Source organism: Thunnus albacares, chromosome 6 (genome assembly GCF_914725855.1).
Source record: "Thunnus albacares chromosome 6, fThuAlb1.1, whole genome shotgun sequence".
Taxonomy (NCBI): domain Eukaryota; kingdom Metazoa; phylum Chordata; class Actinopteri; order Scombriformes; family Scombridae; genus Thunnus; species Thunnus albacares.
The window spans coordinates 4,785,614-4,898,628 of NC_058111.1; the positions used below are offsets into that span (position 1 = coordinate 4,785,614).

Consider the following 113,015-nt stretch of genomic DNA (forward strand, 5'->3'; position numbering starts at 1 on the left):
CTGCACAGCTGCTGTCACCAACATGGATGTTTTATTTGTTTTGTCAGATGTTTTGATCATAAAATATAAAAACTATCTGCAAAGCAGCGTTTTGGTAATGACTGCTGCTTAGTATTTAGTATTTATGAACTGGGATCAAATTTCACACCACCTCCGGCATCTAAAACAGAAAAACATGTAAATGAGAACGACTGTATCTTGAATTTTTGGCTGCATTCGAACATAAAGTATGTGATCGTATAGAGCAGGAGACTGAACAGAGGTTCAAACAGACTGTCTCCCTCTGTTTCATAACACGTAGCCTATAAGTTCATTTTAAGTTAACTGTCAATAAATATTAGCATTCCTATACCAGATTTCTAGATTGTCTCCAGCAGCCGTGACTCAGATGCTCGCTGCGGACGGAGCAGGTGAGTCTTCTGTCACCACCCAATACAGTGAAAGCACATACATATGAATTTTGTGTCAATCGAAGCTTAACGTTAAAGGTGTATATTTTTTAATCCCTTACACACCTTTCAGGTCAAATTCAACCCGTTTTTACATTTGAGAGCATTATAAAACACCCTTTTTTTTGTGCAGCTGATACACTTTTTTGTGCATAGAAGGTGTTCTGGGGTAAATTTGATCTGCATTTGTTCAATAACCTTTAAAATCACCATTAAAAATGTTTTTGCATTCAATAACATTAATTAAAATGATGAGGGATGTTCTGTTCTCCTGTTTTAGGTCATACAGGACCATAATAATAGTGTGGTTGTGAATGTTTTTTGTGTAAAAACCAAGAGAATACACTCTCTGCTGTCTGAAAGCTTCACTGAGGATTAATCACCCATTTATGAATGACTGATGAGGTATTTATGAATGAAAAATAGATTTATGGAAGTTGGGTACAGACACTAATTATGAAGGGTCAGAATATGAACAGTTTTGGAGAGAGTCAGGTTAGTAGTTTTCTCTCTGTTTTCAGGCTTAACAATAAGCTTTTTGTCTCTTAGCTCCAGTTCTGCACTTGGTTTAAACCTTCTCATCTCACTCTGCAAAAAAAAAATAAATAAATAAAGCAAATACGTGTATTTACCAGAATGTCAAACTATTCCTTTTAAAGGTTGAGTTACTTCTTCTGCTGATGATGTAATGCAAGTGTAATAATATTAGTTGTTTTAGGAGGTGGTGATGACAGTACAGGAGTATTTTAACTGTGGGGTGAACTGCTCCTTTAATTTAGATGCTCAAGCTACAAACTTTTGCACTACAAAGGGATTTCACTGTTTACCCAGCATGCAGCTGTGCAGCTGATGTTTCCTTGACTTCAACACTGATTCTCTTTCCTCCTGCACACTGCACTTAACCCCGCAGAACACACATATTATATAATAACCGACATCAAGAGCCATAATACCACTTTTATGTTTATATTAACACCATAAAACTGTTCAACTCACTTCCTTTTCCAAGTAAGAAATCTTACACGCTGTTAATGTCTTATTTTATTTCCTTCTATTATCACCATCAGCTGCACAGCCCGCCGGCTTGCCAGCGGGGAGACTTTTCACAGAAGGCGCAATTTCACATCACACTGGAAAAAATCTAACCCTGCTACCTTGAATTTCTTTATAGCCGAGCCAATCATTTCGATAACACTGCCAGGTCCTCTATGTGTATGTAAATATGTCACCAACTGTTTACCAGCAGGGCCAAGCTTTTCATATAAGCACTGATATGGTACTCAGTGTTCTTTATAGCAATGCCAACCGCTGGCTAGAACAGAGCCGGCATGTCTGCGTCTGTGTAAATCTTATCACTGTCTGCCACAGGGCCAAATGCAACATATTAGCATTGACGTACTACAATAACAGTATTCACAGCTGCAATGGTGGCTTCCAAACACTGCAAATCAGAGATCAGAGGCGGCGTGACAGAGCTGGAGGTAAGTAAAAAAAAAAACAAATGAGGAGAGAGATAAAGGAGGTAGAGAAACAAAGAAAGAGAAACAAAGAACTTGGAAAGCAGGGAAAGACAGAAGGAGGTAGAAAGAAAGGAGGATGTTCCAACAGGAAGACTAATGTGAGGGATGATATGGAGATATTTTAGAAGGGAAATGAACAAGGTTGGGAGCGGCAGGTGATGAAGGCTAGAGAAGGCTAAGCCTTTTCCTAAAATCAGAGTTGGACTGGCCATCAGGAGCAACAGGACAAATCCCTGGTCACAAGACCTGAATCCATCAGTGCCTGCAATGAATGAGCCTCCTTCTTCACTGACAAAATTCAGAAAATTAGACAAGCAGTCAGAGCCTCCATGTCAGGTCCAGGCTATATGTTGTCTCTGTGTCCACTTCAAATTGTGTAGTATGACACAATTTTATCAGATCAACCATAAAAACTTAGATTAAGTTATACAACATTTGAAAGCTGCAGAATTTCAGTCTTAGTATTACTGGATCTCAGTGCTGCATTTGACACAGTCGACCACAACATATTAGACCAAATGGAAAACTGGGTGGGACTTTGTGGCGCAGTACTAAACTGCTTTAAATCCTACTGAAAGGACAGGCGCTCCTCTGTGTCTATAGATAATTACACATCTGAGCAGACAAAAATGACCTGTGGAGTTCCCCAAGGCTCCGATCTGGGGCCTCTTCTGTTCACTGACTACTAACTGAGCTATGGTCCAATACAAGCACTAAGTGAGTGCATTGAACAAATCAGCGATTGAATGTGCCACAATTTTCTTCAATTAAGCAAAGACAAAACTGAAGTAATTGTTTTTGGAGCCGAGGGAAAACAGTCAGCACTCAGCTTCAATCAGCTTCAATGTTAAAAACCACAAGCCAGAAATCTTGGTGTAATCATGGTCTCAGACCTGAATTTCAACAGCCTCATTAAGACAATTACATAGTCAGCCTACTATCACCTGAAGAATATATTAAGAAAGAAGACTTATGTCTCAGCAGGATTTAGAAAAACTTGTCCATGCATTTATCTTCTGTCTTTACAAGTCTCCCTTAAAAAAAAAAAAAAAAAAAAGATCAATCAGACGGCTGCAGCTGATTCAGACGCTGCTGCTCAAGTCACTAAGACCAAGAAAGTGGATCACTCACTCCAGTTCTCAGCTCTTTACACTGGCTTCATGTCTGACAAAGAACTGATTTTAAAATAAATAAAGCACTGAATGGTTTAGAGCCAAAATACATTTCTGATCTGCTGCTACATTATGAAACGTCTAGACCTCTCAGATCATTTGGGACAGGTCTACTTTCTGTCCCCAAAGTCAAAACTAAACAGATATCTGGAACAAACTCACAGAAAGCTTCAGGTCTGCTGCAACTTTCAGTTCTTTTAAATCAAGGCTGAGGACATCTCTGCTTGCTGCTGCCTTTTATTAAATCAAATTTGAGGTTTTTGATTTATTTCTTACACTGCACTGTAACTTTTATTCTCATAATTTATCTCTTATCCTATTTTAGCTTATTTTATTTTCCATTCTCTTAGCTCTTTGATAACTATTTTTAATTGTATTTTAATGTCCTTTTATAATGTTTCTTTTGCACTTTGTCTTTATGCTTTTAATATCTTATGTAAAGAACTCTGAATTACCTTACTGTTGAAATGTATTATACAAATAAAGTTGCCTTGCTTTGCCTAAAGTTCTAATGCTTTCACTCTAACACTCCCATCATGCTGCTGTGATGCTTCCATCAGCACCAGCTGCTTGCTATCTTATCCAGCTTAGTTCAGCTAACACCCTACAGGAACCCAGAGCTCTCACGTTAACAACAACACATGCTAGGTAAATTTCACGTTTGGCCCTACTGTCTTATTTAGTGCCGAGTTCTGGCTGTGTGAAGCAAGGTCCTCTGCATCGCAAAGGAAAAAAACGTCTGACAGATGGGAAATGTTGCATGAGGTGAGCTGGGAATATCAAATAATGGTTTTTGTGAAGAGCCACCGCGCGGTCACCCCCCAAAACAAAATGTTAGTCTGCGGTGGGAATATAAAAGTTCTTATGGGTTGTCACTGATGTTCATATGCAGAGAGAGACTCACGGAGAGTGATCAAGCAGGAGTTTAATGTCTTGCTCAAGGACACTCGGCTGTTACAGCGACTGACAGTGAGATCTGTTGGGTACGGCAGTGTCTCTTTACCCACATTCCTGCCCTCTGTGCTTCCTTCAGAGTTGAGTTCTCAGCCATCATCAACCATTATTATCAGCCGTTATATAATAATGATATAATAAAACACTATAATAAATAGAATATAATAAATAAAATCCTGCCACTTCTTACAAATGACTGCTGGCGAGGAAGCGGAGCACATTAAGGCTGACTGTTAAAAGTTATGAGTCATTTTAGAGCGTTAAGAGTGATAATCATGACATTTTTGTTTTGCTGCTCTCTGATGCGGATTAATGTGGCATAATAGTAATTAAACATGAAAGCTTTTGCACTTGATGCTCTGAACAGCAGGTGTCTGTAAGTAAGGTCTTCACATTAAAAACCACTGTGATGTTCAGGAAGTGATGCACTTTATGTGTGAAGTGTGTCGACAGACAGAGAAGTAGAGTAGAGTGCCCCTCCACTCAAATATTTGTTTTTCCTTCTTGTTCCTTCAGTTGAATATTTTAGAGCTTCACTGTGCAGAATGATGTATGTGCAGAGTTTGACACTAGAAGGCTGTTTTCATATTTATCTGCTGAAAGTGGAAAGTTTCTCTCTGCTCACTGAGAATCACATGTTTTAGGGGCGGGGCTTACGAGCAGGATTTGTGACATCACGCCTACTTTTGGAAGCCAATTGTGGGAATATGACAGTGCTACAATACCAAACTTGGAGAGAGCGACCAAACAAGATACCAGAGAGGTAATGGTCCAACTCTGTGGTCATTTGGGAGGCTGATTAGCGGTGCTGTATTGAATTGTTTTAAATTAAAAGGCGATTCAAGCCAAGTCCAAATTATATTCAGTCTACTCAGGTCTGGCAACTTGCTGCTTGTTAATGGGTGGAGCGTCATCTACTGCCAGTGTTTATGTTCTCTCTTTGTTTGGTTTTGTTCACGTCGTCTGCATTTCGGATCAGGTTTAACTATCCTCAGATCAGGAGGCCGTTTCACAAAAGAGCCTTACTTAAAGGAGCAGTTTTATATTTATTTTATTATTGTTTATAGGAATGTAGGTTGATAAGGAATTTCTGGAAAGAGTTAGTATTGCACAGTTGGTTTCAGTACACCTCCCCTTTGAACCTACAGTATTTATCATTAATTTATACCCTTAAAATCTAAATATAAAAAAGAGTCAATATGTGCTTATCAACATCTCTCTCTCAACCCAACCGGTCAAGGCAGATGGCCGCCCACCAAGAGTCGGGTTCTGCTTGAGGTTTCTACCTGTTAAAGGAGAGTTTGTCGCCAAGTGTTTGCTAATGGGGGAATTGTTGGGTCTCTGTAAATTAAAGAGTACGGTCTTGACCTGCTCTATGTGAAAAGTGCCCTGAGATGACTTTTTGTTGTGATTTGGCTCTATATAAATAAAGATTGGTTGATTCATCAACATGTGTATTTTGCAAGCAAACAGGCTGATAGCCCTTAACTGGAAAAATAGAAATAAACCATCTATAGGTAAGTGGATTAAGGAGATGGTGTCTTATATGGCATTAGAAAAATGTGTGTGTGTATATATATATATATATATATATATATATATATATATATATATATATATATATACATACATACACATACAAAACAAACAGGAGTCATTTCAGGAAATATGGGATCCATTAGTACAGTAAGATGTAAGTAGGCCCCAGCTTGAGATATTGTACTTTTAGTTAGAGAAGCATGTGTGTATGCATAAACTGTATGTACATGGTTATGTATATATGTATATATGTATGTTTTTGTTTTGTTTTTTTGGTCTTCTTGTCCTTTGTCTTTCTTTTTTTTTATCTCTCTATGTTAGTTGATTACTTCCTGGTATGAATTCTCAGTATGAATTGTTAAGGTGCTCTAAAGTCTTTCAAATTCCTCCAAAAGAAAAACTTTTTTCAGCAGCTTGAGCCTGAAATCTAATTCTTTCACTGCCCAGACCATATTTATATGTCACATTTCCTGTCTGGAGACCAGGACGCCCAGTGACTGCAAGCGGAAAGTAGCGAAATAGCTGAATCAGACAGGTTTTACTGGGTACCTGGTAAAACCGGATGCTGATGGTATATTTAGCAGCTTCCTGCCTGCCTGCCTATCACATAGACACTCATTATTTTTACAGTCATTCCTCTTTGTAGAGACGTTTGAATAATAGATCCAACATGTTGTCCGGCACTGATGCTGACACCTACTAGGTGAGGTTTTGTAGGGGGGAGGGTGATGCCACTTAGAGGAGGCAGACAACAAAGACGGGTGCTCAGGGACCTTTGGGTGCCACAGAAGAGATCAAACAGCCAGCAGTCCTGGCACTGCGAGAGCTGGGAATACATGAATACAAATGCTGGATGGGGAGGGATGGATGAAAGGGAGGGAGAGAGAGACAGAGATATATAGACAGATGAATCCCTAATGTGGGTAAACTGGGTTGTCGCAGAAGCAGATAACCAACCGGGAGACGGCAAAAGAAAGGAACATACTGTATATCCATAGATAATCATGGATATTAAATATAACACAATAATAATAACAATAAAATAAATAGATACATGCTTTAATAAGCTCCTAAGGTGTTCAGTGACATGGTTGTACCTCTCAGGGTTTCTGGTACAGTAACTGTAAGGTGTCTTTTCATAAATAATCATAAATCATCTCATTATTACCTTATAAATAAAACACAATGGGAATACAAATATCAGTCAGTTTTGGTTACTACTACATATGATAACGTCTTTGTACATATCCAGGTCTATATTTATATTCTGGGGCTCCACTGGAATATCTTTGCATGATTTACAGTTAAAAAACTTTGTCTTATGCAGCCCCTCAGTTCAGCCTCTTCAAAGGGCGAGTACATTATTTTTTTAGTTTCTGAGGTTTTTTTATGTCATTCTGTAGCTTCACATAAGTGTTCCATATGTATTCAAATCCAAAAATTCAAATTTTTTCAAATTTTCCCTGTGTGACCTGACATAGGTTTCTGCAGGTGTTACTGCTGCTCTGCTAAACGTGCTAACAGACACACACAGACAGAGCACTCACTGTTGCTGCTGCTCAAATTTAAAAAAATAAACACCGAGCTCTCCTCCTGCCAGTAAACAGCTCTGGGTCAGAGCAGAATCCTGTGTGACCTGCCTGAATCTCACACACTCGGACTCAGCGCTGCGACATCGCTCGTAGTACAGCTCTGATCATTTTTCATGCTCTAACTCACAGTGAGCGAGTATGTTAGGAAGACACTGTCAATAACCTGTGTGTGTGTGTGTGTGTGTGTGTGTGTGAGGCGGAAGGGGGGCATCAGCACTCTGGCTCTAACCCACGTCACTTCTTTTTGCTAACAACTGAGTGGGTGTTCCCATTTGAAAAACCCAGAAAGGAGTACAGGTGGAGTCGTCCTTTAAGGCCCGCCTCCCGATGAGTCACCTCTACTCTGACTGTCAAGCTTCCAGCGGTTCCAGAGGCTACGTAAAACAAACAGTAGTAGTAGGATTTCACTTCTTTGTCTCAATATTTCCTCAAAATGTCAACTTATCAAATACATCTGTACAATTTGGAGTCCCAATCAGAGCCGAAATATGAAAGTTGACAACAAGAAGAGCTTCAGAACGGACAGCCGTTTGTGGGCACGTACAAACAAGTGCCAAAACAAGGAAGAAGTAGAAATAACTTTTGACTTGGGAGCATTTTTACATATATTTACCTCAAGTTCAACATCCAACACTGTAACAGTATATAAAGAAAATCACAAAAAGCATATTTCACCTTTGAAATAACACAATGTGTCTCATGTTCAACTGATTTTGTTGTCTCCTCATGTCCTAGAATCTACTAACATAACAGTATTTGATGGAAACATGCACTGTCTGCCACATGAATGTAATTTAATGTGTTATTTTCAACATGACCCTGGATCTGCAAAAAAAAAACAAGTGCTGCTGGTTTTCAGGTTGGAAATATGTCACCGGTAACGTCAACCTGCTGTTAATATTCTGTTAAGGCCTCCTGTGTGACCACAGGGTGAATACTTAATGACTGCACCCTGCACCTTACACACACATACACACACAGAGATGCACATACATGTGAGAAAACACTGATAAACACAAACAGCCATACACACATACGGATTCAAATGTTTGTATCGAGCCACACACACACACACACACACACACACAGTGACGCATGCAAGCACACACACAGACAGAGCCCCACCTCTGCCAGAACGGGAGACACACAGACTTACACTTTGATTTAGAAAGGTATGAACACACACACACACACACACACACACACAACTAGAGAATCACATGTTGCATGCTGAGGTCGGAGCAGCTGAGGTGTAAATGCAGCCTCGCACTCTGAGGAAGACCTTTCTCTGATACCACACTGAATAATTTATACTGCAGGGGGTCGGAGATAGAGAGTGTGAGTGTGTGAGTGTGTGTGTGTATATATGTGTGTACCTGTGCCCCTTATTGGGGGACCAAGTGTGAGTCCTAGCAGTCTATCCATGATTCATGCACTGCATCCTCACCTGCGAACAGCAGAGAGGGAGACAAAGTGAGAGACTGATGTCCATCAGAGACCATTCACACTCGTTCAACGTGTCGGTCTTACGGAGGGAATCAAGTTATTTTGTGTGCTACTACTTTTGAGGACTACTCAGCCAAAACTGACTAGCTAGTTATGTGATTCTGTGAGCAACACAGAGAGACTAATGCACGCTTTTATAACTAGCAGGCCAGACTATTGTAATGCTCTAATGTAACGTAATGACGAAGAATACAAAAAATCAGCTTTTTAATTAGAAATTAATCCAGAATTCTGCTGCAGGAGTGTTGACCGAGACCAAAAGGAGAGCTCACATTACACCTGATTTAAAAAATTCTTTTATTAGTTTATAAGGCATCACATGGTCTTGCACCAGACGAATGATCAGAAATTATTTTTAATATATGAACCAGGAAGGTCCTTCAGATCCTCTGGTTGGTCTCTTTAAGCTGTTCCAAAAAACAGAATGAAAACCTTCAGTAATGCTGCTTTCAGCCATTATGCTCTGAGCCGCAGCAACAGCCTTCCAGAGGAACTGAAAATATTTACTATACATTTACCATTTTACTGTTTATTGTAATCTATTTGTTGTTTTATAATTTTAATTTGACTTAACTGCTTGTTTTTTCTTTTATTATTTTAACTCTTACCATTTATTTATCTCAATCCAATTAACTCTTCTAAAGCAGACTTAATTAAATAATTTTCTTTCTGATCTATTATTATTTTATTTTTTATTTATTTATTTGCATTTTAGAAATCACCTTGTTTTAATTTTGGTATTTTATTTGTACCTTGGTGTGCATTAGTCTCTCAATCCATATTTACCAGCCGGTGCATTTGTTAACCACTTGTCAAGCACTTTTTTGAAAGGTGTTAGATTGATTTAAGTTTGATTGAATAAAATGAAAAAAATAGTTGGAAACCTACTTTATATGTAATATATTGCACATGTATACATACAGACATGGCTGAAAATATTGGTACCCTTCCACCTTTTTTTAAAAAAAAACTTCATTTTCTCTGTATTAAGTTGAAACTGACAGATGTATACGATATCCATCATTCTTTATTTCACATTGAATATAACTGAAACTTAACTTTTGATTTACAACTTAACATATTATGTAATACAATAAAATAAATGGAAATGGCATGGCCAAAAATATTGGTACTTAATATTTTGTAGGACAGACTTTGGAGGTAATAACTGCAGTCAAGCACTTTCTGTAACTCTGAACAAGGTTTCTACTCTTCTCCGCTGGTAGTTCAGCCTCCTCTTCTTGAGCAAACTGCTCCAGTTCTCTCAGGTTTGATGGGTGCCATCTCCCAACTGCAGGTTTCAGCTCTTTCCACAGATGTTCAATGGGATTCAGATCAGGACTCATAGCAGGCCACTTCAGAATGGTCCAACGTTTTCCTCTCATCCACTCTTAGGTGCTTTTTGATGGATGTTTGGTGTCATTATCCTGCTGGAAGACCAATGACCTGTGACTAAGACACAGCTTTCTGACACTGTGCTGTATGTTTCGCTCCAAAACGCCTCGATAGTCTTCTGATTTTATTGTGCTGCACAGATTCAAGGTGCCCCCAAAGCAACCCGGAAACACTACTGAGCCTCCTCCATGTTTCCAGTAGGCGTGGTGTTCTTTTCTTTTAAGGCTTATTTTTTCTTCTGTAAACATCTGGGCTGGTGAGCTCTGATTTTGTTTCATCTGTCCAAAGCACATTCTCTCAGAAGGACTGTGGCTTGTCAACATGCATTTTGCCAAAGTCCAGTCCGGCTTTTTTGTGTCTCTCTCTTAGAAGTAGGGTCTTCCTGGGTCTTCTACCATGGAGCCCATTTTCAGTCAAACAGTGACAGATGGTGCAACTTGAAACCTTGAACTTGAAGATCAGCTTGGATCTGTATTGAAGTTTTACTTGGTTCTTTCTTAACCACTCAACCAATCCTTCTGTTCAATCTCGGCCCAATTTTCCTCTTGTGACCACGTCCAGAGATGTTGGCTACAGCTCCATGGGCCTTAAACTTCTCAATAATATTGGCAACAGTGGTCACAGGAACATCAAGCTCTTTGGAGATGGTCTTGTAACCGTGATGTTGACCATGCTTGGCTATTAACTTTTTTTCCAATGTCTTCAGACCACTCTTTAGTTTTCCTTCTGTTTTCCATGTTCAATGTGATGCACACAGTGGCACAAAACAGCAGAGTGAGTAATGTTTTCCTTTTAAACTGGCTGGATGAGTGATTATAAGATTGAAAACACTTTAAGCAACAGTTTGCTTAAAGTATCACTACAAATCAATTATTTCTTACAGCTTCTAAAGGGTACCATTCATTTTGTCCAGACTATTTTAGAACATCTTTGTAGAATAAACATGAATTCAGTTATTTTTCACAACTTTTATTTTGTCCCACTGCAAACCAAACATAAACATGCACTGATAATAAAATATCTTTTAATTTCAACACTGTTCAGGGCAAATGGTGCATTATTTTAGTAAAATGCAAGGGTACCAATAATTTCGGCAATGTCTGCACACACAAGTGCAGGTCAACAAGCAGTCAACTTTCAGCCTGCACATTAAAAACATATTTCATGATAAAAAAAAATACTAGTTTATAGTTTTTTATCATTAGTTAACACAGATTTCTCTATATTAAGTTCACTTTTTCAAAACTATTCACACAGCTCTCTTTACCAAAATGCAGCTCAGCGAAACATTTAATCTTACATTCAAAATGTTCTAATGCAACCAAAACACTTCATCCATATTTCAGAATCGAGTAGTTGTTTGATATATGAAATGTCAGAAAAAGGTGAAAAATGTCAATCCCTGTTTCCCAAAGCCCAAGATGCAACCTAAAATGTCTTTATTCCCAAACAACAGTCCAAAACCCAAAGATATTCATAATCATAGAGGACTAAAGAAACCAGAAAAATATTCATATGCAACAAGAGAATGTCAACAATGTTAATCGATTGGCGAAATAGTTGGTGATTCTGTCAATCGACTAATTGTTGCAGCTCTACTGACAACATTTGTCAAGGCGAGTTTATTTATATAGCACATTTCAGCAACAAGGCAATTCACTGTGATTTACATAAAATATTAAAAGCACCAAGACAAAGTTCAAAAGGAACACATTATTAAAGAACATTTAAAAATAATTAAAAACAATCATTAAAAAAAACAGCAAACAGAAAAGTCTTTTATAGATGTACAATAGATGAAGCATAATTCAGCAAATTGCATTTAATTTACAGTAATTTTGTCTTATGTTGGGTTTTTGAATGTAAATTTAACAGTTTTGACAACAGTATGTAAGCACAAAATGGGCTGTAAATACACAGAGATTTGAGTTTGAGTGAGAAAATGCAAAATTTTGACAGATGTGGTCATTGAATACATTTTGTATCAAATCAATGAAAGGTGATCCACAGTTTAGATCTCTGTTGTGCTGCCGGTATGAAGTAAAGACGTACTCAGTATTGAGAAATGTGCGTAATTGTAAAAGTTTTGTTTTAATCGGGTTCCACAGCTGATTATGTCTCATACAGATGTGTTCAGGAAGATCCAGTGTTGACTGAGCTGTTCTGGTTCAGCTGAGTTCTCTTTATTTTTGACTCGTCCTTGTGAATGATGCCATAGACAACTGTTCTTACAAAAGAGTCCTTGAGCAAGACACTAAAACTCCTGAGAGGCAGAAAGAGAGGAAGCAAGAGAAAGGAAAGAGATGGACAGAGAGAACAAAGGAGGGAGAGATTCAGAGAGATGAGCTGGCCGCTGAGATTCATCTGACATTTTATCTTTTACCTCTTTAGTCCATCACAGCTGTTTGTCAGGAGCTCTGTGTGTGTGTGTGTGTGTGTCCAGCCTGTCACAAGGTTAGAGCTTACACTGAATATTTAGTGTTCTTTTCTTAATAAACACATAAAGGGCTTAATGTGTAACAGATACCAGGTATTCCACCTTTCCCCTCATCAATCACAAACTCACACATATATTTACACACCTGTGTGTTTCAGCCTGCACAGTATTCTTGAAACTGATGTCACTTCATTTTTAAGCTGATTTTATGAGACAAATTTAAACAGAACAGACTTATTTTGAGCAGCAGTCTGGGGACAAACACCAAATATTAGGATGTGACAGTTGCACATATTACTGTGTAGAAGTTTGTCCAGCTTCTTTATGATCAATTGATGTTGTCTGTGAGCAAATAGTAAAAAAAAAGTTTTGTCTTTCTGTTTGGACCACCAACAGGTTTAATAATGTTACAACATCTGTGATTGATTGATCTGTGATTATATTAATGAACTGGATGAAGGCAAATAACAGTATTTAAGATAATATAATAAGATACAGTATTTAGCTGTTTTATACTGCTGATATGAACAAATAACTGTGATAGCAACAGACACAGCATCTGCATTGAAAAAGCACTCTTGTATCTCAGTGTTGCACTGTCATAAAGTTGAGGAACTGCATGAGACAGAACTCTAATGATACAGTAAAAACTGAAGATGCAGAGAGATGCAGCTCAACCCAGAGAGAAACCTCTCTGGGTTGAGCTGTAAAACACTGGATTCTCAGCCTCCCATAATGCAAGTTGACAACGTTGTTGTTGTTGTTGATGTCTGTCAAACTCTCTGACCCTCATTTTGAAACATTGAGTTTTAGATATAACCGTATAGTTGTCAGGATGGTGAGTGGAGCAGGTGGATCCAAATGCAAGAGACGGCAGGCAGGCAGGATCAGATGCAGAAATTTAATGAAAAAATTTGAAAGTCACAGGAGACACTGAGACACTGGAACCAGGAACAGTGAGCATAACCACCGGACAAACACAGGACATAAACGCAGAACAAATGCAGACGACTCAACAGAGACTGAAGTGAAAACTGGACTATAAATACACAGGGTGTGATAGCAAAGAGGACACAGGTGAGTGAAACAAGATACAGGTGAAACACATGAGGAAATCAACAAAGGCGGGAAAACACAGGAAGTGAAGGTAACAAGACACAAGGAGAAAACATTTCAAAATAAAACAGGAACTAAAATAATCAGACAACAGGTGGCACAACACACCGGCAGACTGGGAGCTGATAAACTGGGGAAAACACTAGACTATAGGAGCAGGGCTGCCAACAAGGGTGATGCAGGGCAGATGAGAGGAGGTGCACATGAGCACAGGAGGAACACACAACAGAGAAAACCAAAAGAACAAAAACACAAAGTCCAGGCAGGACGTGACAATAGTCTCACCATATGATGTCCGATGGCATCATCACGGTTCATCAAGACTTGACGAAGCTCCTCCAGAGCCACAAAAGTAATTACATAAGTTTACTCATTACTAAGTAACGTTACATCACTCATTACTTTCGTTACTCAGCCATCAGCTCCGTCAAAGTTTCCTTTAAACAACTCAAAATCCTCCACAGATACACGCTGCATCTATTTAACACATGTAGAAACAGGAAATGAGATATTTGTGGTTTAACAAGCAGACAGGAAACAGTTTGGAAGGATTTACTGACCATCCAAGAGCTAGCGTTAGCGTAGCTTCAGTGACTGCACACAGCACTTCAGAAGTCCCGGCCTCAGCTGCACGATTCACACACCCTGCAACTCTGAACTAAACCAGCGTCAGGTGACTCCTGAATGTAGGCGTACCTGTGGCTAACGTTAGCAAACTAGCTAAGACATGAGAATAAGACAACATTTCTCCTTCTTCACAGAGAATACAACTTTTGACCACTTTAGATGAGAGGCTGTTTCAGCTGGGTGAGATTCTTCAGTCCTCCTCCTGTTGGTACCCCACTGACAGATGAAAAACCAAATGAACCTCAAAATTCAGCCTCAGATAATCTCTCCAGGCTGCCAAAGTCCCAGAGTCAGAAAGAATTTTTACACCCGAGTTTCCAAGCTTCTGAGTGGCAGAAAAGGTTTTAGCGCAGGCACTGTGTGAATTCTGTTTAGAATTATGCTTTCATATCCCATAAATATGGCAATAAATCAGTTGCGCTTTGCTGCAGTGTACCCAGGGGTCTGAAATTTCAATTTATTAGGTTTACAAATCAGGTCAGTGCTCAGTTGAGGTGAGAGCGTAAGCTTACCGACCAGAACACTGCTCACTGAGAGTCTGTGTCTATAAAACGCATATCATCACACGGTCAAATTTCCCTTTTGATTTAAGAGTAATTCACAATTGTGCGCTGATAAAACTCATCCTGTCAGGACACACTTCACACTGATCGTCTTCGTCTTCCAGCTGTTTTGCTGCTGTACCATGGAGGAAGCTTAGGCTGAAGGCTAGAATCTCAAGCATCTATAAAATCCTGTCTTCGACTTCACTCTTTGACTCTTTCTTTTCATATAGTGATCCTGATTAAATGCTGGTAGCATTTCCATTCTACTTCTATTTAAGAGCATGAAAACCACTGTTAAGTGCTGTAATTAACATTTAACCCCCTAAATAGCACCAAGAGTGTTTTGAGTTTTCAAGTCTTTAGCTTTGTTCACCCTTTAGGTTACAAAACAGCAGGGAACTTTAAAGCACATTTCCAGATCTATATTTATGTTCTAGGGCTCCTCTGGAATATTTTTTCATAATTTACAGTTAAAAAACTCCTTTATGCAGCTCTTCAGTTCAGGCTCCTGTCTCTTTAAGGCCCCCCCTCCTGATACGCCCACTCTGTTCTGATTGGTCAACTTTAGGAAGCTTCCTCTGGCTTCAGAGGCTACGTAAACAAACTATAGTAGCAGGATTTCACTTCTTTTTCTCCTTCTTTACTCCAAATGTCAACTTCTCAAACACATCCGTACATGTTGGAGCCCAAATCCTTTCTAAAATATGAGAGTGAGCCACGTTAACACCCTGTGGAACTACTTTAGCAACAACGACTACCAAACAGACAGCCGTTTGTGGGCATGTGCAAACAATCTGATGTCATCACGAGGAGGAAGTAGAGGTAACTTTGCAAATGGAGCATTCAGAGCAGGATGAAACTCTGACTTTTGATTTGCAGGGAGCATTTTACATCTTCAACTCAAGTTTTGGACCTTTGACCATGTTTAACATTCAACACCACAACTGTAAAAATAACAGAAAATCACTTCATATCAATTAATACGCCCCCTTTTAATATGTTTGCAGGTAGAAATGCAATTTATTCTTCATTTTTGTCCCAAAATATTAGAGTGTAACCTACATGATTTAAGTGTTAAGATCAATATGCAGCAATACTATATTTTGATCAGTAGCAGTTTGTTAATATATAAAAGCTGAAAAGGTATGAGAGGGCGACATCTTCAGTCTTCAATGTGTGAGTGTCTGATTACCAGCGCAGACAGGATACATATCAGACTTGGAAGTAGAAAAGATTTGTTTACTCTTTTTTTTTTTTTTTTTGGTGACTAGTGGAAAGGGATGTTATGGATTTATGTGCAGACAGTAAACGACAGACTTTGCCCTCTAATCTTTTAGAGCCAGAGAAAAGTATACATCCCTCTTCATACAGACCCCACGTCAAAGTATATATATTTGGTATATGTATTGGCCTCGTATCTTAAAGGTACCACAGAGTTTTTGAATGAGTGATGGACTGTAATGATTTTCTATGCACTATGGATGTTTCTAGTTTGTATCCCAGTATACCTCACAAAGACGGTCTGGAAGCTCTGAGGTATTTTTTGAATTTCAGAACTGAATTGAATCCCTCCACTGAGTTTTTGTTATCTTTAACTAAGGAAGTTCTGACAAAAAATTGTTGTAAGTTTCAACCAATATTATCTTCAACATTGGGGCTCAGCTATGGGCTCACCGTATGATCCTTATTCTAAGTTTATTAAATATTATTGGAGGTATATAGATGATTTATTTTTCATTTGGAGCGGTAGTGCCAATGACTTAAAAGAATCTCATGCATATGTGAACTCAAGGAAGGAATCCATTAACTTTACATTGTGTTTTGATCTTGAATGTACATTTTTTTTGGATGTTTTGGTGGAAAAAAATGGAAACCTCCATACACACTGAAGTATATAAAATGAAAACGGATAGAAACACTTTTTTTTTTACATTTGAGGAGTTTTCACCACGAAAAACTCGAAGCTGGATGCCCTGTTTCCATTTTAAGCAGAGGACACCCTCAGAGGAGATCCTGCTCGGCCCCATGCATCGTCTGCTCTGCTTCCTGGGACACTCTGCAGTAGGTAAAAGTGGTCTCATCTTCAGTATTCTGCACCCAGTGGTTGTGCTGCTAATCTGATGCACTTCCCAGTGGAGTCGTTCACGTTGCCCTCAAGCAAAGGAGATTCTGGTGGTCCACCATGGAAAAGGACACCTGAAGTTTGTTGCCACGGTCGCACCTATTTTACCAGAAATTCTCTTCTGGCCAAAATGGCGGTGTTCAATAGGTGTCACAAAGTTACACAGAGACACATGAATTTACAACTGACGACCCCTCTGCTCTACTAGGTGTTCCTGTGTTCTTTTGGTTCGTTTTTCTGTTTTTTTCTTTGTTTTGCATGATCCAGAGCAGGGCGGAGGGTCGTCACCTGCTTCATGAGCCACACCTGGACCCGGTGTGGTTTCTCGTATAAAGGATGGCTTTTCCACGGAGCTTTCTCTCTTCTCTTCCTCTCCCACCATGGCGCGGCTGTGTTGCCTTTGCTTGCTGATACTCACACACACCCATTCATGCTACACCACAGATTACTGACCTCCACGTTTCTTCTGTTTTTCATTTATTATTTGTGAATAAATATACTTGTCCACACTGGTGAATTCGTCTGGTCTCCCATATTTGTCGCGGCCTAGGAGCCGAGCTGTGACACATAGAAACACATGAATTTACAACAGTCACATCCAGCACAACAAAACAGGATCTGAGAAACATGAGCGAGATAAAACTCGACTATTTTAAACAACTACATTCCTCATAATGTGACGCTTGAATGCCTGACATGAAGACAGTGTTTCCAGATGTTTATCTTTCCAAACCCAGAAGATCTCCCATGTAGATCATCTGGTCCAGTAGCTGTTAGAAACAGGTAAACCATTTCATGAAGGTAACTGGGAAGTTTACCAATAATGTCTCTAAAGATGAAAAGGTACATATGAACATTTCTCTGTATTTTTAATTAGGTCCACGTTGTTAACATGTATTAACTACAGTGATGAGTTCTTGTTCCAGCGTCTAATATAGAACACAGATGAATGATAGATAGAGTCACATACTGCTTATTCACAAATATTATAATAAATAATATCTTGACTCCTGCCTTCACAATCAGTTGATTTTATTTCATCTGACTGTGAGTCCAGCTCACGTCTCGTCCTGTCGTGTTGAACTCGTAAACCCTGTTTGGAGAAAAATGTTCTATTTTTCTGAACATCTCTTGAGACGTTCATGACATTGAACTGTTAAGATTTCTGTACCTGGTTGTGTTATTTTAATGAAAACTGAAGGACTTGTTGCATTACATGGACAACTCTTCCTGGTATTAGCTAAACCAAGGTCACAAATAAATAGAAGCTTGAGGTAAAAATGTCCCTGAAAAGCAAACCTCATTAAATTTTCACTTTTCAAAAAAAGATATTTATTGAATTTCAGAGCAAATAACAATTACATATAAATTAAATAAAGCTAGAGTTCAGTGATCTTGTGCTGTCGGTTCAGAAGTCCAGTATGTTCCAGAGGAGGTGCTGAGATTTCTCTTTCTATCAGTGAGTATCTGTTTAATTACGGCGTCGCTGTCGGCAACAGTCTGTTGTATTATCATAGCACATCTTGTTTTCCACAGTTTTAAACATACAATGCATATAATTATCTCTATCAGTTCTCTATGTCTGGATGGCAATTTATTTTCCATAATACAATACAATACATACAGACTGATTTATAACATAAATCACAATGTACACCAAGCGCTTTCAGTTCATCCCAGACTTCCTGAGCTCTCTAACGATTCATTAGAAGACGCCGCTGTGTCTCATCATCATTGTAGTAAATCACTGGACATTCTTTTGTTGTGACATAACAGCTCGAACAGGAAGTCTTCCTACAGATATCAGCCATCATCCCTAATGCTCTCTAACAGATTCACATTTATTAAATATTTTATCACCTCTGTGCTTTCATAATAAGCTTTTTTTTTAATGACCCCCCCCCATATTTAAAAGTCATTTACTTTATTATAAATCATTTTGTTGGGTAAACTACCCCAGTCTATTTGTAAATGTTGGAACTGTATAATAAAATCGCTGTATAATAATTTATAATAAGGGCCATGTCTTGCCCTGCCTCAACTTGGAAGATCTCCAACCCAGAGAGCATTTCTGGTGATAGCAGCAGATATGTTTTTTTTTTTTTTTTTTTTTTTTTACAAGGCCAATTTTTAATCTGTCACCAAGCTCCACAGCATCCAAACCATCATATTCTTTGCCTTTTTATACATTAATTCTCTTGTGGTGACTTCCCTGGTTGTTCTCCAAATTAAGTTGGCACACTGTTTGTTTAGTCGGGGTATTATTTTGTTGGCTGGAGGAAAAATATTCGCTAGAAAAAGGAGCTTGGATAGGATGAAAGTTTTGACAGTATTTATTCTTGTTTTGTAATTAGTATCTTTGTTTTCCCATTTCTGTACCTCTACTTTGATTTCACACAATTTTTACTCCAAGTTTCTTTCACTACATTCACTACATTTCTTGTTGGACTTAAATATTAATGTTTTGTTTGGAACTTTGTGTGCATGTCCTACACGTTATAGCAAAAGGACTGCCATTGTGTATATGTTTAATTATAGGTGTGATGGCCAAAATATAGAGCTGCACTCAATGGACAGCCCTGCTTCACACCTCTCTCCACTTCAGAACACTCAGTTAAAAACCCATTGACATTTACATGAACACTTGACTTGAAATACAGACATCTTACCATCTGAATAAGACCATCGGGAAAAGCCGTATGCTTTCATCTCTGAAAATGTAGTCAAATGCTTTTTTTGGATCAAGACCAATAATATAAAAACACTTATATAATAAAACAAAGGTAACTGCATAGACTAAACCTGGTTATTGCATAAATAGAAAAAAAAATCACCCAGTAGGAAGAAAAAACCCTGTTTCTCTTTGAAGAAGGTCATCATCAGCAGTGTGGCAGTAAAGACAGGGTCCTCATCCTCTGCATGTCTTTCAGAATCAGCAAAGGACCATTAACTCCTTTTGTCTAGAAAAACTGCAGCAACATTCTTCATTTCCCAGCAATTGACTCCCTGATTCGTTCCTCAAGTTCAATAACTGTTAGTGTGTTAAAGTGTTGGATCAAGAGCCTCTTCATGAATAGGGATCTCCTTTTAGCTCATGGACATTTGGTGAAGGTGTAGCATTGATTTTGTAACAGACTAGTAAGACTAAATTCCATAAAATGATTTTATGATAGTATGTTCCTCGCTTACTATGTAGTGCACAATCTGTGTGTGTGTCTGACAAACCTCCATCTTCATTAAACAGCCTTAAGGTCTTTACACACTGGGGGACGTGACGAATAAACGACACAAAAATGCAGAATACTCGCCTGTGAATAGTTTGCATGACTGAACGCAGGTCAGAGTCGGTGTGGATTGAACAGATAAAACGCTCTCCTCTTCTTTTGTCGAGTGAGAAGAGAAGAAGGACAAGATGATGATGAATGACCTGCGTTCAACGTCTCAGAAGCAACCATCTGTCAGAGTTGAGGAGCTGAGAGGACAGCGGCTGAACAAACTGTCTTCACCAGGCTGACTGACAGCAGACACTTACTGAACCAAAATAGTTTTCATGTCGACTCCACGGGAAGAAATCCAATGTTTGTATTTATAAATACATGATGATGATGCATATGATGATATATGAATCAATATATTGATTCATTGGCTTTATTTTCCCACCCACCGAAGCGAGTGAGCCTACCTGTCTGCTGTCAATGTAGATACTGTAAATAGCTTCAAAACACATACAGCAGGATAGTCAACACTCTATGTGGGCCTTCAAAATAAACAGCTGTGTGCAGGTTACGCTTCATGATTGGTTGATGCTTTTATTCGCTGTGTGAAAACTCAGAAAAATCGACCTCGTTCTGAAAAAAAAATTACGTCGCTTTTGCGCCGTGTAATATTTGTGTTCTGTGTGAAAGTACTCATGACAAAGACAACAGTCAAAACAAAGCCTTTAAACACACAGTAACGGAGTGAGCTGTCTTTCCTTATAACGAGTGTTTCTTCCTGCAGTTTCAGTGTAAAATTCATCCACCTCCTACATAAAATACAAGACTCTGACCAGATCTCTGAAGCTAACAGCTAATTCTGCACTGTGAGCTAACTAGGAGGTTTCCCTCATGGGATAATGAACGTTTTTAATTAATTACTTTAGTGGTTTGTGCAGTTTAAGGCACAAAAACAACTTCATATGCTCATGATCTCTCAGTCATTCTGGTTTGCAAGAAGAAACGTTTGTTTTAAATTAAGACAGCTCTCACTCTGTTACTGTGTGTTTGAGGCTGTGATGTGATCAATACTTCGGTGATCAGTTTGACATGTAGTTTGTGTGTTTCTGTGTAAACTGGATGGCTATGGGTGGAAAATGCATTGTGTTGTTACATCGATAAATTTTCAAAGGAAAAAACAATCCAACAGCTGTGCAGAGTCCATAGTCATGATCCTGTGTGTCTGATCAATAATACTGATTAAATCATGTATTGCCTGTATACACCACAGGTCAGTGTCTTGCATATTATGAAGAAAAAGTAGGGTTGGAAACAGGAGTGCAAACGTTACAAATATAACCAGAATGAGTGCATCTGTCCTGTGCAGCAGTAAAACAGCAGGAGTTTTATGCTAACGTCACTTTATGGTTTAATGCTAACATTACTTTATTGTTTTCAAGCTAATATTTGTTTTCATGCCAACGTTACTTGTGTAAAAGGGTTTTCTGTGCTTTTACCCTGTGTTGCTGATTGATGTTTGGGACTCATTCAGTTCATTTTTCACTTCCTGTACAGTTAACTTTGTGTAGCCTGTATTAGCATTATCAATGCTACTAGCTGCTGTTTCTTACTGGAATATGTGTCATATATCAAGGATGAATCTCCCATACAAATTCACCTCTAAATTGTGATATGAAGGGTTTTGAACAAGTTTTATTTCTGCTTTCTTAACACTGAAAATGTCCATATAAGCTATCATGACACTGCGGCTATGTATTTTCTGCCCGGGAAACCGTCTATACTTCTCCAGAGGAAAAACCCATTTGACTTTTGTATTTATTCCTGCAGCAAAAGATAAACACAATGTCCAAAGTGCTCTTTATCAGAATAATTCCCTCTGCTGCTCCCTGAACAGCTTTTGTTAAATGTTAGAAACCTTGACTCGATGTGGAAAAACACAAAGACATCTTGACTTGTAGATAAAGCACTCTCTTGTTGAAGCAAACAACCTTGGACTGAATTTGCTTTAAGCTCATTTAAAATGGTTTAAGTCAAATGTGCTCGCAGAGATTGTTGCAGACTGCAGTCACTCAAGATAAGAGTTTAACTTGACAGATCCTGAAATAAACTTGATAAAAGACAACACCTGCATCCTTTAAAAAAAAAAGAAAGAAATAGTTTACAAAGTCCCCTTCTGCGTGAGGATGAGGAACTCGAGGCAGGAACAAGTTCCTGCTAGAAACAGCCAGCATAGACCAACAAAACTGGTTTTTGCTGGTCTTGCTGGTGACCAGTTTAGATTGTGTTTTGGGCACTTTTTTGATGGTTAAACTGGTGACCAGCCTATGTTGGTGGTTTTGCTGGTGCTGATTTAAGCTGACATTTGTGCTGGGCATGCTGGTGGTTTTTACTAGTGTATGGTGGTGATCTGCTGGTTTAAGCTGGTTTTTGTGCTGGTCTTGCTAGTGACCAGTTTAGATTGTGTTTTGGGCACTTTTTTGTTGGTCATACTGATGACCAGCCTATGTTGGTGTTTTTGTTGATGCATGCTGGTGCTGATTTAAGTTGACATTTTACTGGTATATGGTGGTGACCTGCTGGTTTAAGCTGGTTTTTGTGCTTGTCTTGCTGGTGACCAGCCTATAGTGGTGGTTTATGGCTGGTGTATGCTGGTATTTATACAGGTGCCAGCCTATAGTGGTGTTTTTTGCTGGTGACATGCTGGTTTAAGCTGTTTTTTGTGCTGGTCTTGCTGATGACCAGCTTAGAGTGTGTTGTGGGTACTTTTTTGTTGGTCATACTGGTGACCAGTCTACATTGGTGATTTTTGCTGATGTCTTTCTGGTTTAAGCTGGTATTTGTGCTGGTCTTGCTGGTGACCAGCCTATAGTGGTGGTTTATGACTGGTGTATGCTGGTATTTATACAGGTGCCAGCCTATAGTGGTGTTTTTTGCTGGTGACCTGCTGGTTTAAGCTGATATTTGTGCTGGTCATGCCGGTGACCAGCCTATAGTGGTGTTTTATGGCTGGTGTATGCTGGTATTTATACAGGAGCCAGCCTTGCCTGGGGAGGATGGATATCAATGGTGAATTTCAGTCAGTTGGCCACAGCTCAAGATGACCAATTAACTACCCTGAAACAAACTATATGAAAGTGAACTAAATCCATTAGGAATCAGTAATTTGAGTATGTTTATTCATATATTTGATTTAGTTAAACAATAACCTACAATTATCACAATATGTAACAATAAAAACTGTAACAACAGCAACAAGCCATCAATGACAGTAATAATAACAATAGCAGTGCTTGACATATTGATGATATAATTCAAGCACCAAACCCCCTCATCCACACACACAATGTTTTTTTCAGTCTTTTTTACCAATCTCCTGTATTTTTTCCATTATGTATTTCCTCACGCTCTTCTTCCTTGTCAGTTTCGCTCCTGCAGCCACCAATGGAAGCAGCCTGAAAGAAAACCAACAAAACCAGATTTTATTGTTAGATCAGGTTGATTACGGAGAAAATGTAAGAGGCAGAAGGAAAATCTACAGCTATGTTGCACCTCAGCCTGTCTGAGATCCACTTGGAAAACATAGGCTGACTTTTCTCATGAGTACAGCTGGTGACAGCTACAACAGCCTGCATTCACCGGAGCACGGCGGGGGATTTAAAAATGGCTACGTCTGATAACCTCCACTGTCAAAAAGGAAAACGAAATCCTGTCATATACTTCAGACAAGATCATCATGAAATATATATACATACATATATGTATGTAGCCATATCCCTATGCTCATCTGCTCCTGGTGCTGATATATACATATATATATATATATATATATATATATATGGCACTAACATTGTCATATTTTATGGTCAGACACACATGCAAGTATCAAGCATGTGTATCTTTGTGAAAACAAACTCACTGGAAACGACAACACCAATCCTGTTGGGTTATGACAGTATCCGCATTCAAAGTCGCTTGCAAAATGATAATCCAGGTTTTTCATCAGTAAACATTCCTCTCAGCGTCATCGATTTTGTTGGGGTTAAGGGGGGTTTGGCTTCCCCCTTGGCTACCCCTCAGGGTAGCTGTCCCCCAGATGACCACAGCTAGCTCCTTTACAAAGAGTCTTTTGTGCATTTCAATCCTCTTCCACACATCCTCCCTGAGCCACACAAAACACCTTATGTGGACCTGAAATTAGATGAAAAAAGAAACACATTTTAGAAATGAGTAAAAGTTTTATCATGAAATATGTTAAATGTTATCCAGTCTTTTTTTTATTTTGGATGACACATGCAGGTACACTTCAAAACAGTGTTTACTGTAGAAAAATAGTTTTCTGGATGTAACTCCAGTTTTATGAGTATGGGTGAACTAATCACTTACTATTGGCTATTACCTCAGCACTCAGCTGAAACGGTCCTTAATCAGAGCTAATTAAATCCAAATAGAAGTGCTAGCGTTTCATTAGAACACAGTCACTTTTGTTGATTATCACCAAAATGCCTTCCCAACTACTGCATGTAAACAGAAAAAAGGGCGCGACAGGAAAGAAAAAAAATGCATCAAAGCAGTTGCTGAATTTCACTGTAAAATTGAGAGAACAACCAAAAATAAAGACATATTCAAAAGTTCCACAAATATTTTGTGCTTAAACTATAACTATTTATAGTGCCTCTGATTTCTGGAGGGGCTGTATGACGTCCAGTGCAGTAGTATGTCAACTATCTATATCAAATATCTTTACGTGATAGATAATCAGATATAAGTTACTCACAATGAGCGGTCGGCGTTTGCTGTCGGTGAAGACAGAAAAAGCTCACCGAGTGTGATTACTGAATGTCGCACTACGCATGTCTAAACCAAACATGCTCTGTATCAAAAGATGACGCATTACAAGCTGCACCAGTGGTATGAAATGATACACACTTCCTGTCTCCTAAGTGGCGCAGTTTCCTCTCGCCATGCTAATGGCCTAGCGTTGCCTTTTATGCCCTGCAAGCTCAACCTGCCACCACCTGGGCTACAACCATAGTCCCCCGGGGAGTTAAGTTATTTAAAGCAAGGTGCAAATTCACAACATAATCGACCTTGATGTGTTTAATCTTTATTTAAAGTGCATTATGTTGATTATATGAGGTGGGAAGCTAGTGGCAGAAATTACATATTGTGCATTTAAGCTGGTCTATGCTGTTTTTTTCAGCAGGGGTGATACAAAATGAGATAAAAGACTGAGCAGTAGGACAATTCAAGTAAGTAAAAAAAAGAAAAAGGAACAGATAGAAGAGGGAAAAGTAGAAGTATTAAAGGAAGGAAACAATCAGAGCAACTGGAATAGTAACAAAATGGAAGTGTGAAAAAAGAAAGTGAAAATAAAGTGAAAAGGGCGGGAGAATAATGTCAGTGCATTGGCACATTTTTCGATTGGTTGGCTGTCAGTGTCTCACTGTGGTTTTTAGGGATTCGTGGAGGAAGTAGTCTCTGTGGATTTCTGGAAACACCAGTGAAGTGACACCATGTTTCCCAGTGAGAACCAGAAATCCCTGAAGGAGATTTACATGCAGATATAAGTGTGAGAACATGTGTGAATGAGTGTGTGTGTGTGCACTTGTACATATGTCTGTACTATCACAATTATGAATTTCATACAGTAAATCCCTTTTAATCTCTCTGAATAATTAACAGAAAGCTTGAACCACAAATTTGAGCACTCAAGTGCTTAACTTTTATAGTGTAAATGGATCATTTTACCTTTTAAAGTCAAAGTTAAACATAAGTTTTGTAGTTAGTGACAGTTTATGCATATCTCACTTGTGAATATTCAAAAAGGTGAACATATTTCCTGTCCGCAGAGGATGAAACATAAATTGAGTCCGAAAATATTCACTATTCGGTTTATAGTACACAATATAGTGAGTTTGCCTTTCTGTAGTGTTGTCTGGAGGTTTTGTTCTCTATACATTGGTGCGCCACAATGCAGAGTAACTAATTTTCACCTTTCAAGAGAAAACCACCTTATGACTGGCACAGAAAAAAGTGTAAGAAATAAATTTAGACAACTATTAGATTATTGTAATAGACTCTGAAACTGCTTGTTCTGTTGTTAAAAAATGCAGTTGTACTTATTTCTTCACTTGCCAAACAGTTTTATGATTGATTCCCTCGTGCATCATGCTGTCCAATCACTACAACTTATGCTATTCTGCTAACAGCCACATTCAAACATGGAGATCAGTGGATCCTGCTTTGTTTGGTCTATTTTTGAAAGCAGTACTACAGCTCCCTCACTAGTGAGAAGTGAAGAAGTTGCAGGACACATGAAAGGAAAATTGATTTCCTTTAGATCTGACATTCTGTGGTGAGAATTTTCAAGTGTTTTGTGAGTTTTTCCACTATAAAGTAATTTCAGGATCCTGCATTTTAAGATAAAGACAAGATAACCTTTACTGTCCCCGAAAGGAAATTTGTTTTGGACCATGAGAGCAAACACACAGAGCTGCTTATGACCAACTGTCATGACCAACAACACACAACATCTTAACAACAGCAAAGATATAGTGCAAAAGAACAAATTCTCAAACATGGAAGGAAAACACAAAGATTAGCAGCAGAGAGATATCGCACAGGTTGCTGCTCACATCATGGTGACAATGAGACTAAAAAATGAGTAAGAAATGCAATAAAATACAAAACTCAAGATATAAAAGTGGTAATTTATCAGATATTTGATTGTGTGACAGAGGTGGGAAAAAAAACAACCATCCTTAAGTTCGAATGGAGGCCTGGGTTTAATAACTGTCTACATAGAATATACTGTCGAAAACAAGGGAAGTGAATTATTTCCTGTGTGCAGAGTTATTCCCTTTGGACAAAGAACCCCACGATTTCCTGCTGAGCGAGGTAACGTGTCGGTTTGTCCCAGGAGGGCACGCTGTATGTGTGTGTATGTTTACATACAAGGCAGATAGCGTGCATTCAACCATTCCTATATGTATGATGGAAATATACATGTGTGCAGAAGTTACTGGATATTCCCAGATGGTGGGACTGTATGGTGGTGTTGTGTGTTCTTTCTGTGTGTGCTGTCAGATCAGAGCTTCTGGCCACTGAGTCTCTAATCAGCGAGCTACTTAACTTGCAAGAAAAGCTGCGCTCCGGCTTTGCCGAGATGGAGCCTGCTGGCCTGGATAGCGAGCTTCCAGATGACAACAATGAAGAAATGTATGGACTCTTTGGTTAAGGGTCTCCATCTTTCCCATCTTTCTGTGTATCAGTGGGAATAAGAGAGTTTCCCTCCCACTTTAGAATTGTTTGTCTACCCCTAGTCTTGCTTTGAATACTTCTCCTTGGAGACGAAGCAAGCACCCAGATAGTCGAGTGAAGGGAGCTCAGTCTCAGTCTACATTTTCTCCACCAGCAAACCCAAGTCTCAGTGTTCTGAGGCCTTTGTGGCTTCTCATTGGCTGAAACTCTACTCAACCACAATAACAGCCTGGATCGTCTCTCCTGCACGTGTCCTCAACTTCGGTGGTGGCCCTTCAAATCTCACTGTAAACGAAAATAAGCGCTCTGCAGGTAGCCGACTCACCAGTTGAGGCTGTTGTCGTTAAAACACTAACAGTAAAGCTAATTTTGAGCCAAATCCTGGTAATGCTAAAGAGACACAGAGCCAACTAGCTGTAGCTGGTCAACTCCGCAGAGCTGTTCTTAGTGAGGTGAAGAGCGTAAGAACTGAGGGATGACTGTGGTGACAGGTGTATATTAGTTTCCCTCATCTCTGTAAAAGAAAATGTGAATTAATGTGAGTTCCCTTCCACTTCTGTTTTACAAATCTTAATAGTTAAGCGCATCAAAATAAAAAATCGGTGGTGCTGATTCTCCCATCGAATGCAGTAAACCACAAAAAAAAAAAGATCACGTAACACGATGATGTAATTAATAGATTGACAGTCAAAGCTGAAGCAAAAACGTGATACACATCCTGGTGACGGAAAGCACAATGGATATTGGAAATAGAGAGGACAGCTGATATCATAGCTTCTTGCTGTTGGAAGTGTTTTGATAACAGCCTCGTGTCAGTCATATAGACCAGGGCTCAAAACAACGTCCCATCATCCTGGGGACACTACAAAAGGTGTTTGGGACAAACAGAGATCTTCCCCGGGACGCCTTCCGGGACGAAAGGGATTTTATATACGTTTTTTTTTTTTTCGACTGATCCATGTTTGAATGTGGCTGTCAGCAGAAAAGCATAAGTTGTAGTGATTGGACAGCATGATGCATGAAGGAATCAATCAATCTCCCGTAGCCCCTCCTTCTGTTCCTCTTGGTGCTGTTTTGCATTGCTGAGGGTTAGTTGTGTGGAAAAATGCTGCTGCGCTATTTTATTGTTTCTTTTGGAAACTGAACCGTGTATGTTGTAACATTTAATGCATATTGTTTACTGTCAATACCCAGCTGTTTCGTGTTGTATTGACAGTTGACATTAGTTTTGTAGATGTTTTCATTTAATTTTATTGGCACCATTTATATCACAGCAGGCCGCCCTGCGCCATGTAGTCAACATAGCGCTGCAGAGATTTTAGCATCTATTGGTTTGCATGTTTAGGAGCTGATGTGCAGGAGAGACCAGAAGGCAATTCAAATGTGTTCCATTGTCTTCTGCAGGTATGTGCTTTTTTTTTTTTTGCTTTTTTTTTTTTAAATGTTATAATTTTCGCTGTCTCTGTTTAGTCACCCAACCTCATGTAGTTGTTTACTTTACCCATCGGGTGGCGCTGTTTGTCCTTTTGTGTGTTGTTTTTCATGGTTCACTTTAAGTTTTGAAGAGGAGCAAGTTAAGACTTTGTTGTGATAATTTAGGACAAAGAAAATTTCAATTTCTGTCAATTTTAGTAACTTTTAGTTAAAAAATTCCTTGTATTAGGAATATTGTGTTGATCTGTGTAGATACTGTAATGTCCAATTAATGTATTTATGTGCTGTATTTTGGGAAAGATAATGAATCACACAGTGCTATTTTGTATTGCTGAGAGAGCAGATGTGCAGGAGAGATCAGAAGGCAATTCATGTGTTTCTGCTGGTTGGAGACAATAGTTTGTTTCATTCTGTTTTTTTCTGGTACAAAAATCAGATTGCAGACATTACTGTGCAATTATAGACAATCACTCTGTTCTCTGAGAGATCATGTGGCTGCTAGCTAACTATACATTACCTGTGTCACCTCTTCCACTGCGGTTGGATTACAGCTGTTGGCTGTCAGGGACTAAGGCGGTGTCTGTAACGCAGTTGTGGGTCATCCATTGAAGAGAGTGATTTTGCAGGAATGGTTACCGATCCTGAGCTGTCCAGGCTCAGAGCAGAGCTTCTAGCCATTGAGTCAGTCACTTACTGAATTCTCATTTCATGTTTGCTGCCACAGTGACCCCTTCGGCCAAGAATTCTTAAACGAGTCTTTCAACTTATCACAGGCCCTGACTAGCTCTACTCACTCACTGCTATATAAATAAAGTGTATCATTATCACTATTATTTATTACTGAATTGTAGTTGGTCACTATGTATGTTTGCATGAAAATGTATTACTGAAATATATGATAGTATGTGTGTCTCTGAGTCTTGATGTGTGTCTGTATATGTGATTCATATCTTCGTCTTTCATCATCATCTGTAAGATGTGTGTGTGTTTGGCTTTGTTGCCCATACGTGCACATTGATGTGTCTCATGAGCTTTTCCTTCCAGCTGAGAGCCTGCTTCTCACATACAGATAACATATAACATGGAATTAGGACACTCTGCTGTTGAAAAAGTCTGTTTTTAACTGTACAATCGATGAAGTCTTGTCACACACAAATTGAATCATTCTTCTCTTTCTTCATTTTACTGCTCAGTCCTGATCTTATAGGAAGATTTCCAGGAAATTGACACACTTGTCATTCGGTGGGTGTGGATTGACTTGTAGAAATAGAAGCATATCTGTGGCTTTATCCAAACCCGTCTCCTAGAAAGACCTTAGATAGGTTCAGCCAGTCGTAATAATCAATGTCATATATATGTAGCAACGTCACAAATGATAAAACAAATAAAATCACTGCATGCACCGAGTGTAACGTTAGCTTAAAGAGATGGAAAGTATTATGAACTCTAGAGCAGCTGTTGACTTTGTGTGTCTCATTATTAGATTCATCTCAGCAGGTTGAGGCCACAGAGACTTCTGACTGTGCTGGTCTCTCAACGGTCCACTGTCTTCTTGCAACAAAATGCACGGCTGAAACCAGAGTGGCTCTTATGCAATGTGGTACTCACATTTCACAGATTCAAAGTTCTGGCTCATCATCAACTTTTTTTTTGTGGTGCGAAACTACTGGTGAGATGTCAATATAACTTAAATGCAAAAGTTTCACCGATGATTTCTCGCATTTTCCTGCAGTTTATTCATGACACTTTCTATGCAAAATGAGCTGTAGAGGTTTTTTTTCCATCCAATCTGCAATGAGCTGTAAAAACACTCATTTTATCCAAGAAAATCCAGCTATTATTTGCGTAGCTTTCAGCATCACAAAGTCACTGCCAAATTCCTTTTTTCTTGGGTGCTGTTTGCTGGTGTGGTTGTAATGTGATCAAAGTGAATCATTCATTCAGCCAATCAACAAGATTGAGTGAGAAGAGTGTTGATGAGATCCAATTATTGGCCAAATCAAAGTTTGATTGATATGTATTTTCAAGTATTCAAGTATAGTAGGTATTGTTTCCTTTACTTAACTTAACCTGATCAGACAGTTGTAGTCAGACTGGACGTTGTCACAGACTAATATGATAGCTGGGTAATGCTGTCTCTGAATGCAGTACGTCACCTCACTGCGGCACACCGTCAAATCTTAAAAAGTAAAGTTTTGGCTGCTACTAATAATGTCACCACAGGCCTGGGGGGGGGTTTTGGTTCGTTTCGGACATCACATTAAGGTGCGTTGAGATAGAAAGACGTGGAAAAATTCAAAATGCGTCCACGTGTTACTTCTCAGATAGTTTGGTGTCATGATTATCAGGTGCACTTCAGTCTGGATTTGAATGTACGATGGTTTGGCCAGAAATTAAATTGTGTCTGAGTCTTTGTACAATTATTTGGTTTTCAGCTCACTGACAACAGTTTTCCTGTTGGCTGGGATTCCAACAGATGGTGCCACACCTTGGCTTTCTTACATACAGTGGATTTAACCTCATATCATCTCTTGTAATGTTGTCAGTTTAGTAGTCATTGCTACATCTGTCAGGTAAATGCCAAAATTGTAATTCTACGGGTGAGTTTAGGTGAAGGAGGCTGTGGTGTGAATTTGAATGAGAGCTCAAGCGTATCAGATCTATCCCTCAGAGTGTGATCCCATCCTGCCGAAGGATTCCGGGGTTAAATATCTTCCTGTAGCGTCTTCTTACTGAGGACGTCTGCAGCCAGTCTGCTCCATGAAAGAGCAGGAATGAGAAAAGCACAAGTAAAGCCGTTTTAATGCATCATCCACAGACTGACTGCAGGTTATCTGCGGTAAACACCAAAGAGTTAGCATTCCTTCTCTGGAGAGTGATTGAAAACTGTGTGTGTGTGTGTGTGTGTGTGTGTGTGTGTATGTGTGTGTACTCCAGGTTAACCCCTAAAAGGTAAACCTACCACAGGTGTAGATGAAAAAATGGAAACAAACAGAAAGAAAAGTCCACCTCTAAATTGTGAGCTTTCTTCAGAATCTCCTCCAACTACAGGCTCCGCCATGATTTTTGATGTTGTGGCAAACACGTCCATCTTCAGCTCAATCAAGTCTGATAGTCAAAGTTCTCAACCATTACATCAAGAGCAGTTTCAGAAAGAGATCCTTCGGAGTCTGTGTCACAGGGGCAAAATATAGTGACCGGATATGTTCGCTCTAAAAGGTATAATTCTGCTCCTATTTGCAAAATCTGTATTAAATTACACCCATCGAGCTCACGTTCTGATCTGTGAGACTGTGTCCAAGTGTTTTTATTATAAGAACTGGACTGGATGGATGGTAAAAAAGACTTTTCCATTGCAAACATGCCTTTTTTTTCCACATCTACACACACTGCCAGTGTGAAATCAGCTTTCTAGCCCTGAGGTCTCCAGACATGAGGTCTGCAGTTGGACCTTTCTCCCTGGAAGTGTGCAGTCTGTGTTGTTTTCAGCTTCTGCATCCACTCCTGGAATCAGTGATTGAATGTGTTCATGAACCTATTAAATATGATTTACCAAATACATTCTGTCACATAACTTTCATTTGGCAGATGCTTTTGTTCAAAACAACTTAAAATAAGTGCAAATATGTCTGGGTGGTCATTCAGTGTGTTCGATCAACTTCAAGGCAAATAGTGTTGATATTATGTTGTCATATCTTAATATTTTACACATTTCTGTTATTCAGTTTAATAATTTCAAGTGAATTACTACGTTTTTTGAAGGATGAGGAGTTTTGACATCGGCCAATAACCAATAAAGGAGTTTCAAGATCATTAAAATATCTTAAAGATCTTACACACGTTAAGACATGAAAATACTGTTTTTACACTGTATACTTAGGTTTTTCCACATAATGTTTGATTGAATAGTTAAGTTAAGTCTTAAAATGACTAATGAGTGTTGGAGGCTTCAAGTTTCTACATCACACTTGGGTTGCAAACATGTTTGATATGTTTTATCAGTCTTATCTCTTTGCATGAATAACATCGCTGGAAACAGGAGGCGACACAGCTAGCCTGGCTTAGAAAAACACGTTTACCATCACTTCTAAAGCCTACAAATGAACACAGTTGGTTGTTAACATGCTGTATATATTTCAGGATTTCCCATACATTCATTTATTTGTTCCCGCCACAATATCCACACTGCACCTCTCTCTCGCTCGCTCTTTCTCTCACAAACACACAACAACGTACCCGTCTATGAATAGCATGATGTTACACACTCTGGTACAGTAGGTGGCTGCATGCACCTTTAACTTTGGTTTGTAGCCCGCCAATAAAACCAAAGAAGAAGAAGAGGAGGAGTCTATATTCCCAGTTTTTCCCCGCAAAGAAGACGGCTGGTCGAATCAATCAATCAATTTGTTAAAAACTGATACATTCAAATGAACTCTGGGACTCTGGGGTGTGTGAGTCTGTGTGTTTTGATGGAAAGTTAGTTAATATTTAATAATCAAACATTTTTTTGACCCCTCCCTCCAGTCAGCCACCACCACAATTAAAATCTAATTCTGTGGGAAACACTGTATTTCTTGGCTGGGAACGCTGGAGCCGGGCAGATTGTTTTTGTCTGGGAAACTCATGACTGTGGAGAATTTCATCATCTCGGGAGCTTTCTTTGGATGTGTTTTAATGTCTTTGCAGCATTCGTGATGCAATATTTTTTTTTTAGAATTCACTTTCCACCTGCCACATCATTTGGAGGCAGATCTACGGTGATTAAAAACATTTTTCTTTACAGCATTTCTTACACTTGACACTGTAAAGGCTCCAAAGATTCCCTCAAAGAAGAAGAATCTGTGATATTTAATCTTTTAATTGTACATCTCTTACACTGAGTGAGTGGTTGGGCAGTTGATTAGATAATAATAATAATAAATAATTCCTGTTTGTGTAACTTGAACTGGTGCCTTTAATCCCTTTTATTGTATTATGTGTAAATTAAGGAGCTGCTGTTGTTTGTGTGTATTTTTTACTTTGTTCCTATATTTATTGTCATGCAGGGAGAGATGATGAAGGTGTAAACTGAGGTGTACAGAAAATTAGACGAGGTGTAGATGACGAAGCTAGGTGAGATGGAGAAGTGGAGCCAGCTGTGTCGGCAGGGACGAGAGGCTCCCTGCTGCGTGTATTCTTTTTTTTCACCGGTTTGTTTGCTTGTTTATCTGCTCTTTGTTTGTTCAGTCTTGTTGTCTTTCATTTCCTGTTGTACAGGGAGGCTTTGATGGAAAAAGGCACATCTGCTCCAACCACAGCAACCCCCCCACCCCCCCTCCCATGCTACCTCTCCCACCCTCTTTTTAGTCTTTTTATTGGTCTTTCTGTACAAGTACTCCCCTCTCCTCCTCTTCTCACTCTCACTCTCTCTCTCTTTCTGTCTGCCAACTCCACTCAACCATGTGTGAGATAGAGAGTAGAAGTAAAGACAGCTTAGGAAGCGTGAAATGTACCTGTGAGTGTGTATAAATGTCTATATTTATTGATGATCTGCATAAAACTAATATTTTATGATGCATTTAACATGTTACTGACTTTGTTTTGTACGTAGAGCAAACTTACACTTACTTGTATAGAAAGTCTCTTGGAGTTTCTTCCTTCCTGCTCCTTCGGTCTCATCCGCCAGTCGGTTTCATGTTCAATTAAAAAATGTATTTGCATCTCAGTTGATGATTTGATTCTACAATTAGGTAAAAATATGCAGCAGAAAAAAAGAGAAATTGACAAAACGACACAAAATCTAGCGGGTGAAGAACAAACTACTTGAGGATGATCTGAGCCGTAGAAATGGAAGAGTAGTTTTCACTCGTCTACCTGTGTGCTTTCGGGTGAGAGACATTAAGGTAAAGAGCTTTAAGAAGAGAGAGAAAGACATCTACCACGACCTTCACCTTCATCAAAACAATTGTTGAATTGTCTAGAAGCAAGGAAGAGAAGAAAAACAACACTTAAATTTCAACTCACCAGAAACCAACAGCCTCAAATGATCAGTGTGTTTATGTACTAGTGTTGCGCATTGACAAGAGAGTTTTCTGGAACTGTTATTATGTCCTACTTTTTTTTTTTTTTAGAGGCCAATCAAACTTACTGTACTCACACACACACACACACACACGTACGCTGTCAGTACGTGTTCGGGGTCTCACAGGACAGGCCAGCCTGAAAGTTAATTGATGAATTATTTAGAAGTATTGTGAGTTGGCGAGGGGGGGGGGGACTTTGAAAGCTGTCCTTTTAGATGACAACGACATCAGTAGAGATACACGAGAGACTCACATGTCGTGTGTTCACTTATTGTTTGACTGCTCGGCTGCTGTGTGCCAAAAATGACTTGAGCATACTTGTTGGTTGTTGGGTTGTTGGACGGGAGGAGGTTTTATTTAGCAGGTGTTATTTACACAGTCCCAAACTTTATAAATATAAGAAGTACATCTCAGAATATATAGTTTCGAGCACTTTTTTGGATGCTTTCTCTCCTTATTTAACTTTTCCTCTGCTCTCTACTCCTCGTTTGATCCTTCAGTTCTCCTCCCTTCTCTTCTATTCTCTATCTTCTCTTACTTTGTATTATCTCTCCTCTCTTCTAGTTATTCCCCATTCTCTCCATTACATCTCCCCCTCCTCACATTTGCTCATCTTCTACCTTCTTATCTCCCCTTTTTTCCCTCTGTACCATTGTCCTCGCCTCCCTTTTCCTCTGCTCTCAGGGTAGGAGATAAACCCACAGAGCGATAATCTGTAGCTAAATAGACAGCTGATCCCTTTAAAAGCCATGCTACGGAGGGGAGGAGAGTGTTTACATGGCCTCCAGCAAATGTGCTGCACTACTGGGAAATTAATTAGCCGGCCCAACTCTCAGATGCTTCAAATTCTCCCCCCGTTTCGCCCCCCCCCCCCCCCCCCCCCCCCCCTCCATATTTCAAGTTATCTCTCCAATTCTTTCTGAGATTCTCTCTTTCTCTGTCTGTCGCCTGGTTTCCATCCAAGGAATTTTTTTTTTGCCAATTACGATGGAATTCGGAAAAAAAAAAAAAGCAGAGGAGAAATGGCAAATTTCAAAGCTGCAAGAAAGTTTTGCATGCTTTTGAAGTGACATTTTTTCTGTCAATTAAAAGGAATAATGCAATAGCTGTGATGGAAATGCATCTGTTGACAAAGTAACCATCGGCTCGGCACAGTCTGTCCGTTTTGTTCGACAAATAATTGGGATTTCTGTAAAGGATCTGTTAGATATTTCTAAAATATTTATCCACAAAGATGTTCCACAAAAATCCCATTGCTGTTTTATGTCCAATAGTTGGTATATTGGAATGAACGGAAAAGCAACTTACCCAAATCAGTTCTCGAAAAGATGAATTCTACTTTACGAGTGGGCAGAACATGATGAATTGAAGTAGACGATCATACAAAAACACAACATCTGTCCGGTGTTACAGGAGGTTGTAACAGTCAGGTACCAAAGTGAACAGTGAAACAGGTTTTTCTTCCTGTAATCATACTGACCACTGGAGGACCCCCTCTAAATGTGCTTATAATCTAAGTGAGGAAGTCCACAGTCCTTGTTTTATGCAAAAATGTATTTAAAAGTGTATCTGAAGATAATATGAAGCTTCAGCCATCTGAGTTAGTCATGTCAAGTGAATATCTTCACAAGTTTAGCATCAATATTCCCTCTTTGTCTTGACAGTGTTTTCCTGTTCAGCTGCAGTGGAAGTATAATAACAAAAAGAGGGATTTTGGTACTAAAAAAGACTGTAACATTGACATTTGGACGACTGAAGCTTCATATTAGCTTCAGATAAACTTTTAAATACATTTTTGCACAGAAGGAGGACTGTGGATTTCGTCCCCTATCACTTATGAACAGCAGGAATGATTACAGCAAGAAAAACATGTTTCAATGTTCATTTGGACTCCTGACTGTTGTTTTAAGACAGACTTGAAATATTATGAACCTATCCTTTAAATCAGACATACTCAATAGGCAGACTTATATTATAAAATTTAAGCGCAACCCGACCCGGACCACTCATCTCAGCTGTCATCATTCAGCCATTCCTAGTCGCCACAGTTAGTAAGGTTGTTGTGGAATATAGGAACTCTAGTTGATAAAGTAAAAGTTCAAAACTAGCAGATACAAAATAAGAAAGGTTGACAATGAAAAACATTTGTTTAAGGATGACTAGACTGAGAAATACGAGCTCATACGAAGGAAATACAAAACCATTGTGTTTGATTTACAATCAAACATTGTCTATGATGAAGGGCTGTAACACAAAATGTCACTATGACACTAAAGATGTCTGTTTTGAACAAAACTGTAGAAGTCAGAACCTCAAAACTGAACTAGTTGAAGTCTTAATATCAAGACTCCAGCAGAGTAATTGTAAAATCAAACATTTTCAACAATGAATACAGTGAAGAACTCACTAATGAACACTTACACCAGTTCCTTTCACCTGGACATCACACCATTTACAGCTCAAGTTTAAGGACTAGGTTACACAACGAAGGTGTCACGTCTCCCATTATTGTGCAGAGTTCTGGAGATTTTGTACTGAGATATCATCATGTACTGCACCCTTACTGGCTAACTTTGATGTGGTGGAATAAGTGGACCACTTTCTGTTTCTGGCACTAAACTTTGAGTTAGATTTATAGCAGTCTGGTGAGTCTCTTGAGGTTTCTTCTCTTATCATTTTCTTTCCATCAATCAATACTGCTCTCTCTCTCTCTCTCTGATCTGTCTCTCTCAACATAAATACAGCTGACAGTCAATGTGGATGGAGAGACTACAGGCAGAGAAAACAGATTTGGATATATTTTGTTGGGTGTGTGTGTGTGTGACCCAAAAGAAAACTGATCACTGAGTGTGTGCAGTGTCCAATCATCTCACAGCCTGCTGAGTTTATAAATGTCTCTGAAAATCTGACATAGTGTTGCAAACTGTAAGTTCAGATTTCTGCACAGGGCCAATGAGATCAGGGTATTTTCTTAGGTAAGTTTCTTTTCAGTTCTCTGTTGGACGCAGCTGTGAAGTCTTAATATGATTTTGGGCTCAAATTGTCTTAAGGCTCCTGAACCATAAGGTTACTTTGTCCTTCCAACCAGCTGTCCATCTTATACACTGCTCTCAAGTTTTTAACCTTCAAAACTCCACTGTGGTTCAAAGACATTGTGTGTGTTAAAAACATTCAAATAAACCTTATAAATATAAGTTACGGAGCAACGTTATCATTCATTTGGAGTCGTGTTTCTGTCCACCTGGTGAATGTAAGTCCAATATTCACTTTCTGTTTTTGCTTTCTACCAACTCCTGAGGGAAACATGTGGCTCTTTAGCTGCTAAATGTTCACCAGTTAGTCTACAGCTAACTGTGTCTGTTAGCCGTTTGGTGCTGAGCAGGTAGTGTACAGTAGCTTTTTAGAGCTTTTTCATTGAAAAAAAACTGCCTGCTGTGGCTGAAAACGACGCTATGAGAGCAATGAGACTGAACCAAAACAGTAAAGTTGCAGCCGGACAGACAAACAATGAGCTGAAACTCGCTATAAAGCTCCATAAAGCCGAAGGGAGCTGATAATTCTCTGTAGTAATTTTAGAATGAATTTGAATGATTTACTGACAAAACATTTAAATAATGTTAAATTTGATATACAGTTGTATGCCAATGGTTGGGCACCATTTGACAAGTAACATATTTTGGTGATTTTTTAATTGAAAACATGGAAACAATTTATGACATGAAAGTAACTATGCATTTATGTTTACTGAAAATATTGTCAAGGGGTGCCCCAAAATTTTCATACAACTCTAAATATCTACATTATTGCAGTCAGACAGTCTGAAACATAGATTTGTGTTACCCTCATGGTAATGTACTGTCCTTCCGCCTCCTTCAAAAACAACCCAACAATCAGACAAAGTATTTATATATAGTATATAAGATGTGAAGAACAACAAGGCAAATAGAAGAAAATATCTCATGTGTTGTACAATGGCAGCATTTGTCTCAAATCCTGTGCAACTTTTCCTGGATTTGTAGACTTGTGGATTTGTGGAGAGAAGTGTACCTGTGAGCTTATTGTAGATTTGTCCACAGCTCCCACAACAGTGTCGGACAGCTAAGCCAACTCCCACATGGACAATAGTGCTGCTCGCAGAAGCATGAACACACTAATTGTTTCAGATGTTGAGCGCACAGCTGCAGAATAGATGCTGAGCCCTCACAGGTTGGACAGATAACAGGCTGCAGTGGACAGGAAAAAAACAGGTCTTAGGGGGTTAAAAGTGATGTCATATTACAGCAGTGGGCTGTTAAAAGGTTAAATGTGTTTTACATTAACTGTCCATCACCACTAAATCTCAACTCACCATTCAACGGATCAGTTCAGACAGAGAATAAACAGGAAAGACGAATGTTAGCAGGAGAGGAAGAGCAGAATGAAGGAAAGCACTACTGTGAATTGAACAGCTGGAGTGTCATGTGTTTAATTTATCCCCCGCTTAACCTTTTCCTCCTTCTCTTCTCACCGTGTCGCTGCCTGCCTCGCTCTTAACAGCCCCGTTTTACCCCCTGCTCTGCCCGAGTGTGTGTTTGTGTCATTATTTACTCCCTGTTAGATTGCGCTCATGTTTAGCATGTTAGCATGCTACGTTGGCCTCTCCTGTACTTTGAATTTCCAAGAGGTGGTGTGGGAATATCCGGTGGCACGCGATAGTAATTCAAGGGATCACAGACTTCATTAGTATTCAGTTACTCTGTCTGCCACACAGTCTTTCTGATAAAACCAACAGGAGTGGCCAAGTCAGACATTTTCAAATCAAAAACAGGGGCTTTAATATTTGTGATTGTGACTTACTTGAATCAGTTGTCTCACTTGCAAAATAGATCTTTTCCTCAATTAGAGTTAATGAATAAAACGTTTAACTAACTAACTTTTGGAAAATGGGACTCATGAAGGCCTCCGGTACTCGAATGGTTGATGTGCATGTCACATGACCGCAACATCACCGGTCCGATTCCAGCCAGGAACCTTTGTTGCATGTCATACACATCTCTCCTCCCTTGTTTCCTGTTTGCCTCTTCGCTGCCCAATAAAGGCAAAAATGCCATAAAATCTTCCAAAATAATCTTACAAAAAAGAAAATGGGCATCATGGTTTCTTTCTTGCTCATCTCTTATTAAGATTGGTGCAAATGTGGTCAAGCAAAGTGTTTAAAAGATAAAGCTGGTAAACTTAGGAGACAGAAACACATTGTTTTGGTTTTTTCATGAGATTTGATGACAATATGAAAAATATAGAATGATAAAATCCTCTTCTTCACCCTTTACATTGCTTAAAAATGGTTAACGGATACGGCTGGCTAATTTCATTATGTTTCTTATTGTCAGCAAATCTCATGTGCAGAGCCAAACCAACGATGAATTTATCTACTTACGAGTGTGTGGAGCCGTTTCTAAACAAACCCACATGACTGTAATCTTTAGGGTGAAGGAACATGTCACCCAGTGCAGCCGTGAGGCTCACTGCTGTGTTTTAATAGTTTTTGGACAACGGCACAGAGGAATAAGATATATCAGGCTTTGGATACACACACACAATACTTATAGGTGGGTCAATTTATTGTTGGTTTGGCTCCAAACATGAGATTGGCTGACAATAAGAAAAATATATAGTCAGCCTCAGGTATGTTTGGGTAGATCAACAGATGTGAGTACAGAGAAACTTCTTCCTCCTTCAGGAGATGAATGTGAAAAACAAACTGCACATACTGTTATGTTGCTCCCTTCTATGTCTCTGTGCAAACACATTTCACACACACACACACACACACACACACACACACACACACACACTGAGAGACATACAGACAACCTTGGCTTCAACTCAACTCAGATTTATTGTGTAGGGAAAAGCAGTTCAATGGTACAGACTGTCATATCAAGGTTGTCCACTAGTGTTCACCATCCTGACGAACACTTGGCCATTAATCATTACATACATAACATACATAACATACATCATTCTGCACAGAGAAGCTCAAACATGCAACTGAAGGAACAATAAGAAAAATACATTTTTGAGTGGAGGCAAACCTCCCATCTTTCCGCCTTCTCTCATTCGCGCAAAGTTGAACGTTGGGTCGTGTGTTTATTCTTCCCAAACAGCCGATGTACCAGCTGTCCATTAGCTATAAGCTAGCTAGCAATGGACACACTGACTGTGTCCGTTGGAGCATGTTTGTTTGTGTTCAGTTACACTTCAAACTGAACTCAGAACTCACCACAGACTCCAGTTCTGTCTGTCATATCCATCCAGTCTCTCCTTTTCCTCGTCGTCTGTGTGCAAATCCCCAGTATACACACACATTTTTCACTCAAGTTGAAACATTTTCAACTTGCAGACTTATCTTTGCATCAATTCGTGCTGCCCCGGGCGGAGGTTTCCACCGACTTTATATACAATTGCAGCACATCTAAAATTCGCTCTGTGTTCTGTCTGAACAAACAGTGAGGGTGAACACTGTATGAGATCTGTCATGTAATATGTAGTCATGTTGGGGAATTTTTCTCATTGGAATTGGCGTTCATCTTAATCTTGCTAATTGTAATTGTAAAAATATATCAGCTATCGTCAGCCTTTAAAAAGTTCTCACCACAGACAGACTAGCGAACAGAAAAAAATCAATCTAGTGCGTTCAAAGCTGAGTTGTGCGCTGCCTTTTGATACAAGTCATTTTTCTCTTCATCATCCTTTCTCTTTGCTGTTTCTCTTTCTGTAGAATATAAACACACACACACACACACACACATACACACCCCTAACCTATTTCAGTGATTGAGTTGTGTTGGAGTTGCTGAGCTGAAACAGCTGGCTGCCTCTGCCTTGATAGCCTGAGCTCGCTCTCTTCTTTCTTTCTCCTCTGTCTTTCTGTCTCTCTGTATATCTCTTTCACACACAGGTTGGAGTGTCTGTCAGTTTGTTCGGACTGACAACACCGAGGCAGGTTTCACAGAGGCAGAAACAGCAGCCGTCCAGCATTCACAGCAATGATGTGTGAGAAATTACCTTTCAGAAGTCAGAGAAGCTTGTGCTATAAAGATCAGTTGGCTTCACCTCATGGATGTATTGCTTTTAGAGAGCTGGATACAGTGTATTAGAGTCAGCCTTTTGGCCAGTGTGTCCCTCTCGCCAACCACCGTACTACAACAAAAGCATTTTCTACATAGACCACCTTTAAAAGAGACGTCAGTATAAAAAAAAAGAAGAATTTTCAGATTTGAACACATATGGAACCTCACTGGGAAGCTACAGAATGATATAAAAACCTCAAGAAAAGAATAATAAATAAATAAATGAGCCGCCCTTCAATCAAAATAGCACTGGACCGCTTTTAAATGCATTTAATTGTCTGAATGTGACAAAAAGTTCAGCTGGTAGAAGGGGAAAAAAATGCTAAGCATATCCTCCAGGGACAAATTACTGTTGACATTTCAGTTTGTTACCATCTTAATTTGACACCTTTCCGGTGCTGTGCGTGTCACAAGACTTCATTAATTCAGTCTCTGTTTATCTCAAGTGTAATGCATTATGATTCATTTATTCCCCCTTGTCACATTTTTCATCCCACACAAGTTGTATTTAGGTGTTAAATGGAGCCATTAGTCTTGTCAGCTGGATCTAAAACAAGGCTTATATTAATTTGGGGGGGGGAAAAAAGTTCATTTCTTTGTTTTTCTTTAATACAAAATGCATGTTTATCAGGGGCTTTGTCTTTATTTATTGATTTACATTTGACATTTATCATACCCTGAGTCCCTGCCCCAGACCAAGCAGGAAATCTGGCTGTTGATCCACCCAAACATACCTGAGGCTGACCAGATGTTGGTTGTAATGAACCATTTTAATGAAGGCCAAGACGGGAGGAAGAAGGAGAGATTTTGACATTTAGGCTCAGAAAGGTGCACCTGGCAGAAATGTGCAGAGTGCAGAGAGTTTTCATGTGTTTTTGGGTCAGAATGCATCACATCTGTGCCTGACAACCAGACACAAAAGCCTTAGTAAGTGTGACCCTTTGTGTTTGGTGCATACACCCGACATTTAGTCAACAATCTAAAAAGCAGGTGAAGATGGAACACAACGCATAAACAGTGTGTTTAAAGTTGAACTGTGTGGTTTGTGGTTCGTTGGACATTTATGGTCCCCAGAGGGTGAAGCCTACTGACTGATCCAACTTTTTCTATTGCACTACCAAAATTTTCAATTATCTAGCAAAATAATTCAACATCTATCAGATGGATTGGCACATTCCCAGATGAATCCTAACAGCATTGGTAATTCTCTGACTTTTCCTGTAGCCTGACCATGAAATTGATATTTGTAGTTTTGTCTCAAAAACCATTTGATGGATCGCCATGAAATTTGGTACAAATTTTACATTCCCATCTATATAAATTCTAATCACCTCTGACTTTTCACATAGTGCCATCATCAGGTCAAACATTTGATTTGTCCAGTACTTTACTGCTAAATTATGACATTGCAATCAGCCTCGACTGTACTTTGTGTTTGGTGCTAATATGGAAATGTTAGCATGCTAATACACTAAAACGGTACTTGGTAAATATCAGACTTGCTAAACATCAGCATGTTAACATTGTTATTGTGAGCTTATTAGCATGCTGACATTAGCGTTAGCATTACATTTTTCTTCCATTTAAGTAATATTGCCAAACTCAGATCTGTTATATCACATCCTGAGCCAGAGACGATCATTCACGCTTTTATATCATCCTGGCTCGACTACTGCGATTCCCTTTCAACCTGCCTCAGCAAGACGTCCCTGGACCGTCTACAAATGATCCAGAACGCTGCTACAAGGCTGTTTGACCAGGTCCAGCACGACGACTCACATCACACCCACATCTTATCTCCTCTATGTTGGCTTCCCATCAGGTTTAGGATTCAATTTAAGGTTCTTGTTTTCACATATAGAGCCCCTGGTCTTTTGGACATTGAGGACAAGGTGAGAGACTGACACTGAGACAGAAAGCAGCATTTTGTTCATTCTAATAATGAAAAATATATTAATAATACATTAAAAAAAACATGTTTACATTATTTTTGAGGGAGGATTACATGTGATTTCAGTTGGACTGGATTTGGGTGGAGTATCACTTTAATAGACATTAACATTCAAAGGGGTTAAATAACGCTCATCATGAAATGAACAGCTCCCTAAACTTCAGACCTTCCTGTCAGATGAAGGGAATCTCCCAGCAAAACGCCATTAGGGGGAAACCTCATTAGGATCTGCTAAAAATCCTCCTCCATTATCATCATCCACCCACTCTGCAGCCCTCATTAGCACGTAATCTATCCAATCATTCAATTCCGATTTGTCTGATCATTAAACGAGCGGACTGCACCTTTTCGTGTCAAACCGACTTTGCTGAAACAGGCAGAGGTTGAGGATTCAGGCTCACGCTGCGATAAAGTGACATCCTGGAGTTTCGCTTCCACTTTATCTCCCAGATTTGAATGTGTTTGATTCAGGGTTTTCAGAGAGGGGGAGGCATTTTAAGATGGCTGTTTGGTGTGAAGCACCACACTGTGCCGCAGCTCCTCAGAGGAGTAGTGCTGCAAATCAAGCACCGGCTCACTGGGGATATCAGCCGTACTGACACTTTAAGAGTGGGCTTGATTCTTTGAAATGCAGGGCTCATTTGTTGGAACTTGTGAGCTTGTGAGTTATATCCTAACCCTGACGTGAATTAAATAGGCCTGCTACAGGCAAATATTAGGAGAAAGTAATGGGAAATAAAGGCAAAAATCATTTCAATAACATTTTTCAGTGGATGGAAGAGGACTTGTGAGTAACTAGGTTATGAAGACAAAAGTCAGTGAATATGCATCCACTGTGTGTTTGTGGGTGCACCTCCAAGCGTTCTTCCAAAACTTTTAAAAAGGACTAAATTTTCATGCCTGGGAGGAAAATGCATTCATCACATATTGTATGTAGGCCAATATATCTTCATGTAGCTGGGGCTGTGACTAATGTTTATTTTATAAGTCTGTGGCTTCCATGAGCACAGATAAGCTGCTTTGTTGCTCAGGAGAGCAGAGGGGTTTTATGGCTGTGAGACATTAAAATTTTTGGATAACTGATGCTGTTATGCAGACCGACAAAGCTTTGAGCTGCAGGTGGACATTCTGTTTGAAGGAATGCATTCATCAAACATATCGAATTGGGTAAAAGTAGGTCGGTTGGAGAATTATAATGTTGGTTTCGGTTACTTTTCAAATAATTACCCAGCCCTAGAGTTTAGCAAATACTGCTATTTTGGAGGCACACCAGTTTTAGCTAGACAGTGGAATATCCTTAAGTTCTTAGATCAGTTTCTACAAGAGAAGTTGCTTTTAAATAAATCAAATCTTATAAGACTTTTCCACATTAAAAGTGGATTATTGTTCTGTTCCAGATGCCATTAGCTAGCAACAGGAGGCCTGGACATTAGAGAGAGTGCTGTGTAACATAAACGCTGATGGTTTGACATCTTTTTTTAGCTCTGGTTTGGTTTCCACCACCTCCTTAGATACATATCTGGCTCTTAAGCATCAACTGTAGACGTTCCACTTTCTTCACCAGCTTTATGCTGAGCAGATCTTGCACAGTGGCTTTATCAGAGCTTATTTTCTGAAAAGTTGCAGAGTTGATGATAATTCTCTGGGGGTTTGTCACTTTGAGCGACCCCTTACTGATTTATATGTATGTCATCTGATTTGTAGTCATTACAGAAAGTAATGCAGCTTTAATTTTTGTAAGATTACATATATTTATCATTTCCCCCCTAGAATTAGCATAGCATTGCATCAAAGTAATAACCATCACTCGCACTTCTGAATGTATTTCCACTTTAAAAGACACAGTTTGATGGGCTGTGTGATCATAAATATTTCCTACATCATTATCACCAGACTATTTATTTCTTAAGTAGCTGTGGAGGGACCCATAACTCTATATTCTCACAATCAATAAACATTAACATTTAGTATTTTCCTAATTAAGCATTTAGTGTTTATTATCATTGCCTGGGTGAAATGAGCTTTAAATATCCCATTGCAGCTGGAGCTCTGAATAATGTTTATTTTATTAGTTGCTGTTGTTGACGTCTCCCCTTCACTACACACTGCAGAGTGAAATCTTCAACCAGTGTACTGGGTTTAGTTCAGCTGATGTTACATCAGTTTCAACCGTAACTGACATTTGTATTAAAAAAATAATAATAAAACTATTTTTTTTGTATCATTAACACACAGATGACGGAGTTAAATTAAAAACTAGATCTACATATACATGACAAATCAGGAGACTGTCCTCCCAAGAAAAACGACACAATAGGTCGTGATGTCAGTTGCCTAAAAACGACATATTGTTAAATTTGAGTCTAGCGGCCGTAGTAATTGTGACCTGGAGCTGTGTTTTAGTTAAGATGACGTACATATATGTGGACAGATTTCCTCATTCAGAGGAGGAGGGGTGGATGGAGGCATTAATCCAACAGTGGACTTTGCCACAGGAGACCGATGTTCGTTTCCTGTTTCCAACCACCAAGTCGGGACAGTTTTACATCAGATCTGCGTGAAAAAACGCAGCTCTACTATTCATTTGAATGGGAGCGGTACTTTGATGCAGTGAAGGTGCCACCACAACACAGGGTTCAGCGGTCGTCTGGCAAAAAAAAGTTAAACCCGGCTCAACTTTTGCTGCAACGCAACCCGACGTCATCCGACAAGGCACCACGTTACCTCCTGGTGGATTACTTTGTAATGTGAACGCTGTAATAAACTATTTATCTCGCGATCATCACAACAAAAGATAAAACAGTTGCTGCCTTGATAACTTTCCAGACTTGTAAAATCTTGTCTGTCAGTATTACAAACCGGCTCTGATCAGCCTTTAAACGCATTAATCTGTAGATCCAACTGGACTTCCTGGATTGTATTTCATTGTTTCACCAGGACCACAAAAAACACACTTACACCAACGCAGCCCCTTGTACTGTTTTAACGCAGGGCTGTTTTTGATCTGAATGTCACCAGGCACTGTGGTTATTATTGTAGCCATGACGATGAAGGTGGCCTAACTTTAAGGAAGTAGTAACTTTAACCCACATGTTTCTCGAACCATAACAAAGTGATCATTTTAATCCAAACCATGATCTTTCCTTAAACCCCAACCAGACCTCAACCACAGTGTTGTCACATCATAAAACATTGTTATTTTTTAACAGTGATTTGTAACAGTTTCAGATAAATGAGGTTGTCCTGCCGATAGCGGCGCTACATTAGAAAACGCTCCTATGTGTCGTTCTGGTGTCATGATATGGTATCAAACGACGTGTTTGGCTGTTTAATTTGTAGGACTTGTTGCAAATCAGATACACACAACAAGATATATTAATAGAGTAGCTTTGTTTTTTACTGAAGGTACAAAAATACTGAAAACTGCTGACAGCGATGTTTGTACAGGGACATTGTTTCTGGAATTTTAGCTGTTTGAGCACCACAAATTAAATTGTATAGGCAGTAATTATCTTGGGAGTAGATATCTGCATAGCTGAGACATCGTTATGGGTAAGTGGGAAAACATTTTGTGGGAAGATTTGTCTTGTGATGACCACTTGCAATAATAATGTTGAGTTTAAGACAAGAGGATTCAGGTGAAGCCAGTGTAGCAAACCGATGTTGTTGTGACTCATGAAAGGTAACTTCTGTCACACAGATACACGCTCCTGCCCTTCTATATGATTTGACACAATCAGTGCCTCTGTGGTTGCAATATTTCTCCTTCCTAGAACGCCATATTGATCGATTTACATCATCTACATTTAGTCTATCGATCGTCAGACTTGTGCACTGTTGTCTGATAATAGTTTGTCCATTATTCTGCTTCGCTGCGCTGCTCTGAACAGACAGCTGCTCTCTTGTTGGCCTGAGTTCATTGAATGTTGCTGTTTGTTGTTGCTGAAAAAAAGGACTTTGTGGTTTGTGGAAAGTCGTCAATGTGAAGTGAGAGAAAAAGGAACTGGACTGCATTCCACCATCATTTAGACAGCAGCTATCTTGAAGTCTTTTGACTTTGATAAAGGCAACAACTCATTCATTCAACCACTCTGATGGCTCTTCCCTAGTTATTTTGCAGAAAGTAACTTTTCTTGACCGCAAGAAACACACTTACAGTTTTTTTTTAAGTTTGTAGTCTTTAATTTCACAGAGATATTGTTAAATGTCAGCAGCCGTGCAAACGTTTATTGACACACGTGGGTGCAGCGAAATTAAATCAAACAAAGGGTTTTCTATATTCACAACCAGAGCTTAATAATACCAGTCGAGTAAGGTTTAAAATTGGACTATTCTCAGATCCTGTGTGTGTGTGTGTGTGTGTTTATATGTACTGTGTGTGACGTATGCATGCAGGTTGGGGTTATAAGTGTTATTCTGGGTATATATATACTGTATGTCTCTGTTTATGGCCTGCAGCCCATCCACTGTTTGTTAGTATATCATAAATACAATAACACACAAATAAATAATGCATCATAAAGAGCATTGGGTTGTGCTATTGTGGAACCGTTGCATTATTAAACCAGGTGCTGAAGGTCATTTTGGATGAAAGCACAGGGATGGATGTGACAGATGAACATTTTACCGTGTTAGTGTCTAAAAATCCTCAGAGGTCAGGTGACATATTGTTCCGGATGACATTTATCAACCTCCAGCTGAAAGAACAAACAATGATAAATGAAAGTACAAGTACAATATGTGTGTGGTATGTCTTGAACTTTCATACTGAAATGGCAACCTGGATTTTTATTAACATGGCCTTTATTGTTCCCTAAAAACTTAGAGCAGCTATAATCTATAATATAGTAATAACAATGTATGAAATTACAATTGTGCAATCTTGGAGTCTCGTAGTGATGAACCTACAGAGAATTATCAGTGACTCTGCAGCTCCTCTCGGCTTTATGGAGCCTATAGCGAGTTTCAGCTCATTGTTTGACTGTCCGGCTGCGACTTTACTGTTTTGGTTCACTCTCAGCGCTCTCATAGCGTCGTTTTCAGATGAAGCAGGCAGCTGTTTTCAGAGGAACAGCTCTAAAAAGCCACTGTAAACTAAACCGCTCATTACAATCAGCAAACAGACACAGTTAGCTGGAGACTAGCTGGTGAACATAGTGGAGCATTTAGCAGCTAAAGAGTTGGTAGAGAGAATAAACAAAGCTACTTTCTTCTGTAGTTTTTCTGCAATTTTAACATTTCCAGGGGTCTGTAGCTGCTGCAGCCATTAATGACACACACACACACACACACACACACAGAGTCATCCTTCCAGCCTCTTTTCTATACATCTGCACGCTAAAAAACAAAACAAACCAATTCACAGTTACTGGCGGCACATCTCTCAGCTTTTGGAGGTGTCGGCAGCTGGTAAGCCTCCGCTGTGAGGAAGGTTTTGTCAGAGAGGATGCGATGAAGTGCCTTATTCAATGCAGAAACAAACAAAAAAAAAAAAAAAAAGAGAAAAATGAAAAAGCCCGCCTCAGTAGCGACGCTTTTATCCGCCACCTCAGAAAGCTTAATCTCATTTCCACACTTGACTGTGTACGTGGCGAAGTAGTCTGTGCTGTTTCCTGTTGTTCTGCCTCTTCAGAAGTCAACCAGGGAGAAGTTTATGAAGAGGCCGAGCAGGAGGAGAGAGGGGAAGGGGGCAAAAAGAGACAGTTTGCATCTGCGGCGCGCAGCTTTTCTAATAACAACAAAGAAGAAGTTGAGGGGAAGAATTAAGCGTACTGAATAAAGGGACAGGAGCAAAGGAAGGATAAAAGACAAAAATGTGTGGGTGTAAAGTTAAACAACTATCAGCAACGACATGTAGCACACACGGTCATACAGACAAAGGAAGTAATCTGTTTCTTTCTACCTTTTGTTTTTACAGGTTGCTGTACAGTTTGTATGTGTTCATGCAGCAACTCTGCCTCCTAGAAATGATGTGTGTGTACCACAAAACTGTTTATCCAACTAGCATTAAAAAACATAACCTCTGCCTGGATTATGTTCAAAGACAATGTCTTTTTGAGCTAATGAAGCAGTATATTTTGCAGGTCAGAGAAGAGGATGAGGGTGAAATAAATGTTTAACAATGTAAAAACTTGAATTTGAAAGTTTTGTCTCAAAGTTTTTGGAAGCAGCCAGTTCTGAATCTGGAACAACAAAGAACTGTCAAAGCAGATCCATGTTCCCCCGCAGTGTCCAGTCTTCTGCCATGGAAGAGTCTGCAGGTTTTCATTCCAACCAAGCGTTTCAGCTGCTGAGTTCACTAATTAGAAGTCTCTCTCTTTGATTGAAGATAATTAGCGAAATCAGCTGCTGCTGTATTTGGTTTTGATAAAAAAAAAAAAAAACTCTGCAAACATTGTCAGACAGCGCAGCACTAGAGAGCGGCGGCTAAACGCTGAGCTCACAGTAGAACATTTAGCTCAAATCACCATCTGGAAGAGTTAATTTACGTTATTTTGTCGGGTGATGATAACAACAGGCTGTACCGGATAACTGACGTATTCTAACTAGAGAAACGCAGTGTGAGAGAGAGAGAATATGCACCAAACTAACAAGAGACATGAAAAAGCAGAGTTTGAAACTAAGACTCAGAAATGATGTGAAAGTACTGTGGTGTCCTCCCAGCATGCACTGGAGCAACAGGTTTATGGACATCATATATATGTCCTTATACACTTCATCTATAGTTATTTCAGTCAGTTTTAGGAGGCGTGCAGGTTTGTTGACCCACCTTCAGATGGTCTTTTGCTGTTCTGATGCTCAGGAAATCTGATATTAGCTGCTGAGTTCTTATGAGAGAAACAATCCTAGTTTTCCCAGCTGTTTTACTTGCCTGTGGCTGTACTTGAATATGACAAGCCTAATTTTCTAATCTTTAATTTTAAATATCAATAGAGCCGATCTCACTGCACAGCTGCTGTCACCGACCTGGAGTTTTTATTTGTTTTGTCAGATGATGTGATCATAAAATAACTATCTGCAGAGCAGCGTTTTGGTAATGACTACTGCTTATTATTTAGTATTTATGAACTGTGATCAAATTTCACACCACCTCTGGCATCTGACGACAGAAACAGAAAAATATGTAAATGAGAACAGCATTTACATATCTTGAATTCAGCTGCATTAAAACACTGAGTTGGTGATCATATAGAGCAGGAGACTGAACAACACGTAGCCTATATGTGTTGAGACAAAGTCAGTAACAAATGAAAAACAGAATTAAAAGTACATTTCAAGTCAGCTGTCAATAAAAACAAGCACTTCTATAAGTTAAACAAGTTAATATCACACTTAAAAGACGTGAGCTGGTCCAGCGAAAACAGTGCATAAACATAGTGGAGCAGGGAGAGACCCGGTGCACACAAACACCAGCTAGAATGGCGGCGGATCATCTCCAGCAGCAGCAGCGGAGCCGGAAGGCGACACAGACGCCTGCTGTGGGTTATAATAGTCATAAGTTTGCATGTCCATTAGCCAATAGTAAACTGAGTCTTCCTACTACGACCTGCGTTCAGCATCTACTGCACGTCAGCAGCAGCTCCAGGGGAGCTCAGAGGACAGCGGCTGTCCAAACTGCCTTCACCAGGCTGACTGACAGCAGAGCAAATTCTTCTGTAAATGTGTGTTTCTGTATTTCTGTCACAAATTTGTATCACTGCCGGTATGAATAGTTTTGATGTGAAATGTTCGCAGGTGAGTATTTTGCATTTTCGTGTCATTTATTTGTCATGTCCTCAGTGTGTCTACAGTTGCATCATTCAGTATGTTTTCATTCTTCTTGTTTGTTTTGATTTCTAATCATCGTTTTCTCCCAGGTCCACTTCCTGGTTGAGGATGGTGTTCTCATGAACGCCTGCACATGAATGCCACTTTCTCCACCAGGTGTTGGCAATATGGACTGTACCAAATGGGACTGTGGGACGGAGGAAGCAATTGGTTTCGTTTTGTATTTTGTTTTCCCAGCATACTCAGTAAAATTAACTCTAGCCTGAATGGCAGCTTTAATTGTCTGTTTGATTTTACCCCAGATATTAGCTAGATGGTTTGACTGGGCAGTATTTAAAACTACTGTTTAGTTCATTTGACTTTTTGTCTGTGGGCTGGGGGACCCCCTGTGTGTCACTGAGTTTTCCTTGTTTTGCATTCATGGTATGTATTTTGAAATTGAGAAACAGAAAAAAAGCAGAGATCTGAACCAAGTTCCTGGACTTTTGTGCTCTTTTCTGATCCCTCAAACCTCACAGAACTGCTTGCAAACATCCTGATCAACAGGGATGCAGATATCTAACCTACACGCCCCCTAGTGGCCGGGTGCAGTATAGATCTTAAATCCTGCCCCCTCCATGTTAGCAGATGGGACATAAGCCAAACTAAAAAATCAAAGTGAACGTCAAATAAGTTTCCCAAAGATGGTGGTGTCTGTCATTTAAGTAGTTCTTATCACACTGATGTATGTTCAAGTGCTCATTTTTCAGATTTTTTTTTTATTAGTTATCTGATGACATAAGAAGTGGGTGTGACATCATGATTGACAGCAGCCCTCTAACCTCCGTCAGATGTGGCAGATGAGCTGAGTGACCGCAGCAGTTTCTAATGGAAGATGCAAATGTACATTTTCAATTGTGATTCACTACCAGCTGTAGCTGCTAATTACTGACTGGTTTGAGCTGGTTCTACCTCAGTGTGAACATGTAGTTTTGGGACACTTGCTGAAATGACAGATCCTGTTTTTTTTCTCAGGAGGACAGTCTTCCTGTTTCATTTCCTGCACAACTGTCACTCTGACAGTACATTCACTCTACCTGGTGACTGAGGTGACTGAACACAGTAGACAGAGGAGCTCTATACAGCTGTCCTGAATCCAAGGCTCAGTTCTGACTTTCATAAGAGAATAAAAAGCCTTCAGAAGATAAAACACCTTTTTTTCTCAGATGTAACACAAGATAAAACATTCCCTTTCATTTCTCTGTCTGTTTTTACTCTTTTATACTGCAATACACATTGCACATTGGCAAGATGTGTGTGTGGGTGTCTGTGTTTTCTTGATGAGGTAAAATGATGCCATTAAAGAGGAGGGTGTTTGTGTTTTTTTTTACAGGGTGTAAACAGTGCCAGAAAGGTCTGGGAAGGTTTTTCAGAAGCTTTGGACTGATTCACACATAAATCTCAAAGTATACATTCATTAAATGTTCACAAGCTGCAGTCTGGAGCTCCCTCCAGCTGATTTACTTGCTCATCAAATCTGAAGCAGACACCCACAGCCCTAAAACGGCACAAAAACAAGACAACAATACAGAAAACCAAGAGATGAACATATGGAGGTATGTCACAGAGGAGCTACGAAAAGAGTTTGAATTATTTTGAAGTAGGAGGAAATTTCTAATGCACTATTTCAAATGCAGATTTACAGACTGATTACCAAAACAATGTTTGATTCATATGTCAACATTACTTTAGAAGTTTGCCTGCTGGAGCATCTTTGGGTTCCTTGGAGAGTTTAACAGACAAAAAAGTGAGAACTGTAACAGCCAAACCACTGTTACCACTGTAATGAGAGGCTGGGAAGATGCAGGATATAATGTGATGTATCTTATATCAATGTCACCTGCTGTTTCTGAATACAGCAAATATATAACTGTAGATTTCTCAGTCCAGCTCCTAGTGTCTGGCAGTGGTGGAAGGAGTAAACAATGTAAAAATACTTCATTACATGTAAAAGTCCTGCATTTAATATTCTAAAAGTATTACTAGCTAAATATACTTAAAGTTGCAATACACAACATTCAGCCACTATAGCACCAACATGTCAGACCAATTCTGTTACTACTGTTTTCAGGAACATATTTTAGCGTACTGTTTAGCTGTAATTCAAGAACATTTGTGACACGGCCGCCATCTTGGAAACTGATGTGGGGGACACGGAGAGACTCACATGCACATGTGGCCGGTGCGCCTACCAAAACCACCTACCAAGTACACACTGATTTTTTGTAGAGGGCCACAAAAACCTTTTACTATCATGCAAAACATTGTTGATCATCATTTTTCTCATACAATAAATTCATTTGATGGGTGGCTGGAGGGGTCAGCACATGTATCCAAGTGGCCATATATTGACTCATCTTTTGTCTTTTGTCATGACAAAACATTACAGAATGCTAGTATGTATGATACAGAAATTGCAAACCATGCTGAACTGAATTCTATTTGAAATATTTGAAATAAAGTGAATCTTGCCAATACAAAAATTACTGATGAGCTGAATTATATACAAAAAAACTATAGAATGTGTATAAATAAAAGGATATGGGGTAACGTTACACTAAAAAATATATAAAAAAGGTGTATAGAAAAAGAAATAGGGAGTAACTATACAGTATACATATATATATATATATATATGTTTGTGTGTGTGTGTGTGATGTGTGGTGTAGTGTGTCTGTGGTATGATGTCTGAGGTGTGGTTTGTGTGTGATGTGCTGTGGTGTGTGTGTGGTGTGTGTGTGTGTTGTGTGGTATGGTGTGTGTGATGTGTGTGAGTGTGGTGTGGTGTGTGTGTGTTTTGCGTTGCGTCTGTGGTGTGGTTTGTGTGGGTGTGGTTTGGTGTGTGTGTGTTTTGTATTGTGCTGTGGTCTGTGTGTGTGTGTGTGTGTGTGTGTGTGTGTAAAAGATGTGCTGCTGTCTGTCTCAGGTTGCATAAAAATGACAGACTGCAGCCAATGACAGATCCAAGGCAGTCCTGGTGTTCTGATCAGGGGCCATTGTCTACAGTCCTTTCTGTGTGTGCCAGTGTTGAAACAGCCTCTCTGTGCAGCACATCACATGGCACACAGCCAACTGGTGTTTTCTGGTGACAGAGCGTACAGTTCCTCCTGCCTATAGTGTCTGTATTCCATTTCGGCATATCAAGTCCCTCTGCAAAGTACTGTAACTTGAGTGAAGCTGCTGAGTTAGGGGGTGCAGTGTTTCTCTTGCTAGAAGAGCTATGATCTGCAAACTCCTCAAAGAGGGCTTGCCAGAATTCCCTCTGCATCACAGTAGATTCCCTCTAGGTTTGTTGATTGAGAACCATTGAACCATCGACGGCCTTGTGGATGGTGCAACACATGACAACCTCTTGGGTGTCCATCCACTTCACAAAAAGCTGTCTCTGATCCACCTTATGGTGCCCCAGGGAGTACCCATGTTGGCCTTGGTCTTAGGGGAAAACAACTCTGTTTGAACGAACGGTACAACAAGCCCCAGTCTTGCCCTCATACACATAAAAGTTCCATGTGTAGCCACAATTGAAATCAGCCAGTACAGTTTGTACCCCCACATAGAAGGCTTGGCTGGGATGTACTGTCTGAGATCTTTGCCTTCGATGCTACCGTTCATTCATCAATTGAAATGTGCTGACCGGGTTGGAAGTGAGACTTTCATGATTCAACAATGTGCTTGTAGAGGAGCTTTATCTTGTGTCCCCCTCTTGCCATCATTTTCCTCATCAGCTTTGATGTCACTTATGTGCAGAGCACAGCAAATGGTGAGGAATTAGTTCCTTGACATGACAGAGGAGGGGAATGGGAGACTGTAGAGTCGGGATCCTTTCCAGAAGTCCACCAGCATAGAGCACTTCACCAAGCCCATGTAAATCACCATAGCAATGAAGGACAACATGTCATTGATGGTGATGTTGCACCATGCTCCTTTTTTCCCTTCTTGTTTCTTCACACTATATGCATTGGTGTTTGACAATAAAGTCTTGAGCACAGCATCTGTAAAAAAAAAAAAACAGTCTAAAGAATTGCAGTGAACAACCCTGGTCCCCTACTGCAGTCCAGGCTGTCTTACTGGCATGAAGACCAGTGGAGCAGGCTAAACATCCTCATCATCCACAGTATGTCACTGATGTCCCGCTGTGTGTGTGTGTGTGGGGGGGGGGGGCACAAGGACAGCCTGATGCTCTGGGTGTCCTACCTCTACCCTGACCACCTCTGGCAGCACGGGAGCATAAACATCCAGCGGTTGGTGTGCTGGAAGCAGCATCCCCCGATCCAGTGGGGGTGTTAGACGACCCAGCAGGGGAGGCGGCACTGGTGGCTGCAGAAGAGGAGCATTGCCGCTTCGGCCTACTGTCAGGCTCCCAGTCTAAACCATTATCTTCAGTTGATGACCTACAAAACGCGATGTAATGCCCAGGTGTTAGCAAAATATCCCCAATCAGTCATTCACAATTAATTATCTCAATAAAAAGTGTAATGTAATCTCAAAGGTAGGGAGTCACCACTTTTTTTTTCCTCTCTTTTGTTTACCATGCCGGTAAATCTGAATGAATTACACTTAGGTGTGATGTGTAATATGTCCATATTGGCAAAAGTTTAAACAATCTTTATGCATGATGCTAAGAACTGGCTTAAGCGAGTCGCCAGCGACCTGGTGGATTTTAAAACACTAGTAATAAAGGCACTTACAGTGACTGTGCTGAGGTCTGAGTTAGTGTTCAGTCAAATGCTTCGGGAAACAGGTGAGCTTGAAGTCTGGATGTAAATGTATCTACAGATAGGGCCTGTCTCATAATTTCAGGAAGTTGATTCCAGTGGTAGGCAGCTTTATGCTTAGTGATGACCTAAGGGACACCTGATGATCTGAGGGTGCTAGTGGGTTCAGAGGGAATTAGCAATTGAGAGATGTATTTAAAATGGATTGTAAAACTGATTGGAAACCATTGCAAGGTTTTAAGAATAGATGTGATGTGTTTGGCTTTTTTTGTTCTAGTGAGCACCCTTTTGTAGCATTCTGGATGAGTTGTAGAAAGGCTGCCGAAAGGCTTATTCACACAAGCGTGTGTGTGTGTGTGTGTGTGTGTGTGCGTCTGTGTGGGAGGGGGTATCTGTTGGCTAGGGATGAACTAAATCCCTCCTGGCGGCCTTTGCTCGGCTTTGCTCAGCAGTAAAGGAGTGACTCAGCTGACAACAGAACATTTGCGAGCAGCTCTGCCGCTCAACAAAGAATCTCTGCTCAGTCACAACACAAAGTCTCACTGCTTCACACACACACACACACACACACACACATCAAGCAGCACAGCACAGGACAGGACAAGTGCTCCAAAATATGTGTACGTTCTGTTAAGAGTGGCACTTCAAGGGATGCAAAGACTTCGACTGAGCTCTGTTTTGGTTTATTCTGATCTCTGCTGCACACATCGCCGCTACTCATCTGTAGTCAGCAACGTCTTCATCTTCGTCTTTCATCTCCTCTCTGCTGATTCCTCCCTCTGTCCTCTCCGGGTTGTTTACAATGTCAGCGATGTAAGACTTCACAACTACAAAATGCAACTTTTGATCTTTAGGCAGCTAAGTGTATTGTTAGTCCTGCCCTCCCCTTCCTTGTGGGCTGAGCAGGTTTTCTGTAACAACACTTGTCACTTATCTTCCTGTGCTGTCTTCGCGAGGTAATCTGGCACCGTTCACATGCTCTCCAGAAAAACACAGCAAATTGGCTGTGAGCATATGAGCTGTGCAGCAGTACACAGCCAGCTCCTCTGTCACTGCTCATTCAGCCCTTTCTTCTCCTCAAGATGGTACCAGCCAGGAAAATCAACTCTGATGGTTATTGTGGGTTTGAACAGATGTTTTTTTTTTTTTCTGCCACACATTCATTTTTCCTGCACCGTCGCCGTGCCATCTGTGCTTTGGCTACTAGCTTCGACTTAAAAGACACACTATCACACACATGCTGACCATGCCCATAAGACACTTCTGGTCAAATGTTTTAGAAAACCTCTATTTTCCCAGTTTTTATTGAAATTTAAGCAGTTTAATGTCCCAGTGTACTCGACAAATAAACAATTGGATATAAAAGATTCCACGATTTCTCTTTGTTTGACAAAATTTAATCTAAAATTTATACTCAAAGTCATAGGCGCCTTAGCAATGGAGCAAGTGGAGCAAATGCTCATCATACGGTCCCCACAATCAAATAAAAAATCAAATAAGAACTGGAAAAATGGGGGTGTTCTATAACTTTTGACCGGTGCTGTAATTTTGAAAATAGTAATATTAATAGGGGAAAAAATGTAGACAGTAGATAGTGAAATAATAATAAAAAAAGATAAGGTGTGTCTTATCTCCTCTGGCAGGTCATCTCAAGTGGAAAATGATGTCAGTGGCCCAGTCTCTTCTGGTTTGTCAATGTGACCGCTCATAAGGACCTACTGGATGATCTCTGACTGCCATCAGGCTCATATGAAGTTAGAATATAAAAACACTAAAAGTTATCATTAAAATCAACTCTACATTGCACAGCATTTTCTTGTAAGTTCTTGGAAAATAAGTGCTAGAAACTTTGTGAAGCTTTAAGGTAAGCAGTATCTCATGCACGTGCACTGATGCACAAAAATGTGGGGATGCAAGACGCCTTACCTGCCAATGGTTTCACTGATCAACAGGTGACAGTAAAGTAATGCACCAAGAAAGGAAGCAATGCACCAGTGAAAGGCAGTGATGAAGAGGACTGCTAGTCAATGCTAACAATGCTGGATTCAATATATTCAAAAAAAATTGGCTTTGCATGTTTGTTAAGCTTTAAGGATGCCCTCAACACATCTCAGTTCTGCAATGTGACGTGAAATTGGAGGACGGTGACCCCAAGTTGTGAAGAAATAAGAATGTGATCCGCAGTCCTCCCTCAACAAGGGAGTCCTGCAGATTGTTAACTTTCACTTTGATGTCGGAATCGAAATAGATTTTGATGTCATCTGCACATAAATAGAGACTGCTATTGTCTCTGTGAGCTGTGTGACTTAATAAGAGGGTGTGAATAGAAAATAATGAAGGACTGATCCCTGGGATATCTCATAACTCAAAGCAAAAAAACAACTTCTTTTGGAGAGAAAACACAATATTTTAGACATTATTAAAGTCTCATGATCAGCAAAAGCCACAGTAAGTTCCAAAATAAGGAAAATTCAGGAGTGAACACTGTCACATGCTTTCATTAAGAACTGTAAGAAGATCATCTCTATCTCTATTGCTTGTCTGTAAGATACAATTATGGATATATTCATGTACAGACATCTTGAATGGATGGGTTGAAAATCCTGAATGTGTTTTTGCTGGCACCATGCAGCTGAGTCTCATTCAGAATGTCCAAGCTATCGAATAAAACACACATATGAAAGACTCACTATCCCTCTCGGCTCTCGCTTTCTAACTTCTTTCCTCCTTTAACACTACGGCAGCACTTGTTTCTTCTCTTCCCATCTCATTTTCTTTCTTTGTTCTCTCTCTTTCTGTTCTCTTCTTACGTATCCTGCCTACTCTTTATTTTTACCCCCTGCTTTGTTCTTAGTCTCCTGTCTCCTCTGATCTTCTCCCGCCTCCCAACTCTCCTCCTTTACCTGTAAAACGAACAAATGAATATTTCAGAGACAAGTGGTGTGTGTATGTGTGTAGCTGACTAACGCTGTGGCCTCCCATGATGCCACTTGCTGCAACACGAAAGCGTTCAACACGGAAAACACAAAGATGCTGCTGGCAGCTGAGGAAGGAAGGAAGGAGGAGCAGAAAGAAAAGAAGAAAAGATGGGGGAAGAAAGAAGAGAAAGGAGGCTGTGGACTTCTGTATTTTACTTTAAATATATTATGAGGACAACAATTATTCTAGCAGATCTTTAAGAAAAATATCAGTGCTCTTTCCTTCTTTGTTGCCTCCATGTCTGAACTGTACCTAAATCCAGCAGCAGACTGAGCTAGAAGAAGTTAGCCCAGACACCCTTCTGCCTAATTATGTCCTGCAGCTCTTCCTGGGATTCCTGAGGCGTTTTCAGGCCAGATGGTATATAAAATCCCTCCATTGTGTCCTGGGTCGCCCAATGTCATTCAATGGTTTCACTGGAGCCAGTTTGAAACCCATAGTTGCAGCTTATGGTTGCCGCCATCTTTTCTGTTTGGAGCCAGGACCTTCCAAAGTGTGCAGGGTGTTTCCTTTCACGCTCTGGAAACACACCCCGCTACCTTGGACGCAAGCTAATGCTAGCTTACTGGGAACACCAAGTGCTGCACAGTTGGACTAACATTAGCTGTTTTAGTTAAATTGTGCTAATCAGGGCGGGTATTGTAGTCCTGGTGAGCTAACTGTCAATCATAGCTGTCATCAAAGCTACTACAAGTCCTCAAATCAATAATTTCTGAAATGATCACCAGAAAACTTATTAGAAGGCCTGAATTTAGAGATTGAGACCATAATGACTCTGATGATTGATTTAGTATTTCTAGAGAAAAGTTAAGGCTTTTTGAATGGGAGTCAGTTGGAGGATCTAGTGGCTGTCAGTGGCACTTTAACATAATTCTGCATTGGCCTCAGCCTCAAGCTGTGATAGTTGCCGCTTGCTTGTAATGTCCACATCACCCCATATGACCACAGTACCCCTTCACAAGAAACCCTGGCGGACACATTGCTTCGATCAGACTACACAACATTTAGATTTTTCAGGATGGTCACTATATCAGATGCCTGCTGTGACTTGATGTAGAGACATCCGACTACATGTAGAACCATGATCAACTATGGCTTGTGGTCTTTCACAACCTGCATGACGCACAAAGGTGATCAAATATCGTTGTCAAACTTGGTGAGATGAGGCAAAAACGTCCGATATGCTAATCATTCATTAATGTCTCCAACACCCCTGCATACGTGAGTCAACTCTAGCAAATGTACATTAACCACAAGTAATATTAATCCCAGTGCATAAAAACACAGTGCAGCACAGTAATCCAAACCTCTCCACTTTGTTTTACTGTGAGCTGTGCTGCTATCTCAGCAGACACACAGCCAACACAAGTAGGATTTATGGATAATTTGACATTTTATTATGTTTATCATGGGCAATGAAATCATCTCTGTTGTAAGAAGGACACACACAAATGTCTGCACACACACAATTAATGAAACAAACTTTTCTTTTTTCTCCTCTGTATATCAGCAGCAGTGAAAGTCATTACAGTGATTAGTTTGACACACAGACAAAGGGGCACACACATGTAGCGATGCTTTGACGTTATTCTGCTTATCAGTGATTCTGAAAGCTTTTGCTATAAATAAAGGACACATTCAAAACAAATGCATGCATTAACATAGAAAAGGGCATAACTCGCAAGTGAATATGAATGCATTAAGACAGGAAACACACACACACATACGCACAGCAGCCTGCGAGCAGAGTGAAGAGGGTGAAGTGGTGTTCCTGATTGTGCTGCATGAAATTAATAACCTTGCATTTATTAATCTCTGTGTTGTCACGGAGCTCAAAATGAAGGGAGGTTTTTCCTGCAGCTTCGGTACCAAAACTTCTGGGGAACTGATTTCTCATGAAAAAATAGTTTGTTAGGACTATCAGTTGAAACTGAAACTAAATAACATTGGACAGCTAGAAACGAAGCAGAAGAAACAAGGTTTATTATGCTGTGAAACAAGTCAAAACACACTGGTTTAATAATAAAGTTGTTCTGTATACTACAAGTGTTGACCTCTTCAGACTTCTTTCCTTCTCCATACACCTTGGAAGTAGGTTGAAACACACACAGAAACCCACCTGAACTATGTTGGTTTCCTGGGAATTGGTTTGTTACTTTTTACGGACATGTTTGCAGATGCTGTGACTGTGTCAAGACACCTTGTGACCTTATGTCCCTACTGTATGTACACCATATATGATGCACAGTTTTACTCTTTCACTGTTTCAAGATTAGCCCATAAAACCTCAAAGGTCTACACACGGATGTATTAAGGAGCAATGGATCAAGATGGCATCCATTTATTCCTATTAAAGTTGCTCAATGGTGCTTGAAGCCAAAAAAAGTCTGTCATCTTTTGCAGGCTTCTTCACATGCCTGCATTTTTGGGCCCATAGAGCATGCTCAGTAGAGTCCTTCTCCAGCTGAGACGGTTCAGAGCATAGGCATCCAAGACTCCCTTAATCGGCTGAGCTGGCAGACTTCTGGTCGGTTCTTTGCTTACTTGAATGGAATAAAATAGTTTAATCATGCAGCTCTTCTAGACCGAATGGATTAAATTCTGATAATAAAATGAGTTACTTCACAGAGGTTGTGATAGAAGTTGCAATTACACGGTGTGGCCACTATGTCAAAAAGCTTCACAGCCTGGCGCACATCCTGGGGGCTTGAGTCTATAGGAGCCCTCCTGGTGGGAAACCTGTAGCAATATGCTGGGGACACAGGCCGTTCTTGTAACAGTGTCAAGGTCCCTCTTTGAGCTCTGTTCTCACTGTCCCCTGGCCAAAAATACACAGACATGCCAATCTATAGTTTCCCTGTTTCAGGATGCCCAATAACCACTCTTTACTTTGACCCTCTCAGGTGACTATAAAATCACATTGAATAAATATGGGAACAAAAATGTACAAAAATGTATACCAGCTGCACAAAAATATCATTATGATGTGTTTTGGTAGAAGTACTACAATTTTAGGTTAAAAGAATGTCATTCAGGTTGTTTTCAAATGTCAAAATGGGTCAAATTTGACCTGAACAGATTGTAAGGGTTACATTTGCAATCAGTAATATTTTCCTTTCTCTTTGCACAAAATAATCGCCAGCTCTGTTTTTGAATGCTATAATCTCCCAGGCCCATTGAACTACCCACAGCGAGCTATACACAAAGTCTTGTTTTTACACAACCTAGTTAAAGGTTAGACTCACTTTTTTTTTTCAACTAGTTTTTGAAGATGTCCTCAACCCCTGTTCTGTGCAAAAATGTATTCCATGTTTATTTATATGAGGCTTCAGCAGTCTGAGTTTTATATTTCTGTGCTAAGCTGCAGTTACACAAAGAGAGAATTTTGGACTAGAAAGACACTAAGGTTGGAAGGCAACCACTTTATTTGACTGACACAAAGGACACAGCACTTCCTGCACTGGTGCTGAATGTTGTCCTTGGATGTAAACTGTGAGGTGGCTTCTTCTTATTTAGCGTGACAGTTGTTTGGGTAGTGTGTCTCGTGCCAAAAAGTGTTTGCAACCCTGAACAATGTCACACAAGCACACAGAATATATGAAATGCACCAAACACATGCACTCACTTATACATGCAGACATAATGTACACTGACTCACTGAAGCAAACTCATACTTGCTGCAGGATAAATCAGCACAGACACACACGCGATCATGAGCACTAACACTGTACACTGCATTTAATTCAGGCTCTTTGTGTTCGTTCTGGCAGATATAGTAACTGCTGTGAGTGAACATTTCACTAATGCAGAAGATGCCTCTTTTCAACAGATGTCAAGCACTCAGTGGAGGATAAACATGTCGCTGCATACAGTCACTGGATGTAAAGTGTGAAATAAGGTTTAAAATAGGCTGCGTGAAAGGAGGTGTTATGCTGCTGAATGTGAAACAAATAGCGTTGTTGTTTAAAACCCTGAACAGAAGAACAGAGTGAACAGATGCTGCTACTTTTTTTCTTTCTGAGCTGACGTGAGAAGGGAAAACTGCAACACTAGATTTACATTTTTCAAGTCTGTGAGGTGTCAAAATGAACACTTGGCAAAGAGGGTTTTCTTGCTGTAATCATTCCTCTTGTTCATACTGACCATTAGAAGATCCCTTCATAATGCACTTACAATAGAAGTGATGGGGGACAAAATCCACAGTCCTCCTTCTGTGCAAAAATGTATTTAAAAGTTTATTTGAAGCTTATATGAAGCTTCAGCATCCAAATGAGTCAAATCAAGTATATATCTTTCAACGTTACAGTCTTTTTAGTGCCAAAGTTCCTCTTTTTGTTACTGTGCTTCCACCTGCAGCTCAACAGGGAAACACTGTCTGAGGAAACACAAAGAGGGAATCTGATGCTAGAAAGACTGTAAATGACTAACTCAGACTGCTGAAGACTCATATAAGCTTCAGATCAACTTTTAAATGACTGTGTGGACACACTGTGGATCTTTTAATAGCCAGTATGAACAGGAGGAATGATTACAGCGAGGAAAACCTCTTTCACTGTTCATATGAACACCTGATTGAAGACACAGTTGAAAAATTGTGAGCCTATCCTTTAAACTCTGTATGTAAATGTCAACTGAGGAATTACTATGGTATCACCATGTTAAGGAAATGGTTTCAGTGTTGGGTAAACACAGCTGTGGTCAGTAATATTGACACATATCTGTCAAATCTAATCTTACACCTGGAATTAAGTGAAATGAAATAATACTAGAGAATAATGTATTTTCCTTTTTTGTCTTAAAACTGTTGAAAACCTGCATGTGTCTTTGATGTGTTGTGAGAATAGTCAGTAAGCAGAGGATTTGCTTATTGAAATGTTATATTCTTCAGGTCCAGATAGAAGTGTGATCCTGTTCCTGTTCCTGTTTTTTGTGTAAGCTGAAAACACCATTGTGATCAATGTCATGTCCTTGTAGTCATGACTATCCATTCAGATCGTGTGGGTGTAGAGAGCTATTTCGAGTAATGGTTTTAAATTGGGGTGTATATAATAGCAGTCGTGATGCATATTGTCTGTTGTCTGTTGAAAAGATATTCTTAAACCACATAGAGTTTACTCTCTTTTATACCTCACATCTACTACAGAAATGTTTCATCCAAAAAAAAAAGGTATTTTTATCATTTAGTCTATAAAAGGCTCATCACAGGTTCTCACATGAAGAGGATGTGCTCAAAAATCTTGTTTTGTTTGACCAAAGGTCCACAATCCAAAGATATTCAGTTTACAATGATATAAAACAGGGTAACAGATTCTAGTGCTCTGAAATTTGCTAGTTAACACCAAAAAACTCTTGCGGTGCATTCCCACACAGGAAACTGATGATGAATGTCTTTCAACCTTCTACCAAGTGGGACCCTGTTTGTCACCTAGCCAGTGAGTCCATTCAATGACCGAGAGGTGTTTCTTCTAGTCTCCAAATAGTAGACTTGTACATCACTGATGATGGTGGTGCCTGGACCCACATGCATGACTGCTGTTGGTAGAAGTTGCTCCTGTCCGCTTCTCTTTACAAGTCGTAGGACTGGATGTCGCTGCTCGTCCTACTGTGCCAAACACCCACTTCCTTCGTCTCCAAGTTGTGGCTGCCCTCCCCCGGCTGTACTGTAATAAGAGTTAAAGTAAATGACATCACATGGCTGATCTGCAAAGATCTTTGGCAAAAAAAAGATAAAGCAAGTGGCAAAGAAAAAGTAAAGAAATGTCTTTCATATTAATATTTACACAGTGACAACTGCATGCTTAGTATGCCTGCAACGGATCAAAAATGTATATTAGATTTAACAAATAGAGGCAACAAGTCGGCCTTGGCAAATGTGGCACAGACTCAGCTGCCCCACAGCAGAAAAGAGTTCATCTATTTGCCAACTACTGTTGTCATCATTTGTTCATAATTGGCAGAAGTTAGTATTTCTTTTAAAGAGGAGAGCAACTGCAGTCACAATGAACAATCCTCAACAGCACAAAGTTCGCCTTTTAAAGAAAAACTGGAGAATGTCCTTGTTGTTTGCAAAAAAAGATGTCTATATTAAAGCGATTAGCACCAATATATCAGAACTTGCTAAGAACAGAAAAGGACACTGTTTACTGCCTAATGTCCACCTTATTACTAAAACACCAAATATGAGGACTATCAGGTTTGCAGTGAGCTGTATGTTCTGCTATGTCACATCACCAACTACACAACTCCAAAAATACCATCTTATAAGCCCCTGAGTTTAAGGACTTATCTTTATCCAAAGTGGAGCATTTAATCATTGAGGTAATACACAAAAGCCTTTGTGATTTTTTTAGTGAATATTCTATAGTGACAGAGACAACTCTGAGCTGTCACCCCTTAACTCACCTTACGTTTATGACAGAAGCTGCTTTCGTCAGTAAGAGCAAATTCTCTGGTATCTCCAACCATTTGCTCACTATTCCGACTCATAGCACTCCTGCAAACTTCTCTTAAAGTTTCAGTTTAAAGTTTTTCTGAAGCTATTTTATGAGCCTTGCTGTAGTCCTCTTAGTGGTGTTCCTATATTTTGTCAACTCCATTAACATACATGAGGGTTGGCAAAATATTAGGAACACTCTTCAATGTAATGCACTTCAGTACATCACCACCACTCACTACGACCTCAATAATAAACATAAAGTGGAATTATCACCTTTCTGACAATGCCAACAAAAAACTGAAAATGTATAAGCTTCATAAATGTGGAATTTATGGCAGAGTTGTTGTATTGGATTGCATTAGATTGCACAGGTGTACCCAATGAAGTGGCCGGTGAGTGTACACTTCCTGTGTGAGGGACGCCGGCCAAATGAGTGTGTGTGTAGGTCCTTCAACGTTTGGCAAGCTGGTGACTTGAGGCTGCTCTTTGATTGGTTGCTTCAGATTTTTCACAGGGGTGCAGAGAGCTCCACTCAGCAGCTTGTGAGTTGGCCAGTACTGCAGGAGAGACCAGTTCAAGTTGAAGTGCAGAGTTTCAGGTTGGAACAGCCACCAAAATGGCTTTTGACAATTACATTCAGACTTGTGTTTGTGTATTATTATTTCTCCTCAGTTCAAGACACACAGCAGATATAACTGTCTCAATGTCCTATTTTTTTCTGTGACAGCCTTAAAACTGAAAGCTGAAACTGCAGAGCAGTCACCTTATCAGAAACCTACAGCGTCCCAGGAGGCATTGGTAGCAGAACTTACAAAGTCTTCAGATGAGTACAGCTCAAATGCTTAAGATACATCAGAGTCAGAGTCTTTGCCAAAGAAAAAGAAGAAGGACAAAAAGAAAAAACAAAAAAAAAGAAATAAAGGAAAGCATGGGCTGGTGATTTCAGAAGAGGATGTTGAAAAAACAGAAAATGTGTTTGAAAAGTTGTGAAGTGACAGGTGTACAGTATATGTGTAAATCTGAAACATGTCACATGATTTGATACAAACTGTGAATTAAAGCTATTTGATTGAATAGTTTAGTTAATGTTAAAATGACTGTAAGTCAGTGCTATGGCCTTAAATGTAATGTAGCTGCATGTATTGATGTTGGCGGCGTCAGTGTGCTGTATGTCTATAGCTCAGAATGATTTCTCCTCATTTCCTTTTTTATCTAACTATTGATACATGCATACAACTATTAGTGCATTTATTTCAGTAAGAACCCCTGAAGAGTCTATCTTGTGATACAACAAAGTCCTCGACCTTGTCAAAGGTGGCTCTACAAAGGCAGATGCCTCCAGCAGCATGAGGGTGGACAGAAAAACACAATCGTCAATCAAGCATTGATTGCGGAGCTGGCAGCAGTCGGTCCTGAGATGTGCAGGCTTGTGAGAGCTTCTTTCAAAAAAGGTGATAGCCTCCAAAAGTTTGCTGACAAACGTGCGGCTCAGGAAATTTGGGAGCCAAATGCTGGCCTCATCATTGTCATGAAACAAGCCAATGACCTGCTAGATATTGTGAAAAAATGAAGGTGTTACATTTGTCCTGTTGACAGTGTGGCATGGCTACAATTTTATTTTTAATGTTTTGTAGCCTATATGTTTTGATGTTTAGTTTAGTTTCAGTGCTCTACAGTACAGCTCAACCTATGAGCTAGGTTTGACCTCTGTTTTTTTTTTCTTTGGTGAGAGAGTATGTTTGGATACTGTTGAACAAAACAAATGTTAAATAAATGGCTTTTACAAATTCCACTGATGATCACCATTAACATTTTTGAATGTGGGATGCAGGCTTCAAACTCATAGTTTTATTGTTAGTTGTTGGCTGTACTGACTTTATTTTTGTCGCTACTGGCTATTGTCTAGAAGGGAAATCATGATCAGCATGTTTTAATAAATCATTAACTAATGATTTGCGACGATATGTTATTTCAAGAAAGAGAAAGAAATCACACAGTGTAGCTTCATGTTGCTGAGCGAGCCAGATGTGCAGGAAAGACCAGAAGGTAATCCATGTGTGTACTATTTTGAATTCTGCAGGAGCAAATAAACATGTCCTATCAACACTAATTAATATTCCATCAATAAACTAAGATGATCCGTTGAATCATTTTGGTACTAAACTCAAAAAACTTACTCAGATCTTTTCTGTTGTTACTGAATTTGATCTGGAAAGCAGATTCTGCTTTATGACCGTAATGTATCTATAAAAAGAAAGAGTCTATTATAATGTGCAGTACTTTGCACACGTAGTAGGTGTGCATGAACTTTATGTCATATGGAAATATTGCAGATGAATATCTGTTCGCACAAAGGTTCTGGATTATTAAACCAGCTTTAAGTGTGTCTCCAGGGACTCATTTCACTTATTGCATATTCCCTCAGGTACAGTTATATGTGCGTATAACCACGGAGTGTATAGCAGTAGATAATGTGTCCCTGTGTGTCCACGCATTTATGCCTTTTAGTATGTTTCATTCTCAGGAAGAAAAAGCCAATTAAAGTGATGGTTTAGAGGAAGAGAAGCAGGATGAGATGATGGAATAAAAACAAATCTAAAACATATTCAGTGTGTGACTGTATGTTGCTCATATCTGTCCCTTATTTTCACTTCTGTCCCTTCTTTATTGTTCTGCATCAACAAGCGTCACCAAATCCCAGAGAAACTCATTTTTTATTTTAGTTTTGCTGGAGAGAGACTGCATTGTCTTGAAAGACTGGACTGGAAAAAAGTTTTAAAAAAAATTCCAAAGAAGTCTCTATCAAAACATGTTTCTACAACATCCTCTGAAGTTGTTGGATATCTGAAATAAAACCCCCTCATGCAGTCTTAAAGGACACGACAGGACAGTTTGGTTGAGACGGGAACAAGACTTTTCAACTACTCTGCCAACCCGCAGTAACATGTCCTCTGCTGTACCTACAAGGTTGTCTGAATCCCCGAGGCCCCGTCCTGAAACACAGATCCCCACGTTTTCCTCTTTCATGTTCTCACCAGAGTTCAAAATTACAGGACCGCAGTTCTGCTGCTGCTGGCAGAATTTATAGCCATAATCCATGTTTTTTTTAAACACGATATACTATTCTTTTTGTGTTTTTTTCTGTTATTTTTATACTGTTATGATGTTGGATGTTAAATATGGTCAAAGTTCCCAAACTTGAGGTGAACATATGTAAAAATGCTCCCTGCAAGTCAAGAGTTAGGGCTTTGACCTGCTCTAAATGCTTCATTTGCAAAGTTTCCCTTTACTTCCTCCTCGTGACGACATCAGATTGTTTGCACTTGCTCACAAATGACCGTCCGTTCTGTAGCCTTTGCTGCTAAAGTTGTTCGATGTGTTGTTTGTGTTGTCCAAGATCTGATTCACCATGTACGGATGGATTTGAGAAGTTTCTATTTGGAGTAAAGGAGGATAAGAAGTGAAATCCTGCTACTACAGTTTGTTTACGTAGCCTCCGGAGTTGGAAGAAGCTTCCTGAAGCTGACCAATCAGAACAGAGTGGGCTCATCAGGAGGCGGGCCTTAAAGAGACAGGAGCTAAAACAGCCTGTTTCAGACAGAGGCTGAACTGAGGGGCTGCAGAAAGGACCAGTAGATAAAGATAAATCAGGAGTTTTTAACTGTAAATCATGCAGTAGAGCCCTATCTCCCCCTCATGGAGGCGATGCGGAGGTGCTCATATTAAATTCAGTGCACATATTTAAGGGGGCGGTATACTCTAGAATATATCAAATCATAATCAGACGGCCCAATTCATTACTACGTCGAATTAGGGGACTGTGTCCAGGCATATCTGTAACTAAACCAACAATTTCAACATTCACACCCTCTGCAGAGCTGGTAATTTTTATTTTATTTTTGTATTTTTGAATGAATGAATAAATGTTTGCATTATTAGGAACTGTACAAGTCATCGTTATTGTTTTGAACTGAGGAAATGTTTTGATTAACACTGATATCGATAAACATGCACTCAGCAACATGACCGGGTACAGTCACTGAAATGTTTCCAGATCATGAGAATAATGTCAGTACAGGCTTGTTGATGCTTCCCACTCGTCTACAACAGCAGCTGATAGAAGTCTGATCACTTGCCCCTTTAATTTCAGACTGACAGCCTTAAATTAAAGGGGAATGTAAGACATGACAGCTGTGTCATTATAAAGTTATAAAGATTTTCAGTGTGCTCTCTTCAGTCATCAAATGAATACACACAAAAAAATAAACACAATAAAGAAAAGATTTAAGGGCAGTTTCAAGTGGTTGATATTTTTTGCTTTTTCTGTGTGGTCATGTCACATTATATTATTTTTGCTTGGTCTTGTTGGCCACGGACCAGCCCTCCAACAGCTGCTGTCCATGAGTGAGTGACTGAGTGAGTAATGAAGTTTCACTATTGATCAGCTGGCCGAGTGTTGGAGTTTCCCCACTGACTGTTGCTCTTTCAAAGGACATCAGCGTGTTTCCTGCTGGCTGGTTGGATCCTAACTTGCAATACGTGGACTTAGCTGCAGGAGACTGCTGTTCATTTCCTGTTTCCTACCACGAGTGTCACGTTTCCAACCGCAAGTCTTTTGAAAACCATAATTACAATTGTTGTGGTGTTTACTGTTCCCATGACAACAAAGGTTGCCTAACTTTGTTGTCTTTGTTGTCTAACTTTGTAGTAACTTTAACCCACACCATGTTTCAAGTGATCATTTTAACCCAAACTACAATCTTTCCCTAAACCTAACCAGACCTTAACCACAGCGTTGTCACGCCATAAAACATTATTTGTTTTTGAACAGATGTGTAAAGATTTTGGAAGGCAGACACAAATGATGACTTCCTGTCAATTACTGCTGGTAGAGGCGCCTGATCAGAAAATGTCCTAAACGCTCCTATAGGTCGTTCTGGAGTGCATGGTCAAATTACCTATATGGTCGTTTAATTTGGAGAACTTATTGGATCATTTAGAAGTACCAAAAAAGTGATGTAAAAATTCTCCATTACTAGTAAAAGTCCTGCATGAAAAATCCTACTACAGTAAAAGTATTTTCACCTTGATGTAGTTAAAGTATTGCAGTAAAAGTAGTGGTTTGGTCCCTCTGACCGATATATTATTATATATGACATCATTAGATTATTAATAGTGAAGCATCAGTGTTAGAGCAGCATGTTACTGTTGTAGCTGCTGGAGGTGGAGCTAGTTTACACTACTTTATATACAGTTAGCTAGTTTAGTCCAGTGGTTCCCAACCTAGGGGTCGGGCCCCTCCAAAGGGTCAGCAGATAAATCTGAGGGGTCGTGAGATGATTAATGGGAGAGGAAAGAAGAAAAAACAAAGTTCTGATACACAAATCTGTTTTCAGTTTTTGGACTTTTTCTCTAATCTTAGATTTTTGGTGAAATATTGGATCATTTGAACATTTATTGAAATGAAACCATGTGAGACGTCTCAAAATTGTACTTAGGTGCAATATTTGATTAAATGTACTTAGTTTCTTTCAACCTCTGCAGACATGATTCATAAAATGAACATGCAGAGTTTTGACCCTGAGCCCTTTCAACAGTCCTGATGCAGCAAAATGTATCACAGCTTGAGTGTTTTAAGTAACTGCTGCTGTACATTACTGGGTCGTCCCACTGCTGTCAGGCTGAACTTTGGTTCGTGTGTACTTCTCTGAACCCTGCTGTGGTTTAAAGCCAGATCTCCAAGTCCTTAATGCAGAGGAGATGTTAGAAACAGTCTAAGTCTAAAAGCTTCTGCGAAGCTGCTGCTTTACTAAAGTCACCCGATTGTTTCTGTACTGTCAGGCTCAATAATTCAACTTACTTGTACGTCTGCAGATCAGATATTTCTGTCACAACCTCTTTTTTTAAACTTTTCTGTTATTGTTTCTCTTACATGGTCACACTCGGGTCAAGATGTTGTGGTACGTCTTAAGTACTGAGCTGACAAAAGTAAATCCAGCTTCAGTAGTTTCAAGGTGTCTCTATCAATCCTGAATGTTGTGGTGCTTCTAAGAAGGAATGTAGGGAAATAATTTTAGTCTTTTGATTCAGCTGCTGTACATATATTCAAATGCCGAAGCTAAAACATTATCATTTCCATGTCATCACACCTGCTTTAGTTAGATTTTTCTGACAACATAGCTCATGAATAATTCAGCAGCTGACTGTTAAATATTTGGTGCCACAGCTTTTTACCAGGATATGAATGCATCACCATGACAGTCAGTCAAGTTTCTCCTCTTATACAGATGGTGTCAGCAGCTACTTCTATACACGTACGACAAGAAGAGGAGCGTCTGAGATGTGGTCCTGCTCCTGAACTAAGTTAAAATCTAATAAAACAGCAGATGCAATATCCACCCGACTTGTACAGTGTGCTACACTGTAGCATATTAACATCAATGAACAGTGTATACTCAGCAACTAGTCAGCCTCTGTCAGTCCAGTCACTCTCTAATGTCACTTATTCAATAAAGACAAAAAATACCAAATATATAACCAAATAAAAGAGTGTTGTTCCTCAGCTGTTACTGGACTGAGGGTGAATGCTATCTCTTTTATATTGTAATGTAATGGGGAATATGCAGCACGCTGGTCATTATAGTTAAATAGAGCCAGACGTGTTGATTCAGTACCCAACATGAGGCCTGAAGGGACTGATTTTGCAGTAATGACCTGCCTGCTGTACATTAGCTGCTTTATTACACAGCTGTTTAGAAAGACATTAATCATTTATTACAAGCTTAAGTAAGGCGCAATATTCTGCCTAAACCAACTGCATTATCAAAGGATCAGGAGGTTTTTGGTCAAAAAAACAAGTTCTTTGCAACTTCTGTTCTGTTTTGTACTGTTTGTACTGTACTGACTGTTGGAAGACTCAAAAAAATCAACGAAAAGATTTGGAAAAAAAAGTGTCACAAGTTCATTTATATCCAAAACTGCTGCGATTCAGAAACAACAGACAGCAGCTGTTAATTTTTGCATGATGATGATGTTTCAGGTTTATTTTAGATGCCACAATATTGATGAAAGAGTTTTAACCTGCAGGTCAAGATACATTTACAAAATTCTCAGTAAGTGAAAAGAAAACCATATGGACCTTGATGATGATGATGATAAATGTTTATAAATGACTGTTGCATGACTCTATCACCACCACACAGTTTCCTTGATAAACTGAAGAGATGAAAAATATCTGCAGATGAAAACATCAGATCTGTGTGAAGCAATGAGGAGACTGTAACAAACATAAATGTCATATTTCCATCATGACTGAAAAAATTGTGCCACCAGCTGTTTATCTTGAACCAACTCTTAATGCTCCTAATATTTGCATAATGTCTGTGGGTGGAAACATGCATTTTGTCTATTTTCTGGACTTTTGATTAGAATTTCTATATTAATTTGTATTGAAACCTCGCTATAGAGGAAGACAACCCGACAAAAAGATAACTGTCAGAACTTTTTGCCTTCTTTCATCTGTTGTTACAACTTCCGTGATATGATCAGTGACTTCTATCCACCGAAAGCATCGCTGTGCAACTGTAAACACGGCAAAGCAAAAGAAGGATGATGTCGGTGCTGTTGGGTGTCTGAGTCAGACCAACAGTATGTATATCACACAAGTGGTGAAAGACGGCAAACTATGATTGTTCAGGGTCTGACGTGTATGAGATCATCTTAAAAGATAAAAACAATGGGCCTCATGAAAGAACCACTCTTACGAACAGATTCATTCTTAAGCACATATGGGTGATTTAAGAAAATTTATGGCATTCATCAATTTTCTCTGAAGTACGAATGAAATTTACGAGTCCAGACGTTTTGCAGATGAGATGAACAGATTCTTTACAGTAGAGAAACACTCATTTGACTTAGAATTATAATGTCTCTAACTGTTTAAATATGACACCGAAATCAACTAAAACTACTACTAAAACAAAATTGCAAAAATTAATATTCTGTTCACAATATCATCATCATCACGGCTGCCAATTTACCGAAAGGCTTTTATATTTTATGATTTTTATTGGCATATATTGGCGCATCAACTTCTACATTTCAGTAGTTGCCAGGAATCTTCTCTCACTTTGATAGCAGCCTCAGGGTGTTTCTGCAGCTTTCTGTATCATGCTGTGCTGCAGCTGACAGTGTAACATCACCTACTGTAGGCTATAATATTCTCTCCTCTAATATCCCTGTGACTGTCACATGACCTCCTCCCATATTAGTCATGGAGCGCTTTGCTTTAGGAAGACGTTTTTTTAGCATCTCACTTCATGTCAAAGCATCTCCTCCGTTTCTGTCACAGTAGAGCGCTGCTCTGATGGATCCATATTTTCTAATTGTTTCTGGTCTCCTACTAGTGACACTACTGAATTTGTTTCTAATCTGCTGATTTCTGACAGCAGGACTGGAAGCTCTGCAGTGTTTTTACTCTTTGGTAACATTTCTGTGAATGAAACTTGCCCACAAACGGAGCAGAACATGGAGACATTTATGTCAACTTTGGGGGCATGGATTATACTGATGATCACATCTCGCCTCCTCATGAACAGGTGACATTCATCAGGCTGAAACGAATGATTTATGACAAATTCGGCAGTTAAGAGAATTTGTTGAGTCTTACTTCGAACACTCGTAAGAACAAACCTCAAAGAGAAGAATTTCAGGATAAAAATAAACAATGTTTTTGCGTGAGGCCCATTGTGTTGTCCAATATTGGAATAAAATTGCCGCCATAGAGGATGAACCCTTAGGATGTAGGTAACAACATGGCCATTCCTCTGCTGCTATCCTAATGAAAAACTTCGGAAGTTAGGATGCGGAAGTTATCTTTCCATTTTGCATCCATCCAACAATGTTGCATCCCGATGTGTAATCAGCGTCTCAGCCTCACAGGGCCGCTAGCGAGGCTGTAGACTGTTGACTACAGAGTTGCAGTTCTTCATTTCTCTGAGTAATCAAAGTGTCTGGATGAGTGGAGATTGGCAGACGTGGACGTGAGACCCATCAGAAGCATCTGAGTGTTGTGAACTCCGAGCACCCCGACGTCCGCTAATGGATTTATAACAAGCAGGAAAACGGACAAACAGTTTAGCCTGAGAGCAAGTGGAAAACACAGGGGCTGGAAAAATTTTCCGGAAGGTCGCTGCTTGATCACAGCCTTGGAAAATATTGCTGATGTTATTTTTCATCTTCTGAGAAGGAAATAACTGGTCGTGACAAGGCTGGAAGAAGGAGGGAGGGAGGGAGAGAGAGGGAGAGAGAGGAGGGAATAAGGGGGGAGTGGAGGTTAGAATTACCAACACCAGCGCAAAGAGCTGTTTGATGTTGAGATGCTGTGATAAATTATTGATGTGGAGCCTGTTAAATAAGGCCAGTGCTCATTTGATTACAAATCTCATTAGGGCTTTACAAAATATGCTTTAATAACAAAATCCATCAACATAATCGCTATGTAAAAAGATTGATCACTGTCATTACACAAAGTATACAGCTGCAATATTGTCACTGTAGGCTACAGATTTAGCCTTACTGTGTTTCTCCTCATACTCACACTGTGAATTTATTACATTATAAAGAATGTCAAGAGTTACTACTACAAAAAAAAACAGATATGACTGGGACATATATTACTACACCTGATGTTATATATCTGAGAGCAGCTGAAAATGTTGATGTTTTATTTTACAGGTCCCTTCATTTTATACTAATTTCCTGGAAATTTGCAGGTATTTATCAGTTAATTTTTAGGACATTTTACATAAAGGCTGGTGCAATTTGGTACAAATTATAAGAAAAAATGTTAAGTTGGTTTGGTTGGTAAGTATATCAGTATATTTGGGCTCATACATAGTTGTTAATTTGCAAAAATCTTAAGTTAGATTATTGACAATTCTTCAACAGAAAATACTTACTTTTCAGTGTGTAGTTTTGTGTGTCAAACAATGTATTAGCATATTAGGTTTTTCCAGTAATTTCCTCTCTGTAACTATTAATTCTTAGGACATTTCTTCAAAAGGGTTATGTGATTTGCTAGTATTTGGGAAATATGCTGATTACAGAGTTTTTAAGACAAAAAGCTAATATGCTAATACACTGTTTGACACACAAAACTACACACTGAAAACTTATTTTCAGTTAGTTTAAGATTTGTCAATAATCTAATTTATTAAGAATTTTTGCAAATTAACAACTATGTATGAACCCAATACGATGAATCAGCTTTTACCAACTAAACCAACTTAACAGTTTTTCTGATTTTTTCTTCGCCACCAGTACCAAAGTACCAAATCACACCACCCTCTCTGTAAATGTTGGAAAAAATGTTTCCCACTAAAAATGCATCAGCTCAGTATGAAGACACAAAGCATAATTGGATCAACTGGAGCTGTTGGCTTTGTGCAGGATAAATCTTATAGGCTCAGTAATCATGCCTTTGATTTATAATTTTAGGTTCACACACGTTTCATTCATGTATGAATCAGACCTTGCCATGGTAAGTGTCAGCATCAAGTCCAAAGTGTGGCTTCACTTTCAATGATAGCTTGATGAATGGAGGCCATTGAAGTATCTGAATTACAGCTGCAGCTTACATTACTGAGGCAGGAAGTGTAATGTACTACTTTGGCAGCTTTAGAAGCGACCAGCAGTTAAAACCAGCAAACAAGTAATGATTCTCACTTCTATTACAGATGTAAATGTTTCAGGGTACTTTATAGTGAGTTGATTCAGCACTTAACACCACTCGACCCTCCCTCTGAATCTTCTTTATATTTCTCTTATTCTGTTCAAATCTCCATTTGATCTCCACCAATGTTGCACATCGAGATCAGTTTACTTGTCATGTTTACTACAACTGTGAAAATAGTTGAATGTCTTCTGTAGCTTTGTCAAGTCTGAGGAAATAACCCCTGATGATGGATGTCATCAGTGCGGAGTCCCCAGACAGTCACAGTGGAAAATGTTTTGAACTACTTTTGTGATTCCTTGCTATACTTGTGCACTCTCCCCCCTAGACTGCTCCAGCCTTGGCCATCATAACAGCCGCAGTCATCACCAGAGCTAAAGCTTTGCCATAGTCAAAGAAAGCTGTGGCTCGTAGTGATGAACCTGCAGAGAATTATCAGTGACTCTGCAGCTCCACTCGGCTTTACAGAGGTTTATAGCGAGTTCAGCTGCCCGGCTGCAACTTTACTGTTTTGGTTCACTCTCAGTGCTCTCATAGTGTTGTTTTTGGCCACAGCAGGCAGCTGTTTTCAGAGAAAAAGCTCTAAAAAGCTACTGTACACTACCTGCTCAGCACCAAATGGCAAACAGACACAGTTAGCTGTAGACTAGCTGGTGAACATAGTGGAGCTTTTAGCAGCCAAAGAGCCAGATATTTCCAACAGGAGTTGGTAGAGAGCAAAAACAGAGCTAAAATACAGTGAATATTGGACTTACAATCACCAGGTGGACAGAAACTCTCCAGATGAATGATAATGTTGCTCCATAACTGCTAAAAATAAGGAACTGTTTGAGCTATAAAGCTCCATAAGTCACATGAGCCACGCCCAACACATTACACACTGAGAGCTCATATATTATTATAAACAATATCAATTACAGCCACTTAAAGTAAAATATCTTCTTCCATCCTGACAACCTGTCATAATCACAGCCACGACAGCAACCCGTAAAACACAGTGTAACGCAGTGATCTTCTGTATTTTTCCTCTTGTCAACAAATCTCATGTTTAGATCCAAACAAACAACGAGCTGATCTACTAACAAGTATTGTGTGTGTATCCAAAACCTGATAGATCTTATTCCTCGGTGCTGTAGGGTCTGTGTTTGTTATGTTTTGATAGTTTGTTTATTGGATTAAATCCGAAGTGGCAGAAACGAGAAAACAAATTGTATTTTTGTTGTCTTGTTTTTTTAACAAGATGCAGAAACAAAAAGTCGAATTCTTCTCGTCTTGTTTATAGGTATAAACCCAAAATAGACTGTGGAAAAACAGTTTGTTTTTTCATTTTCTCTTTTTTTGACTGCAAAACAAAAAAACCAAACTTAATAAGCTATTCCACCTGTGGGCAGGGTTGCTCCTGAATGGTTACCGCACACTTTATTTTTCTACTGTGCCACCTTTAAAATGCCACCTGCTTCCCTCTTTGCCAGCAGGTTGACACCTCATCTGATTATGAAAAATGCATCAATTTTCAAATAAATTAAAGTTGAGTTACCATAAAGCATCATGTCTGTTTTGAAAATTCAAAGAATAAGTTTATCCTCATTAATGCTGTGGACAGTGTAAATAGACAGTTAAGAACAGTGGGATGGAAGTAAAGGACATAATGTCAAGAACTGTACTTACAAATCCTGACCAGCACTGTGTGTGAACTCTTCATCATTAGGACTACACAGAGCTCTGGGCATCAAGGTGTGCAAGCTATAGTGTTGAAAAATAGCATTTTATGGTCTGTAATACTGGAAAGCTTTCAACATTTTTTGTATAATTTAAAAATGATAAGTGTGGTTTTACACATCAAATTTCTATGCCCCGCCACATAATTATGGCATCGCTCACCCAAATGTTCTTTCTTCAGAAATTTCATAATGTAGGCTATTTGGTCTAAAGACTAATTTTCCACTGTGCTATATACTGTGTGAACACTGTATTAGGAGTTGACTGTTTGTCAAAATTTGAACAATTTGTCAACATAGCACATACATACTTTACTTTCACATACATATTTTCAATGGCATAAATAAAATGTCATAACAATACCATTAATTAACATAAATGAACAAGCTATGGCTGCAGAACACTGACTTGGAAGCCAAAAGGGAAGGAACTTTATGAGGTCTTCAAGACCTGCAGGGCTGTAGAGAATACAATAAATAAACAAATAAATAAATACATAATAATAATAATAATAATAATAATAAATTAAATGAAAAATGAGCTGTCAACACTGAGAATGTCTTCTTGTGATGTCAATCAGTCCTTTCAACCCATATTTAAAATGTTCTGGCTGATTATTTACAGCATTGTCCAACAGTATGCTCACATCTGGGCACCGCAAACAAAAATTTTCCACAAGTAAAGTATAACATCAACAAACTGAGCCTAACAACGAGCAACAAAAGTTTAAAAGTGAATAAATAACACAAGACTACCTTGGCATGTGGCCTCCTTAATTTCTGATTGTGTCCCTCAAAGCATTGACCACCTCCTCCTTTTCTGTTATTTCAAAGAGGCTGTCTAGGAAAGCATCATCCCTGCATTTGGGGCAGATTTACTCTCTCATACATACTTTGAGGCAGAGTATGTATGTGAAAGTAAAGTATGTATGTGCTATGTTTAATAAACTATTCAAATTTGTATGGATCCTCTTCATTTGCGTGACATAACGGAAGTGTTTGTTGTCTGTTATTATACACACTGGAGTATATACAATACTATGGAGAAGAAAGACATTAGATCTCCCTAGAATTTGGAGAGTAGCTGTGCTGTAAATATGACAATGTTTCAGTCTTCCAAAGGCAAACAGTCAACCCCTAACACAGTGTTCACCCAGTATATAGCACAGTGGAAAATCAGTCTTTAGACCAAATAGCCTATATTATGAAATTTCTGAGTAAGAAGGCACATTTGGGGAGCGATGCCATAATTATGTGGCGGAGCAAAGAAATTTGATGTGTAAAACCACACTTATCATTTTTTAATAATATTAAAAAATGTTGAAAGCTTTCCAATATTACAGACCATAAAACATTATTTTTCAACACTACAGCTCACACACCTTGACGCCATGCCCAGAGCCCTGTAAAGACCTATTGATGAAGAGTTCAGACACAGTGCAGGTCAGGTTTTTGATAGTATGTCCTTTGTTTCCATCCCACTGTTCTTAACTGTCTATTTACACTGTCCACAGCATTAATGAGGACAAACTGAGCTTACTCTTTGAATTTTGAAAATAGACATGATGCTTTATGGTAACTTTATTATTTTATTTAAAAATTGATACAGTTTTCATAATTAGATGAGGTGTCAACCTGCTGGCAAAGAGGGAAGTAGGGAACTCTTATTTTAAAGGCATCACAGCAGAAAAATAATTGACAGCGGGCAGTAACCTATCAGGAACAATTGACAGAGTGCAGCAACCAATCAGGCACAATCCCGCCCATAGGCGGAATAGCCTATTAAGTTCATTTTTTTGTTTTGCAGTCAAAAGCGAGAGAGCAAAAAAGACAAACTGTTTTCTCGTGTTTTCTCATTTCTGCCACTGTCTATTTTGGTTTTGTAGCTATAAACAAGAAGGAGGAGAATATGACTTTTATTTTCATTTCTGCATCTCATTAAAAAACAAGAAAACGACGACCACTGTGGATTTAAGCCAATAAACAAACTATCAAAACATACACAAACCCCATAGACTTCCGTTGTTGTTCAAACATGATTGAAAAATGTCAGTGAGCCACACCACTGCACTGGGTGACATGTTGTTGAGGCAGCAAAATTATTTTTATTTGTATTTGTAATCGAATAAAAGTGGAAAGAGGATTAAAATTCCTGTTCTTGTTTTCATTTTTATTACGCTTTTAATTTTAGAAAATCAAAGTTTTACAATAAGTGTTCATGAATAAACTGGAGTCTCCAGATCATAGACAACTGTGCTGACTACTGAGCTAAAACTTTACACATCACCCCATTGCAGAGAGACCTCTACCTATTTATGCACCCATAACACAGAGACAACACAGCGTGTAACGTGTAGGGAAGAACTTCAAAGGTGATTCTTGCTTTGCACTTTTCATTTATTGCTTATTTTTTACAACCTAACTTTATGGAAAGGAGAAGTGGAACAACAGGTTATGGAGAGTCCCTTGGGAGCACTTTGCATGTCTCAGTACCTCAGCTTTATCTCTGGGGAACACCCCCGACTCAGGGAGTGATGTCCAAATTAGGAAATGTGCGTCATGTAGCAGGTGGATGTGACAGGAAAGAGACTGAGATAGTGATGTAAACGACCTGCGCGCTTGTGTTTGACTTTTATTTTCCCAAAAACAGATAATTTTTAAGATATTTCTATGTAACAAATATTTGTAAAAAACCCACTATTTGTGCTTTGCTGAATAATGTATTTTTATTCAGACACACGCCTAGTTCTATCACTATGATACTTTCTTGATAAGAAACATAACTATACCTGACCTTTTGAAGGACATTTACCTTCTATTCTCTGTCAGCTTTTGCCTTTTCATAATCATCTCGCTTGAAATCTCTCAATACTTGTTAGCAGTTGGTAAATTTAAATCTAGGCTTTGTTAAATTTGGTTGTAAGAGTCCTCTTACAACCACGTCCCTTATACAATGACAGGGAAGCAATCGCTTTCGAGTATTTTGCGACCTGTTGGCACCTCTCTCGTAATCGTCTTTAAGAGGGGAATTAGCTCAAATGGTAGAGCGCTTGCTTAGCATGCGAGAGGTAGCGGGATCGATGCCCGCATTCTCCATTACCTTCTATTCTGTGGAGCCAGTCAGCATCCACTACTTTTTGTTTGTTTGGAAGCTGATGTCCCACCGTCACGCCATTACAAAAAGATATTTTGACGTGTCACCACGATACTTTCTTGATGAGGAACATAACTATGCCTGACCTTCTGGAGGACATTTACCTTCTGTTCTCAGGCAGCTTTTGCCTTTTCATAATCATCTCCTTGAAAACTTTGAATACTCACAGTTGCTGAATCTAAATCCACGCTTTAATCCTCTGAGCCCACGGGCGTGGCCACCAATTTCTCAGGAAAATACTGCACGAGACACACAGCATGTCAGTGGGGAAAACCACTCACTAACTTCATTGGAAATCTTCATCACCTGGTGAATACTTCCCCAGGTGGCACCTCCAGAGGGGAATTAGCTCAAATGGTAGAGCGCTCGCTTTGCATGTGAGAGGCAGCGGGATCGACGCCCGCATTCTCCATTCCCGTTTCTTCTTTGGTGTAAAATGGGTCTTGTCCCTGAAAGTCGTCGTCGCAGCATTGTAAAGTCAACGCTGTGCATCCAAATCTTCATGGCAGGAAACGCACAATGCCTTGATTCGAAGGAACTGACGTAAACCAGGATTCCTGCTGTGTGCCCATAATAAGCAGAGCAAGGGTGCCCAGTTCTTACAGGTACACCCTCTGACACAAATGTTGATCACGGAAAACACATATTTCCTCTAAGTTCCCAAAGTTTTTACCACGCACCTTGCGTAATCTCCTGCATCTCTGTGACCACTCGTAGCTTTTTACCCATAGTCAGCAACGTCGCATTGCTTGATGTCCATAGCCTCTCATTGGGATTGTCCTCACTCAACAGACACATACGCAAGTCCGACGGAAGTGGGGGCGTCCAACCACGAAGGGATTCGAACCCTCAATCTTCTGATCCAAAGTCAGACGCCTTGTCCTTTAGGCCACGTGGTCACGTGGAAAGGGACGTGTGCATTTCAATGGGGCTACGTTGGTAGTAGTGTAGAGTAAGAAGGAGCTGGACTTTGGACGTGACGCTTTCGCCGTCATGGGATACACCTGTGAGATGATGTGGCACTGTTGGTCAACCCATGGGTTAGAAACAGTGGGAAGTTTACGTCGACTTTCATTGCATCCGCAGGCGGCACAAGGACTTGTCCCTTTACGACAGCAGTTCCTGGCCAGTACAGGGATCGAACCTGTGACCTTGGCGTTATTAGCACCACGCTCTAACCAGCTGAGCTAACTGGCCTGCTGCTGAGAGTCCTCTTACAACCACGTCCCTTATACAATGACAGGGAAGCAATCGCTTTCGAGTATTTTGCGACCTGTTGGCACCTCTCTCGTAATTGTCTTTAAGAGGGGAATTAGCTCAAATGGTAGAGCGCTCGCTTAGCATGCGAGAGGTAGCGGGATTGACGCCCGCATTCTCCATTACCTTCTATTCTGTGGAGCCAGTCAGCATCCACTACTTTTTGTTTGTTTGGAGGCTGATGTCCCACCGTCACGCCATTACAAAAAGATATTTTGACGTGTCACCACGATACTTTCTTGATGAGGAACATAACTATGCCTGACCTTCTGGAGGACATTTACCTTCTGTTCTCAGGCAGCTTTTGCCTTTTCATAATCATATCCTTGAAAACTTTGAATACTCACTGTTGCTGAATCTAACTCCACGCTTTAATCCTCTGAGCCCACGGGCGTGGCCACCAATTTCTCAGGAAAATACTGCACGAGACACACAGCATGTCAGTGGGGAAAACCAGTCACTAACTTCATTGGAAATCTTCAGCACCTGGTGAATACTTCCCCAGGTGGCACCTCCAGAGGGGAATTAGCTCAAATGGTAGAGCGCTCGCTTTGCATGTGAGAGGCAGCGGGATCGACGCCCGCATTCTCCATTCCCGTTTCTTCTTTGGTGTAAAATGGGTCTTGTCCCTGAAAGTCGTCGTTGCAGCATTGTAAAGTCAACGCTGTGCATCCAAATCTTCATGGCAGGAAACGCACAATGCCTTGATTCGAAGGAACTGAGGTAAACCAGGATTCCTGCTGTGTGCCCATAATAAGCAGAGCAAGGGTGCCCAGTTCTTACAGGTACACCCTCTGACACAAATGTTGATCACGGAAAACACATATTTCCTCTAAGTTCCCAAAGTTTTTACCACACACCTTGCGTAATTTCCTGCATCTCTGTGACCACTAGTAGTTTTTTACCCATAGTCAGCAACGTCGCATTGCTTGATGTCCATAGCCTCTCATTGGGATTGTCCTCACTCAACAGACACATACGCAAGTCCGACGGAAGTGGGGGCGTCCAACCACGAAGGGATTCGAACCCTCAATCTTCTGATCCGAAGTCAGACGCCTTGTCCTTTAGGCCACGTGGTCACGTGGAAAGTGACGTGTGCATTTCAATGGGGCTACGTTGGTAGTAGTGTAGAGTAAGAAGGAGCTGGACTTTGGACGTGACGCTTTCGCCGTCATGGGATACACCTGTGAGATGATGTGGCACTGTTGGTCAACCCATGGGTTAGAAACAGTGGGAAGTTTACGTCGACTTTCATTGCATCCGCAGGCGGCACAAGGACTTGTCCCTTTACGACAGCAGTTCCTGGCCAGTACAGGGATCGAACCTGTGACCTTGGCGTTATTAGCACCACGCTCTAACCAGCTGAGCTAACTGGCCTGCTGCTGAGAGTCCTCTTACAACCACGTCCCTTATACAATGACAGGGAAGCAATCGCTTTCGAGTATTTTGCGACCTGTTGGCACCTCTCTCGTAATTGTCTTTAAGAGGGGAATTAGCTCAAATGGTAGAGCGCTCGCTTAGCATGCGAGAGGTAGCAGGATCGACGCCCGCATTCTCCATTACCTTCTATTCTGTGGAGCCAGTCAGCATCCACTACTTTTTGTTTGTTTGGAGGCTGATGTCCCACCGTCACGCCATTACAAAAAGATATTTTGACGTGTCACCACGATACTTTCTTGATGAGGAACATAACTATGCCTGACCTTCTGGAGGACATTTACCTTCTGTTCTCAGGCAGCTTTTGCCTTTTCATAATCATCTCCTTGAAAACTTTGAATACTCACAGTTGCTGAATCTAAATCCACGCTTTAATCCACTGAGCCCACGGGCGTGGCCACCAGTTTCTCAGGAAAATACTGCACGAGACACACAGCATGTCAGTGGGGAAAACCAGTCACTAACTTCATTGGAAATCTTCAGCACCTGGTGAATACTTCCCCAGGTGGCAGCTCCAGAGGGGAATTAGCTCAAATGGGAGAGCGCTCGCTTTGCATGTGAGAGGCAGCGGGATCGACGCCCGCATTCTCCATTCCCGTTTCTTCTTTGGTGTAAAATGGGTCTTGTCCCTGAAAGTCGTCGTCGCAGCATTGTAAAGTCAACGCTGTGCATCCAAATCTTCATGGCAGGAAACGCACAATGCCTTGATTCGAAGGAACTGACGTAAACCAGGATTCCTGCTGTGTGCCCATAATAAGCAGAGCAAGGGTGCCCAGTTCTTACAGGTACACCCTCTGACACAAATGTTGATCACGGAAAACACATATTTCCTCTAAGTTCCCAAAGTTTTTACCACGCACCTTGCGTAATCTCCTGCATCTCTGTGACCACTAGTAGTTTTTTACCCATAGTCAGCAACGTCGCATTGCTTGATGTCCATAGCCTCTCATTGGGATTGTCCTCACTCAACAGACACATACGCAAGTCCGACGGAAGTGGGGGCGTCCAACCACGAAGGGATTCGAACCCTCAATCTTCTGATCCGAAGTCAGACGCCTTGTCCTTTAGGCCACGTGGTCACGTGGAAAGGGACGTGTGCATTTCAATGGGGCTACGTTGGTAGTAGTGTAGAGTAAGAAGGAGCTGGACTTTGGACGTGACGCTTTCGCCGTCATGGGATACACCTGTGAGATGATGTGGCACTGTTGGTCAACCCATGGGTTAGAAACAGTGGGAAGTTTACGTCGACTTTCATTGCATCCGCAGGCGGCACAAGGACTTGTCCCTTTACGACAGCAGTTCCTGGCCAGTACAGGGATAGAACCTGTGACCTTGGTGTTATTAGCACCACGCTCTAACCAGCTGAGCTAACTGGCCTGCTGCTGAGAGTCCGCTTACAACCACGTCCCTTATACAATGACAGGGAAGCAATCGCTTTCGAGTATTTTGCGACCTGTTGGCACCTCTCTCGTAACTGTCTTTAAGAGGGGAATTAGCTCAAATGGTAGAGCGCTCGCTTAGCATGCGAGAGGTAGCGGGATCGACGCCCGCATTCTCCATTACCTTCTATTCTGTGGAGCCAGTCAGCATCCACTACTTTTTGTTTGTTTGGAGGCTGATGTCCCACCGTCACGCCATTACAAAAAGATATTTTGACGTGTCACCACGATACTTTCTTGATGAGGAACATAACTATGCCTGACCTTCTGGAGGACATTTACCTTCTGTTCTCAGGCAGCTTTTGCCTTTTCATAATCATCTCTTTGAAAACTTTGAATACTCACAGTTGCTGAATCTAAATCCACGCTTTAATCCTCTGAGCCCACGGGCGTGGCCACCAATTTCTCAGGAAAATACTGCACGAGACACACAGCATGTCAGTGGGGAAAACCAGTCACTAACTTCATTGGAAATCTTCAGCACCTGGTGAATACTTCCCCAGGTGGCACCTCCAGAGGGGAATTAGCTCAAATGGTAGAGCGCTCGCTTTGCATGTGAGAGGCAGCGGGATCGACGCCCGCATTCTCCATTCCTGTTTCTTCTTTGGTGTAAAATGGGTCTTGTCCCTGAAAGTCGTCGTCGCAGCATTGTAAAGTCAACGCTGTGCATCCAAATCTTCATGGCAGGAAACGCACAATGCCTTGATTCGAAGGAACTGACGTAAACCAGGATTCCTGCTGTGTGCCCATAATAAGCAGAGCAAGGGTGCCCAGTTCTTACAGGTACACCATCTGACACAAATGTTGATCACGGAAAACACATATTTCCTCTAAGTTCCCAAAGTTTTTACCACGCACCTTGCGTAATCTCCTGCATCTCTGTGACCACTCGTAGTTTTTTACCCATAGTCAGCAACGTCGCATTGCTTGATGTCCATAGCCTCTCATTGGGATTGTCCTCACTCAACAGACACATACGCAAGTCCGACGGAAGTGGGGGCGTCCAACCACGAAGGGATTCGAACCCTCAACCTTCTGATCCGAAGTCAGACGCCTTGTCCTTTAGGCCACGTGGAAAGGGACGTGTGCATTTCAATGGGGCTACGTTGGTAGTAGTGTAGAGTAAGAAGGAGCTGGACTTTGGACGTGACGCTTTCGCCGTCATGGGATACACCTGTGAGATGATGTGGCACTGTTGGTCAACCCATGGGTTAGAAACAGTGGGAAGTTTACGTCGACTTTCATTGCATCCGCAGGCGGCACAAGGACTTGTCCCTTTACGACAGCAGTTCCTGGCCAGTACAGGGATCGAACCTGTGACCTTGGCGTTATTAGCACCACGCTCTAACCAGCTGAGCTAACTGGCCTGCTGCTGAGAGTCCTCTTACAACCACGTCCCTTATACAATGACAGGGAAGCAATCGCTTTCGAGTATTTTGCGACCTGTTGGCACCTCTCTCGTAATTGTCTTTAAGAGGGGAATTAGCTCAAATGGTAGAGCGCTCGCTTAGCATGCGAGAGGTAGCGGGATTGACGCCCGCATTCTCCATTACCTTCTATTCTGTGGAGCCAGTCAGCATCCACTACTTTTTGTTTGTTTGGAGGCTGATGTCCCACCGTCACGCCATTACAAAAAGATATTTTGACGTGTCACCACGATACTTTCTTGATGAGGAACATAACTATGCCTGACCTTCTGGAGGACATTTACCTTCTGTTCTCAGGCAGCTTTTGCCTTTTCATAATCATATCCTTGAAAACTTTGAATACTCACTGTTGCTGAATCTAACTCCACGCTTTAATCCTCTGAGCCCACGGGCGTGGCCACCAATTTCTCAGGAAAATACTGCACGAGACACACAGCATGTCAGTGGGGAAAACCAGTCACTAACTTCATTGGAAATCTTCAGCACCTGGTGAATACTTCCCCAGGTGGCACCTCCAGAGGGGAATTAGCTCAAATGGTAGAGCGCTCGCTTTGCATGTGAGAGGCAGCGGGATCGACGCCCGCATTCTCCATTCCCGTTTCTTCTTTGGTGTAAAATGGGTCTTGTCCCTGAAAGTCGTCGTTGCAGCATTGTAAAGTCAACGCTGTGCATCCAAATCTTCATGGCAGGAAACGCACAATGCCTTGATTCGAAGGAACTGAGGTAAACCAGGATTCCTGCTGTGTGCCCATAATAAGCAGAGCAAGGGTGCCCAGTTCTTACAGGTACACCCTCTGACACAAATGTTGATCACGGAAAACACATATTTCCTCTAAGTTCCCAAAGTTTTTACCACACACCTTGCGTAATTTCCTGCATCTCTGTGACCACTAGTAGTTTTTTACCCATAGTCAGCAACGTCGCATTGCTTGATGTCCATAGCCTCTCATTGGGATTGTCCTCACTCAACAGACACATACGCAAGTCCGACGGAAGTGGGGGCGTCCAACCACGAAGGGATTCGAACCCTCAATCTTCTGATCCGAAGTCAGACGCCTTGTCCTTTAGGCCACGTGGTCACGTGGAAAGTGACGTGTGCATTTCAATGGGGCTACGTTGGTAGTAGTGTAGAGTAAGAAGGAGCTGGACTTTGGACGTGACGCTTTCGCCGTCATGGGATACACCTGTGAGATGATGTGGCACTGTTGGTCAACCCATGGGTTAGAAACAGTGGGAAGTTTACGTCGACTTTCATTGCATCCGCAGGCGGCACAAGGACTTGTCCCTTTACGACAGCAGTTCCTGGCCAGTACAGGGATCGAACCTGTGACCTTGGCGTTATTAGCACCACGCTCTAACCAGCTGAGCTAACTGGCCTGCTGCTGAGAGTCCTCTTACAACCACGTCCCTTATACAATGACAGGGAAGCAATCGCTTTCGAGTATTTTGCGACCTGTTGGCACCTCTCTCGTAATTGTCTTTAAGAGGGGAATTAGCTCAAATGGTAGAGCGCTCGCTTAGCATGCGAGAGGTAGCAGGATCGACGCCCGCATTCTCCATTACCTTCTATTCTGTGGAGCCAGTCAGCATCCACTACTTTTTGTTTGTTTGGAGGCTGATGTCCCACCGTCACGCCATTACAAAAAGATATTTTGACGTGTCACCACGATACTTTCTTGATGAGGAACATAACTATGCCTGACCTTCTGGAGGACATTTACCTTCTGTTCTCAGGCAGCTTTTGCCTTTTCATAATCATCTCCTTGAAAACTTTGAATACTCACAGTTGCTGAATCTAAATCCACGCTTTAATCCACTGAGCCCACGGGCGTGGCCACCAGTTTCTCAGGAAAATACTGCACGAGACACACAGCATGTCAGTGGGGAAAACCAGTCACTAACTTCATTGGAAATCTTCAGCACCTGGTGAATACTTCCCCAGGTGGCAGCTCCAGAGGGGAATTAGCTCAAATGGGAGAGCGCTCGCTTTGCATGTGAGAGGCAGCGGGATCGACGCCCGCATTCTCCATTCCCGTTTCTTCTTTGGTGTAAAATGGGTCTTGTCCCTGAAAGTCGTCGTCGCAGCATTGTAAAGTCAACGCTGTGCATCCAAATCTTCATGGCAGGAAACGCACAATGCCTTGATTCGAAGGAACTGACGTAAACCAGGATTCCTGCTGTGTGCCCATAATAAGCAGAGCAAGGGTGCCCAGTTCTTACAGGTACACCCTCTGACACAAATGTTGATCACGGAAAACACATATTTCCTCTAAGTTCCCAAAGTTTTTACCACGCACCTTGCGTAATCTCCTGCATCTCTGTGACCACTAGTAGTTTTTTACCCATAGTCAGCAACGTCGCATTGCTTGATGTCCATAGCCTCTCATTGGGATTGTCCTCACTCAACAGACACATACGCAAGTCCGACGGAAGTGGGGGCGTCCAACCACGAAGGGATTCGAACCCTCAATCTTCTGATCCGAAGTCAGACGCCTTGTCCTTTAGGCCACGTGGTCACGTGGAAAGGGACGTGTGCATTTCAATGGGGCTACGTTGGTAGTAGTGTAGAGTAAGAAGGAGCTGGACTTTGGACGTGACGCTTTCGCCGTCATGGGATACACCTGTGAGATGATGTGGCACTGTTGGTCAACCCATGGGTTAGAAACAGTGGGAAGTTTACGTCGACTTTCATTGCATCCGCAGGCGGCACAAGGACTTGTCCCTTTACGACAGCAGTTCCTGGCCAGTACAGGGATAGAACCTGTGACCTTGGTGTTATTAGCACCACGCTCTAACCAGCTGAGCTAACTGGCCTGCTGCTGAGAGTCCGCTTACAACCACGTCCCTTATACAATGACAGGGAAGCAATCGCTTTCGAGTATTTTGCGACCTGTTGGCACCTCTCTCGTAACTGTCTTTAAGAGGGGAATTAGCTCAAATGGTAGAGCGCTCGCTTAGCATGCGAGAGGTAGCGGGATCGACGCCCGCATTCTCCATTACCTTCTATTCTGTGGAGCCAGTCAGCATCCACTACTTTTTGTTTGTTTGGAGGCTGATGTCCCACCGTCACGCCATTACAAAAAGATATTTTGACGTGTCACCACGATACTTTCTTGATGAGGAACATAACTATGCCTGACCTTCTGGAGGACATTTACCTTCTGTTCTCAGGCAGCTTTTGCCTTTTCATAATCATCTCTTTGAAAACTTTGAATACTCACAGTTGCTGAATCTAAATCCACGCTTTAATCCTCTGAGCCCACGGGCGTGGCCACCAATTTCTCAGGAAAATACTGCACGAGACACACAGCATGTCAGTGGGGAAAACCAGTCACTAACTTCATTGGAAATCTTCAGCACCTGGTGAATACTTCCCCAGGTGGCACCTCCAGAGGGGAATTAGCTCAAATGGTAGAGCGCTCGCTTTGCATGTGAGAGGCAGCGGGATCGACGCCCGCATTCTCCATTCCCGTTTCTTCTTTGGTGTAAAATGGGTCTTGTCCCTGAAAGTCGTCGTCGCAGCATTGTAAAGTCAACGCTGTGCATCCAAATCTTCATGGCAGGAAACGCACAATGCCTTGATTCGAAGGAACTGACGTAAACCAGGATTCCTGCTGTGTGCCCATAATAAGCAGAGCAAGGGTGCCCAGTTCTTACAGGTACACCATCTGACACAAATGTTGATCACGGAAAACACATATTTCCTCTAAGTTCCCAAAGTTTTTACCACGCACCTTGCGTAATCTCCTGCATCTCTGTGACCACTCGTAGTTTTTTACCCATAGTCAGCAATGTCGCATTGCTTGATGTCCATAGCCTCTCATTGGGATTGTCCTCACTCAACAGACACATACACAAGTCCGACGGAAGTGGGGGCATCCAACCACGAAGGGATTCGAACCCTCAATCTTCTGATCCGAAGTCAGACGCCTTGTCCTTTAGGCCACGTGGTCACGTGGAAAGTGACGTGTGCATTTCAATGGGGCTACGTTGGTAGTAGTGTAGAGTAAGAAGGAGCTGGACTTTGGACGTGACGCTTTCGCCGTCATGGGATACACCTGTGAGATGATGTGGCACTGTTGGTCAACCCATGGGTTAGAAACAGTGGGAAGTTTACGTCGACTTTCATTGCATCCGCAGGCGGCACAAGGACTTGTCCCTTTACGACAGCAGTTCCTGGCCAGTACAGGGATCGAACCTGTGACCTTGGCGTTATTAGCACCACGCTCTAACCAGCTGAGCTAACTGGCCTGCTGCTGAGAGTCCTCTTACAACCACGTCCCTTATACAATGACAGGGAAGCAATCGCTTTCGAGTATTTTGCGACCTGTTGGCACCTCTCTCGTAATTGTCTTTAAGAGGGGAATTAGCTCAAATGGTAGAGCGCTCGCTTAGCATGCGAGAGGTAGCGGGATCGACGCCCGCATTCTCCATTACCTTCTATTCTGTGGAGCCAGTCAGCATCCACTACTTTTTGTTTGTTTGGAGGCTGATGTCCCACCGTCACGCCATTACAAAAAGATATTTTGACGTGTCACCACGATACTTTCTTGATGAGGAACATAACTATGCCTGACCTTCTGGAGGACATTTACCTTCTGTTCTCAGGCAGCTTTTGCCTTTTCATAATCATCTCCTTGAAAACTTTGAATACTCACAGTTGCTGAATCTAACTCCACGCTTTAATCCTCTGAGCCCACGGGCGTGGCCACCAATTTCTCAGGAAAATACTGCACGAGACACACAGCATGTCAGTGAGGAAAACCAGTCACTAACTTCATTGGAAATCTTCAGCACCTGGTGAATACTTCCCCAGGTGGCACCTCCAGAGGGGAATTAGCTCAAATGGTAGAGCGCTCGCTTTGCATGTGAGAGGCAGCGGGATCGACGCCCGCATTCTCCATTCCCGTTTCTTCTTTGGTGTAAAATGGGTCTTGTCCCTGAAAGTCGTCGTCGCAGCATTGTAAAGTCAACGCTGTGCATCCAAATCTTCATGGCAGGAAACGCACAATGCCTTGATTCGAAGGAACTGACGTAAACCAGGATTCCTGCTGTGTGCCCATAATAAGCAGAGCAAGGGTGCCCAGTTCTTACAGGTACACCCTCTGACACAAATGTTGGTCACGGAAAACACATATTTCCTCTAAGTTCCCAAAGTTTTTACCACGCACCTTGCGTAATCTCCTGCATCTCTGTGACCACTCGTAGTTTTTTACCCATAGTCAGCAATGTCGCATTGCTTGATGTCCATAGCCTCTCATTGGGATTGTCCTCACTCAACAGACACATACGCAAGTCCGACGGAAGTGGGGGCATCCAACCACGAAGGGATTCGAACCCTCAATCTTCTGATCCGAAGTCAGACGCCTTGTCCTTTAGGCCACGTGGTCACGTGGAAAGTGACGTGTGCATTTCAATGGGGCTACGTTGGTAGTAGTGTAGAGTAAGAAGGAGCTGGACTTTGGACGTGACGCTTTCGCCGTCATGGGATACACCTGTGAGATGATGTGGCACTGTTGGTCAACCCATGGGTTAGAAACAGTGGGAAGTTTACGTCGACTTTCATTGCATCCGCAGGCGGCACAAGGACTTGTCCCTTTACGACAGCAGTTCCTGGCCAGTACAGGGATCGAACCTGTGACCTTGGCGTTATTAGCACCACGCTCTAACCAGCTGAGCTAACTGGCCTGCTGCTGAGAGTCCTCTTACAACCACGTCCCTTATACAATGACAGGGAAGCAATCGCTTTCGAGTATTTTGCGACCTGTTGGCACCTCTCTCGTAATTGTCTTTAAGAGGGGAATTAGCTCAAATGGTAGAGCGCTCGCTTAGCATGCGAGAGGTAGCGGGATCGACGCCCGCATTCTCCATTACCTTCTATTCTGTGGAGCCAGTCAGCATCCACTACTTTTTGTTTGTTTGGAGGCTGATGTCCCACCGTCACGCCATTACAAAAAGATATTTTGACGTGTCACCACGATACTTTCTTGATGAGGAACATAACTATGCCTGACCTTCTGGAGGACATTTACCTTCTGTTCTCAGGCAGCTTTTGCCTTTTCATAATCATCTCCTTGAAAACTTTGAATACTCACAGTTGCTGAATCTAACTCCACGCTTTAATCCTCTGAGCCCACGGGCGTGGCCACCAATTTCTCAGGAAAATACTGCACGAGACACACAGCATGTCAGTGAGGAAAACCAGTCACTAACTTCATTGGAAATCTTCAGCACCTGGTGAATACTTCCCCAGGTGGCACCTCCAGAGGGGAATTAGCTCAAATGGTAGAGCGCTCGCTTTGCATGTGAGAGGCAGCGGGATCGACGCCCGCATTCTCCATTCCCGTTTCTTCTTTGGTGTAAAATGGGTCTTGTCCCTGAAAGTCGTCGTCGCAGCATTGTAAAGTCAACGCTGTGCATCCAAATCTTCATGGCAGGAAACGCACAATGCCTTGATTCGAAGGAACTGACGTAAACCAGGATTCCTGCTGTGTGCCCATAATAAGCAGAGCAAGGGTGCCCAGTTCTTACAGGTACACCCTCTGACACAAATGTTGGTCACGGAAAACACATATTTCCTCTAAGTTCCCAAAGTTTTTACCACGCACCTTGCGTAATCTCCTGCATCTCTGTGACCACTCGTAGTTTTTTACCCATAGTCAGCAACGTCGCATTGCTTGATGTCCATAGCCTCTCATTGGGATTGTCCTCACTCAACAGACACATACGCAAGTCCGACGGAAGTGGGGGCGTCCAACCACGAAGGGATTCGAACCCTCAATCTTCTGATCCGAAGTCAGACGCCTTGTCCTTTAGGCCACGTGGTCACGTGGAAAGGGACGTGTGCATTTCAATGGGGCTACGTTGGTAGTAGTGTAGAGTAAGAAGGAGCTGGACTTTGGACGTGACGCTTTCGCCGTCATGGGATACACCTGTGAGATGATGTGGCACTGTTGGTCAACCCATGGGTTAGAAACAGTGGGAAGTTTACGTCGACTTTCATTGCATCCGCAGGCGGCACAAGGACTTGTCCCTTTACGACAGCAGTTCCTGGCCAGTACAGGGATCGAACCTGTGACCTTGGCGTTATTAGCACCACGCTCTAACCAGCTGAGCTAACTGGCCTGCTGCTGACAGTCCTCTTACAACCACGTCCCTTATACAATGACAGGGAAGCAATCGCTTTCGAGTATTTTGCGACCTGTTGGCACCTCTCTCGTAATTGTCTTTAAGAGGGGAATTAGCTCAAATGGTAGAGCGCTCGCTTAGCATGCGAGAGGTAGCGGGATCGACGCCCGCATTCTCCATTACCTTCTGTTCTGTGGAGCCAGTCAGCATCCACTACTTTTTGTTTGTTTGGAGGCTGATGTCCCACCGTCACGCCATTACAAAAAGATATTTTGACGTGTCACCACGATACTTTCTTGATGAGGAACATAACTATGCCTGACCTTCTGGAGGACATTTACCTTCATAATCATCTCCTTGAAAACTTTGAATACTCACAGTTGCTGAATCTAAATCCACGCTTTAATCCTCTGAGCCCACGGGCGTGGCCACCAATTTCTCAGGAAAATACTGCACGAGACACACAGCATGTCAGTGGGGAAAACCAGTCACTAACTTCATTGGAAATCTTCAGCACCTGGTGAATACTTCCCCAGGTGGCACCTCCAGAGGGGAATTAGCTCAAATGGTAGAGCGCTCGCTTTGCATGTGAGAGGCAGCGGGATCGACGCCCGCATTCTCCATTCCCGTTTCTTCTTTGGTGTAAAATGGGTCTTGTCCCTGAAAGTCGTCGTCGCAGCATTGTAAAGTCAACGCTGTGCATCCAAATCTTCATGGCAGGAAACGCACAATGCCTTGATTCGAAGGAACTGACGTAAACCAGGATTCCTCCAGAGCGTTACTCCTGCTGAGTGTGCCCATAGTAAGCAGAGCCTGCGAGAAGTAGCGGGATCGATGCCCGCATTCTCCACTACCTTCTTTTCTGACGATACAGTCAGCATCCACTACCTTTTGTGATGTCCCACAATCACTGCATTACAAAAGGAAACTGTGTTCTGTCTAGGGATGTGCAGAGAGCCTAGTATTTGTATTTATTGAGGCAGCCAAATTATTGATATTTGTATTTATATTTGAATAAAAGCGAAAAGAGGTCTAAACATCCTGTTTTTGTTTTTGTTTTTTTCACGCTTTATATTGTAGAAAATCAAAGTGTTACAATAAGTGTTCATGAATAAACTATCTTTCGAATGAGGTCCCCACACTGGGTCTCAAACTGGAGTCTCCAGATCATAGACAAGTGTGCTGACTACGGTGCCAAAACTTCACTCATTGCCTCATTGCCCACAGACTTCTACCTATTTATACACCCATAACACAGGGAAAGCACAGCGTGTAACATGTAGCGAGGAACTCCAAAGGCAATTCTTCCTTTGCACTTTTTATTTATTGCTTATTCTTTATAACCTAACTTTGTGGAAAGGAGAAGCGGAACAACAGGTTATGGACAGTCCCTTTGGAGTACTTTACATGTGTCAGTAGCTCAGCTTTATCTCTGGGGAACACACCCAACTCCGAGAGTGATGTCCAAATTAGTAAATGTACGTCATGTAGTAGGTGGATGTGACTCCCCTCGTTGAGACCTGCTGATAGACATTAATCACAACCTTTTGACTTTGCACTATAGTTGGACATTTCTCAAAGAACTTCCATACAAAGTCAAGAGGTTGTGATATGTAGCACAACAGTCTAGTTAAGCTGTAAAAGAAAACTGCATTCCTGCACATGCTCAGTGGCATCTGTCTCACACAGAACTACTCTCCTGAGAGGGACAAAGGAACATGTTACTCAGTGCAGCGATGTGGCCTGATGTGTTTTTTTAATCATTTTTGGACAACAACAAAGGTCTACGGCACAGAACAATAAGATATATCAGGTTTTGGATACACACACTATACTTGTAAGTAGATCCTTGTTGGTTTGGCTCCAAAAATGAGATTGGTTGACTGTAAGAAATATATATAAAATGACCAGCCTTATCCTTTCACATCAGTTGCGATGATACAGACATGGCAATGTCACCCAGACTATAGCAATAGCCAGCCATAGATGTAGTCACTGCAGAGCTCGTCCTCCCTCTAGAAATATGGATGAGAGGTAACACCAAGGAAATTTCCCACTGTGGCCTTTCAGAGCTCCATACATCAGGCTTATCTTGGCTCAGGCTTGAAGGCTGTACATTTACAACAGAAACTATGGGAGGTTCTAATGAAGAGATGATATCAAGTTGCATTTTGGGAAGTAACTATTGCTAGTGAACAAAAGTCAGGATGTTTTAGCCTCTGCTGTATCGATTGTAACCATTCTCTTTTAATCTGTCATGATTAGCAAAAATCTGCTGTTTCATTCAGCTGTTAAGCTTCCTTTATTGATTTTTTTCTCTATATTTCTCCTTTCAGTCTGTCTCGTCTTCTTCCTTTCTGTGATGTGAAATGTTAAATGGCTTTTTCAAGGAGTCATTTTTCCTTAACACACCTTATTATCTTTGTTCCTCTTTCTCTCTCTCTTCCATTTTTTCTCTTTCCCCTCTCTTCTCTTCCCTTTTGCATGAAAATGTATACGTTCTTTTAAGGTCAAGGGCCCTTTTTTATCTTTTCTTTTCTCTTTCATGTTTATGAAATATAAGTGGTATGTTAATATCAAGTTCTCTTTCTCTCCTTAATGTATCAACATGTACATGCTCTTTTAATGTTTCTTTCTCTGTTTTAATGTAACCTCTCACTCTCTGTTGTCTTCTATTTTCTTCTGCTCTCTCCCCCCTTTTCCTTTCTTCTCCTATTCTTCAATCATCCTTTTTCCCCTCCTGTTTTTCTCTACCTCAGCTCTCCTCATCTCTTCTTCTCTATGACTCTCATTTATCACTTCACCCCTCCACCTCCAACCTCCTGCCCTTTCTCTTCCCCCCGCCTTGTTTACCTCACCCATCTTCCTACTCTCCCCTCTTTTACTATCCTCCCCACCTTTCCTTTACATTTATCTCCTTGTGAATCCATCTGATTTTCTCCTCTTCCTCCCTCTTGCCATCCTTGCTTCCTCCGTCTGTTACTTTGCTCTCCTCCTTCCTAGGTGTACTGTTTTTTTTTTTGTCTCCGCCCTTCCCTCATCCTTCTATCAACGTTCCATGTCTGCAAAATGACAACTTACACTGCAAGGTTCAGTTAATTATTGGCCCATTGTGGCGTTTTCTCCGCCTCATCACAAATAACAAGGGCAGAGAGACAAAGAAACCCTGAGCACTGGAGAAGTTTGAATAAGGAATGTGTGTGTGTGAGAGAGTGTATGTGAAGAACTGCTGTGCCTAAGTTTTATGTGTGCATCAGGGTTGTGTGTGCATGTCTGTGTGTATGGCTGTGTATTTGCAGTGGCGTTGTGTGCCATTGCACAAGTGTGTGTGTGCACATGTGCGTGTCTGTGTAGGAGAGTTTGTAAGATTATAAGTGAGTCAAGCAGCAGCTACCATGTCTTGAGGCTGAAGCACCTTAAAGTGTCACTGACAGCCACTAGATGCTCCAACTGACTCAACTTCTCTCTAGATATACTAAATCAGTTGTTTTTTCAACAAGTCATTATGGTTGTAATCTCTATATTCAGGCCCTCTAACAAGTGTACTGGTGGTCATAATTGCTCCTTTAATAAGATATGAAGACTTATAGTAGCTTTGATATCTGCCATGTGGATGTTGATGATGATGATGACAGCTGTGATTGATAGTTTGCTCACCTGCTGCTCTCCCTGGCTCGGGGACTCGCACTAAGTCGGACTATTGTCGCAATATTTCACTAAGTTTAACTTTCTTGATTATGATACTTACCCTTTTAGCACAATTTAGCTAAAGTAGCTAACGTTAGCCCAAGTGTGCAGCGCTCAGTGTTTCCAGTAAGATAGCATTAGCTTGGGTCCAAGGTAGCGCGGTGTGTTTCCAGAGCATGAAAGGCAACACGCCACACTCCTTATTTAGATCCTGGCTCCAAACGGAAGAGGTGGCGTCACACCTCGCTATGACTATCTTCATATAGGCCTACAGTCTATGGTGTGAGTGCAGAAATGTCATTCAGTCATTAACACCGCAGGGTAAATCAGGGTAAAGTTTGAGGATTGTTATATGACAATTTTGGTTAAACATCAAGGAAATTAGTATAAGTGTATACAATGTTCTTGCAAAGGACAAGACACTTGTTTGTGTGTGTGTGTGTGTGTGTGTGTGTGTGTGTATGTGTGTGTGTGTGTTCTACATTTTAGCAGTAAAACAGTTTCAGATATGGAAAACTCACAGGCTTTAACACAGTTAGAAACACAGCTGACAGTGAAATATCCTTCATTTTTTGGTGTAATTGGACAAACAGATAATGCATCTAAATGTTTTGGCTACAGCTACATTGGAGTTTGATTGCAGAAAATGGATTTAGATAAAAATATAATGATACGCTGCGGTGCCCTTTCTTGCACGCTCATTTTTATATCCCTGTTTGTACATTCAGTTATACCTGAAGTGACAAATGTGCCTTTAAACAATGGTATAATTAGAAAGAGTGCTGCTGTCCTTGCTCACCTGATAAAAGTGCAGACAGAAGAAGACAGACCAACCAGAATAAGTCACTCATGCTTGAACAAAGACATGATCCCTAAACTGCTCCCCAACAGCACCCTGACAGTGCACGGCTAGCACTGCTGCTGGGGATTTAACCCAAGGCTTGGATCTGGATCAGTGGATGAACTTGTTGTATTTTCCCCTTTTTTCACCTGGAAAAGAAATCAAGCAAACCAAAATGCGTCACTAAAAGCCACATGAGACCGTTTACTCGGCTCATTAGTTAGATGTGTCAGGGATGGGCGTGAGACTGTAAACGTGAAGGTGGCTGTCACTGTGTATTATTTGTTTTCTTAGAATGAATGAAACTGTGACATCAAGGTGGAGATAAAGATGACTTTTTATAGCTCAGAAACACTGTGAACAATGTTCTGTCACTTCTTATTGCTCTATTTACAGGTGCTGTCTCACCTGTCCTTCACTTGTTTCATCTGTCTCTCCATCTTTCCCTCCGCCTGTTTGTTTTATCTCATCTCTCCTGCTTGTCATTCCCTCTCTTTGAATCTCTCCGTCGTCTTCCCACTCACATTTTCTCCACAGTTAATTGATTGTCACTAATCCAGCTTGCTGCAAACCCTCCCACCTCATCTTCTTGCTTTTTCTTCCTCCCACAGTTACCAGCTGAACTGTCTATGCCAGCAGGTGGGATGGAAGGATGATGAGAGAGAAAATAATGATGAGAACAAGCATGAAAAGGTGAAAAAGACATGACACAACTAATTCTTGATCTAATGAAAGCAATGCACTATTTATACAGCACATTTCCTACCCAGAGCTTGCCAAGTGCTCAATACTGTGAAAAAAGTAGGTGAAAAAAATGACATACTGGCCTATAAAATATATTTTAAAAAATGTAAAAGAAGTTTAAAAGGCCAAACAAAGAAGCTTAAAGGGGACATATCATGCTTTTAGTGATTTTCTGTTAGTTATATACTGTTATGATGTTGGATGACAAACACAGTCAAGTTCCAAAACCAGTCAAAACTTTTGGAGATACCTTCCCATTGACTTGAATGAGAAAGTATGTCCAAACTTTTGACTGGTACCGTTAATAAAAATGCTCCCTGCAAGTCAAAAGTCAGGGCATCAGCCTGGTCTGAATGAGCTGACGTCGGCTTCTCGCACAGTTTGTTTCATGGTTTGTTGACGTAAACTCTGCAGCTGGCCGATGTCTCCCGAGGAGCAGCTTCTGAGAGCTGGCCAATCAGAACAGAGTGGGCTCATCAGGAGGCGGGGCCTTAAAGAGACAGGAGCTAAAACAGCCTGTTTCAGACAGAGGCTGAACTGAGGGGTTGCATAAAGGGCCAGTATAAGATAAATAAGGAGTTTTTAACTGTAAATCATGCAAAGATATTCCAGTAGAGTCCCAGAATATAAATATAGAGCTTGAAATATGCATACATCCTCTTTAATGATTTTTTCAGTAGTGACTTAAAAGATTAAAATTTTTATCCGACTTTTAGGATCTCTATTTGTGTAGTGGCTACATCTTTTCTTTTACTGAATCTGAACAGTGGTTGATATTATAATTACCAATCAGTTGGTTGGTGTAAAAGTGTGTAACAGGATTTTTATGAGTTTCCACTGTAGTGAACATGGGGGAACGTCAGTTGCACCCTCCCTGTATGTGTGTGTGTGTGTGTGTGTAGATGAGGACAGTGTGTGCAGTTCAGTTTATACAGTATAGGAGTTAGAGTTAGTGGTGATTTCCACACTGACACTGGACCTGACAGACCACAACACAACTTAGACACACATGGGTTCACGGTCATCCAGACAGGGTCAAAGTCAGATGTTCATTCATCATGTCAACCAGTCAGACAACCTGGTAACCCAAAACTTGTTCTTGTCAGGGCTTACAAATGATCTATGAAAATTTAGTGATGGCATCACATTATTAGTTATAAGTTATGAAGCCTTTATACAGAGTCCTCTCTTTAAAGCTAAAATTAACGCTTACAAAAACTATTTCATCCCTTCAATCATCTTTCAACTAAATTGTGAGAAAATGTTGAAATTTTAAAAAATGTATTTATATTGAAACTGTTTGTGTTAAATGGCTTTAATTTGTATATTCTGCTCTCTATATTTATACAATGTGTTCATGTGCTTTGTGTTTTTATCCTGTGTTACACTGCTGCACAAACAAATAAAGTTATTGATCGATCGATAACAAGTCATCTGAATATGTTCACTTGGGCTTCAGGGAATAATGATCAGCATTTTTCACTATTTTCTGACATTTTATACTGAACTCCACTGAATCAATAGATTATTAAAGAAAATAATAGTTGTTTGCAGCCTTACAGTACTGCTATGATGGAATAATATGACCTGTTCCTCACCTTGATAAAAACACAACTTCACAACAAATGAGCTCAACAGAAACTAAAACTTTTAAAGTCTTCAAGAGTCCCTTTTCAAGACCAGGGCACCTCCATCCGTCATAGTATTTCTGCTTTTTGTAATATGTTCATGCAAGTCATCTCTTGAATTGTAAACCTTTGACATTTTATGGAACATTATTGTCTTTATTTATGGTATTTTTTGTATTTTAATGTTTTATTTATATTATGGTTTGATTAGTCGGAGTTAATAACACTTTTGCGATTAATCAAATGTATGTTGACCCAAATGTTATGGAGTAAACCTGGGCTTCTGGGGACCCTGGAGGTCTGAGGTCAGTGGCCCATTTTCTCCGGTTGGTAATCCAGCCTCATGTCTGGCAATTGAGTTTTCAACAACAACACATTTGGGGGAATGCATATGATATATGTTTGTGTTTTGGGACTTTCAATCACTGTCATGTCCTTTTCTGTTGTTCCACCTTTAGGATGGGATGTAATGAACACTGCAGCCTCCAGAGGCTGCTAGTGAGGCTTTACACTTTCTTTTTTTTCCTCTAAGTGTGTACTGGTTGTGTGTGTGTGTGTGTGTGTGTGTGTGTGTGTGTGTGTGTGTGTGTGTGAATGACAGGATATAGTAGTGGGCGCCACCATAATGAGAGCAAGACGCAGTAGAGACTCTCACACTGAGCTGAATTGAAATGAGCGCACATAAATTAGGTACATAACATAAAAAAAAAACACATAGTATCTACTGTGTTTTTGCTGTAATTTATGGCATCGCCCATCGGCCCAACCCTCATCATGAGTTTTGAGGAGATTAGTGGTGATAAACAAGAAATTAGCACATGTGACGACTATGTTTCACACAGAACATGCAAAATATGTTTGTCTCGTCACGTGTTCAGTGCATGTATGTGCCGTTCATATTTACACGCTGCCTGTGTGTTTGTGTTTCAGTGTGCATGTGTGTGTGTGTGTGTATGTGTAGCAGCAGGTAATGGTATGCTAAACCTGCCATTAATTATTCAAGCACAGGAAAGAAACAAGAAAACAAGGACACGAGCCAGGGCCAGCGCCTCCTTCTCCTCCTCTGCATCTCTGCTCTCTTTCACCTTCATCTCTCATTTTTCATTTCTTCTCGCTCATTTTTCATCTTTCAATCACACCCGTCATCCGTTTTCTCCTTGGTTCTTTACATTTACTTTTCTTTACTTCCACGTCGTCTCTCCATATCTCATTACAAGTTTCTTTTGTCCTTTCGTCCTCTGTTCTTCTCTATTTCTCTCCTTTTCTCTTCTTCCCACCTAATTTTCTCTTTACTCATCAGTCCTTCCTTATCTCTTTTCCTTTTGATTTACTTTCCGCTCCCTCCATCTTTCCTTTTTCATACCGTGATCCACCCTCCTCACTCCTTCTTTCCTCTGTCTCATTCTTCCCATTTTTCATCTGATTTTCTCACTTCTTCTTCACCATTTCTCTCTTTGTAATCCCTTATTTTCCCCTCTTACTTCATCTTCACTTACTTACTTTTACTCATCCTCAATTTTCTCTCAATTTTTTCTTTCTTCTCTCACCATCTCTTCATGTTCTCTCTTTTCTCCATCTTTACTTTTTTTCCTCATCCTCCATTTGTTTCTTTTGTGTAGTTTACCTTTCCACCGACTCTTTTCCTCCCCTCATCCCTGTTTCTGCTTCATCCATTATACCTGCAAACAACCAGAAGTTTCATTATATTTGTCCCTACTTTTCACGGCTGTGGAAGCGGCAGAATACCAATGAGCTTCCAGAAGAAGTTACAGTAATATGAAGCGTCAGGCGTCCGCCTGCAGAGGGGAAATATTTTCTCCAGCTGCCTCTCCTGGAGCTCGATGAACACCGGCCGAGGAGTCCTGCAGATCGGATAATAATAAAATGTCGCTGCAGCCTTGTCAGGAGGAGTAATGGCCTGCTTCATTGCTTTTCTGCGCCATTTTCTGGTAAAAGGCAGACATATGAATAAGAGTCTGAATATTATTCAGCTGGATTACGTGCACACCTGGCCTTCACTCCTCAGCATGTGACTGACAAATGGAGATACTGCAGGATCGGTGCCGCTTCCTTTTTCCCACTCAAGGTGTTTCTTACAGATCTTGTCTGACAGTCATTAGATGTTTACATACTGTGTATCTGTGGGTACAGTGCAAATAGGACCTGCTGGTAGTTAATTCAACGTGACCTTCCATGGACGCAGATTCATCTAAATGATGAGAACCCTGGGCTGGTGGTCAGCTGCCTCTCTTTTTAACAGGAGACAGGTTGTTTTTTTTTTTCTTCAATACTTTATTTTGTGGGTTTTCAGAAAGCAATAAGACAAATCAACAGAAACAGTCAAATAACAGGTAAGCTCAGACGTGTGAAAATAAATAAATAAATGAGCAGCTAAATAAAGATTGAAAAGAAAATGAAAAAATACACAATAGAAAATTAAAATAAAATAAAATAACCTCAGAACAGACCTTTGGGGGGTGACTATGCACAGTAAGCATGATCATCCACGTACAGTAAAGACAATGAGTCTGTTTTACTTTATCTGAAAATTTTAAATCTTTGCCTTTTCCTGTTATTTTTGACCATTTGATAAACAAAAATGTCTATCATGCTTGAGTAAATGAAACCACAATGAACAAAACTGGTTAAAAATAATTTTATTACAACATTAGAAGGGAGGGAGGGGAGAGAGTTTGAGGGAGAAGAGTGTGGAGTTTAGGCGAGGGGGTGCAGGAGGTGTTTTTTTAATATTTTCACCAGAAATAAAACGGCTTTTACTAAAATGAGAAATCCCATTAACACTAGCTTCACAGTAGAGCATTCAGGCCCAGTCAAAACAATGCAGCTTAGCTAGCTGCGTTTATCCAGCACCAGCTGCATGTCTAATATACAGCAGCTGTGGATGAGACGGGAATTAACTGCTGAAAGTCAAAGATGTCGTATGTAAGTTTATGTTCTGCTTGTTCAACAGTTGCTTTATAAATTGCTATTATATTCTTATTCTTAACTTTTATCATTTTGGTGCTGGCTAAAACCTCTTCAGGTGACACCAAAAATTCCAGGAAAATTATTACAGAGTGCTTAAAAGTGCCGTGCATTAGATCTCCAACAAGGACCATGAGATTAGCTGGGTGAGTTACTCATCCTTCCTGCCTCGTCTAGGTAGGCAAGAAATGAGTCCCAGATAGCTGAGAACTTTTTAATTGAATTGGTTCTCAAGAACCTGAGTTTTTTAATCTGTATGACTGAGATCATGTCAGCCATCCATCTCCAGAAGGAAGTGGGAGAGGGTGATTTCCATTCCCTCAAAATGAGTGTCGGCAGCAGTCACCCCCAGCATCAAAGACTTGTATGGCTGTAGAGAAGCACAGAGTGGATTGCGAGCAGCTGAAGATGGCGAGTCAAGCTTCCAAAGGGGAGGAGGATCTTTTATAGGCCTTTGAGTACCAGTCAGTGAAGGGCAGAACCTGAAGGTGTGAGACAATGTGCCTGCTGTCACTCGACATCTGTCACACAGTGGCGAGACAGAAGGGTAAACCTAGTGCAACCTGAGTTTAGAATAGTGAAGACGATGAACAACAACTGGATCAGCTGGTATCCGCTGCTAACAGATCAAACAAACAGACAAACTCTTGTCTCATGCAACTTCAGATAGTTCAATGCCCAGTTCCTCTTTCCAAGCCTCCCTGATCCTCACAGTAGAGGCTACACTAGATCCATCAAACAAACCTACAAACTTAGAAACAAGATGCCTGGAGTCAGGAGGGTTCTTTAAGATATCAAAAACTGTATGCTTCCCTTGGAGGGTTTCAAAAGGAGACAGGTTATAATGCTGTTGATCCTTTTTTCTGACATATTTATGGCTCAGAATGAACTCTCTCCTCTATCCATTCATATACAGAAAGCTTGTGGACAAAAAGACCTTAAATGATGTAAAACATGTGCCCTAGAACATGCACACATTTTCTGAGTAACCTCACTTACCATGAAAATAACATAACAGGTCATGCGGGCTTTAGATGAAAAACGCAATAACCTAAAAAAGATGTTTCTTTTCCTCGCACTCTAACATCAGGCCTTTACCAGCTTGGTTGTGAAAAGCAGGAACTGTGGCTGAAGTTTTCTTTTACTGACCTGTGACAACAGCTGCTGAAGATTTCCACAACAGAGAATCCAAACGATAGACGACCACAACTGGATACCAAAACTAGGGAGAGACGCTCAGCATGTGTCAGATGTGTCGCTACAGTTTTAGCATAAATTAAAAGTAGCTTAAGTTTTACAGGCAATAAATATTCAAAAACAAAAACAGTGACCTGCAGTAATGATTATTAAACCTGCGCAGGTAATCAGCATGTTTGTGTTGGGAGACGGCAGCAGCCAGAACACACAAAAGCTGAAACTGAAGCTCGGTGAAGCATCTCTAATGATTCATGTTGGATATAAAATTAAGTGGAAATGGATGAGCTTGTCACAAGAGAGAGAAAATCTATTCAGAGCAAATAGTGTGAAGACTGTGTGAAATGAAGCAGTCAGTATAATCTCCTGGTTATTCTTACAGATGATCACGACGGACATGTGATGAGGACAAGAAGGACAGGACATGTGCTCGCTGCTGAAGCTGAGTGTCCAGTTTCAGCCATCATCTTTTATTTATCATGAGAGTATTTGGAGTATTATGGGAGATGACTCTTGTTTATAATATGAAGCAACCAAGAGTTTAAGGACCCACATGACAGCATTTCACATTTTCGTCTGAGAGTTTTGACAGTTTTAGAAGCTTTAACTGTGGCTTATTACCTACATATATGGTATTTTATAGTTTTTTTGCTAATTGTAATAAGTCAATGCAAGTCATCTCTTGAATGGTAAACCTTTGACATTTTACGGAACATTATTGTCTTTATTTGTGGTATTTTAATGTTTTATTTATAGTATGGTTTGATTAGTGTTGAATGTTGAATCGATCTTAAGGCGCCTTTAGACTGTGCAACAACAACAATCGTGTATGTTTATTGCATGTCACTTTGTGTGAGACATTTATAATAAAATCTCGGTATTAGTTTGAAGCTGTCAGATTGTGAGATGAATGTGTGGTGAATCGCAGCGTTACAATATAAATAAATAAATAAATGAAATGAAAGCAGAGACACGTCATCAGCTCATCATCCGTCTGCAGCTCTGATGTTTGAAAATTGCAGCAAAGTTACACAAACTACTTTTTTGTTTCATCTAAATCATGTTGGTTTGTGTGTGTGCTGGGGTATATTAAGTAAAACAAGTGTGTTTCCCTCTAAATGTTATTAAAAAAAAAAACCTGCACTTAAGAAATGTCACGCCAGCATGAGTATTCTGATTTGGTTCGTCAAAGCTCCAAATTGGTTGTCGACGGACGTGTGTCACAGCGAGATCTAGAACACCAATTTGGATTAACGATCAAAGATTTCACCGCGTTTCCCTCATGATCATCAACTTTTGTCTCAGACAGGACAAATTCACTCACTGTAAAAATGATTTAATCAACCTGATCTCACAGAAATACATGAAATGACCACAACCTCTCAACACTTCATTATGTGGTGGTTGTATGTGCGTTAAGAGGTTGTGGTTATTTCATGTATTTCTGTAAGTTCAGGCTGCATTTGTCTGTGGTTTCAAAAACTGTTACAAATCACTGTTAAAAAATTGTGATGTTTTATGGTGTGACAGCGCTGTAGTTAAGGTCTGGTTAGGTTTAGGGAAAGATACGGACATTTGTCACCTTATAAAGCCGTCATCTGAACTGCGTCACTTCTCTGGGTCATATTCATGTGTCTACCACGACAAAGGATCCTAATGGACTTTCCATTGTTTCCGTGGTACCGGCACATAATTTTAACACATTACATGCCACCATCATGTAACGCAGGTGAAATCAGGTTGATTTAAGCCCCTTTACAGTGAGTGATTTTGGCCTTTCTGAAACAACAGCTGACGATGTATGTAAAGGTTTGGACGTAGAAGTGATTGATGTTTGTGTTCCACATGAGAATTTTATGCACAAGGCTGAAGTTTGTGTCTCATCACAGTCCAAAAGTTAACATTTCCTTCTTTATTAAAGACTTTTTAAAACATTTTGCAAATGTTGTCATTGAGCATAACCCTGTGGTTTTGATGAATAGTCCAATTTCAGAGTTCTGTGTCATATGCGCTCAAAGGCAACGTCTTTATCATAACAAGAACAGAAGCAGTTGGGTAATTTGTAGGCGTGATATCCAGTCAATCATTTTGGGCGATGCTAGCAGACATGAGCAGCTGAATCATTTTAAATGTGGACCCCATTGTTTGCTGGTATTGTGCTTGATTAACCAGATACAGCTAATCTAAAAAAAAATATACATTGCTTTAAACACATTTTTTAAACATTAAACTACAATCAGGCAAAACATTCATCGCCTTTCATGAGTATGATGTACACTGACTTAAATACACTGATGAGAAAATAATAAACTCTCCATCCTCCATCTGTTCATCTGCTCAGTCTTTCTCTTCAAATAAAATTAGTCATTCTGTTGTTCTAATTTGTTTTTCTGTTGTGCTTTTGTTTATTTGTTTCATTAGTGATTATATAAAGTTGTCAGTTGTGTTTATGTGTGTGTTGCTGCCTCTTTTTCTCATTTAGCCATCCTTAAAAGCAGTCTCTTCTTTTGTGTCTGGTTTCATCCCTTCTTCCCTCTCAGAGGTGCAGTATCAGTCAGCAGCATTTGATCCATTAAAGAATTCATGAAGCCTGCAGACTCTGCTCTATTTCTGACTCTTCTCCTCTCTGTATCTTTACTTTAATTCTCTCTTACTTACTTTTCTTTCATTTGTCTTGCATCTCTTTCTCTTTTGCTGCCATTATCTGCTACTGTACTTACTTCCTTCCCTCTCTCACATCTCAAAATACAAAAAATCTCTCTCAGCGGGGAGGCTCTTAATAAGGTCACTTCAGAAAAACCTCGCAGCTCAGAGGGAAAAAGAAATAAATCTCTCTCTTCTACAAAAAACTCACACAGCCTCACACACACATGATGTGAAAATCACTTCTGATGTTTCTACTTTAACATCATACTGTTTATAACATATATATTGTATTAATATGCATTTCAATTTCACTTCATATTTTATGCAGACAGAATTATGTGTTTCTGACACATTTTACATTACACAAAGTCATTTGCTCTACTTTTAATATTAAAATATATTATTAAAAACAGGTAGTAGTGCCCTTGGGCCCGTAGTCCAAAGGCAATTTTCAGTGAACACAGACAAGCAGATAAAAATGAATAAATAAAAGGATTTCCCACAGTAGATAATCGCCATCAGGACTACATAACCTTCACCGAACAGTTTCTGATTTTATTACAATTAGTAGATTTCAAAGCCATCCTCTCAGGTTGATTTTTGCACCGGTAATAACTGGTTGTCAAATTTAGCCTCACATGCAGGCAGACAAAAAGCAACATTTTTAATTTTTCTTCTGATAGTTATCCATTGTGTCTCTCGGGGTCATGCTAACTTTGCACTCACCAGTTCCGTCAGTCAGAGAAAACAAGAAGCTGCTGAGCTTCGTCTACGTCTTTCCAAATAAACATGATTTTTATATGAGTTATTTCACACATTAGTCTGAATGAAAGCAAACACAGAAACTAGCTGTCTGTAGCAGCCATTATGGCTATCTGCATAAGGATCTATACCATCTGCATATTCATCCTCACGCCGGTTTGTTTACATGTATGAGTCTGATTTTACCGCAGTTAGACTGGAAGGAAACTAAAAAAAAACTAAGTGCAATGACAATTTATCCCGTTGACTATTATGAGGACGATCGAGAGTCATTTCACTTTGACTGGCCAACCGAATTTATTTTAGCTGGAGGACACAGAGAGGAGATAAGAAAGACAGAAAGGCAACAGTTGCTAGTTTCTGTGTTTGCTTTCGTTCAGACTCAGAAACAAACGTTTGAAACAACTCATGTAAAATCGTGTTTATTTGGAAAGATGTAGGAGGCTCAGTATTTTTTTGTGAGTCCTCATTTCTCTTAATCTCTATAACACAGCTGGTGAGAGCAAAGTAACCACGACCCACAGAGACACAATGGCCACATTTATAGAAAATACATCCGGTTGAAATAAACCAGAATTATCTTTTTAGGCTTAACGTTTGATGGGTTATGAAGGTCGAATGTTTCAAGTAGAGCAACAAGTTGATGTAAATACTAAATATCAACCAGTCTGCTGCCCCAGTGCAACACTGTGATTGTTCTGTTGGTCACTCAAACTTCAAAAATAAAGAACAAAATGAAACATTTCCCATCGCAAACACTTTGCAGTAAAACTTTTATTTTTTAAAAACAGGTAGTGATCTCTTATCTATCTATCCATGACACTCACATATAGACAAACAGAGGAAAGTTAAGAGAGACGAGCGGGAAAAAAAAACAACCTGAATGACAAAATCAATTTCTCATTACATGGGAGACAGCTTAGTGACTCACACACACACACACACACACACACACACACACACACACTGGTCAGAGAGCTGAAATAACAATGCTAAGCTTCCCTAAAACTCATGTTGTAGTTGTTTGCACACCACAGGCAAATCCCTATTTAAACCTGCAGTCTCACTGGGAATTGGAAATTAATAAGTTTTATTACTGAGGTGGTAAATAGAATACAGCCTTAATGCTAATGTCATCAAGCTTAAGCAATAATTCAATAAAGCAGCAATTCATCTCGAATGCAGTGTCTGAGGAGAGAAAGGAGGGCAGGAGGTTAAGAAATAAACAACAGTAGAGCTGAGATGAGGAGGAGTGAACAGCAGACTTTGAAGAAATTAGATGCTGCATATACAGTATGTTAATACATCAGTGTTGTGTTTACAGCTTGTTGCACTGCCTCCAAAAGCTCAAAAATGCTCAATTATTGCAGGTTTAAAGGAAAATGTATTTTTAAAATCTGTAAAAGAAACACATTTGTTACATTAGTCATTTAAACCCCAACTTTTTAGTGAAGAAAAAAAGTATCTCTAAAGACTAGTTGGAGGTATTCCAGTTCACTTCAACACAGTTTTCTCAGATCCACCATCAAGTGGTCATTAAAGGACCTGCAACATAAAGCACATCGGTGTCATCATTCAGTTATATGGTGTCTGCTGCTTGATTGACGAAAAACAAACAAAAAACACAAGTACGCAGTTTCTGTATCAGGAGTTAAAAAGTTATATTAAGCAATCACACTCCAAACTGAAAAATCAGCCGACATACAGTATATTGCTGTCATTAAAGTGGAACTTTGTAACTTTTAAATACACAAAAAGTAAATTTTTTCTCATAGAAAACAAAAGTTAGACATCAAAGCAATAACAATACTGTACTAAGTTCACCCACACTTTTGTTTTGGCCACCAAATACTACTTTTTCTAAAGTGGTCGAGTACAATCACTTTCCGGATGTGCCGGCTGAGAGTACCATCATATCTGTGTCCTCAAAGGTTCTGCCGTTAAACCAACCACCATAAAACATAAAAAGAGGAAGGAAAGTTACCATAACAAACATGTTGGGTGAATACAACAGCCATCATCAACCAGAGTGTTTGAAAGTTACAAGTAAGAAGAGACAAAAAAAGACACTAACAAACAGTGGAGTGACACAAGATTCACCCTTCATGGTCCAACAATAATAAAGTGGAAAGAGGGTCCACTTTTATAGTTTGATTTTGCCTATCAGTTAACTGACAGGTGTGGTATGTCTTGATGTAAGCTGCGATGTGTTTCTTAAAGGTGCAGTGTGTAGAATTTAGTGGCATCTTGCAGAACAGACTTAACAGAAATTGAATACAATATCCATAAGTTGGTTGGTATATATATATATATATATATATATATATATATATATATATATATATATATATATATATATATATATATATATATATATATATATAGGACAGAAAAAGAAAAAGTGCCTTTGTCTCACCACATTTCCTCCAGCAGTCTGATTTCATTGATGTGTTTATTTTAGAAAGTACATTTGAAATAATGAAAAATCTTGTGTATAATTTCCATCAAATTTCCTCCAATATTTAGAATTTGCTGTTTTATGAATTTCATACTTGCATACTTGCTTCCATTCATCTTCATTCAGCTGATTTATTTCAGTGATCCAGTTTTGTTGGATGCTATTATTGGTGTCCATATTGTTCTCAAGAGTTTTATATATTTTTGAGAGTTTATGATACCTTGTTATGATGTTTAATCAGAAAGCTAATTAAAGGGTGCATTTCTTTACTAGTTTGGCTTTTTAAAAATTAGAAAGATAAGTCTTTACTTGCAGATATTTATAAAAAAAATACTTTGTACCAAATCATATCTAGATACTAATGACTGGAATAAGTTTATGGTATTGTTGGTCAGCATTTTGTTTTTAATCCTTTTGATTCCTATAGTGGCAGTATCATCATCATCTGTTCTGCTTGGTTCAAATTGGGGATCTGATCCCATTTCTCAGAAGTATTCCAAATCATTACTTATGTTATGGGTTTTACATATATCTTTTCAGCTTTTTAGTGTGTTATCTACCCATCTGTTTAGCCCTTTGATTTGTGAATAATCCTTTTTGTCTATATACGGCAGTGTTTTCATGGATATTGGTATGGATTCTCTCTCGATCGATAGCCACTTTGCTTCTGCTCTGTCCATCGACCGTCTCGTCATTGCATTTATTTGTATTGCATTAAAATAGCTCTGAAGGTTGGGGAACGATAAACCACCACATTCTTTTCTTTGGTTATTCCCTATAAAATTAGTTATTAATCCATTCAACTGTTTAAAAGATGCTGTAGGAATTGGTATTGGTAATGTATGAAACAGGAAGAGAAACTGTGGGAGGATCATCAGTTTAATTGCATCTACTCAGCAGAAAATGGAGTCTGGTATCATTTTCCACCTATTTGGTTTGTGTTTGATTTTGTTCTCTAAAGGCTGATAATTAATTTCATACATTTCGTTAGAAAATTCCTAAATATTTCATGTGGCTCTGATTCCATTTTAACTTGAAATTATTCTTAGCTGTGGTTATCGATTCACATTTCGTTTCATTTCATTTATATCCTGAGAGTTCACTGTATTCTTTGATTGTTTTTCTTATAGTTTCTGTACCAGATCTGTGAGATACAAATGAGTATCTTCTTAATAACAACCACAATGTCAGACACTGGACTGCAGGTTTTTAATGAAGCAGAAGATTTGCTCTTTTTCTATCATCTCAAAGGAATTCAGTCCAGTTTAAAATCCTTATGCAAGGTTTGCACACTGAGCACCGAGAGTACACAGCTGTAGGACGATGTACTTGAGGTCCAGTAGAGAAGATGTGTGGATGTGATTAGATAGCAATCAGCGTACTTGACACGCAGTTCAGTACAACACTTTGATGAGACCTGGGAGGTGTGCGTTGACCTGAAGAGACATTTATGTATATCTTCTGAGAACTGTAATTCTAGTGCTAATTGCAGTAGTATTTCATCACCGCGGCTCACTTATTATTCAAACAGTGTGGCATCCATCACTTTTTGTGTGCAAAACCTAGAAAAACAATCAGACATCGAGTGAACTGCGAGGGAGTCCACGTGTTGTTCCACACTGATTTGAAAAGATCAGTACAGTGTGAAGGAGGAAAGATGTGTCTCATGTGAGGTTAACGACTGCTTTGGGAAATGTTTAGCTGCATTGTGAATGTTGCCTTTGAGATGAGGGGGAGCTCAAGTCTTTTTTCAAGGGCTCCCCTGTAATTTCACACTCTGTATGCAGACAGACAAAAGGCTAAAATGAACCAATTTGTCAAGAATTGCCAACAA

At 40.4% G+C, this 113,015-nt stretch overlaps 3 long non-coding RNA genes and 20 other non-coding genes across 23 annotated transcripts; 7 read left to right on the forward strand and 16 right to left on the reverse strand.

Moving 5' to 3' along the window:
* Positions 1 to 23,389: 23,389 nt before the first annotated feature.
* LOC122983402 lies at positions 23,390 to 25,004 on the reverse strand. The gene is made up of 3 exons (XR_006403672.1): positions 24,964 to 25,004; positions 24,106 to 24,377; positions 23,390 to 23,641 (listed from the first exon to the last, which is right to left on the reverse strand). It is a non-coding gene; the product is annotated as an uncharacterized LOC122983402 (long non-coding RNA).
* Positions 25,005 to 28,774: 3,770 nt separating this feature from the next.
* Positions 28,775 to 34,587, forward strand: LOC122983403. Its single transcript, XR_006403673.1, has 2 exons — positions 28,775 to 28,853; positions 30,367 to 34,587. It is a non-coding gene; the product is annotated as an uncharacterized LOC122983403 (long non-coding RNA).
* Positions 34,588 to 58,164: 23,577 nt separating this feature from the next.
* LOC122984608 lies at positions 58,165 to 68,021 on the forward strand. Its single transcript, XR_006403929.1, has 3 exons — positions 58,165 to 58,283; positions 66,448 to 66,542; positions 66,672 to 68,021. It is a non-coding gene; the product is annotated as an uncharacterized LOC122984608 (long non-coding RNA).
* A 14,353-nt stretch (positions 68,022 to 82,374) lies between these two features.
* Positions 82,375 to 82,447, reverse strand: trnaq-uug. Its single transcript has one exon. It is a non-coding gene; the product is annotated as a tRNA-Gln (tRNA).
* Positions 82,448 to 82,671: 224 nt separating this feature from the next.
* On the reverse strand, positions 82,672 to 82,745 carry trnai-aau. The gene has a single exon. It is a non-coding gene; the product is annotated as a tRNA-Ile (tRNA).
* Positions 82,746 to 83,811: 1,066 nt separating this feature from the next.
* On the reverse strand, positions 83,812 to 83,884 carry trnar-ucg. The gene has a single exon. It is a non-coding gene; the product is annotated as a tRNA-Arg (tRNA).
* A 224-nt stretch (positions 83,885 to 84,108) lies between these two features.
* Positions 84,109 to 84,182, reverse strand: trnai-aau. The gene has a single exon. It is a non-coding gene; the product is annotated as a tRNA-Ile (tRNA).
* Positions 84,183 to 85,248: 1,066 nt separating this feature from the next.
* On the reverse strand, positions 85,249 to 85,321 carry trnar-ucg. The gene has a single exon. It is a non-coding gene; the product is annotated as a tRNA-Arg (tRNA).
* A 407-nt stretch (positions 85,322 to 85,728) lies between these two features.
* On the forward strand, positions 85,729 to 85,801 carry trnaa-agc. The gene has a single exon. It is a non-coding gene; the product is annotated as a tRNA-Ala (tRNA).
* A 1,173-nt stretch (positions 85,802 to 86,974) lies between these two features.
* trnai-aau lies at positions 86,975 to 87,048 on the reverse strand. Its single transcript has one exon. It is a non-coding gene; the product is annotated as a tRNA-Ile (tRNA).
* A 1,066-nt stretch (positions 87,049 to 88,114) lies between these two features.
* Positions 88,115 to 88,187, reverse strand: trnar-ucg. The gene has a single exon. It is a non-coding gene; the product is annotated as a tRNA-Arg (tRNA).
* A 224-nt stretch (positions 88,188 to 88,411) lies between these two features.
* Positions 88,412 to 88,485, reverse strand: trnai-aau. Its single transcript has one exon. It is a non-coding gene; the product is annotated as a tRNA-Ile (tRNA).
* Positions 88,486 to 89,551: 1,066 nt separating this feature from the next.
* trnar-ucg lies at positions 89,552 to 89,624 on the reverse strand. The gene has a single exon. It is a non-coding gene; the product is annotated as a tRNA-Arg (tRNA).
* A 407-nt stretch (positions 89,625 to 90,031) lies between these two features.
* trnaa-agc lies at positions 90,032 to 90,104 on the forward strand. Its single transcript has one exon. It is a non-coding gene; the product is annotated as a tRNA-Ala (tRNA).
* Positions 90,105 to 90,988: 884 nt separating this feature from the next.
* On the reverse strand, positions 90,989 to 91,061 carry trnar-ucg. Its single transcript has one exon. It is a non-coding gene; the product is annotated as a tRNA-Arg (tRNA).
* Positions 91,062 to 91,285: 224 nt separating this feature from the next.
* On the reverse strand, positions 91,286 to 91,359 carry trnai-aau. Its single transcript has one exon. It is a non-coding gene; the product is annotated as a tRNA-Ile (tRNA).
* Positions 91,360 to 91,468: 109 nt separating this feature from the next.
* trnaa-agc lies at positions 91,469 to 91,541 on the forward strand. The gene has a single exon. It is a non-coding gene; the product is annotated as a tRNA-Ala (tRNA).
* An 884-nt stretch (positions 91,542 to 92,425) lies between these two features.
* Positions 92,426 to 92,498, reverse strand: trnar-ucg. Its single transcript has one exon. It is a non-coding gene; the product is annotated as a tRNA-Arg (tRNA).
* A 224-nt stretch (positions 92,499 to 92,722) lies between these two features.
* On the reverse strand, positions 92,723 to 92,796 carry trnai-aau. The gene has a single exon. It is a non-coding gene; the product is annotated as a tRNA-Ile (tRNA).
* Positions 92,797 to 92,905: 109 nt separating this feature from the next.
* trnaa-agc lies at positions 92,906 to 92,978 on the forward strand. Its single transcript has one exon. It is a non-coding gene; the product is annotated as a tRNA-Ala (tRNA).
* An 884-nt stretch (positions 92,979 to 93,862) lies between these two features.
* Positions 93,863 to 93,935, reverse strand: trnar-ucg. Its single transcript has one exon. It is a non-coding gene; the product is annotated as a tRNA-Arg (tRNA).
* Positions 93,936 to 94,159: 224 nt separating this feature from the next.
* On the reverse strand, positions 94,160 to 94,233 carry trnai-aau. Its single transcript has one exon. It is a non-coding gene; the product is annotated as a tRNA-Ile (tRNA).
* A 109-nt stretch (positions 94,234 to 94,342) lies between these two features.
* On the forward strand, positions 94,343 to 94,415 carry trnaa-agc. Its single transcript has one exon. It is a non-coding gene; the product is annotated as a tRNA-Ala (tRNA).
* Positions 94,416 to 113,015: the final 18,600 nt, after the last annotated feature.